This window comes from Narcine bancroftii, chromosome 2 (genome assembly GCF_036971445.1).
Source record: "Narcine bancroftii isolate sNarBan1 chromosome 2, sNarBan1.hap1, whole genome shotgun sequence".
NCBI classification, from domain to species: Eukaryota; Metazoa; Chordata; class Chondrichthyes; order Torpediniformes; family Narcinidae; genus Narcine; species Narcine bancroftii.
In genome coordinates this window covers 116,685,207-116,829,385 of record NC_091470.1, presented here as the reverse complement: position 1 = coordinate 116,829,385, position 144,179 = coordinate 116,685,207, and the positions used below count along the sequence as shown (strand labels likewise).

General features: G+C 43.3%; 4 protein-coding genes and 1 long non-coding RNA gene across 13 annotated transcripts in view; 2 read left to right on the top strand and 3 right to left on the bottom strand.

Annotated features, from left to right (window-relative positions):
- Positions 1-23,633, top strand: part of slc10a1 (solute carrier family 10 member 1) — a 24,775-nt gene extending 1,142 nt beyond the window's left edge. The window contains exons 2-5 of the mRNA XM_069918104.1: positions 4,842-5,043; positions 17,698-17,876; positions 20,786-20,988; positions 23,479-23,633. Coding sequence (XP_069774205.1) covers positions 4,842-5,043; positions 17,698-17,876; positions 20,786-20,988; positions 23,479-23,534 — 640 coding nt within the window. The 3' untranslated portion in view covers positions 23,535-23,633. The remainder of the gene's footprint in view (positions 1-4,841; positions 5,044-17,697; positions 17,877-20,785; positions 20,989-23,478) is intronic.
- A 4,292-nt stretch (positions 23,634-27,925) lies between these two features.
- Positions 27,926-36,480, bottom strand: LOC138754194 (serine/arginine-rich splicing factor 5-like). 3 transcript variants are annotated; one of them, XM_069918102.1, is made up of 8 exons: positions 36,368-36,480; positions 34,394-34,537; positions 33,819-33,889; positions 33,627-33,737; positions 32,390-32,459; positions 30,271-30,344; positions 29,377-29,487; positions 27,926-28,421 (listed from the first exon to the last, which is right to left on the bottom strand). In XM_069918102.1, the coding sequence occupies exons 2-8, from the start codon at positions 34,514-34,516 to the stop codon at positions 28,196-28,198; spliced, it is 786 nt and encodes a 261-aa protein (XP_069774203.1). In that variant the 5' UTR covers positions 34,517-34,537; positions 36,368-36,480; the 3' UTR covers positions 27,926-28,195. The 3 variants fall into 3 exon arrangements, with proteins under 3 accessions (XP_069774203.1, XP_069774202.1, XP_069774204.1); XM_069918101.1 differs by lacking the exon at positions 36,368-36,480 and adding an exon at positions 36,271-36,361; XM_069918103.1 differs by lacking the exons at positions 29,377-29,487; positions 36,368-36,480 and adding an exon at positions 36,271-36,361.
- Positions 36,457-56,722, top strand: LOC138754195 (uncharacterized). The gene is made up of 3 exons (XR_011351600.1): positions 36,457-36,644; positions 49,617-49,728; positions 52,949-56,722. It is a non-coding gene; the product is annotated as an uncharacterized lncRNA (long non-coding RNA).
- A 631-nt stretch (positions 56,723-57,353) lies between these two features.
- LOC138754192 (serine/arginine-rich splicing factor 5-like) lies at positions 57,354-67,852 on the bottom strand. Of its 4 annotated transcripts, none has more exons than XM_069918096.1 (8): positions 67,750-67,852; positions 64,455-64,593; positions 63,430-63,500; positions 63,245-63,352; positions 62,232-62,301; positions 60,492-60,565; positions 59,600-59,710; positions 57,354-58,871 (listed from the first exon to the last, which is right to left on the bottom strand). In XM_069918096.1, the coding sequence occupies exons 2-8, from the start codon at positions 64,575-64,577 to the stop codon at positions 58,559-58,561; spliced, it is 870 nt and encodes a 289-aa protein (XP_069774197.1). In that variant the 5' UTR covers positions 64,578-64,593; positions 67,750-67,852; the 3' UTR covers positions 57,354-58,558. The 4 variants fall into 4 exon arrangements, with proteins under 4 accessions (XP_069774197.1, XP_069774195.1, XP_069774196.1 ...); XM_069918094.1 differs by lacking the exon at positions 67,750-67,852 and adding an exon at positions 67,575-67,681; XM_069918095.1 differs by lacking the exon at positions 67,750-67,852 and adding an exon at positions 64,982-65,005.
- Positions 67,853-95,381: 27,529 nt separating this feature from the next.
- On the bottom strand, positions 95,382-122,490 carry LOC138754193 (serine/arginine-rich splicing factor 5-like). Of its 4 annotated transcripts, XM_069918099.1 has the most exons (9): positions 121,991-122,096; positions 119,738-119,772; positions 103,993-104,120; positions 103,791-103,861; positions 103,619-103,714; positions 100,664-100,733; positions 97,885-97,958; positions 96,409-96,519; positions 95,382-95,917 (listed from the first exon to the last, which is right to left on the bottom strand). In XM_069918099.1, the coding sequence occupies exons 3-9, from the start codon at positions 104,113-104,115 to the stop codon at positions 95,656-95,658; spliced, it is 807 nt and encodes a 268-aa protein (XP_069774200.1). In that variant the 5' UTR covers positions 104,116-104,120; positions 119,738-119,772; positions 121,991-122,096; the 3' UTR covers positions 95,382-95,655. The 4 variants fall into 4 exon arrangements, 3 of the variants coding, with proteins under 3 accessions (XP_069774200.1, XP_069774201.1, XP_069774199.1); XM_069918100.1 differs by lacking the exons at positions 119,738-119,772; positions 121,991-122,096 and adding an exon at positions 122,409-122,490; XM_069918098.1 differs by lacking the exon at positions 119,738-119,772 and having other exon boundaries at positions 121,991-122,095.
- Between the last annotated feature and the right edge of the window lie 21,689 nt (positions 122,491-144,179).

Below are 144,179 nucleotides of genomic sequence, written 5' to 3'. Positions count from 1 at the left end.
CATACACACACAAAAACACACACATGCATGTGGTCAGTGGGCTGAGCAGCGAATGAAAGTAAAAGAAATCAGTGAACCGGTGCGGACTCGAAAGGTCAACATGGCCTGTTTCTGCTCCGTAAATGGTCATATGGTTACATGGTTAAAAACCACACAGAAGCTGTGAGTGAGTTTAACCAACCAACTAACTTTACTGGAACTCTCTGAGAGCTTATCAGCACCACTCCCATGATCCTTTGAGGCCCCTCCCACTGGGGCCATTGTGATGTCAGCCCAATGCAAGCCTGCACCTCTGTGATGCGCTTCACTTGCTGATCAGTGCAGACTGCTCTATATACATACATACTTGCATATAGTACTGTGCGCACTACCGCGAAGTGTGGAAAGAAGACACACACTCGAGAAGCCAAAGTCGAAGACTGGTTTATTGCATTGGCAGCTCTGCTTATATTTACTCCTCGCTGCTGATGACAGGCATGATGTCACGGCAGCGCCGATCTCCAACTGGGCGGTGTTCCCACCATTGCACCGTACAGGTGGTCACCTGGGACAAAGGTCGTTGGCCCCCTCAGGTCGTCGCAGTCATCTTGTGTACTGGGTTGTGTCTCAATTAGCGGGCCGCCACATGATTTCCCTCCCCCCACCCCACCAGAACCGGCAATCGGAGCGCTGTTCGCCACTTTTGGTGGCCTCCATCTACATTGCAAGGGATGAGTGGGGACCAATTGGCTAATGTCCTGATGTCCTGACTTGAAGCGGTCGATGATGAAAGTGTCTTCCTTACCTTTGATATCCAGCACACGTCGACCTGTTGTGCCCTATTACTTTACACAGCCCCTCATGTTGCCATTGCAGAGGAGTCCGGAGTGGCCCCCCTCTGCACGAAAACATCTCCAAGTCTTTGGGGACATAGGCTTTGGCCTGGCCATGCGGTGGAGGCTGTGGAGGTGCAAGAATACCCAGTCTTTCCCTCAGCTTAGTCAATGAGGCCATGGGGTCCTCCAGGTCCTTGATGGCGGCCAAGAACTACCCGGTATGACCAACGGCTCACTGTACACCATCTCGCTGCTGAGGTGTTGAAGTACTCTTTCAGCACGTTGCAAATCCCCAAGGTAACTCGTCTGCCCAGTTTGAGCTATCAAGGCCACCTTAAGGTGCCTGTGGAACTGCTCCACCAACCCATTGGACTGAGGGTGTGGTGGAACTGGGTTCCTAGCAACTTGGCCAGTGGCGCCCAGAGTCCCAAAGTGAACTGTGTACCTCTATCAGAGGTCGTATCCTCTGGGACTCCAAACCTCAACACCCGGGTGTTAATCAGTGTCCTGGCGCAGGTCTCGGTGGTTGTATCTGCCAGCAGGACCACCTCCGGCCAACTTGTGGAGTGGTCAATCATGGTGAGGGTATATTTCACTCCACGAGAGGCCGGCAGCAACCCTACAATGTCAATATGGACGTGCCTGAACCGACGTTGCGCTGGCAAAAGTATGGGCTGGGGGCCTTGATGTGTGTCTGCACATTGAATGTCTGGCAGAGCGTGCAGGTCTTGGTCCACTGACTGACCTGTGGCTGAAGGCCATGCCAGATGAACCTACTGGTCGCTGTTTTGACAAGCCCTGATGGCTGGGTGCGCCAGATTGCACACTGCATCGAAGATCTGCTGCCTCCACAGTGCCGGCACAATGGGGCGGGGCTTGCCAATGGACCGTCTTGCTACCAGAGCCGATAGTGACATTCCCCAGCCTAAGGCTAGAAACTGTCATCCTGTATGCCGGTATCTCAGGATCCTCCTGCTGTGACCTGGTTAGGGCCAAATAGTCTATTCCCTGGGACAGGGCCTGGATGGACTTGATCGCGGGGTGGAACAGTGCATCGCCCACCACATTGGTCTTACCTGTGATGTGTTGGATGTTTGTAGTGAACTCAGACACGTATGAGAGGTGTCACTGTTGCCTGGCCAACCATAGGTCAGACACTTTTGGGAAGTCAAAGGTTAATGCTTTATGGTCCTTGAAGACCCTGAATTGCCTGCCTTCCAGAAAATACCAGAAGTGCCTGACTGCCAGGTACTGCGCCAATAGTTCCCAGTCAAAGGCTCTGTAGTTGAGTTCAATTGGCCAGAGGTACGTGATAAAGAAGGCCAGGGGCTGCCATTGCCCTCGATGAATTGTTCCGGTATGCTGTGTGAGCGGTTTGTGTCTCTGGTCTGGGGTGTACCAGAAGGGTGACGTTGGCCAGTCTGTCTTTGGCCTTCTCGAACACCACTGAGGCTTCATTGTCCCAGGTGATGTCCTTACCCTTCCCCACCATGAGCATTAAAAGAGGGTGCACAATGCGAGTCACTGCCGGTATGATTCAGTGATAAAAGTTAATCATATCTGCGAATTCTTGCAGCCCCTTCACTGTGCAGGGCTTGGCAAAACGCTGAACAGTCTCTTCCTTTTCAGGCAGGGGGTTTTGCTCTGTGTCTGTTGATTTGATGCCCCAGGAAGTCGATCATTTCCAACCCAAACTAATACTTAGCAGGATTTATAGTTAGTCCGAATTGCTGCAGCCGGGCGTACGGTTGCCTTAGATGGGCCGCATGCTCTGTGTTGATGTCGGTGGCGATGAGAATATCGTCCAAATAGATGAATGTGAATGGAAGATCCCGGCCTACCGCATCATCAGCCTCTGGAAGGTCTGGGCTGCATTCTTAAGTCCAAAGGGCATTCTCAGGAATTCAGAGTCCAAAAGGGGTAATGATGGCAGTTTTAGGGATGTCATCAGGATGGACTAGGATCTGATGATTGGCCCTGATGAGGTTGACTTTTGAAAATACCCATGCCTCTTGGAAGTCTTGGATGTGGGACATGGGGTAACTGTCGGGTGTGGTGGCTTTGTTGAGGTGGCAATAGTCACCACATGGCCTCCACCCTCCTGCTGCCTTCGGTACCATGTGCAGGGGGGGGGAGGTCCAGGTGTGGAGCAGTGGGTCCTCAGTGAGAATGTGGTGCCTTAACCCGTGTTTCAGCTCGGAGGTGGAAAACTGTAGCGCCACAAGCCACTAGGATCCACATAAATGCGTTATCGGACAGGGTAACGGAGTCGAGGAGGGGAGCAGATAACTTGGCTTCCCCTTGGGGCATGGTATAAACCACCCCCCCCCCCCCCCCGGGTTTGGTACACCAAACGCCATCCTTTAAGATCCACCCTGCGAGCCCACTGCTCCCAGAGGCTGCACAACAGCCGCAGTCATGAATGTCCACATGAACCGGTTACTGCTGAAGCGGAGGGGGACAGTGTGGGTGCCGAACATTTGTATGGTGGTGGTGTTCGCTGCCCTCAGTGCCTGGTTTGCCGTTCCAGGTGTCATAGGCCAAGGTGGAGTGGGGAGGGGTGGGGGGCAGGACACTTATTTTGGTGTCAGTATCCATGAGGAAGTGCCTTCCTTAAAGAGAGTTCCACATGTGGCAGAGGCTGTCTCATTGGCCAACCACGGTTGGCCATGGTGTTTTCCTGAAACGTGCAGGGTGGGCGGCATCAACATGCCCCCAACAGCCCATTGTTGGATCGGGATGGGGGGGGTCCACTTGCCTCTCTGTTTGTTGCAGCCTTGTTGCTGGCTGTGTGCGGGGCCTAGTGATCTGCTCCACTGAGGTGCCATTTTCTTTTTTGGCTCTCCAGAGCACGTCCGCCCAGGCTGCAACTTTCCTTGGGTCGCTGAAGTCCTCGTCAGCAAGCAAGAGTTGGATATCCTTGGGCAGCTGTTCCAGGAAAATCTGCTCAAAAAGCTGGCAAGGCCTGTGCCCTCAGCAAGGGCGAGCATCTCGTTCATGAGGGCAGATGGGGCCCTATCCCCCAAACTGTCCATATGCAGCAATCAGGTGTCAACCTCGTGCCATGAGAGCCCGTAGATGCGGGTTAATAGCTGCTTGAGGGCGTCATATTTGCTCCAGATGGTGCTGCAGGAAGTCGACGACCCTTGCTGCCGCGTCATGATCGAGCAAGCTCACCATGTAGTAGTAACGTGTGTTGTCGGCAGTGAAGGTGGAACTGGGCCTTGGCCTGTTCAACCACATGTGTGGCTGCGACACCCAAAACGTTGGCAGCTTTAGCAAAACCATGTGGGGAGCTGCTTGATCTTCGGGTCCAAATGGTGATTGGTCCTGCCGGGGTCACCAATGTAGTGTGCGTGCTATCGTGAAGTGTGGAAGAACGACACCCACCCAAGAAGTCAAGGTCAAAGACTGGTTCATGGTGCTGGCAGCTCACCTTATATTCTCTCCTCGCTGCTGATGACATGAGTGATGTCACGGCAGCACTGATCTCCGATTGGGCAGCGTTCTCGACTAGTTGTGTCAAAATGACTCAGTTGTCAAGATATCCATGTGACAACTAACACTGAGATGCACCTACAAGTGAGGTCCTCACTTAAGTAATGACCCAGCTGCAAAGAAATAGTTAAAACAACTGGAAGAGAGAGGGTAAAAGCAGGTGGAAGAGAGAAGGTAAAAGCATTTGGAAGAGAAATGGTTAAAGCAGTTGGAGGAGAGAGGGTTAAAGCAATTGGGTTAGAGCAGCTGGAAGTCAAAGGGTTAAAGCAGGTGGAAGAGAAAGGGTTAAAATTGTCAAACACAGACTTTGTGGAAATCATCTTGCAGTAACTTTAAATGAACTGACGGACTGACTTCCAGCGACCCAGCCAATATTGGCTCTTTCTGAATCCATTCACTTGTAGATCAGGTGGAGTGCTCTGTTTGCCAGGATTGGTTTGCATCAGTGGCATTGAACTTTTAGAATCCACAATGACATTAACTTTGCTTGATCAGTGCTGAGTTTTTCCTGATGTTATTTCCTTGCAGTATTGTGATGACCACGTTTTCTACAACAATGGCACTTGGCATGATGCCCCTCCTCCTGTATCTCTACTGCAAAGGCTTGTCACTGGTTAATAAAGTGCCATACCGAGGAATTTCCGTCACCCTTGTTTCAACACTCATTCCTTGTGGCATCGGCATTTTCCTCAATCACAGGTATCCCAGGTATTCGAAGACCGCAACCAAGGTAGGACATTGTTTATCACGTTGGTTTACTTTCCCTGAAGGTAGATTTCCAAGTCCATCACGGCTTTCAATCAGTCTTCTCCGTGGTCCCCTTCAGATTTCTGAGTGAGTGGGACTATGACTTGCAGACTCTTATTCAGCACCCCCACCCCCTACCTCCTGCCTCCCCAGAGCCTCACCCTGCATAGAGACATGGGCAGTCAGCTCAACTATGAGTTGGCGTCTGCCCTCAATGCACGCCGATCAGTCTGCTCACATTCAGCGCCCAATTACCAAGTCCCTGCCGTCTAGTCATGCCATGCTAGCTTGAATATTTGCACTGTTCCTCCCTTGATCCTCAATCCCAGGAAATTAACCCCATTTTTGCACAATTCCTCATGAAAAGTTTCCTGTTCTCTCCATTCTGAAATTTCAACGAATGGAAACTGTCTCAGCTCTGCCTCTCCAATAGACTTCACATCTATTAAATTGCATTTTATAACATGTAACCATTACAGCACGGAAACAGGCCATCTCGGCCCTTCTAGTCCGTACCAAACTAAGTCCTCTCCTCTAGTCTCACCTACCTGCAGCTTGCCCATAGCTCTCCATTCCCCTCCCATCCATACACCTATCCAATTTTTCATTAAATGACAAAATGGACCCTGCTGCCACTACTTCTCCCGAAAGCTCATTCCACACAGCCACCACTCTCTGAGTGAAGAAGTTCCCCCTCATGTTACTTCTAAATTTTTGCCCCTTAACTCTTGTTTCAATCTTTCCTATCCTCAAGTGAAAAAGCCTATCCATATCAACACTATCTATCCCCCTCATAATCTTAAATACCTCTATCAAATCCTCCCTCAATCTTCTACGCTCCAAAGAATAAAGATTTAATCTGTTCAGTCTTTCTTTGTAATCTAGATTTTATTCAATCTTTTTAGACATGCAGCACAGTAACAGCCCCTTCTGGCCCACAAGCCCGTGCTACCCAAATGCACCAATTAGCTTACAAACTCCTTAGGTTTTTGAAAGATGGGAGGAAACTGGACGACCCGGAGGAAACCCACGCAGACACAGGCAGAGCATACAAACTCCTTACAGACTGTAGTTAGTACTGTTCTCAAAATGAGTTAATTATGTAGGTTTGATATGTCCATGTTTCATACTGTAACCCAGTGAATCTGCATTGCAGCCTCTCAAGGCCCCCAAAGTCCTTCTAGTGGTGAAGGCTCCAGTCCTTAACACCCTTCAGGTTTGAAATTTGCCCTGTTGCTTCTAGATTTTTTAAAAATATATTTTGTACTACTTGAGAAAAGCTCCTTCTGCAACCTTACCAACCAAAGATGAAGAGATCCATGCTCATTAAGCCTGGGTGTCTTTTGTTCCTTCTTCACTATTTACATTGCGGTTGTTCTCCCAGGTAAACCGCCCCCCCAAGTCACAAAGAAGGATGCCACTGCCTGTAAATTCTTCTCAAAGCCACCCCTCATCCTGACTTGGAAATATATTGCTTATTCTTTCATTACCGGATCAAAGTTCCAGGACTCCCTATTCAATAGCCTGGGGGTACCTACAGGAGAGCTGCTAGAATAGTTCATGAAAACAGCTCACCAAAGGCAAATGGTGCCAGCCATTAAATGCTGTTGCTCAAATTCTATAATGTGCAAAAAATAAAGTAGAAATGTGAGTTGGAAACAAAGATCGTCTCAGCCTCCTTCCAAACAACTCCAGCCTCAAACCAGATAGCAGTGGAGAAGGAATTTATTGAGATACAGAACAACTATATCCATAGGAACTTTTACACACCGCTGAAGAGCAGAACATTTATGGAGTTTATGAGGTGTGGTGATGTCCATGCCACCCCATCCAAGGTAATGACTTCTAACATACATAGAACTCTTTCTTCTTTTTCTTTGGCTTGGCTTCGCGGACGAAGATTTATGGAGGGGGTAAAAAGTCCACGTCAGCTGCAGGCTCGTTTGTGGCTGACAAGTCCGATGCGGGACAGGCAGACACGATTGCAGCGGTTGCAGGGGAAAATTGGTTGGTTGGGGTTGGGTGTTGGGTTTTTCCTCCTTTGCCTTTTGTCAGTGAGGTGGGCTCTGCGGTCTTCTTCAAAGGAGGTTGCTGCCCGCCAAACTGTGAGGCGCCAAGATGCACGGTTTGAGGCGTTATCAGCCCACTGGCGGTGGTCAATGTGGCAGGCACCAAGAGATTTCTTTAGGCAGTCCTTGTACCTTTTCTTTGGTGCACCTCTGTCACGGTGGCCAGTGGAGAGCTCGCCATATAACACGATCTTGGGAAGGCGATGGTCCTCCATTCTGGAGACGTGACCCATCCAGCGCAGCTGGATCTTCAGCAGCGTGGACTCGATGCTGTCGAACTCTGCCATCTCGAGTACTTCGACGTTAGGGATGTAAGCGCTCCAATGGATGTTGAGGATGGAGCGGAGACAACGCTGGTGGAAGCGTTCTAGGAGCCGTAGGTGGTGCCGGTAGAGGACCCATGATTCGGAGCCGAACAGGAGTGTGGGTATGACAACAGCTCTGTATACGCTTATCTTTGTGAGGTTTTTCAGTTGGTTGTTTTTCCAGACTCTTTTGTGTAGTCTTCCAAAGGCGCTATTTGCCTTGGCGAGTCTGTTGTCTATCTCATTGTCGATCCTTGCATCTGATGAAATGGTGCAGCCGAGATAGGTAAACTGGTTGACCGTTTTGAGTTTTGTGTGCCCGATGGAGATGTGGGGGGGCTGGTAATCATGGTGGGGAGCTGGCTGATGGCTGATGGCAATCGAACAACTGAAAAGTGGCAAAGCAGCAGGTATGGATGGAATCCCCCCAGAAGTCTGGAAGGCTGGCGGCAAAACTCTGCATGCCAAACTGCATGAGTTTTTCAAGCTTTGTGGGGACCAAGGTAAACTGCCTCAGGATCTTCGTGATGCCACCATCATCACCCTGTACAAAAACAAAGGCGAGAAATCAGACTGCTCAAACTACAGGGGAATCACGTTGCTCTCCATTGCAGGCAAAATCTTCGCTAGGATTCTACTAAATAGAATAATACCTAGTGTCGCCGAGAATATTCTCCCAGAATCACAGTGCGGCTTTTGCTCAAACAGAGGAACTACTGACATGGTCTTTGCCCTCAGACAGCTCCAAGAAAAATGCAGAGAACAAAACAAAGGACTCTACATCACCTTTGTTGACCTCACCAAAGCCTTCGACACCGTGAGCAGGAAAGGGCTTTGGCAAATACTAGAGCGCATCGGATGTCCCCCAAAGTTCCTCAACATGATTATCCAACTGCACGAAAACCAACAAGGTCGGGTCAGATACAGCAATGAGCTCTCTGAACCCTTCTCCATTAACAATGGCGTGAAGCAAGGCTGTGTTCTGGCACCAACCCTCTTTTCAATCTTCTTCAGCATGATGCTGAACCAAGCCATGAAAGACCCCAACAATGAAGACGCTGTTTACATCCGGTACCACACGGATGGCAGTCTCTTCAATCTGAGGCGCCTGCAAGCTCACACCAGGACACAAGAGAAACTTGTCCGTGAACTACTCTTTGCAGACGATGCCGCTTTAGTTGCCCATTCAGAGCCAGCTCTTCAGCGCTTGACGTCCTGCTTTGCGGAAACTGCCGAAATGTTTGGCCTGGAAGTCAGCCTGAAGAAAACTGAGGACATAGAACTCTACAGCACAAACAAAGGCCCCTTTGGCCAAACTTTTTTTTTGCCTAGTCCCACTGACCTGCACCCAGTCGCTAGCCCTCCATTCATCTCTCATCCACATACCTGTCCAAATTATTGTTAAATGTTAAAATTGAGCCTACATTCAACCCTTCAGCTGACAGCTCATTCCACACCCCTGCCACTCTCCATGGGAAGAAGATCCCCCTAAAGCAGGGGTGACCACCCTTTTAATTTTTAATTTAGACATCCAGCACGATAACAGACCATTTTGGCTCACAAGTACATACTGGGGTTATAGATAATTAGGTGGCACTGACTCATGGGCTGAGATGGCCTTTTACCGTGCAGCATGTCTGAATTAAAAATTAAAAGGTTGGCCACCCCGGCCCTAAACCTTTCCCCTTTCACCCTTAGCCCATGTTCTCTGCTTTGTATCTCACTTACACTCAGTGGAAAAAGCCAATCTATATTTACTCTGTCTGTCTCCCTCATCATTTTAAATACCTCAATCAAATCTCCCCTCATTCTTCTACACACCAGGGAATAAATTTCTAACCTGTTTAACCTTTCCCTGTAACTCAGCTCCTGAAGTCCGGGCCAAAACTGTACCCAATGCACCAAATTTGGCCTCATTAATATCTTATACAACTTTACCGTAACATCCCAGCTCCTATATTCAATATTTTGATTTATGAAGGCCAATATGCCAAAAACTCTCTTTACAACCCTATCTACCTGTGATGCCACTTTCAGGGAATTATGTATCTGCATTCCCAGATCCCTCTGTTCTACCGCACTCCTCAGTGCCCTTCTGTTTACCATGTATGTCCTACCTAGGTTTGCCCCTCCAAAATGCTACACCTCACACTTGTCTCAAATTAAATTCCATCTGCCATTTTTCAGCCCAACTAGTCCAGATCCCACTGGAAACTTTGAAAATGTTCTTCACTGACCACAACACCTCCAATCTTAGTGTCATCTGCAAACTTGCTTATCCAATTTACCACATTGTCATCCATATCATTGATATAGATGACAAATGACAATGGTCCCAGTACTGATCCCTGAGGCACACCATTAGTCACAGGCCTCCAGTCTGAGAAGCAATCATCCACTACTACTCTCAACCCAATGTCGAATCCAATTCACTGCTTCAGCATGAATACCAAGCATCTGAACCTTCCTGACTCAGCTCCCATGCTTTGACCTTTCAAAGTCCTTACTAAAGTCCATATAGACAACATCCACATCCATCAATTTTCCTGGTGATCTCCTCGAAAAACTATAAAAGATTGGTGAAACATGACCTACCATCCTCTAAGCCATGTTGACTATCCCTAATCATTCCCTGGCTATCCCTATAAATGTATATCCAATCTCTTAGAATACCTTCCAATAATCTATTAATGTCAGGTTCACCAGCCTGTAATTTCCAGGGTTACATTTGGAGCCTTTTTTAAACAACAGAACAGCATGAGCTACCCTCCAAGCCTCTGGAAGCTCACCCATGACTGAGGGCCCCTGCAATTTCTACACTAGTCTCCCTCAAGGGCCGAGGGAATATCTTGTTAGGGCCAGGGGATTTATCCACCCTTATTTGCTTTAAGACAAAAAGCACTTCCTCTCTTTAATCTGTAAGGGTTCCATGACCTCACTGCTTGTTTTCCCTCACTTTCCACGACTCTGTGCCCATTTCCTGAGTAAATACTGATGAAAGAAACCTTTAAGTTCTCCCCCATAATTTTTGGGTCCTTACAAAGCCTGATCTTCAAGGGGACCAATGTCGTCCCTTACTATCCTTCTGCTTTTAATATACATGTAGAAACCCATAGGACTTTCGTTCACATTGTCTGCCAAAGCAACCTCGTGTCTTCTTTTAACCTTCCTGATTTCTTTCTTGAGGTTTTTCTTGTATTTTTTTATGCTCCTCAAGTACCTTATTTGCTCCTTGTTGCCTGTACCTGTTATATACCTCTCTCTTCGTCCAAATCAGACCACCAATATCCCTCAAAAGTCAAGGTTCCCTCTGCCTACTAACCTTGTCTTTAATCCTGGCAGGAACATACAAACTCTGTTCTCACCAAATTTCACCTTTGAAGGTCCTCCACTTACCCCGCACATCATTGCCAGAAATCAACTTATCCCAATTCACGCATTCTAGTTTCTTTCTCATTTCCTCAAAATTGGCCCTTCTCCAAATTAGAATCTCAATCCAAAGCCCAGGCCTATCCTTCTCCATAATTAACTTGAAACTAATGTCATTATGATCGCAGGACCCAAAATATTCCCCTACACATACTTTTGTCCCCTGTCCTGTCTCATTCCCTAATATGAGATCCAGTGTTGCACCCTCTGGAGTTGGTACCTCCATATATGGATTTCAAAACTTTTCCTGAACTTTTCCTCCAAGCCATGGAGTTGGGGTGGCATAGTTGGTGTAGCGGCTAGCACAACACCTTTACAGCGCCAGCGATTGGGATGCAGGTTCGAATCCTGTGCTGTCTGTAAAGAGTTTGTACGTTCTCCCCGTGCCTGCATGGGTTTTCTCCAGGGGCTCCGGCTTCCTTCCACTTTTCAAAAATGTTCCAGGCTGTTGGTTAATGGGGTGTAAATTGGGTGGCCACACTCATGGGCTGAATTGGCCTGTACAGTGTTGTATGTCTAAATTTAAAATATACATTTTTTTAAATCCAGCCCTTTTACAGTATGGGAGTATGGGAGTCCCAATCATTATGTAGAAATAAAAATCCCTTATGCTTCCTGTAGCTGTCTGCTATCTCTCTACAGATTTGCTCCTCCAACTCTCACTGACTCAAGGGGTATGACCCCTTGAGTGTGGTCATACCCTTCTTGATCCTCAACTCCACCCATATAGCTTCAGTAGACAAGCCCTCTGGTCTTTCTTGCATGAGCACACTGTGATATTTTCCCTGATGAGGAATGCCACCCCTCCCCCTTTCATCCCTTCTTGTTCTATCACATCTAAAGCAACGGAAGCAGGAACATTGAGCTGCCAGCCCTCCCCATCCTGCAACCACGTTTCACTAATGGCCACGATGTCATAATTCCGCATGCCAAATCCATGCTCTAAACTCATCTGCCTTTCCTGCAATTCTCCTTCCATTGAAATAGATGCACCTGAAAACTTTTCCTTCATGTACAACCCATTGACTTCTAACGGTGCACACACTTTTCACATCACCTTTTCCCTCCTCCACTCTTCTCTCTGCTCCGTCCCCCCGAAAATCTAGTTTAAACCCACTGGAGCAGCACTAGTATGGAACCATAAAATGCTACAGCACAGAAAACAGGCCATTTGGCCCTTATAGTTTGTGCTGACCATCGTCTCCCTAGTTCCACTGACCTGCTCCCATTCCATAACCCTCCAGACCTCTCCCATCCATGTATCTATCCAATTTATCCTTAAAACCCACGATTGAGCCCACATTCACCACATCAGAGGGCAGCTCATTCCACACTCCCACCACTCTCTGAGTGAAGAACATCCCCCATTGTTCCCCCAAACCTTTCCTCTTTCAGCTTAAAACTATGACCTCTCATATTTATCTCCCTATTTGCATCCATTCGGTCTATACCTCTCACAATCTTGTAAAACTCTATCAAATCTCCCCTCATTCTTCTTCACTCCAAGGAATAAAGTCCTAACCTGTTTAACCTTTCCCTGTAACTCAGTTCCTGAAGTCCGGACATTATCCGAGTAAATCTCTGCATTCTTTCTATCTTATTGATATTTTTCCTGTAATTAGGTGACCAAGACTCCACACAATATTCCAAATTTAGCCTCACCATAACATTCCAACTCCTATACTCAAAACTTTGATTTATAAAGGCTAAGATGCCAAAAGCTTTCTTTACAATCCTGCCCACCTGCAATGCCACCTTCAGGGAACCATGTATCTGTATTCCCAGATCCCTTTGTTCCTCCGTGCTCCTCAGTGCCCGACTATTTACTGTATATCTCCTACCTTGGTTTGCCCTTCCAAAATGCAACACCTCACACTTGTCTGCATTAAATTCCATCTGCCATTTTTTGGCCCATTCACCCAGTTGGTCCAGATTCCTCTGGAAGCTTTGAAAATCTTCCTCGCTGACAACAGCACCTCCTATCTTTGTGTCATCAGAAAGCTTGCTGATCCAATTTACCACGTTAACATCCAGATTATTGACATAGACAACAAACAACAATGGCCCCAACACAGATCCCTGAGGCAAACCACTAGTCACAGGGCTCCAGACTGAGAAGCAACCAGCCATCACCACTCTCTGTTTTCTCCCACACAGCCAATTACAAATCCAGTATACAACCTCTCCATGGATACCTAGTGTCTTAACCTTCTGAACTAACCTCCCATGTGGGACCTTGTCAAAGGCCTTACTAAAGTCCATATAGACAATATCCACAACCTTTCTACCTTCTTGGTAACCTCCTCAAAAAACTCTATAAAATTTGTTAAACACGATCTACCACACACAAAGCCATGCTGACTGACCTTAATCAGCCCATTACTGTCCAAATACCTATATATATTTCTCTCAGAACTCCTTCCAGTAATTTTCCTACTACTGACATTAGGCCTATAATTACCTGATTTATTTTTAGAGCCTTTTTTTAAACAATGGAACAACTTAAGCTACCCTTCCAATCCTCTAGCACCTCACCTGTGGCTAAGGACATTTTAAATATCTCTCCCATGGCCCCTGCAATTTCTACACTAGCCTCCCTCAAGATCCGAGGGAATGTCATATCCGGCTCGGGGCGGGGTGGGGGGTTGATCTACCTTTATTCGCTGTAAGGCACCAAGCACCTCCTCCTCTTTAATCTCCACATGTTCCATGACATGTCTGCTTGTTTCCCCTCCTTCCTTATACACTATGTCAATTTCCTAAAAATAAATACTGATGCAAAAAAACTGTTTAAGATCTCCCCAATGTTGCGAGGCTCCACACATAGACAACCACTCTGATCTTCTCGGGAACCAATTTTGTCCCTTACTATCCTTTTACTCTTTACTTACTTGTAGAAACCCTTTCGATTTACCTTCACATTATCTATCAAAGCAACTTCATGTCTTCCTTTCCCTTCCTGATTTCCTTCTTAAGAATTTTCTTACATTTCTATACCCTTCTAGTATTGGCTGTACTTGCTACACACCTCTCTCTTCCTCTTTACCAGATCACCAATATTCCTTGAAAACCAAGGTTCCCCTCTGTTGGTAACTTTGCCTTTAATCCTGACAGGAACATGTAAACTCTGCACTCTCAATATTTCACATTTGAAGACCTTCCACTTACTGAACACTTCCTTGCCAGAAAACAACTTTTCCCAATCCACTCTTCCTAGATCCTTTCTCATTTCCACAGAGTTGGCCTTACTCCAATTTAGAATCTTTACTCGAGGACCAGACCTGTCCTTATCCATAAAGAACTTGAAACTAATTACATTATGGTCACTGGACCCAAAATGTTCACCTACACATACGTCTGTCATCTGACCTGTCCGGTTCCCTAACAGGAGATCAAGTATTGCATCTTCTCTCATTGGTACCTCAACATATTGATTTAGAAAACTTTCCTGAACACATTTGACAAACTCTAAGCCATTCAGCCTTTTACAGTGAGGGAGTCCCAGTCAATATGTGGAAAGTTAAAATCTCCAACTATCACAACATTCTGCTGTCTCTCTACAGATTTGTTCCTCCAATTCTCTCTGACTATTGGGCAGTCAATAATACACCTCTATCAGTGTGGTCACACCTTTCCTTTAAAGATAATAGTTAATTTCAATTCCACAACATCAGTCCAATTAACACCTACTTGTGAAGTCTTCATAGGCATTCTTCAAACTCACTGTAGATATGAAGTCTGTGCTTAGGCATAACTCTTGCATTTCAAATGAGACATCTCTTGTGAAGTGTTACTGAAATGTCTGTTTGTGAAATAAAACTCTTCCTTTGGCTTGGCTTCGCGGACGAAGATTTATGGAGGGGGTTAAAAAGTCCACGTCAGCTGCAGGCTCGTTTGTGGCTGACAAGTCCGATGCGGGACAGGCAGACACGATTGCAGCGGTTGCAAGGGAAAATTGGTTGGTTGGGGTTGGGTGTTGGGTTTTTCCTCCTTTGCCTTTTGTCAGTGAGGTGGGCTCTGCGGTCTTCTTCAAAGGAGGTTGCTGCCCGCCAAACTGTGAGGCGCCAAGATGCACGGTTTGAGGCGTTATCAGCCCACTGGTGGTGGTCAATGTGGCAGGCACCAAGAGATTTCTTTAGGCAGTCCTTGTACCTTTTCTTTGGTGCACCTCTGTCACGGTGGCCAGTGGAGAGCTCGCCATATAACAGGATCTTGGGAAGGCGATGGTCCTCCATTCTGGAGACGTGACCCATCCAGCGCAGCTGGATCTTCAGCAGCGTGGACTCGAAATAAAACTAATGCCTAAACTAAACCCCCACAATCTATACCTTTTAAAGATATATTTTATCGTAATTTTATTAACACTTCCACAGTTTGTCAACTGTCCCGTCATATGGCCTGTCTAAGGTGGCCAATTCCTCCATCGTCGGCATGGCTGGTGTAGAGGTTAGTGCAATGTCTTTACAGTGCCACGGGAGCAGGGTTCAAATCCCATGCTGACTGTAAGAAGTTTGTACATTCTCTTCATGTGTCTGCATGGGTTTTCCCCAGTGGCTCCAGTTTCCTCCCACCATTCTAAATGTACAGGTGTAGATTGATGGGGTCTAAATTGGGTGGCACGGACTCATGGACCAAAATGGTCTGTTACCATGTTATATGTCTACATTTAAAATTTTAAATCCCATCTCATCTGGAATTTCTTGTTTAACTCCATTGCCATCTCCCTTGTTTAGGTATAAACACTGGTTTTACTTCAAACTCTTGCACTTTTCCATTCATTTGAGAATTTCATTCTTACTGTTATCACTTTATCCCTCAATACAAGATCATTATGTTTATCTGTCTCATTAAACCTGACCAGATCTAAGGTAGCATGTTCCTTTGTAGTGAACAGGTTGGCTGTGCTTATATGAACCCTGTTTTTTCATTCTTTTTCCTGAAGATGGGATTTTGGAAAAATAATCAGTTTTTAAAATAAGCTCTAAATTCAGAGCTGAGGGCAAAGTTGGAGGATTGGAATTGTAAGTTCAATAGCAGCCAAGAAGCAAAATTGTACATATGTTTTTGTAAGTTTGAGAATCGTTTAGCAATGTTTGCAGAAGCTACACTTACTGAACACAATTCCTACTAAGTGAAGACTTGAAACCTCAAGTTCTAATCTCCACAACTTAATGCCCACCTTTTTTGTACATCTCAGAGTGGGATATTTTCCCTGCATATTAATACGCATTCCAAAACACTGATCATTATTGATTTTTGTTTCTGCAATGGTTATACTAGTAAAAATACCAAACAGAATAAATCCTACTTTTCCTGTTTGGTTATTTTAGTTCAGGAACACAGAGCACTCATGCAAATGCAAGACAGGGGACAGTCATTCCGAAGCTTACTTACTTTGTGGCTTCATCACCGTTTGTTCCCCAGTGCCCAATCTAGCTGGGGGGCACTGTAAAGTCTTCAAATTCATGCCCTTAACTATCATGCATGTGCCAACACGAACCCACCGTGCATGCGCCAAATGACCCCAGAACACCAATCTACCGTGTAAGCATCAGCTGGCACTCAGGCATGCACACAAGAATAAAGATGGCTGTGCCCAGTCAATGAACCCCAGGACGACGAGTAATAAGGTAAGAACACACTTTTTGCATCTTTGGCCCCTGCACAGGATATCTGGCCACCCTAACAGCGCCTCTCTGAGGTCTGCTCCCTTGGCAGCTGCCTAGTTGGCTTAATAGTAGTGCTGGCACTGGATAGAAGAGAGCAAGATTCCATGTGCTCGGCTTTTGCAATGCAGGGCCCATCCACATGACCTGTGAGGACCAATCACGCATCAGCCTCACCTGTGGGCAGATCTAATCATTGATTGACACCTGGGAGGCAATTCACACATCAGAGGCAAGGCCCAATCACACATCAGCTTGACAGTAACCCTTGACTGGCAGTTGAGGTGACTTCCAACTATGTTCCAGCCCGGAGAGGCCACATGACCCTCCATGATCCACACTACAGAAGATTCTTTTTTTTTGAGCCCTATTTAAGGATGTTTTGAAGATCAATGGTTTTACCACCTGCAAAAATCGCCACAAAGACTGAGACTGCTCTCTCAAGAGCGCATGTCCAGAAATTGCTGATATGAACATTGGCAGACAAATACTTCACATGTTGGACCTTTTCCTTTGACAACTGCTTTATGACAGCATTAGCTCATTCAAAATAAAGACTAATGATGTATGAGAGCTTATTGTCATAATCATGTATAGATGCACCAAAATTCTCACTTGCTGCAGCTTCACACACCAACCTCATGAATAAAATACCACAGGGTGTCAAAACAGAGAGGGATAGATAGATGAAAAATTCACTGTCGCAATTTGTGCAAGAAAGGTGGATGATGTTTCAATAGTGCAAGACAGAACCTTTGGTGGACCCAGAGTAGTAGGTAGGTAGTACAAGGAGGTTCAAGAGCCTGATAGCTGTTAGAATTAAACTGTTCTTGAACTGGGAGGTGCTGGTGGTCAGGCTTCTATACCTTCCACCTGAAAGGAGCAGTGAGAAGAGGTTGTGACCAGGGTGATGGGGGTCCTTTATGATGCTGGCTGTCTCCTTGAGACCATGCCTCACATGGATATCTCGTAAATAGATTAGGGGAACTCCCAGAAGAGTTAAATGATCATCTACTTTCCTGCAATTGTGACCCAGAGGAGAAATATCATCGGTGACCTCAGAAGTCAGGGATTGGTTGTGACAAGCACATCTAGTGATGGACTCTTGCTATCCAGGCCTTGGACAGATTGTACTTTATTTCGATAATCTCCTGTGTTTCTTTTTCAGACTGGGCTGCTCATTCTCCTTATTGCTGTGGTAATAATTGCCATCTTGTCAATAATGTTGAATGGGAGCACTTTGCTGGCTCTCCTTCTCCCTCGGCTCATTGTGACCACAGCACTGATGCCTGCAATTGGATACTCTTTGGGATATACACTTGCGAGCTTATGCGGTTTATCGGAAAGGTAACGTGTAATTCATTACAGTGCATAACCTTTAATCTACCAATGTATTCACGGATATCTTCAGTATCTCACTCCAGCAGGTCCCACCTGTTTCAAACAGGTGTCAGTCAGCCCAAGAAGGGTGTAGTAACCTGTTTTAATGACTCTCAACCAGTAGCACATTCATGAACAGTGATGAAGTGTTTGGAAAGGTTGGTGATGAAGCAGATCAGCTGCTGTCTGAGCAATGACATGGATCTGTTCCAATTCGCCTACTGTAGCAACAGGTCTACGGCAGACTCCATCTCACTGGCCCTACACAAAGCACTGGATCACCTGGACAACAAAGGCACATTCATCAGGATGCTCTTTGTCAACTACAGTTCAGCATTTAACACCATCATCCCCTCAAAACAGATCAGCAAACTCCAAGACCTGGGATTCAACACCCCAGGTGTTGGATCCTGGATTTCCTCACCTCCAGACCACAATCAGTGAGGATTGGTAAGAACATCTCCTCCACAATCTCCATCAGTACTGGGGCACCATAGGGCTGTGTTCTTATTCCCCTGCTCTACTCAATTTACACCCATGACTGTGTAGCTCATTGTTACAATAACACAATCTACAAATTTGCTAACAATACCATGGTCGTGGGTTGAGGGGATGAGTCAGAGAACAGGAGGGAGATTGAAAGCTTGGCTGAAGGAGCTGATTGCTGACTTCAGGAAGAGAAAACCAGAGGTGTACAATCAGAATCGGCATCCAAGGGGGGCATTAGGGTAACCGTGGGGGAGTGGGAGGGGGTGCCATACCGGCCGCGCTGTCACACTTCCCCCTCCACCCTCCCTCCAGTGTTTCAGACAAATGCACTTGCTAATAGCATATGGAGATGAAACCACGTGATACATTGTGGTGACCCCCCCCCCCCCCCCTTCTGATGGTGTCACCCAGTGCAGTCCAAAACCCCATAGTGACACTAGTGCTGTGGGTGGTTGGTGGGACACAATAACTCATTTGGGGGGGGGAACAGCCCGTGAATGCCCCCACCCCCCCCCCCATGACGCCGAGCCTATACAATCCTGTGATCATTGGGGGATCAGAAGTGGAGAGGCTGAGCACATTTAGGGTCTTGGGAGCCACTATTTCAAATGATCTTTCCTGGACCCAGCACATCAATGGTATCGTGAAGAATGCACATCAGCGCCTCTATTTCCTCAGGAATTTGTGGAGGCTTGGGATTACACCAGAAACCCTGGCAAATTTCAACAGAGGTGTGGTGGAAAGTGTGCTGACCAGCTGCATCATGGTCTGGTATGGGAACACCAATACCCCTGAGCGGAAAGCCCTCCAAAAGGTAGTGGACACAGCCCAGAACATCACAGACAAATCCCTCCCCGCCATTGAACACTTGTACAGGGAACACTATTGTTGAAGAGCAGCAGCAATAATCTAGGATCCACATCACTCAGCACACGCTCTGTTCTTTCTGCTGCCATCAGGAAAGAGGCATTGATGCCACAAGACTCGCGCCACCAGGTTCAGTAACAGCTGCTCCCCCTCCACCATTAGACTCCTCAACAACAAACTCAATCTAGGACTCATTTAAGGACTCTTACTTTTTCACTTTATTGATTTTTTTATTCTTCTCTCTGTATTGCTGTTTGTTTACATTCGTTATCTGTTTACAGTTCTTTAATTGTTTACATGTGTGTGCTGTGTACAGTTTTGTTTTGCACTACAAATAAGGATTAATTCTGCCTCACCCACAGGATAAAGAATCCCAGGGCTGTATGTGATGTAATGTATGTACACTGACAATAAAATCTGAAATCGGAATCTGAATGTTAACAATTGGAACAGTTGACCTCAATCCCTTCATTCTTTCTGATCCAACACAAAGGGGTAAATCTGAAGGTGCATTCATTGAAATGAGATAAATAGTAGAAATTTACGACACCCTTCCATCTGGACACCCTCCAGTCAGATGGCATTAACTCCAACTTCTCCAGTTTCTGTTATTCCTCCACCATCTCTCCTCTTCCCATCCCTTTTTCTCTGTTCCTGTCTCTCTCTCTCCCTCTTTCCCTCTCAACTCACAAAGCCAACTCCTCCCCTGATCAGTTCTCATCTCTCCATGTCCAATTTTGGCCTTTTCCCTGTTGTCCTGTGCTCCTCACCCCTGCTCTTCCTCCTCCCCCAGCCTTTTTATTCAGGCGCTTGCCTGCCCTTTCCTCGAAGAAGGGCTCAAGCCCGAGACATTGGTTAAATTAACTTTACCTCCAATGGACGCTGCAAAGCCTGCTGAGTTCAACCATTCTAGAGTTTTTACTATAATTGCAGTGTCTGTAGACTTTTATGCTTCACTCGAAATGAAGGTATTGATGAGTTCTTACCCGATAGGATCGACAGTTTTCAAAACGATGTGCCCCCATGTTCAAACTGTGCCATCTGTAGCGAATCCACTCAATTTTTATTTAACTTCTTGCCCCTTCAAGCTCATTATGACCATCTCTTGTAGAGGCATAAAAGAGATCACCACCTTGAAATAGGCAGAAAAAGCGCAACATGCTGGAGAAGCTCAGCAGATCCTTTATAAACCGACATTTCGGGCTTGAGCCCTTTGGTTCTGTATCTCTGCTTTTGCTACATAAAGGACACTGTTTGACCTGCTGGGCTTCTCCAGCACTGTGTGTTTTTACTTCAACAACCATGCCCACAGAATTTTGTGATTTGCTACCTTGAAATATGCAAGTCTGCAGACGCTATGATTGCAAAAAATGGTGCAGAAACGCAGCAGGCCACGCAGCGCCCATCATGCCTGAACCGGCAGTTACGTATCCTTACCGCCAACTGATACTGGAGAGTTCCTCCAGCATATTTATCACCACTCAAGACCCATTTTCAACCTGTTTCCTCTCCCATTACAGGTGTAAACGGACTGTTTCTTTGGAAACTGGATTCCAAAATATCCAGTTGTGTTCCACCATCCTGAAAGCTGCTTTCTCCCAAGAAGAGATCGGAGCTCTTTATTTATTTCCATTAATCTTCCTGGTGTTTCAGCTTTCAGAAGCACTAATTCTTGTAGTGATCTATCGAAGTTTTGAAATGGTAAAGAAATTTCAACAAAATGGTAAGTGGATTTCATAGAGCTAGCCCTTTAAAACAAGCCACACAGGTCATCCTGGTTCTTGGCTCTTTCCTGCAATATTTGCCCTTTCTAGTCACATATCCCTATTGAATCTTCTTCCGCCACCCTTTCAGGCTTTGTAGTCTTTATTGCAACTGTTCACTGAAGGAAGATCATTTTCCCTATTCTCCTTCTTTTTCATGCACGCAGCAAGTAGGATTAGTCTCTCAGCAAAACTATTGATAATTTTGAAGGGCCTCACCAAATTTCCCTGAGAAGACAACCATATTCTCTCCGCTAAACCCTCAGCCCTGGTATGTCGTCCTCTCTACCCTTTCCAAGTCCTTAGGGTGATCATTTCATGAGGTTGATCCTTTCTGAGGGGCCCTCATATGAAACTCCAGTCAGCCATTCTTCACAGTGCATCCACTGCACAGACAAAACAAGTTCTTGAGCTACGAAGGCTGGTGGGTCACCAAGTGTTATCACTAAGTCACTGCTGTGATTGTAGTCAGGGTTGCCACATTAATTGCTACCAAGTGACCACCTCACCACCCCCCCCACCCCCCCACCACCTCTAGCAATGACCCAAGTAAAACATGAAAGTCTGCAGACATTGTGGTTGAAGTAAATACAACTTTTCACATGAGAGCAGACAAGAAGGGCATTTTGGCATTTAGTTCCCGCACATAACACTGGCCTATAATTGGGTCATTTCTAGTAAAAACACAATGCTGGAGAAACTCGGCAGGTCAAACAGCGTACTTCATATTGTTTGATGGCAGTCAGCGTTAGCAGTTAGTGCAACGCCTTTGCAGCGCCAGCAATCGGGACTGGGGTTCGAATCCTGCGCTGTCTGTAAGGAGTTTGTTCATTCTCCCCGTATCTGTGTGGGTTTTCCCCGGGGGCTCCGGTTCTAAATGTACTGGGGTTGTAGGTTAATGGGGAGTAAATTAGACATAACCAACATTTTGAGCTTGAGCCCACCATCAAATGCCAAATGCCCTCGCTGTCTGTTCTGACATGAATAGTTGGAGTCATTGTCTGCTGGACATCCTACCTCAAGGAGTTTCATATCACCATACTGGTGGCAGAATAAGGGGCAAAGCCAGCACCTCTTTCCCAAAGCAACAGCAGCAAATTCCATAGGACATGTGTTTAGGATGAGTGGAGGACAGTTAAGGGAGATTTCAGAGGTAGATATTTTAAGAGAGTGTTAAGTGCCTGGAATGCATTGCCAATGGTGGTGGTGGAGTCTGATACAATGGGGGACATTCAAAAGATCCTAATATATCGTGTGAAGGGTCCTTACTGTTCTATCTTACGTTCATTAGGTTATTTAGCCCAACAAGTCTATGCTGAGCTCCAGATCGTTCCCATCAATGCCCTTGTGGTATTTACATCCCTGTTAACTTTATAGTTATAGTCAGAAACAGTAACTGGGATTGGAACAGGACAAGCTCGCAAGCTTGTAGAATGCCCCATTTTGGAAGTTGGCCTGGTCAATGCCCTTGTGGTTCATGCAAGAGGAGAGGACTGGATGTCTAAGGTTTCACTTGGAATAAGAGAAACAAAAATGAACTCTGTGAAAGAGGTTATCATCTGGAGAACCCTGAAGGGACAAGTTTTGTCAGCAAGACACTAAAGTGGCTGATGGAAGTACATCAGTTGTGGATGGTGTGGAACAACAAATCTCTCTCTGAAAAATGACAAGAACCTTCCTGAGCAGTAACCATGGTGAACCTTATAAATGTTAAATTCTGTGCACAATATAAGAATTGCTGCAACCAGTGAACTTGGAGGAATGAGAAGTGAGATTGGACTGTGAGGCAAAGAACTTTTCTGAACTTACACACACATTACACACATGTGCGCTTAGAATTAGAAAGGGGATTAAGTTAAGTAATTCAATAGAGATAAGTTTTTGATTCTATTTTCATGTTTAAAGATAATCAAAAGCAACTTTTGTTTAAGTAACCCTTCGTCGTGGTGAATATCTATTGCTGATGGGTTATGGGGTCCTCTGGGATTTGGGCTCATAACAATACACTTATCATAGGTTAGTGTTGTAGAGCAATGCTATTTTCTTTCCTCACACTTGCTGTAGTCACGTAAGTTGGTCCATCAGCCCAACTGATATTTCTTGAAGGTAGTGGCAAGGTATCCATTCCTGACAGCACTGACCTGGCAGCCTGTCTTGGGTGAAGGGAGGAAGGCTATTTGTCCAGAGAGAAGCTGTGATAGAATCCAATAGCAAGGTCATAAAGCTAAAACTAAATAAACTACCCTGAAACCATCGAGTGCGTCAGCTCAAAATATCTGTTGATAATTTAGCCAAATTTTGCAAGGTGTATTCCGGCATCATAATGGATTCTTTATATTTTTAGTAGGCTAATGATGTGAATCAAATCCACGAAACAGACTTGTGAAATCAAACTAGCTTTTCACTTAGTTGCTCACGACTAGAATTATCTTTGCGGGTTTTTATTTTAGGTTCCAGAAGAATTTACCTGACTGAAGAACACAAGGATTCAACTCACCCATCCTGAATTTAAGAAAGCTCGACGTAGTATTGACCTTCAAACCCATGGCACAGTCTTCCATATAAGCATTCGGAGAATTCAAAAGGTTTAAAGGTTCCCTTTATTGTCACATAATAAAATAATGTAATATACATGATATACGTCAACACTTGTCTCCCATAAGGAAAACTGACTCACCATGAGCATGGCCCGGCATCCTGAAAACAGGAAGAGAAGCAAAAGAGAGTCCCTTCAGAGTCACTGAACTGAATGTCTGTGGCTTCACCTCCAGCACTCCCACAGCCTCTGCTGCCACACAGGGTCCCATTCAAACCATTGGCAGCCTGAGCTCCAGGCCCAAACCTCTGATACAATCAGGACCTTTGTGAGCCCTTCTTGCCCTCAGCACCCTCTCAAAACCCTGTTCCATATACAGGTTGTACCCCTCTTATCCAGAGCTCTGTGGTCCAGCACATTTGAATCTGCTGTCGTTAGTACAAACTCCTTATAGACAGCGCAAGATTCTAACCTATGTCCCGATCGCTGGCACTGTAAAGACATTACACTAACCACTATTCTAACCATGATGCCCCACAGTTTTATTTCCTGTTTTAAGCTTTGTTCTACCTTTGATATGTTTACATAAGGGGTTCCCTTAGGGGTCAAGTTCTGTTTTTGGCAATGGCCAGGTCCCAACATCACTGGATTAAAGAGGTACAACCTGTACCTGATTCCCATGACCCAGGCTCCAGCAGCCCTCAGACTGTGTGGGTCCTTGGACCACATCAACCAGCATCCTCTATGGGTCCCTAGGCCACAAGTCAGCAGCATATCCATCAGCTGCTAGGCCCTCACTGCCACGGTCACCTTCCTTATGGGGTCATCTCCTATGCTTCTCCCTCTCAACAGGGCAGATGGGGTTCACCCCGTTTCTCATTCACCAACTATGTCATAAAATATTTTTTCTTATATACCATATACTTTGGCATTCAAGTCAATAACACCCTCAGAAAATGGGGATCGAATTACACGCCCGCTATACTTTGAGACCTTAAATTCAGCTCAAAATCCAATCCACGCTGACTTGGTGTTTAAGTCAACCCTGGGAGTGCCCAATCAGCATATTAGTCGACCTTGGAAGCACCTCCCACCACTGGAGCTACTGTTCCCCAACACCTCCTCACCACCGGGCGCCGCCATAACCCAACCCAGATATTCAACAATTATAGAGCCTGAGGTCCCTGCTCCTACCAAGGAAGCTGAGTTTTTTTTTTACCTTGCTTAATTCACATGCAATGGTTCTCAACCTTTTTCTTTCCTCTCACATACCACTTTAAGTAATCCCTATACCATCGGTGCTCTGTGATTAGTAAGGGATTGCTTAAAGTGAGGTGTGGGTGGAAAAGAAAACATTTGAAAACCACGGTTTTAACCGTACCTCATTGACTCATTATGTGCACGGTTTCAGAACTCCAAATGGGCCAATGACCGTTTTTCTCAAGCAAAATATTTCAGTAACAATGGGGTCTAGAGCAGTGATTCTCAACCTTTCCTTCCCACCCACATCTCACCTGAAGCAATCCCTTACTAATCACAGAGCACCAATGGTTTCAGGATTACTTAAGGTGGGATGTGAGTGGAAAGAAAAAGGTTGAGAACCACTGATTTTTCAGCTTTGTTACTTGACGATTGGGTTATTTTGAAAAAAAATTTGGGGTTGTTGCTGGGAGGCCCGGACAGCCCAAAAATGGGGGTCGACTTATACATCCGATATACAACAAAACCATTAAAATTAGGCTTAAAAAAAAAGGCAAAGGTCCCAATCTATCTGCCGTTCAACTTGTATGCTGAAATATACAGTATTCTCCATATTTTCAAAGTGGTCAGGATTTGGAAAGATAATGAACCTAATCAAAATGACTCTTGATTGTGCAGTGCAAGTGTATTATCAGCTGATGTTAGATTACTTTTCACCTTTATATGTCAAAGTGGCTTGATTCCTGGAAGTGGGAGAGGGGTAGGAGGAGAGAGGTAAATATTGTCCTCTGGAGAGAAATTATGACTAGATCAATAACAACTTGAGCTTGTAAAAAGGGGCAATTTTGACAAAAGGCTCAAAATTCCTAAAGGGCTTGCTCAGGGTCTTAATCTCTTAAGGGGTCAACCATTGAGGAGGAGTGGAGAAGCAATATCTTCGTTCTATGGTGGTGAATCTTTGGAGTTCCCTACTCCAAAAGGTCTGTGGACATTCAGGTGTTGAGTACATTTAAGATTAACAGGCTTTTGGATAGTATGAAAGTCAAGGAATATGGGTTCAGGTGACACGGAGATAAACAAGTGAGCCATGATTTTTATTAAATTGCAGAACAAATGCAAGCAGCTGAATAGCCAACAACTTGTTCTGACGCAAGTATTCTCACATTTGGGAAGTTGTGGGGTCTCACTTCAGCAGATGGCAGTGAAGGAATAGAGTACTGACGTTGTACCGTAGCCCTAAGTACACTCTCTAATGGACATGAAGGATACGATTTTCATCAACCATCATGAGAAAATGAAGGATCTGGTCATTTAACTGTTTGACCTCTGGATTCTTTCTGGGCCCAAATTCAGCTATGATGAAAGGCACTGTAGGAACAACATCTTAAGGGATGTCAAAGGTCACAAAGTTATATTCGCCAAGAAACCCGATCCCATTGTTCATGCTAAGCACAGTGTATAGTGGTGTCAGCACATTGTCCTCTGCTTCTGCAATGTATTCATCTGTACTGGGACCCCAGCTGTTCACAATTTACATTAATGATCTTGATGAGGGGATTGGATGTAATATCTCCAAATTTGCAGACGACACTAGCTAGGAGGGGTTGTGTGCACTGAAGAGGGGGGTCATCCAGTGTGATTTGGATAAATTGGGGGACTGGGCAGATACATGGCAAATGCACTACAATGACGATAAATGTGAGGTTATCCACTTTGGTAATACAAACCAGAGGGCAGATTACTATTTGAATGGCAATAGATTGGGAGATGGGGAAGTGCAGAGAGACCTAGGGGTTCTTGTGCACCAGTCACTGAAGGCGAGCATGCAGGTACAGCAGGCGGTTAAAAAGGCCTTCATATCAAGAGGGTTTGAGTCTAGGAACAAGGATACCTTACTGCAGCTGTACAGAGCCTTGAGACCACACCTGGAGTATTGTGTGCAGTTTTGGTCGCCTTATCTGAGGAAGGATGTTCTTGCAATGGAGGGAGTGCAGAGGCGATTCACCAGGCTGATCCCTGGAATGGCAGGAATGACTTATGAGGAAAGATTGTGCAATTTGGGATTGTACTCGCTGGAGTTCAGAAGATTGAGAGGGGATCTCATAGAGCCATATAAAATTCTGGCAGGCCTGGACAGAATGGATGCAGAAGGGATGTTTCCAAAGGTGGGGGAGTCCAGAACCCGGGGCCATGGTTCGAGGATAATAGACAAACCATTTAGATGAGGAGGAATTTCTTTACCCAGAGGGTGGTGAATCTGTGGAATTCATTGCCACAGAGGGCAGTAGAGGCAGGTTCATTGAATATATTTAAGAGGGAATTAGATCTATTTCTTCAGTATAAGGGTATTAAAGGTTATGGAGAGAAGGCGGGGATGGGGTACTGAACTTTAAGATCAGCCATGATCTCATTGAATGGCAGAGCAGGCTCGAAGGGCCGAACGACCTACTCCTGCTCCTATCTTCTATGTTTCAGTGGAACACAGCTCAGAAACTGAGTTTCAGGATGTAGACATTAATGCACATCCAGCAACACAAAGAAGGGGTAGCTGTGAGGACTGCCTCCTCATTCACACCAAGATGGTGTAAGTAGACGTCAGTCCACAAAGGATCTTCAAAGTAAATTTGGATGGAGCAAAGTCTCAACAATATGCCACTCACTCAAAGTCTAAAATGTTTCCTTCAACCTCCTAATACACACATACAGTTAGATGGCATTTGAACTCCTCTGCCATCAGCATTTTCCTCCCAACACTAAGTTGGGCTCAATGGGAGATCTGGGAAGTCCGAAACTAGGTCCTGTACAATTATAAACAAAATTTCTAGTGTTATAAATGAATTAAAAGTTCTAATCATTAAGTTGAAGGTAGACAACAGGGACAATGGGCTGGTCTTGAATGCAGGCCACTCAAACTAAAATACCTTTCATACAATCTTGTTGTAGAATTTTACAATGCATAGCACGGCCATTAACTGGTACAATATGTGAACCGTGAATCACATTTTTCCACAGGAGAAAATTAAAATCTCAAACCTCCTGCATTAGCTATTTTGTTTTGGGTTCCTTTTGGATGTGACATTGTCCTTTCTTTTTTAAAAAGGTAGGTACCAGACAGGAATGTTGATGTCCCCAATAAAAAGGATAACATTAACAAAACTAAATAACTATATACATTATTTATTTTAAAGGAATACACAAGAGAAATGTAATTTACATCATTACATTTAATAACAAAAGTAAAAAATAAAATTGGATCCATTGCTAAAGAAACCAATTCTAAGTAAATGAGTAATTTAACTCTGTAAGTGACAAGTTAAATGAATATAGTTAAATGCAACTAGTTCAGTTTTAACAAATTTAATAATTGCATTTCTCAGACAAATTCATTCCTTTACATCAACTTTCACTCACACAAGTGCACGCCAACAGACTTAATCTGTACTCTCACCAGAAGGTGATCGTGTGCGTGACCTTACACGGTCTCCAGAGGCCATTGAGGAATGACCTCTCTGCTCCTTAGCAGGAGATCGACTGTCAGATCGAGATTTGCTGCGGCTTCTGCTCCTACTCCTACTTCTGGAACGACTATAGGACTTACGACCCCTGGAGCAAGATCGGGAAGAGCTTCGGCTGCGAGAACGAGACCTACTACGAGATCTAAAAGAGAAAAGATGTCTATTTGAATGGGCAAAACAAAATACAATTTTACCCTGTTTACCATACAACCAATATGTTCCTCTGCCTGGGTGTGAACAACTAAAACGTATATGCTTAAGCACTCTAACCCATTGATTCTGTTGCCTACACTGATTAACATTAACAACCTTTTCTATCTTATAAAAATAACTTGTTTTATTAAACCCAAGACACATTAGATCAAGCACCTCAAAGTTAAAGGATCACAGTAAGCAGCTAGTCAGCTCCTTGAAACCATACCAACTCTTAGCAAGAGCTATCAAGTTTGTCTTGCCCCACCCGTGATAATTCTTTCCTTTCAAATGTTTATTCAGCTCCCTTTTGACCTCAACACAACACTGGCAGCATTCCAGACTTTAACAACTCATTTTGGTATTGTCATTTTTCCATACATAACATTTTTAGTTCTTTTACCAATCACTTGTTTTTACAGCCCTCGCCTTGACCTTTCAATCATGGAAATCATCTCCTGCCTACCCCCAAACACAAATTTTAAAAACCTCAGTTCTCCCCACAACCTCCTGTGTTCCAAAATAAACTCTACCTTCTCTGTAGTCACTGAAGTCTTTCATCCATGCAATCATTTTGGTAAACCTTTAATGAAGTCAACCTTTAATGAAGTCAACCTTTAATGAAGTCAACCTTTAATGAAGTCAACCTTTAATGAAGTCAACCTTTAATGAAGTCAACCTTTAATGAAGTCAACCTTTTCTAATATTTAGAAAATTATAGCAAGATCTTCAGCAACTTATTTCCCTCAAAAACCTAAGATGTAACCCATACTCAGGAGGTGACTGATCTACTTTTAAGTTCAGATAACCTTTCTAGTCCTTATCAATGTTTTAAAAATGATTTTGGATATCCATTACCAATCTACCTAAATAATAAAACTTGCAATACATAGTGGGGCAGTTACCTGCGTTGTTTACGCTCCTCAATCACTCTGATCTTTCTGCCATTGAGTTCAGTGCCAGAGAGCTTCTCAAGAGCATTTTTCACATCACTGTAGGAGGCAAACTCCACAATTCTAGAAGGAAAAGGAATTACCATTTTTACTCCTACCCTCTGTTAGTTAACCCTGCTTAGTCCATACCTGTACAATTCCAAACATCACTCTTTGTTCAGTAACCCAAGAGGTAATCCACATGGACATCAATTGCTTCACCCTTTTATAGCAGTTACAATTTTTTTTTAAATCAACATATTTTATCAAACATGTCTTTTTCATAAATCACGGTTGACTTTGCATAATCCTATTTTCCAAGTGCCTCTACCTCAATAATAGATTCCAGAATTGTCAAGCTAAGTGGTCTGTCTATTAATTGCTTGTTATAATTGCCCTTCTATCTCCTCCATTCATGGTGATGCAGAGTGGCAGTAACTGAACTGTGTGGATGTTAAAATTTCTTTACAAGCATGCTCAGATGGTATGACAATCCTGACATTTATTTCAAACTATGCAAAAGCTCTCAATGCCCCTTTCACACTGCCAACCCGCTAAATAGACGTGTGAATGACCCATTCACACTGGACCATGAAATCTCAAGTCCATGCATTCAATATTCACCATTGCGGATCTAAGGGGAGGGGCCAGTAGTAACATTCAACTGGTAGTGTGACAGGGACTTATGATGTAGGACTGTCTAAAGTAAACATTTTAATCAGTTTAAAAAGATGTCCATCAAGTTTCTCAGTGATTGTGTATTAGTTCTCACAACAGCATCGCTTTTTTATAGAATTAGCATATATTCATTAACCTGCTATTTACAAAAGCCAAGCGATGACAAGCTCAGAACGTCCTGCAACTCACCCTTCATTCAATTTGTGCCTGTGTGCATCTGCAAAGGTAACCTCTCCAGCCTGTCTCATGAAATCTTTCAGATCCTATACAAGATCAAATCAGTTAGATAAATCAAAGCATATTCACATAATTGTCTCTATTTCCAATGTATATCACTGGAAAAGCAAGCAAAAATAAAAAACATCCAATTTCAAAATTTATATTACCTTCCTGTACAATTCCCTAGGCTATTCACTCAGCCAAATGTAACAAGTGTTCGCAGAAGCACCACCACGACGGAAGACCAGATGGTTCTCTTCACCACCCGCTTGACTGACACTACCCATTCGATGGCAGCCTTCCCGGTCATCACCCTCCCTTAAAGGCAGACTCTGGCATTGCCATTGGAACAGGGATTTGCTACTCTTGCGCTGTGATCACGGACTTCATGCCTCACTCCAATCGAGCTTCCAAAAAAAACCCTACCAGCGAATTTCGCCCAATCAAGGACCTCAGGCTCTGAGAACTCTCGACTTTAGGACACCTTGTTATCATTTTCAGGGATGCAGCAAGGTAATGGCACTAAACCCAGTGCCCACCACCAGTGTTGGTCAGGCCACCAGAACACAGATTTAGATCAGCAACTGACAAAGGCAGGAGCAGATTGGCATTTCAATTAGGCCCAAGAGACAGCGATTAGGAAAACCAACGGCACTCCACGTCACAAGGCCAACGACACGAGAGGCTGGTAAATAAAGGGTTTAACACTTAGTTAAATTTCAGAAAACAAAATTTTGAGTGAACACATTTTAGTTTCAAGGTTAGTAGGCAATCAAAAGTTATGTGTAAAGTTAAGCTAATCAAGTTAAAGGAGCAGTACTTCATTTTGTAGAGTAACTAAATCCATTCTTTAATATAGTTCACATCATTTCTATATGGATTACTCAACTTTTTTTTTGCAATGAAGTCAACATGGCAGTAAAAAAAAAATGCGCCTTATGGCAAAGCCAATTATCGTACAAAAATAAACAGAAGTCTCATGTTTTTTCCCCACCGTTACCTCACCCTAATTTACCTGTCAAAGTTGCTGGAGAACAGGTCCCCTGACAGGTGAATCCCGTATATTCTCCAACTAACCATGTGTCGCGAAAGCTTGCACATGTAGAGCATGGTCAGCCTCAAGGTATCAAAAGGCAAACCCACTTAAATGCTCATCTTCCCAATTCTGTTACTAACCAGGACTCTGTAGCCTAATTACATACAAACAGGGTTCTGTGGCTCCAAATCAGTTCTCTATCTATCTTGCTCAGATTACCGAGGCATTAAAAAAAATTCACAATGCAGTACATAGTTTAAAAATCTCTGTGCCCCATAATTTTAAAAAAGGTTGATGAAAAAGAATTTAACAATGGAGACAAACATTCCAGAATCATCACATATCTCTAAATAAGTTGAAACAGCATAATTGTTTAAAAAAAATATATTTTCTCATTGACCTCATTGCAAAAACATTTGAATCCTATTTCAACCCAGACATTGACATTAAATGTAGCACCTTTTATTGCAATATTTTTAATTCACAGAAACACTTGGAGAAGTGACAACTTGAATCAACTGTTGCTGATAAGTATTTTATCAAGAGTGATTTTTATCACAATAAAAAGGCTACATATTTAAAATGAAAACTTCAGAAGCAACCACATATTTGTTTAAAATCCGGTTTCTTTATAAATATAGAAATTCCTCATTCAATTTCGGCACGGCAGAAGCTGAAGTTATTGTGTACCATTCTGTTGTAATTACATATATTTCAACTATAGGTCTCTTTTTGGAAGTAACTATATTGAAATAGCTGATCCAAAAGTAGGAGAACTACTTTTATTCTCCAACCCCGTATTAGTCTGATTCTTTGTAAATACATGCACCAATTTTGGAATATTTCAATTCAGTTAATGCACTGTTTGTATACAACACTTTAGGCAGTTTGTCAGAAATCTGGCAAAAACAATAAAATACTGTACTGTAAAATGACAAGTTAACCTTGAAAGCTCTGCTCATAATTAAATAGAAATGCATCTTATTTTGAACTGCTTTAACCAAATTACACAAAACTAATGACATACATAATTAGATATTGCATGCAACATACCTGCCAGCTAACTCTGGAGGACAGATTCTCCACAATGACTCTGTTTTCTGTACGAACTGGTGGCCCATTTCTAAAATAGACAACATCTTCTGTACTTTACAGATATGAACAGGTACTTTATTCTGAATATAGTTCAGGAAGGACACATTGGTGAGAAAGAAAACTTCCGGTTTCTCTACAATTCCCACTTTATAAAAATTAAACATTTCCCAAATTCTGAAAAATTACAGTCAAATTCTTAAAAGTGTCTGAGCAAACTCAAATCTTTATTTTCAGTTGACGAATATAGATTTTAGAAGTCGGAGTTTGTAGTGGCCTGCAGTCACCGCAGGCCAACACAGAAGATGCCGTTCAAACGTGGCAATCGAGCGGGCAGCATGAGGCGTCAGCGGCCTATGGGAATAGGCCGCTGCAAAACGAGCTCAGCCAGCCAATGACCAGCAACAGATCGCAAAAGGGCCTATAAGTACCCAGCACGGCACAAGCCACACTTGTGGATGGCACGGCAGCAAAAAGGGCCGATCCAGCCAATCACCAACAGCAGATTGTGAAGACTCCAATCAAAGCCTGAAGGAACAAGGGCCACTCCCATCAGTAACGTGGCAGTCAGGGTCAGCCTGACTAGATAAAAAGAGATGAGCCAGTTTATTAGTGTCAACTGCACTCCTTGGTGTGTGTCGTATTTCCCGAGCTACAACTTCGAGACACACTACAAGTTATACTTAAAGAATAGTGAAAAACTTTCTCTTCCGTCCTTACCAAAGACACAAGATTACCAGTTTGAAACACACTAGCATTGCTTGGTCTGTGAAGACATTATCTTACTCTGTTGCATGTGATGACTCCACTTGACATTTAGGCAGCAGCCACTTAGGACTTCAACCATCACTGTGTTCAATTTCTATTTGTCTTCCAATAAGAACCAATACGTTTTCAGGCTCCTATTCATGAGATTGTAAGGTAATAGCACAAAGCATTGGAACTAAAATTTTCACAGACTTAAGATCTCCTCAGAACCACAGAGAATGATTTATGGCAAGCAACATCTCTATTTAACCAACTTGCAAATTATCATTAATATAAATAATAGGCAAGCACGATTTTGCCACTTAATGGGAACAATACAAAATTGGATTAAATTAAATTTGCCATATTAAACACTGACAATTGCTAACTGATCTATTCAACAAGTTTACATATTAATTTCCAGTTTTAGAAAACTGGTGAATGGGCATACCTTCCCGAAGTACGTTGATAGCTTTGGCTATAGCGACTTTGATATCGCCCTCCACCTCCACCTCCTCCTCGCCCTCCCCTGTTGCGTGCTCTGGCATGCTCAACTGTCACTCTGCACAAATAAAACATCCCCTTTATGTAGATAAGAACACCAGAGTAACCATCACCCTGAAATTGAGACTGGAGGGCTTACCTTTCATTGCACAACTCTTTTCCATCGAGTTCATAAACTGCATCTTCTGCATCTCTGTAATCTTCAAACTCCTGAAGAAAGAGCCAAAAATTCAAAGCTGCAGATGCTGGAAAACCAAAGTTTTTAAAATAAACTGAAAATGCTGCAAACACTCAGCAGGTGAGAAGAATTAACTTATCAAGTCAAAGTCTCCATTTTCCATCTGAAATGTTGACTTGTTTTACTTCCCATTGATGCAGCCTGACAATTCAAACAGATCTATGGATAGGAAGGGTTTGGAAGGACAAGGTGGAAATGCAGGCATATGGGACAAGCCTAGAACATCAACTTGGTGGGCAAGGACAAACTGGGTGACAAAATCTGGTCCATGTTTTATGATCTACTCATACTGATGGTTTACTCCAGAGAGAAAAAAGTTTGGAGGGACATCTACAAATGAGTGTTTTTTTAAGATCAAATTCTCCGCACCAGTTGCCAAGGAGTTCCAACATACAGGTAAAACTAGGGAAGGGAATGAATTAAATCACTCGAGAGATTGGGAAATACAACTCACCAAAGTTATAAGAGAATCTTACCACAAATCCAAAACCATTCTTCAAATCAATTTCCTTAATTCGTCCATATCCTCTGAAGAACCGCTCCACATTCTTTTCAGTGGCATAAGGGCTCAGTCTGCCAATGAAAACCCGAGAGCTCATCTTGGCTGATCTAGAATATAACTGTGTAAAAAGAAATCAGAAATTTATCAAGTTGGGGACGGCACAAGAGACTGTGGATATTGAAACCTGGAGCAACAATCTGCCAGTGGAACTCTGCAGGTCGATGGGGGTCAATGGAAAAAAAAGGGTTAACTTTTTAAGATCAGAAGCTTTCAGTAAGACGATACAAATCGCACAAGAATCACAGCGTCTGCAGTCCTCCCTGATCAAGACGGTCCTGATGCAGGGTTCCAACCCAAAACTTGACCATTCTCTCTCGACCTGCTGAGTCCTTCCTGGGGATTGTTTGTTGCTTCAGGAATCTGCCATGTACTTGAATTTCCAGTATACTATCCAGACTGCCAAGGAAACCTTCCTTGAAAACCCAAAGATTAAAAACCATCAAACAGATTTGATGATCACTCAAGAAAGTAAAACTTTCTCAAAGGGAGTGTTCGAGAAAAGTTTATAGCAGAGTCATTCTTCCACCCACCCCCCCCTTTACTCCCGGGGCCTCTTCCACCCCCCCCCTTTACTCCTGTGGACCTCTCACCCCCCACCCTTTACTCCCGGGACCTCTTCCCCCTCCCCCCACTTTACTCCCGGGGCCTCTTTCCACCCCACCCCCGGGGCCTCTTTCCACCCCACCCCCTTTACCCCCGGGGCCTCTTTCCGCCCACCCCCTATACTTCCGTGGCCTCTTTCCGCCCACCCCCTTTACTCCCGGGGCCTCTTTCCGCCCCACCCCCTTTACTCCCGGGGCCTCTTTCCGCCCCACCCCCTTTACTCCTGGGGCCTCTTTCCGCCCCACCCCCTTTACTCCCGGGGCCTCTTCCCCCCTCTTTACTCCCGGGGCATCTTTCCACCCCACCCCCTTTACTCCCCGGGCCTCCCCCCCCTTTACTCCCAGGGCCTTCCCCCCCCTTTACTCCCAGGGCCTTCCCCCCCCTTTACTCCCAGGGCCTTCCCCCCCCTTTACTCCCCAGGCCTCCCCCCCCCTTTACTCCCCAGGCCTCCCCCCCCCTTTACTCCCCAGGCCTCCCCCCCCCTTTACTCCCCAGGCCTCCCCCCCCTTTACTCCCCAGGACTCCCCCCCCTTTACTCCCCAGGACTCCCCCCCCTTTACTCCCCAGGACTCCCCCCCCTTTACTCTCCAGGACTCCCCCCCCTTTACTCCCCAGGACTCCCCCCCCCATTTACTCCCGGGGGACTCTTTCCCCCCCCTTTTACTCCCGGGGGCCTCTTCCCCCCCCTTTTACTCCCGGGGGCCTCTTCCCCCCCCTTTACTCCTGGGGGCCTCTTTTCCCCCCCTTTACTCCTGGGGGCCTCTTTTCCCCCCCTTTACTCCCGGGGGCCTCTTTCCCCCCCCCTTTACTCCTGGGGGCCTCTTCCCCCCCCTTTACTCCTGGGGGCCACTTTCCCCCCCCTTTACTCCCGGGGGCCACTTTCCACCCCCTTTACTCCCGGGGCCTTTCCACCCCACCCCCTTTACTCCCGGGGGCTTCTTTTCCCCCCCCCTTTACTCCCGGGGGCTTCTTTCTCCCCCCCCCCTTTACTCCCGGGGGCTTCTTTCTCCCCCCCCCCTTTACTCCCGGGGGCTTCTTTCTCCCCCCCCCTTTACTCCCGGGGGCTTCTTTTCCCCCCCCTTTACTCCCGGGGGCTTCTTTCTCCCCCCCCCCTTTACTCCCGGGGGCTTTTCTCCCCCCCCCCTTTACTCCCGGGGGCTTCTTTCCCCCCCCCCTCACTTTACTCGCCTCCCTTTCCTCTACCACCATCCAGTAAGAGCAGGAGGGAGGCGGGGAGCAGACTCCCTCTCTGCCTTCTCCGGGGCGGCCTCGGCAACGACCTTACCCAGCGCTCGCTCTCGCCTGGACCTCAGCTAAAACCCTCGGCCGCTCGGAGTGGAGGAGGGTCGCCGTCGACCGCCAATTGCACCTCGACCAGCCGCAGCCGCCGTCACTTCCGGGCAACGACTTCCGCTAGGCGCCCTCCTCGGCACCTTGGAGACGCCGGGATCTGGCTCCCTTGCCTCAGGTGTAACCCTGGCCTGGAATCGGCTCCCATCTGCAACACACGTGTGTGTGCACGCCAACTTTCAGAGGACAGGATCAGAGGGGGCTGCATGGAGGTAACTCCGGTTCTGAGGGACATGGGCTCCTTCCCTGGAGCGGCAGGTCACGTGGGGCAGGCCGGTCACGTGGGGCAGGCCCTCTGCTGTCCTGACATGGGTCCACCCATGCACACAGTCGCATTTCATTCCATTTCTCCCCATGTGGGCGATCAACTCGATGACCAAATTGAAGCAAACGAATCCAGTTGTGTATAATGGTAACATCTAAAATGAGGACGCCCCAAACACTGCCCCGTTTAAATTTTTGAGGATGGGCTCTGTTCCGATTTCCTTGTCATATATAAGATATAAGCAAATTAATAAAGACTTTAGGAATTTAAAAATTGGTATAGATTGGAAAAGAAACAAAAAAATAGTGAAATTTTCATTTTAGTACCAACCAATCATAGAAATTGGGAAAGTTGATCATCTCGTTAAGGAGACAGTTTAACCCAGTGGTTCTCAACCTTTTTTCCCCACTCACTGTAAGTGTTCCCTATGCCATAGAATCAGTAGGCCCTTTCAATCTGCCATGTAATAATGGGGCGATTTGCCCGGTTTGCACCCCACTTGGCAGCTTGAAAGGGTCCAAGCCGCTCAGCGTGGTCCAAATCCAACCGGGTCCCTGACCTACCTCAGAGGTAGTCAGGGAACCCAGTTCAACTTGCCTGGGTCGCGTCCACTGGTGGCTTCAAAACGAAGATGGTCCACCCAGTTGTTCCGGTGATGTCAGCGCTTCCGTGCGTGCATTACCGGGCTGCATCGACTGAAATGCACATCCCGCTACTCCTCCAATGACTGCAGCATTAGTCTGACAGCGGTGGTATTGCAGCACAGCAGAGTTCATTAGCCAGCAACTGAAGATCCACCATTTGGACTTCGATTCAACACTTCCAGTATTGCGTCATTCAATGCGTCATCACAGGGGTGGGATCCCCTTTAAATCGCTGGGTTGGAAATTTAATAGATCGACCCACCCACAACTGAAAAGGTGCTGGAAAGACCTTTGCCCCACTAATCGCATCTGGGTCCCAGGTACTGCAGCTTAAAAGTGCCTAGTGGTTCTCATCCTTTTCCTTTCCACTCAGATACCACCTTAAGTATTCCCTTTGTCATCAGTGCTCTGTGAGGGATTGCTAAAAGTGCTATGTGGGTGGAAAGAAAAAGGTTGAAACTACTGTTTTAATCATACCTAGTTGACTCGTTATGTGCACGGTTTCCTAACTCCAAAGGAAATGCCAATGACAATTTTTCTCAAATGAAATATTTCAGTAACATTTGGGTCTAGAGCAGTTGTTCTCAACCTTTCTTTCCCTCCCACGTGGCATAGGGATTACTTAAAGTGGTATGTGAGTGGAAAGAAATAGGTTGAGAACAATAGAAATTTTTCCTTAAAAAGATGTTTATAGTTCTTGGTAATTGTAATACCAAGATAAGTAAATTGATCTCTCACAATCTTTTAAAGGGAAATTAAAATACCTTGGTATAGGAGCATTCAGTGATAAAAGTTCACTTTCATGTAGATTCAGCTTATACCCTGAGAACTGACTAAATTGAGATAGAACAGATAATATGAATGGTAAAGAATTTTCTGGGTTAAACATAAGAAGCAGAATATCCTCTGCATCTTAAGACAGCCTTGATGAATACCCTGTTGAAGATTAAACAGTTTTGATTGTTGTGAGTTGGTAAGGACAGAAGCATGGGAATAATTTAACCCATTTAATAAAATATGGTCCAAAGTTCATTTTTTCCAAAATCGCAAATAAATAACCCCACTCTACTTGATCAAATGCTTTCTCTGCATCTAATGAAATTTATATTCAGAAACATGTGGGGAGTTAGTATAAAATATTCAATAAATGGCATATATTAAAATAATAAATAATGATTTTTAATAAATCCAGTCTGATCTTCAGAAATAATTAATGGTAATATATTCTCCAGTCTGTGGGCCAACACTTTCGTCAAGATCTTCATATAAAGAAATTGGCCTATAGAAAGAACACTCAAGTGGATCTTTCCCTTTTTCGCAAAAAGAGAGATACAAGCTTTATTAAAAGATCCTAGAAGTTTACCCTGTTTAAATGAATCATTAAACACCAAGCTTAATTGAGACACAAGCAATCTAGAAAAAGATTATAAAAATTCCACAAGGTATCCATCAAGTCCCGGAGATTTACCTGACTGTAATGAAGAAATAGATAAAAATATTTGCTCTTGCAAGATAGGTTCCTCCAGATGAGTCATTTTCTTAGTCTTTAATATGATATAATGCTTTATTTTTTTTCTCTGTTTTCATTTTAAGTATTAGGTATTGTTACGAGCCCAAAGGACTCAAAAACCAGAAGCAAAATAAATTCACCAAGACAATGGCTACTTAAACAACATTGGTTTTACTTTCTTAATCCAGAATAATGAGATCAATATTAACTTCTATCTATTAAGTTACTTAACACCCTCCTAATTCTAAGGGCGTGCATGCGTGTGTGTGAAGATGGTTCTTTTTCGCTGTCCAGTCATTTACAGTTCACTTCTCCAAGTTTACTGGTATCAGGCAGATTTTAGAACTGTGCACAGAATCAGTCATTACATTCAACAGATTCTGGTGCCATAACTTGTTTCCAGTCAGGAAGGTCTTTGATCGGTGCAGAGAGAGGTTTGCTGTTCATTGGTCACGCAAACTGATTTCCTTCCATCAGCAGCTGAAGTGTCTTTCCAAAGAAATGTGTTGTTCTTCTTTTCCCCTATTTCATGAGAAATGCAACAACCAGCCACTGTAGAGATTTTGAATAGGGCTGAACTCGGAACTCAAAACCCGCCTTGAAATGGTGTCTTTACATTCTGCCAGCCTTTCACTGACTGCTGGAGCTTTTTATCTTGCTCTCTCACTCTCTTTTTGTTTCTGATTCAGTCTCTGTTGCTGTGTTTGAAATGTGATGTTTGCTTGTAAAAAGTGACCTAAACTACCTAATCTCATTCCCCCTTTTGAACATATATTAACATCCCATTGATGAGTAGGGATGGGGTATGGATTTCTCTTTAATTGGAATAAAATTATTTATATATTTATGAATTGAGGATATGTCTTAAGATTTCTGTACTTTTTAATGATTTATTCTGTTATTTATACTTAAACCATCCACAATTGCTTTTTGTTCTTTTATGTTTTTCTGTTTTATAATCAAAATTAATTTTAAAAATTTAAAAGAAAAGTAAGAGGCAAACATATATTTTCAACATTTTGGGTCTGAGCCCTTGAATTTTCTAATTTAGACATTCAACATGGTAACAGGCCATTTCGGTCCATGAGTCCGTGACACCCAATTTACACCCAATTAACCGACACTCTGGTAAACTTTCGAGTAGTGGGAGGAAACCAGAGCACCCAGGGAAATCCCATGCAGACACGAGAACGTACAAACTCCTATAGACAGCGCAGAATTCAAACTGTGGTCCCATTCGCTGGTGCTGTAAAGGCATCGCACTAACCATGCCGCCCTCTTCAAGGAATAAACAGAAAGAGCTAAAAACAGGAAATCTCAGAATACAGACAGTGGTGGCTGGGAGAGGAGTCCAGTCCAACAAAAGGGATATGATCAGGGGAGAGGTGTGAATTGGTTCTGTCTGTGCAAAAGGAGAGGGAACGGAGAGCCAGAGCTGATGGGGGAGGGGAGGGTGTTAACAAGTCGATATTAATGCCATCCACTTGGAAGGTGCCCAGTCAGAAGATGAGGTCTTGTTCTTCCAATTTGCAGGTGGTCTCAGTCTGGCAGTGCACAAGACCATTTTTAATTGGTGGCCATTGGGATCCTAACATTATAAAGAGTTGCGGGAAAGGTTGAGAATGAAATTTTTAATTGTCAAAAAATTCCCTCCGCTGAAACATTTTTTTAACCTTGCAAAAACCTCGCAAAAGTTTTGGCTCAGCAACACTAATTTCAATCAGATTTCAGATTTATTGTCAGAGTACATACATGACATCACATACAACCCAATGATTCTTTATCCTGCACCACTTATTGGTAGTGCAAAATAAAAACTACACAGTGTATGCATGTAAACAAATAAAGAACTGTAAACAAACTGCAATATAGAGAAGAGAAAAAAAATCATTAGTGCAAAAATAAAGAGTCCATAAATGCGTCCCTGATTGAGTTTGTTGTTGAGGAGTCTGATGGTAGAGAGGGAGCAGCTGTTTCTGAACCTGGTGGTGTGAGTCTTGTGGTCCCTAAACCTCTTTCCTGATGGCAACAGCGAGAACAGAGCGTGTGCTGGGTAATGTGGTAATTCCTGCTGCTCTCCAGCGGCAGTTTTCCCTCTAGATGTTCTAAGTGGTGGGGAGGATTTTGCCTGTGATGTCCTGGCCTGTGTCCACTACCTTTTGGAGGCTCTTAAAATTTAGAGTGAGTATAACTGCTTTATCATTCATTTTCATGCCTATTTTTCCATTCAATAAGATCTGTACCATGACCACACTGATGCTTCACAGCCGAAGAGCTAAACACGTATGGCCACTTTGAGAAGAAGAACCCAACAGTGCCTACTAGAATCCCTGCAAAGGCTGAGGACTCTGTGATATCTGTGACTGAGGTTGACGTCAGAACATCATTCAAGAGGGTGAGCCCTCGCAAGGCGTCAGGCTCTGACAGCATACCTGGCAGGGGACTTAAAATCTGTGCCAACCAACTAGCCGGAGAATTGACAGACATTTTAAATCACTCACTGCTGCAGTCAGAGGTTCCCAGCTGCTTCAAGAAGAGCAGAGTGAGCTGCTTCGATGACTATCACCCAGTAGAACTAACATCTACTGTAATGAAATGCTTTGAGAGGTTGGTCATGGCCAGATTTAACATGTACCTAAGCAGAGGTCTGGGCCCACTGCAGTTCACTTATCGTTATAAGCACTCCACAGCAGATGCAATATCACTAGATCTCCACTCAACTCTGGATCACCTAGAAAAGAGCAACTCATACATACAGCTGCTCTTCATAGACTACAGATCAACCTTCAATGCCATTATTCCCTCAGTGTTGGTCAACAAGCTCCAAACCCTGGGCTTCTGCAACCCCCCACTCTGCCACACCCTAACCCTAACCCTTGACTTCTCATCAGAAGACCAAAGTCAGTACGAATTGGAAACAAAATCTCCTCATCACTGATTATCAACACAGGCGCACCCCAAGGATGTGTGCTTAGCCCACTGCTCTACTCATGAATGTGTGGGCAATTGCAATTCCAATGCTTTCTACAAATTTGCTGATGACACCATGGTTGTCGGCAGAATCACAAACAGCAACGAGGAAGCGTACAGGAGGGAAATAGATCAGCCCGTTGAATGGTGTAATGACAACGACTCAACATTAGCAAGACCAAGGAGATGATTGTGGACTTCAGGAGGAAGTCAGGGGAACACGACCCAGTCCTCATCGAGCGCTCAGTAGTGGAGAGGGTCAAAAACTTCAAATTCCTGGGTGTCAACATCTCCGAGGATCTGTCCTGCAGCCTCCACGTTGATGCAATCACAAAGGAGGCTCGCCAGAAGCTATACTTTGTGAGGTGATTGAGGAGATTTGGTGTGTCACCAAAGCCTCTCGAAAATTTCTACAGGAGTACCGTGGAGAGCATTCTGGCTGGTTGCATTGCTTCTAGTATGGAGGCGCCAACACTTAAGTCAAGAAAAAATTCCAGAGGGTTGTTAACTTGGCCTGCGACATCACAGGCCTCTCGAAAATTTCTACAGGAGTACCGTGGAGAGCATTCTGGCTGGTTGCATTGCTTCTCGTATGGAGGCGCCAAAAAATTCCAGAGGGTTGTTAACTTGGCCTGCGACATCACAGGCACCAGACCTCACTCCATCGAGGGCATTTACAAGAAGCAGTGTCACAAGAAAGCAGCTTCTAACCTCAAGGTCCACCCAGGCCATGCCCTTTTCACTCTGCTCCCAAGGTAGAAAAATATACAGGAGCCTGAAGATGAGCACTCAGCGACACAAGGACAGTTTCTTCCCCGCTGCCATCAGACTCTAGCACTATTTTATTTATTTTGAAATGTGGTTTATAGAAATGTTTGCAGTGTGATGCTGCCACAAAACAATGAATTTCATGACATGCTTATGACAATAAATTCTGATTTTATTTTAAGGACAAGACTCAGTCTTCTCAGCTCAAGTGTATTGGCCAGTCTGTTGAATCCCTCATCATGCAACAACTGCCCTCTCCAGAAGCATTTTGTTAAGCAATGATTTGTTTCTCTTCTTGGATTTGTGCACTTGCACAAGATTTTGTTTTTCACATTTCTCATACTGCCTATTTCTGTCCATTACCCATCTCCACCTTTCCCTTAGCTCTCACCTGGTTCCCCATCCAGTTTAAATTTTGCCCTTAAAACATTCAATGTTTCTTTCAAGCACTACATTATCAGTTGATGGAGTGTAAAGCAGTAAGATTTTGATCCTTTTGCATGAGACTCCCTCCAGCCTGCATGCAAATATACAGTCACTCTCATTGGCTGCTGTGGCTGTGGGACTGGGATCACTAAAGAAGATCATGACATTGTATATGTGATATAATTCTGCAAGTAGACACCAGTTCTCCAACATAGTCACTCTTTTTTCCTTCAAAAATATACTTCATTCATAAAACTTGAAAGAGATACAGTAAAATTCTGATAATTTTGTGCCCAAGGACCAGCAGATTTTCCGGACAATTGGAAAATTCTATTCATCTTTTCCTATTAATACCCCTACATGCTTACATTTTACTTTTTTTTAAATGTCAGACAGTACTATAATAACTTCTTCAGTGAACCCTCTCGGTTTAAAGGAAGTGGGAAACCGAGCTCTGGTGAGTTTAAATGAACTAGGAAATAGAACCTGGTGAAAATGAGATTATAATTTTCAACATATCTGAACAAGCTCAGACATACAAATACTTCGCTTCAGATCCAAACCTACCCAACTTCGTAATCCTCGTTCCAGTCACGTACATGGCCCACAGTCTGAATTTTTTGGGGAAAATTTATACATTTTAAACCACAATATTAATTACATTTCATTAAATGCAAAAGCCTGGGAGGGAACCAGAGCACCCAAGGAAAAAAAACCCATGTAGAACATACAAACTCCATAGAGACAGCGTGGGATTTACAGCTGGCACTGTAATAGCATCATGCTAACTGCTGCACTAATCGTGCTGCCCTCTCAGGGGTGCTGTGGGCAGTTATCCAGATGTGGCCTAATCTAGGGGCTGGGAATCACTGGTTATGTAGTAGCTGTTTCAATTTTTAGCATTCCCAATATGTTTTCCCAGGTATTTTAGTGATCTGTGCATATAGACCCCTTATTGTCTTTAAACTATTCTTTGGGCACCATGAGCACAGGCTCTCATTTTATTTATTATGTATAACGCCACAGTTTCACCAACTAATAACAGTGTTCATGCTAACAAAAGGGACAAATTGAATCTATTACTATATTTTTGCAGTACCACAAATATCCAGTTCTTTTTTTCTGCAATGGTGAGTGAGGCACATTTCCCTGGGGATAATGCTTCAGTATTTATTTCTAATAAAAGTATGGGAGCAGATAAGCTATTGATTTAATATCACTTAAAAAAAACCTATCCACCAATGCAGTAATGGTTTGCAGGAATTTAGGCTTTTATGAATTCTCATATATTGGTTTTGTGCACTATCCAGTTATCGTAAAATAAGTTGCCATTCCAGTGCCAATTTGGATTTTAAGATTCATGGGGGAAATAATGTGGTAAAAGCAAAGTGGCAAGATCAGTCATGCAATGTCAAACTGGGTTTCTAGCATCTTAACCTACAGTCAAATCATTCATTCACAGCAGCTTCCTGGCTTTACAGGAGTCACTCAGTCATTGGTGAATGGATGGGAATTTTGTGCTCAGATGTGCTTTGAGAGGGTGGTCATGGCCAGAACTAACACGTACCTAAGCAAAGATCTGGACCCACTGCAATTTGCCTCCTCGTCACAATCACTCCACAGCAGATGCAATATCGCTGGTTCTCCATTCAGCTCTGGATCACCTCAAAAACAGCAATTCATACATACGGCTGCTCTTCATTGTCTACAGCTCGGCCTTCAATACCATTATTCCCTCAGTGCTGGTCAAGAAGCAACTCATTACACACCCATGACCATGTGGCCACACACAATTCCAATGCCATATACAAGTTTGCTGATGACACCACAGTTGTCGGCAGAATCACAAATGGCAATGAGGGAGTGTACAGGAGGGAGATGGATCAGCTCGTTGAATGGTGTAACAACAACCTTGTGCTCAATGTCAGCAAAACCAAGAAGATGGTTGTGGACCAGGAGGAATTCAGGGGAACATAACCCAATCCTTATCAAGGGCTCAGTAGTGGAGAGGGTCAAGAACTTCAAATTCCTGGGTCTCAACATCTCTAAGGATCTGTCCTGGAGCCTTCATGTTGCTGCAATCACAAAGAAGGCTCACCAGCAGCTATACTTTGTGAAGGGCCTGAGGAGCTTTGGTATGTCACCGAAAACTCTCAAAAAGTGGAGAGCATTCTGGCTGGTTCCATCACTGCCTGATGTGGAGGTGCCAACATTCAGTACAAGAATAAACTCCAGAGGGTTGTTAACTCAGCCTGCAATATCACAGGCACCAGACTTCACTCCATCGAGGACATCTACATGAGATGGTATCTTATAAAAGCAGTCTCTATGCTCAAGGACCCCCACCACCCAGGCCATGCCCTCTTCACCTTTCTACCATCAGGGAAAAGGTACAGGAGCCTGAAGATGCGCACTCAGCGGCACAAGGACAGCTTCTTCCCCGCTGCCATCAGATTCCTGAATGATCAATGAACCACAGACACTGCCTCACTCTTCATGCACAATTATTGTTATTATTTTATTTTATTTTTTATAGTAATGTTGTAAGATGGTTATAATATGAATGTTTGGACTGTGACGCTGCTGGAAAACACTGACAATAAATCCTGATTCTGATTCCGATGTGCTCTGAGGAAGGAGTTCTCTCTCCACAGATGCTGCTTGACTATCTGATTTCAACCAGCATTTCTGTTCTGTTTTATGCTCAGAACTGTGGAGTTGGACTCTCCATGACTCATAAGCTACTTACGAAACAAGATGTCACACTAGCACCAAAAGGTTAGTTAACAATTGTTGAAAGAGTGGAACCATTTGTTTCACTTAAGCCTGAAGCCAGAAAGGGCAGACAGCAATAAACTAACATTGGATATCTCAGGACATCGTCACCCTGAAAATAAAAAAAGGGGCCTAAAGTTACAGAAACATTTTGTCAGCTGTGATTGCTTCAATCCACTCTTAGGAGTGGTCACAGTTAAAAATGTTAACAAAGTAACTAACAATTAGAGCTGTAGAGTCACACACCATAGAAACCAGCTCCACACCAATCACAAACCACACTTATCCCATCAGCCTGATAGGATGAAAGTGGTGTTGTCAACCCAGATTCATAAAAACCTTCCACAAGTAATGCATAGAAATATACTAGAAAAGATTATATTGTACATAAAATACTGGGTGGACACTTTGAAAGTTGTCCATTTGTGAACACTGCCTAGTGTTTTCTTGTTGACAAGGTAGGACATACACAGTAAATGGTCAGGCACTGAGGAGATTGAGATCTGGGAATACAGGTACAATGTTTCCTGAAGGTGGTGTCGCATGTGGGCAGGGTGATAAATAAAGCTTTTGGCATCTTAGCCGTTATAAGTCAAAGTATTGAGTACAGGAGTTGGTATGTTGAAGTCATTTAAGAGGCCAAATTTGGAATATTGTGTGCAATTCTGGGTGCCTAAATACAGGGAGGATATCTGAAATAAGGTTTCAGTCTCTGCTGATCTTTTCTCTCTCTCATCCTCTCTCTATCATTGTCACCCGTATCACTATCCGTTAGTGTGTCCCGTAATCTTTCATCAATGACCTGTGTGCTGCTCCCAGCAAACACTCGTCATTGCCTTCTGCCTCTTCCTTATATTATCTAGCGTACTCCCATTACCTCCCCCTCCTACCTTACAGTCCGTGTTGCCCCCCCCCCCCCCCCGCACCCTTTTTTTTCAGGCTTCTGCCCATTTCTTGCTATTTCTGTTTCGGCCTGAAATGTTGACATTTCTCATACTGCCTATTTCTGTCCATTACCCATCTCCACCTTTCCCTTAGCTCTCACCTGGTTCCCCATCCAGTTTAAATTTTGCCCTTAAAACATTCAATGTTTCTTTCAAGCACTACATTATCAGTTGATGGAGTGTAAAGCAGTAAGATTTTGATCCTTTTGCATGAGACTCCCTCCAGCCTGCATGCAAATATACAGTCACGTGTTAAATTCACCTTTCACGGATGCTGCCTGTCCCGTTGAGTTCCTCCGGCACTTTATCTTTTGCTCAGAACTGAAGCATTTTTACAGCATCAGAGAACACAGAATAAAAGGTGGGTAATGGAGAAGTGTTTATTTATGTATGGTGAGCAGGCAGCTGTATTGAATTTAATTCATGCCCAGATGAATTATTCATTTCTCGTATTGAATTGCCCCCAAATGACACCGGAGAGAGAAATACAATAGCCAGGGAATGTTTATTACAAAAATTGATCAGATTCATGTGAATAAATGAGTAGGCTAAATGAATTTCATCACCAAAAAAAAAATGCCATATGAGTCTTGGAAACCACAGCCCACGACCATTCAATGAGGCGAAAGATAACAGTAAGAGCTCAAGTTTAGGCATCAGGAGCACATGACGGCTGGAGGATCACATGTCACAAATGCCCACCTGCAAAACACTCCTCCTGACTCCATCTGTGAGTGAGGCTGCCAGATTCACTACAACCTCAGAATCCACAGAGAAGGGGTGCAAGCAGGTCACCCCCGATACCTCACAAAATCCTACAGCTTAATTATCAAGAGATAGTTAGGCTTTATTTGGCATAAATTTAGGCTTGGATTAATTATCATATGTTTTTTAATAAAGCCTTTGACAAGATCCCTCATGGGAGGTTAGTTCAGAAGGTTCAGACACTAGGTATCCATGGAGAGGTGACAAACTGGATTCTAAATTGGCTGTGTAGGAGAAAACAGAGTGGTGGTGGATGGTTGCTTCTCAGACTGGAGGCCTGTGATTAGTGGTGTGCCTCAGGGATCGGTGTTGGGACCATTGTTGTTTGTTGTCTATATCAATGATATGGATGATAATGTGGTGAACTGGATCAGCAAATTAGATGATGACACAAAGATAGGAGGCGTTGTGAACAATGAGGATGATTTTCAAAGCTTGCAGAGGGATCTGGACCAACAGGAAGAATGGGGCAAAAAAATGGCAGATGGAGTTGAATGCAGACAAGTGTGAGATGATGCATTTTCAAAGGACAAGGTAGGACATACACAGTAAATGATAGGGCACTGAGCAGTGCGAAGGAGAGTGAGATCTGGGAATACAGATACATTGTTCCCTGAAGGTGATGTTGCATGTAGACTGAGTGGTAAAGGAAGCTTTTGGCATCTTAGCCTTTAGAAATCAAAGTATTGAGTATAGGAGTTGGGATGTTATGCTGAAGTCATATAAGACATTGGTGAGGATAAATTTGGAATATTGTGTGCAGTTCTGGCTGCCTTACTTCAGGGAGGATATCAGTAAGATTGAGAGAATGAAGAGAATATTTACTAGGATGTTACCAGGTCTTCAGGAGCTGAGTTATAGGGAAAGATTAAACAGGTTAGGACTTTATTCCTTGGAGTGAAGAAGAATGAGGGGAGATTTGATAGAAATTTGCAAGATTATGAGAGGTATAGACAGAGTGGATGTGAGTAGGGAGATATTTAGAGAGGTCTTAGTTTTAAGCTGAAAGAGGAAAGGTTTAGTGGGAACATAGGGGAAAGTTCTTCACAGAGTGGTGGGAGTGTGGAATGAGCTGCACTCTGATATGGTGAATGTGGGCTCGATCATGAGTTTTAAGAATAAATTGGATAGATAAGTGGATGGGAGAGGTCTGAAGGGTTATGGAATGGGAACAGGTCAGTGGGACTAGTGAGGTATGGTCAGCACAAACTAGAAGGGCCAAATGGCCTGTTTTCTGTGCTGTAGCATTTTATGGTTCTATGATTTCAAGATAAAATAGAAAACTCAGTTTTGTGCACTATCTAGGCATGGCAAAATAAGTTACCACATTTCAGTGCTTTATGGATTTTAAGATTCAATGAAATAATATGGTAAAAACAAAGTGGCAAGATCAATCATGGCACAATCAAGTGTCACGTCCCTTTTCCACTGACACCTTGTCCCAGGCATTAATGGCCAATTTACTAGTTAACAGTCCAGTGAAAAAACAATTGAATCTGTACACCGGTGTCAAATCCTCGGTGTCAGTTGGCACTGGCACGCCGATGAATCCAGTGAAGAAAGGACAAGTCACATGAGATGTTTCTGGTCAAAGGTAGACTCTCTTATCCCCAGGGATGACTTGTGTTAAATGGGAAAGCAGGTAGTATCCCAGTTAAAAGTTGCCCAGTAGAAACATAAAAATGGCTTCTTTAATCAGGACTCTGCGCGGTCAATTAACTGGGATTCCAGTGGAAAAAGGGCTGTAGGAAGTAAATTCGAAAGAAGAAACTTTGCAACTTGGCGCGTAGTCCTCAGGGAGTTCCTTTTTCAATCTTTTTTATTGGCTTTTATAATAAATATAATACAATGAAGAAAAGGGAACAAAACTGAAAATAAAGTATCATATATATATATATATATATATTGAGATAAAACTTCCAACGGTATAAACTCAGACACCCCTCTGCACGAATCAAAAAACAAAGGTATGACTCATCTGGAAGAGTGAGTACATCTAATCACATTAGAAACATTTACATCAAATGAAAATAAGTCATAAAAGATCGCCATGTATCTTCAAATTTTACCACTGAATCAAATACATGATATCTAATTTTTTTTCTAATCTTAAACAGGTCATGATATGAGAGAACCATTGAAACACTGTTGGAGATATAGAGTCTTTCCATTTGAATAAGATGGATCTTCTAGCCAACAGTGTAGAGAAGGCCACAACCCGTTGCGCAGGTACAAAAAAATTCCCTATGTCTGGGTCATTAACCCCCAAAAAAGCAGTTACTGGATTGGGTTGTAACTCCACCCGAAATACAGTTGGAAAGATAATAAAAATTTCTTTCCAATAAATTTCTATCAATGTAGCAATATCAGATTTGCATGTGTCACCAGTAGGGTTAATATTAGAAAAGATACAAGCCAGCTTACCTTTGGACATGTGAACATGATGCACCAGTTTAAGCCTCTTGTCCCATAGATCCAATAAGGGTCTTGAAAGTTTCAATATCCTTAGAAATGTATTTAATGAAGGTGGAGTTGGATTTCCACCTGAAGACAAAGGTGGTTATTGATGCAGATACTGATGGCAACAGAAAAGAGAGAAAAATACAAAAGATCTGAACAGAGAGGTGGAGAGGATGAGCAAATGTAGGTTCTTGGGAGTCACTATCTCGGAAGATCTTTCCTGGAACCAACACACCAATGGCATCATGAAGAAAGCCTCTACTTCCTCAGGAGTTTGCGGAGGAGCTAGTGGAGTTGTTCAAGTGAACCGGTGCGGACTTGAAGGGCCGACATGGCCTGTTTCCGTCCTGTAAACGGTTATATGGTTATAATTCCAATTAATCCTTTCTAACAAGGATTTGATTGAAAAATATTATCAACTAGATCTGGTGGATATATGCTTGCAAGTCCAGAAATATGGTATTTAAGAAATTTCTAATCTGTAAATATCTAAAATAATGAATATTTGGTAAGTCATATTTACTTGCCAGCTGTTCAAAAGACATTAAACAACCTTAAATAAATTTGAAAAGGAATAATACCTTGCAGCGGTAGCTACGGAGAGGGAGCGAAAGAACGAGATTACACACTGTGAGTCAGTTTCACTTCCAACAGTTTTATTTGAAAAGCCCACGCTGCACCTTATAAGACCGCCGGCAAGTCCTACCTCTGCTTGGGGGGGGGGGGGTGGCATAATGATGCAGCCGAGTGCGCCACGAGGGAAGCAAAACCCAGCAGCGCCATCTTGATGCAGCTGCTCCACTGCTGTGGCCGTGACAAATGCATAACCGGTTCACTTGTGTCACGATGTGCGCTGCCACACCTTTTATTTTCCATATCAAGAAGGATTGATCAACTATTGATGGTCGAAAAAAATAATTATGAAATATAACACTAGAGAAGACAAAGTTTTTAAAATTAAAAAAAAATCATAAATTGCAACCAGATTTTCAATATATGTTTGAGTATTGGATTAGACATATCCTTATTGATCTTGGAAAAGCTAAAATGGAAGAGAGGTACCCAATAAAGAGGCCACTGAATACTGCTGTATGGACTTCAATTCTAAATTTGTCCATAATGGAAGCTCCAATTTGTCAGAATAAAATATCCAAAAAGTTCGATAACTAATTTTAACAGCCCAGTAATAAAATCTAAAATTAGGTAGAGCCATACCTCAATCTTTTTTCAATTTTTGTAAATGAAATTTACTAATTCTAGAGTTTTTGTTCTTCCAAATAAAGGAAGAAACGTTTGAGTCAATATTATCAAAAAAAGACTTTGGGAAGAAAAATGGAATTGCTTGAAATAGATAAAAAACATAGGTAATATTATCATTTTAACTGCATTAATATGACCTATTAAAGGTAATGATAAAGGAGACCAGCTAGAAAAAGACAATCACACATACTCGAATGAAGGAGAAAAATTGAGTTTCTATAAATCTTTAAATTGTTTAGTGATTTTAACCCCTAAGTACATGAAATTATCTCTATCTTTAATGGAATGTGTATAGATAGGAACCTGCATGTTAATCAGAAAAAGTTAACTTTTAGGAAGGTTTAATTTAAATCCAGAGGAAGAGCTGAATTGAGAAAACACAGATAACATAGCTGGAATAGATCTTTCAGGATCTGAAATATAAACTAATAGATCATCTGCATAGAAAGAAACCTTATGACTTAATCCATTTTTGTCAATCCCTTGTACCTTATGAGTGTATCTAAGGCCTATTATTAACATTCTATTGAGAACCAACTACTTAAACTTAAATCTCAATTTTATGTACATGGAGAGAAATCAGGTTAAGCTGTTAGCTAGTCAACTGAAAGCAATGGCATCTAAAAGTCAAATTGAAAAGATACATAAGAAAGATGGAAATTTTACTTTTGATCATGCTGAAATTAATAAAGTGTTTCAGGAATTCTATTTAGATCAATACAAATCTGAATGTCCTGATAATTCTATTTCAATGGATACATTCTTGCAATGTTTGAATACAGGTATTCACAAAATATCACAAGATCCAATTTCAGAATTTCCCAAGCTATTTCTTCTCTTCAATCTAGCAAGGCCCCAAGTCCAGATGGCTTCATGGTGGAATTTTTCAAATCATTTATTAATTTACTTGTCCCTCAACTATGGAAAGTGTTTGAAAATTCTATTTTTTCAGGGACCTTACTGGCAACTTTTTATGAAGTGTCAATTTCATTGATTACTAAAAAGGATAAAGATCTGTCTGAATGTACTTCCTATAGGCCAATTCTTTGCTGAATGTAGATTTTAAGGTTCTTCCTAAGATTTTGGGCAGTAGGTTAGAAAAGATCCTTCCCTCTGTTATATCCAAAGATCAGACTGAATTTATCAAAGGTTGTTATTCACATTTTAACATCCATAGATTATTGAACATTATTTATTCCCTTCGGACATAATTCCAGAATGTATAGTTTCTCTAGATGCTGAAAAAGCTTTTGACAGAGTGGAGTAGAACTATTTATTTGAAAAATTAAGATTTAATTTTGGTTTGGGCTTTATATCATGGATTAAATTGATTTATAGTATCCCCTCCCCCCTTAGGTATGGTGGTTACTCCTTATTTAGGCTGTTTAAGGGAACTAGACAGGGATGTCCCTTTAGCCCCTTGCTATTTAATTTAGCTGTAGAACCTTTGGCAATAGTCCTTAGAAAGTTCAAAGGAGTTCCTTATCCCAATAACTTAGTTTCATTTTTTCTCCATTGATTTTTCAGCAGGATGCTCATCTGTTCCTTGCCTAATTTTCTGTGCTGTCCTTTCTCCCTCTCACCACCCACCCCCCCCTTCTCTCTCTCACTCTCTTCCCTGCTACCTATCTCTTCATCTGATATCATTTTCTGATCTACTGCTACAATTTCTCACCATCTCTGGCCACAATATCTCTAATCATGTTGCTTTTTCTTCATTGATTTCCAGTCCCGAGTCAGAATATCTTCTCACTGCTACCTCCAGGCAGAAGGTACAGAAACCTGAAAACCTATAAGTGCAAGAACAGTTCCTTTCCAACAGCTATCAGGCTCTTAATACTCCCCTTATTACACTGATCAGGGACTGCACCAAAACTACAAAAGGACTGTCGTGGCAAATCATTATTGTTTTGCACTTGGAATACTGTGAATATTTATATTGAACTTATGTACACATTGGCTCTTTTGATTTAAACCGATTAGTTTATTTCTCATTAGCTGCAGCAAGTAAGAATTCCGGTGCATGGCAGTAAATTATTATCAAGAGAGAAAAAAAAGCGAGCAAATAAAAAAGATGAAAACAACAGTAAAGAGAGAAAAGGACAAATTACTTGAGTCAGCAAAATAGTGATTAGTGGAGGTTGCCTCCTCTGTTCCAATTACTGAGTGAACTTTACTCTGTGCTTCCTTTGTGGATGATTGAAACATTGAATTGGGATCCACAAATTAGTGACGAAAGGGTTTTTCCTGAGCCCTACGCTGGTTCTACTCACTTTGAGTAGTAGAGGTTACAGAGAGGACCTATTTCAAGTTCATTATCACCTGACTGCATATTTCCCAGTCTTCATCTTGATGCTCCTGTACATATTTCTTGATCGTAGTGGGTCAGATACTGCGTGCTGGATAGAAATGATCCTCAATAATTCTTTGAGCCCTATTTTAGCAACACACCTGGTGAATGTCATCGATAGAGGAAAGGGAGACCCCCCAAGTGATCTCCACAGCCATTTTGATGATCCACTCTGTACTGACTTACAGAGTGATGGTTTGCAGCTAACATCCCACACAATGATGCAGACAGAACATGCTTAATTGTCCTCCCTTAAAATGTTGTCAAGATGGACCTTGCCCTCCTCAACCTCCATGTGAAGTTTAGGTGCTGCTGTGCTATGCCTTCTGTAAGAATTGGTCTTCATAGATACACAAGGGGACTTTATGCTCTCCACAACAGAACCATTGATGTGTAATGGAGAGAGGTCGACCTTTATCCTTCTGAAGTCCACAGTAATCTCCTTTGCCTTGTCCATGTTGAGACTCAGGTTGTTCTTGTCCACATTGAGATTCAGGTTGTTTGTGCTCAATATGGTAGGTGTAAATTAGCTGAGGCTCTACATTTCCATTGCCAGAGTGCTTTGGAAGAATGTTTATATGATTAGTTATGTAGAGGAGACCATTCTTCTTTAAATGTGCCTATGTGGGGGGAAGAAAGAGTGGTGGTAGGATGTTCTTTCTCAACAGGGTGAGAGTGGTGACATCAATTTGTGCTGAGAATCACAGATGGAGCTATAGCAACCGTTGACTAACTGAATTGTACCTGCCCTGCTCATTCTAGGTTGATTTCATGTCCTGTGATGGGCTATAACCATTGAAGTTATGTTGCTAGGTTTCAGCTGGATCTCACCCATCATCTGTGTAAAATGTCAAGTTGCTGAGTGTTGCCACTGTATGATGTACATGTATTAGAAGTGTTGTTTGCTTTCTCTTCAGGGAACTAAGATGTGGTCCTGATTTCTTTAACCTCCAAGGGGCGTATATGTGTTATTTGTATATGTGTTGCTCAAGTGTAATTCCTCATGCTTCATTGCAAAAGCTACTCAGTGCCTGAGTTGTTTTGTAGCCTTCAATTTGTCGGTGTTTTGCTATTCCCCATGAGCCTATAATTGAATCTCCAGAGCACCTTGCACAGCCTTCTATTACCTTGGTTTCAAGGGCCTCTCCAAAATACAGTATCTCAATGTTCTACAGTAAAACTTATTGATTATAGGCCAGGTTGACCAGTCAGTTTAATGGTCAATTATTCAAGGCTGAGCTTGGGGCTGAGATGTAACTTTAAATCCTGACTTGTTATTCACAATTAGTCATTTTGGAATTATTCAACAAGGACTGCAGGAAAGAGCTCAAGTGGGTCATTAGGAAGGTCAGAAGGCCATGAAATGACCTTATTGATAAAGATTTTAAAAAGTCAAAGAATGTTATGCAAGTTTATAAATGAAGGAAAAATAAGACCTCTCAAGGACAAAGGGAGTTGTGCTTGAAGACAAAGGAATTAGGCAAGGTACTAAATGAGTACCCTGCAATAATATTCACAAAGGATGGTGAGAGCAATGTGGGGAATGTTCATGCATTGAAACTTTTGAGGTCAAGAAAGATGTGGTGTTAGGTCTTCAAAAAAAGCAATAAAGTGAATGGCTATTGGGACTGATGGGATATATACCAGGATAAGCATTAATTCCCAGATTATTGAAAGAGTGAAACGAGATTGCAATAAATGTATCCACCTTTGGTTGGAAGGCTGTGAAAAGTGTGTTGCTAAAGATTTGATTTGGCATGACCTCTCATCATGCAAGGTTCTTATTTTGCCATCCCTATCCTTTCTTCATATTGGAATATCAGTCCTCGTCTCTAATTAGTTGGTCTTTAAACTACTCCCATGTCAATTGTGGGCTTGCCTGAACCTGCTCCCAATTTACTCCTCCAAGCTCCTGTTATGATTTGCCTTCTCCCCATTTAGTACTTTCCAAAAGACCCAAGCTTATCTTTCCTAAGTCACTAAACACTTTAATTTAAAATCATGTAGACATACAGCACAGTGACAACTGACAACACTTGTTTTGAAGAGTAGGAAGAAGCCAAAGCTCCCAGAGGAAACTCGGAGACTGAAGCCATTTTCATTGGCCAGAATACCTTAATGTAAAGCTGCCTAAAATACCCCAATGCGCTGTCGCGAGGCCACCTGAAAACAGAAAACCTGTCCCAAGGAGCACTCAACCCACCTTGGGGAGGTATAGTCTCTGCTTCCAAGCGCTCCCACTAGGCACCTGAAAGCAGCAAGGCAAAACTTTCAGGTGCCTAGCAGGGGGTAAGGCAGATGAGTGAGCTAGCGACCCAACTCCCTGCTGCTGACAGTCCCCTGGTGCGGGACATCAGGGCTGGAGTGGCCAGCGTGGGACTATAGGGCTGAGGCAGCCGGCAGCGAGGCTGTCAGGCGGCTGCCCCAACTCAGGAGCCGGCGTTTGCTCCGCGGCACCTCTCCCCACTGCAGACCTTTCAAGTGATAGACCACCTTCAGCGCTGCCACCTGAACGTCCCTTCGCAAACAGCCACAGCCAGCTCCGGAGCCTGATTCTCCCAGCGATTCCAGTTGCCTCATCCACGTAGCTGTTTTATATTCTTTTAATATATGCTACCTTGACTGTTTTTTACATTTTTGTGTTGGTTCACCATAATTTTCTCCATCAACTGTACCTCACCAGAAAGTACTAAATATAAACTGGAATTGTCTAGAAATGTGCTTCAGATGTGATAGAGGTCAGCTCCTTACATTCTACCCATTTTGGTACACCTTGACCAAGATTACAAATCACCTTTTCATGAGACCCTGAGCTTTGCTTACTGGGGAATTTCACAAATGTCTTGAAAAGATCATATCTTTTAAAAAAATGCACCTTCATCTGAAAATTTGGCAGCCTTACCTCGAACATATAGGCACTTCTCTGACACCACTATAGGGATGTAATAATTTCTGGTCAGCCAGGCTTCTTTAAAGGAGGCAACATTGTTAATACCATGTCTCTATGTGTTTCACTGCATGCACTGATGTTTTCCTTGTTTAATTGGGTTTATGTAGAAAGGGTAGGGAAATAGGGTTTCTTTGGTGTTTTGTGTTCTGTATAATTGTTAAATATATTTAAAAATTAAAATATTTTAAAAAGCATTATTATTATTTTGGATTTAAAGCTGACCTTTCATTTCTGATATGAAAAGTAATCCTGATCCTATCTTAAACATCCCTTGCTCCTTTGACTGAAACCTAAATTGTGCTTGTTTTTTCATTGTTTATGACCAGTTGCCCATTTCTCTCAACAGATTCTGCCTGGAGTGCTGAGCACTTCCAGCATTTTGTTTTTGCTGTTCAATTCTTTTCATAGCTATTCCAAGTTTACCCGCAGCTATAACATCAACACTAAACAAAGTCAGAAGTACCAGTAAATCTTAAAATTCTGTCAACACCATGTTGAAGTAAAAAACACAATACTGGAGAAGCTCAGCATACTTTGATGAAGGCCTCAAGCCTGAAACATCAGGTATATATCTTTACCTTGGCTACATCAAAGACACTGACCTGCTCAGCTTCTTCAGCATTTTTTAAAAACTCAAGTACCTTGAGACTTATTTACATCTTCATACAATGACACTATCAACTTCAACGAGGCACAGACCATACAGCTAGAGAGAATTTATAAATAAGCAGACAACAAAAAATTAATTGAAGTTTGCAAGTTTGAGAAGGTAATACTGTGACCAAATTTGGCCAAATCCAATGGTCATAAATCAAGACAACCTGAAACATGCTATTCTGAGCAATCTTTTCATTTTAATTATTTTCCATCTACATAGATACAAACAATGTTATTTCATTATAAAATTTACTACGCCTTAAGGATACAATCAAAAGTGATGGTTCAGTACAGAGGAAAATTGAAATTCTTTGTATACTTCCCTAATGATCAACATGATTGGCCTCAGCATTCAATTGTTTCTCCAAGCATCATTTGAATACAATGGTTAACCCTCTGCCCAAGACCCCTTATGAAAGATCAAAACTAAGCATAGCTGCCTAACCAAAAGCACCCTCACCCTACAGGATGAAAGGAAGAAAGAAAGAACATTTTGTCAACACCAGTGACTCAATGGGATCAAATCCTGCAACTTATTGCTAATTTTAAAGAAATTCATTTACTTTAAATCTAATTTCTGAATTGCTACCACCAATGATCTGGCAGAAGTAAATAATGTAGAAATGGTGTATTCTATAGTACATTAAAAATGCACCTTGCAAACTAGCTAGTTTACTCAATCTACATTTATTCTTGTTCCATGTTTTCCAAGGACATAAAATAATACAATTCTGAAGATGCCAGAGCCTGTAAATAGTTAATCTTCCCATCTTTATAAGCATTTGGGGACAGGTTATTCAAAGCACGTTAATTTTCTTAATTTTGTTGCACAAATGTATAAAGTACAGCAAAACAAATAGAGTTATTTACTGTACAAAGTGGGTGTACAAGTAATATACAGATTATTCTTCCTCCATCTACCTTAAAACACTTTGTGGCAAGTTGAAAATTTGCTGCAATGGAATTTCTGAAACCTATTCAGCAACAGGAAAATGATCTCATAACATGTAGGATCAATGGCAGAAAATTTCAGAAACGTGTTCATATACCCATTGTACATGTACAATTCTGTGGGATATTTATTAGAAGCTATGCATAAAGAACAATTCAATTAAATTGCATTCAATATTACAGAAAGAACAAGGAAGAGAAAGATCGGCTAATGAAATCAATATTGAAAACAGGTACAAAAGTTTCCAAATAAAAGTGAATTGTAATTAAGTCAAAAGTACTGTACGTTCAATAACCACACATATTGTGCCTTTAAGTAAACAAATGAAATATGTGATCCATTGACAGAAATTCACCAATTCCTACTTGGCTTAAAGTACACCAATTTTCACTTAAGGTAAAAGTCCAATTCATGAATTAACAAACAACATTCATTCAGCACTCTCTGCAGAAGGTGACCCGGATCGAGATCGAGATCGGGATCGGGATTTTGATCGTGAACGAGACTGGGATCGAGAATGGGATCTTGGACGTTCTGCTGACGGTGGGGATTTAGCTGGCGAAGGAGACCGGCCCTTTTGCTCCTTAGCAGGTGCAGGCGATCTACTACGAGAACGTGTTTTACTACGACTCCTACTCTTTGACCTACTATAAGACTTGCGACCTCTGGACCGAGATCGGCTGCGTGTTCGGCTGCGAGATCTGGACGAACTGCGAGTACGGGATCGGGATCTGCTCCTAGACCTGAAAATATAAAAAACAAGAATTGTAGACTTCATGAATGTAGAGGGAGGAATGAACAATTTTCCATCACCTCCAGAACATATCAGTTCATAGAGCAAAGATGATCAGGAATATCCAAGTTGCCATTCACTCTAGTTCTCCATCCTAGCCATCTTTGGCACATAACTATTCAAATGAAGTCCACTTCTGACAGCTCCCAATTGCCACTTGGATTCAACAATTTCATTCTATTTTCTCCAAGAAATGCAATCATACCAGCTTGTATTTCTAATATTCTTTTATTTCAGCTATTCAGCAACTGCAATGTTTTATACCTCAAGATTATCTTTCATTATTCACAAACCCTCTGTAGATTATCTACGCTCATTGAGCCTTCACCACACTCTCAGTTGCCATTTGCAGTCTATTTTGGGGTTCTATCCTTTGTCATTCCATTTGTTCTCTTCTTCCCCTCCCCTTTCTCCAGTTCTTAAAATATGCTTGCTTTTTAACTTCCCTTTGCTCTGATATACAGCATGTTTTTGTAGAACTGAAATGGACTGTTCTAACAACAAATATACTAAATCTACAATTCAAGACTTTCTACATTACCACTGGCATACCTTAGATATTCTAGTTTTTAACCAAATTCAGAGAGCCTTCTCCAAAACATCAACTTAATAGAATGCAATATGGTGCAAAGCAAACATGGCTGTCCTAACATTGGGAGAGCATTCTCCAGCATTTACCTGTATTGCTTACGCTCTTCAATCAGTCGGATCCTCCTTCCATTAAGTTCTGTTCCAGACAGCTTGTCAAGGGCATTCTTCAAGTCACTATAAGAGGCAAATTCTACAATCCTGTGAATGAAAAATCCAATAACTCAGGAAAAACTGGATGTCACACCAGAACTGCAAGAACTATAATCTGGAGCCCAAAAAAGTCAATATGCTGGATACAGCAGCATAATTGGGAGTAAAAGGCCAGTCCAAGTCAGAGCTATTCATCAGAAAAACTGTTGAGACATTATTTCATATTAAAACACGTGGAATAGAAAATAACTAAGACTAAGTGAAAACTTTCAGGGAATTGCCTTCAAAGTTATCACAAAAGCAATTTGCTATGCAGGGAGGAAGTAAATTTTAAAAAAATGAGGTGGAGGCTCTAGGCAAAAAAAATGTATGGTTCCAAGAAGATAATTAGATGGCACAAGGTTTAGCTTTTAATACACTGCAGTATCGCATCAACAGAGAATCAACCATTAACTAAACTTCTAAACAATCTCATATCCATTTGCAAAGATCAAATATCAATCATGACTGATATCAGTATTGAACAATCAGAGAAAACGATACTCAACCATACAAAATGCCATTTTAAGAAAGAAACTAATAATTATTGGTTCTGCAATAAATGCATCATTCAATTTATATGAATTCTCAACTAATTTCAATTAGAAGTTCAGCAGAGAGGACAATGTTTGAAATACTTTTAACATCTTAATTATACTTCTCAAGTCACAAGAAAGCCTGTCCTATTTTCCATATTCAATGTTAATATACATGATTAAATTTTCAGTGATGCTATCAACATTCAACAGGTCGCTTTTATTCAGATGAGTTTCAAGCTCTTGAAACTTACCCTTCATTGAGTTTGTGTCGATGTGCATCTGCAAAAGTCACTTCTCCAGCCTGTCTCATAAAATCCTTTAGATCCTAAGCAAGATCAGATCAATTAGGTAAAAAGCAGCACATTAAAATACTTGTTCTGTTATTTTCCAACATACAATATCGGAAAAATTGTTTAAAAACAATTCTAATTTCAAAATTTATATTACCTTCCTGTACAATTCCCTAGGCTATTCACCCAGCCAAATGCAACAATCACTTGCAGAGGTACCACCACGACTGGAGACCAGATGGTGCTCTTCACCACCCACTTGACCGACGCTATCATTCGATGTGAGCCTTCTCGGACATCGCCCCACCTTAAAGGCAGACGCTGACTTTGCCATGGGAACAAACACTGCTACTCTTGCGCCGTACCAGGGACTCCTCACCTCACTCCAATCGAGCTTCCAACCAACCCTACTAGCGAATTTCTCCCATTTCTTTCAACCAAGGACCTCATTTTAGAGTGGGTGCCCAGACTCTCGACTTTAGGAAGACACCATTTTCGGGGTGCAGCACGGAACACTGGCATTAACCAAGTGCCCACCATGTAGGTCAGACCACCACACACAGATCTAGATCACCAAATGACAAACGTAGGAGCGGACTGGCATTTCAACTAGGCCCAAGAGACCAAGCCAGAGCGATTAGGAAAACCAACGGCACTCCTCGTCACAAGGCCAACGACATAACGAGAGGCTGGTAAATAAAGGTTTTAATATTTGGTTAAACTTTGTAAACATTAAGCATAAAAACCAAACAAATGTCATAATTAAGGCTTTCAAGGTTAATAGATAAACATGTTAAAATGACAAGTGAACTTTCAGAAAACAAACTGACTAATAGTACTGTAAGTTATAGTACTGTAAGTTAAAAAGTTCACAAAATCCTCAATGCCATTCTATTTACCTACAATGAGGGCAGGCATTTAATCAGCTTCCCCACTAATGGCGACAAGAATCCATTTATTATCCCCAGTCACCTGAGAGGAGCTAGTCTTGTGAGAAATCATAGGAATTGACCCAGACCTCACTTCAAATATTCCTGTTCCACCTCTTCTCACAATGAGGGCAGCAGGATTAATATATCATTAATATCATAAAAGGGGTGTGACTCGGAGAAGAATAATTCAGGTCACAAGAGGACTTCCAAAAATGTTAGCTTAGAATATTGTTTTACAAATCAAAGATTAAACTACACAATGGAATAGGTAGTATCAACAATAAAACGCTTTTAAAAGCTCACAAAATTGCAACAGTTTAAGAATGATAGGCTGTATTTGACCAAGTCATTTTTACAGTAAAGGAACATAGACTAAGTTTAAAATATATAGTTCTGGCAGTATAATGCAACAATTTATTTGCAAATATCACTACCCACTTCCTTGTTTCAATTTCTGTGGTCAATTTCAATCAACTAAGTAACAGATTCCAGTAAGGGAATAGCAACAATTTTTTTCCACCTCCAATGACAATTTAGCAGCAACTTACTGATAAATGTAGTTTTATATAGCTTTCTCAACAATTTTTGCTCAATGACAATTTCACTTGATTAACTTTCAACCAAAAAGTTCCTTTCACTGTAAAGAGTCTTGACCAACCTTGAAAGCCCTATTCATATTTAAGCAAAAGGAATTACCAATTTAATTTTATCTTACAATTTGTGAACAGTTTACACCACAAAATACAATTTACTATTGCATGTAACATACCTGCCAGCTTACTCGTGAAGACAGATTTTCAACAATCACTCGGTTGTCTGTACGAACTGGAGGTCCGTTTCTAAAAGAAAGATATTTAATAGAGATCATTACAAGACTGTTGGGGAATACGGAGTTAAATTAAAGCCATGAACTTCTGAAAACAATAGTAGTCACAGTGCAGGTTTAGAGGCCCCCATTATTGATTCAGCAATCAATTTGTTCAACTTCCTGCAGTGTAATAGTCTCACGATCTCAAGCCTCAATTTAAAATGCCTTTACTGTGGTAGCAGCTCATCACCATAACCATCCACATAAGCTGCAAGATAACTAATGAACAAGCATTCCATTCTATTTAATACTATCAGGCTCAAAGTACATCAATCCTAGCTAGCAGTGCTTCCTGCAGATGAACTTCTCAATATAATAACCCAGAAGGAAAAGGAAAATAGTAAAAGCAGGCTATATTTTACCCATGTGCTGCAGAATTTAAGGCAATAAACAATTGCAACTCACACGGTTTCTAAAACAGTTGAGCAGCACGATTAACGTAGCAGTTAGCACGCCTTTACAGTACAAGCGATCGGGACTGGGGTTCAAGGAGTTTGGATGTTCCCCCCATGTCTGCACGACTTTTCCCTGGGGCTCTAGTCTCCTCCCAGCATTCGAACATACCAGGGGTTGTAGGTTAATGGGGTGTAAATTGGACAGCACGGACTCATGGGCCGAAATGGTCTGTTCCCATGCTGCATGTCTAAATTTAATCTTTTTTAAAAATTTAGTACAAGTATATAAATATCTGAATGCACCTGAATCCAATGATAGTTGGCACTTGGAAAATTGTGCTCTTGCTCTCACCTTAAGGAAGGGCTCAAGCTCGAAATGTTAGCTATGTATCTTTACTATAGAAAGTATTTGGCCTGACCCACTGAGTTTCTCCAGCATTGCTTTTACTGTTCTCATGCTCAACTTGAGCGTTATTTACACCAAGAAATTTCTAATGAAGAATGCAACATATCACTCACCTTCCTCCTCCTCCACTACTACGGGACCAACGTTGGCTAAAGCGACCTTGAAACCGTCCCCCTCCACGTCCACCTCTAGGGCGTGCTCTGGCATGTTCAACTGTAACTCTGAAGATAATATACCATTAATATCTATAAATAACATTGATAATGCATATTCAAACAATGACCAGCTTATTTTATACCTTTCATTGCATAACTCTTTTCCATCCAACTCATAAACTGCATCTTCTGCATCTCTGTAATCTTCAAACTCCTAAAAAAAAAGCATCCCTTTTCATTAATGAGTTTATGGAACATAATTTAAGTCACCTTTGCCTTTTCAGGTCATTTTATTATTCAATCTAATGTCTCACCAGATTCTGCGCAACCTACTGAGTACTTCTTATAGTTTATTTCTATTTAGCACTCTTAAAGTAATAGTAAGTATCAATAAATGAATTCTACCAAAACACTGATGTCAAAGTATAAACAAACTGCATAAACAAAGATGTTAATCAAAATGAACACTGGCTTTTCAGTTAAGGGCTTTGGGCACATGAAACTCAAGTTGAAACTTATACTGTAATAATAAATAACAAATGTATCCTTTTATGAAAACATCATCACTAAATCATATCTTAAAAATATTTAAACAAAAAGTAAGTAGTTCTGACAGGCAAATGTTAAAAAAGCAAACGACAACAAATTCTACCTGGGCCATCAGAACTTGAACATCTGAACATGCAGTAAAGCATAAAGAATACTGTATAACAACCAAAGTCAGAAGATTGGCCATGAGCACAGAAGATCACAGGGAAAAAGCCAAATCAGTGAGATATCAATAATGTGAAAATTATTTTTTTAATCCAGCATGTGGGGAAAATTACAGCTTTAACCATCTAAGAAAATCATGATTTATTTTAGTTACTTTAGTGGAACTATTTCTCGTATTTATGCACTGCCTAGAAGCAATATGCCAACTACCATCGATGGATATCAAGTAAAATGACATAAATATTAAAAAATTAGCAAGTGCACAAAGAGATCACATGGGAGAGAAATCACAATGGGGTACAGTAAAACATGGATATGTGGAGCCAAATGCTCTTTTTTGGTGTTGCAAATGTGGATTTACAATTCAAGATGCATCTTTATTTTCCTCAGCATCAGTCAATGCCACAATTGTATTTGATTGAACCCTATGCAAATGCAGGAAAGAAGAACTCACCACAAATCCAAAACCATTCTTCAAATCAATTTCTTTAATGCGTCCATACCCTTTGAAAAATTTTTCCACATTTCTTTCAGTTGCATGAGGGCTCAGTCTGCCGATGAACACTCGGGAACTCATCTTCAACAATAAACCCCTCAAAAAAAAAAGGGAGACAAGACAGAAATTGATTCCTTGTTAAGATTTCGTTTCTGCATCATTCAAGAACAGCCATACCTTAACATTAAAGGATAGCCCCAGATTTATTACTGATGCTTTACACTAAAAACACCATGAGCTAACAATGAAAGAACATTCAACTACTTTCAAGTAGTTTGTTATCTTTTAATCTTCAAGTGATAGAAATGTTATGGAAATGTTTAAACAACACTTTCATAGCTTTTATTAATGGGAGCCATCATTTGAAAGTTATGAAGTAAATGCTTTAAGCAAAATGAAATGGTAAACAATGTTTTGACGGGCAGTGTGTTTGCTTTGAGGGTACATTTGCAGGTATATTCATTCAGGAAGAAAGAGCATCTCACCTTGGCATTATAGAGTATGGTGGAACTTACTGTGCAAAAAAAAACTTTGTTCAAATGTCCTGAGACTAATAGTCACCACCACTTTTCTAGACATGGAAATGTACTGGACTTTATCCAATGGAAATTGCTTCATTATTAAGTATTTGTCCTGGTGGTTTATTGGCCAGACCACAACACTAGGTCTCAACTAATGGCATGATCATTGAAATCATACATGCCAATAATGCATTATGCATAACTAACAAATGGGAAAAGAAAAAGCAATTTCATAAATCAAAACTTAACACCTAGATTAAAAAGGGGACAGTGACCACAATACATTAGTGATCTGGAATGGAAATATGGTGTTTATTGCAAACCTGGCAATCGGCAACAATGCAGTAACTTGGCCGGTGGGAGGGGAGGAAGAGACCGAGGCGGCAGGGAGGAAAAGAAACCGAGGCGGGGGGGGGGGGGGGGGAGGAAAGAAACCGAGGCCGGGGGGGGGGGGGGGGGGGGGGGAGGAAAAGAAACCGAGGCAGGCAGGCAGGCGGGCGGGCGGGGGAAGAAACCGAGGCGGGCGGGAGGGAGAAAGAAACCGAGGCGGGCGGGAGGGAGGGAGAAAGAAACCGAGGCGGGCGGGAGGGAGGGAGAAAGAAACCGAGGCGGGCGGGAGGGAGAAAGAAACCGAGGCGGGCGGGAGGGAGAAAGAAACCGAGGCGGGCGGGAGGGGGGGGAAGAGAAACCGAGGCGGGAGGGAGGGGGGGGAAGAGAAACCGAGGCGGGAGGGAGGGGGGGGAAGAGAAACCGAGGCGGGAGGGAGGGGGGGGGAAGAGAAACCGAGGCGGGAGGGGGGGGGGGAAGAGAAACCGAGGCGGGAGGGAGAAGAGAAACCGAGGCGGGAGGGAGGGGGGGGAAGAGAAACCGAGGCGGGAGGGAGGGGGGGGGGAAGAGAAACCGAGGCGGGAGGGAGGGGGGGGGAAGAGAAACCGAGGCGGGCGGGAGGGAGAAAGAAACCGAGGCGGGCGGGAGAGGGGGAAGAGAAACCGAGGCGGGCGGGAGAGGGGGGAAGAGAAACCGAGGCGGGCGGGAGGGGGGGAAGAGAAACCGAGGCGGGCGGGAGGGGGGAAGAGAAACCGAGGCGGGCGGGAGGGGGGAAGAGAAACCGAGGCGGGAGGGAGGGAGGGGGGGGAAGAGAAACCGAGGCGGGAGGGAGGGGGGGGGAAGAGAAACCGAGGCGGGAGGGGGGGGGGGAAGAGAAACCGAGGCGGGAGGGAGAAGAGAAACCGAGGCGGGAGGGAGAAGAGAAACCGAGGCGGGAGGGAGGGGGGGAAGAGAAACCGAGGCGGGAGGGAGGGGGGGAAGAGAAACCGAGGCGGGAGGGAGGGGGGGAAGAGAAACCGAGGCGGAGGGAGGGGGGGAAGAGAAACCGAGGCGGGAGGGAGGGGGGAAGAGAAACCGAGGCGGGAGGGAGGGGGGGAAGAGAAACCGAGGCGGGAGGGAGGGGGGGAAGAGAAACCGAGGCGGGAGGGAGGGGGGGGGGGGGAAGAGAAACCGAGGCGGGGAGGGAGGGGGGGGGGAAGAGAAACCGAGGCGGGAGGGAGGGGGGGGAAGAGAAACCGAGGCGGGAGGGAGGGGGGGAAGAGAAACCGAGGCGGTGGGGGGGGGGGGAAGAGAAACCGAGGCGGTGGGGGGGGGGGGAAGAGAAACCGAGGCGGGAGGGGGGGAAGAGAAACCGAGGCGGGAGGGGGGGGGGAAGAGAAACCGAGGCGGAGGGGGGGGGGGAAGAGAAACCGAGGCGGGGGGGGGGGAAGAGAAACCGAGGCGGGAGGGGGGGGGGAAGAGAGACCGAGGCGGGAGGGGGGGGGGAAGAGAGACCGAGGCGGAGGGGGGGGGGAAGAGAGACCGAGGCGGGAGGGGGGGGGGAAGAGAGACCGAGGCGGGAGGGGGGGGGGAAGAGAGACCGAGGCGGGAGGGGGGGGGAAGAGAGACCGAGGCGGGGGGGGGGGGGGGGGGGAAGAGAAACCGAGGCGGGAGGGGGGGGGGGGGGGAAGTAAGAGAACCGAGGCGGGAGGGGGGGGGGAAGAGAAACCGAGGCGGGAGGGGGGGGGGAAGAGAAACCGAGGCGGGAGGGGGGGGGGGAAGAGAAACCGAGGCGGGAGGGGGGGGGGAGAAGAGAAACCGAGGCGGGAGGGGGGGGGGAAGAGAAACCGAGGCGGGAGGGGGGGGGGAAGAGAAACCGAGGCGGGGGGGGGGGGGGAGAGAAACCGAGGCGGGGGGGGGAAGAGAAACCGAGGCGGGAGGGGGGGGGAAGAGAAACCGAGGCGGGAGGGGGGGGGGAAGAGAAACCGAGGCGGGAGGGGGGGGGGAGAGAAACCGAGGCGGGAGGGGGGGGGAAGAGAAACCGAGGCGGGAGATAACACGAACGCAAGGCCCTACGGTCGCTGTGTACAAAATGGCGGCGGCACCGCCGCTCCCCGCCCGCGTCCGATCCACGAAGGCTTAGACCCACTCCCCCGCCGTCCCTCCACACTCCTCCCCCTTTATTAACCACGGGGGCTCCGCAGCCGAACCAGGCCCAGCGCCGAGCCCGACCTCAGCCGGGTACAGCCACCTGCCCGCAGTTTCTCCTTCAGAGTGCAGCGCGGCGGCGAGCGCCCAGACCAAACCCGGCATCCCTCGCCACACGAGCCTTCCTCCTCATCCCTTCCTCCTCATCCGTCCGTTCCTCTCCCCCCACACGACGGCGGCCTCGGCTCCAGGGGCTGAGCTCTTGCCTCCGCTCTTACCTGCTCGATGCCTCGGCTGCAATGACGCAGTTCAAATTAAAGTCGGTCACAAAATGGTGGCGGCCGGCCGCTCCGGCTTGCGTCACTTCCGGGCGAGCGGACAAGGCCGCAGTGGGGCAGGCATGACGGTCGGGTTATTGTTCCTCGGGGCGGGAATCACCTCAGGCACAATAAGGGCGGCAGAGCCCGGCCTTTTCTCTGGAGCGGAGAAGGAGACGAGGGGCAAACGGACAGTTTCATGGATGTTACATTCTAAATGTAGTATTACGTGGCCGTGGTGGCGAGGTTCAAGAGCCTCAAATTCCTGGGGGGGTCAACATCTCTGAGGGTCCACGTGGCTGCGTCGCAAACAGGGCTCGTTGCGCGGGAGCCCTTCTTGGCGTCATGTTACAATATAAAGTAGGCCATCGGGCCCACCAGGCCCAACGTCAATGAGCTCACCTCTAACCCCCCCAGTAGCTCCTCTACATGTGACCAGTGGACAACTCAGCAAGGCCCTTCATATCGTCTGTCCTGGTGCTGTCACTATCGAAAGGAGGTATTGACCACACTGTCTTTAATCCTTGATATAAATCTCTCCCCAAGCCCTTTTATTGCTATTGTTGGAGCGAGGGGACCAATGGACTTGATTTTGACTCCATCTCCATCCCATGTGGTTGCTTTTGCTTTCCTGATTGTGAGAAGGTGGAAAGGTGTTGTCCCTCCCACGCAGACACAAGGGTTACTGGCGTCCTCTCTATACTGGTACTTAGGCCAGTATTAAATTTTCTCTTTGGAGTTCTTTTTTTTAAATTATTTTTAAAATCAATTATTTTTGCTCCTTAGTAAAAGTATTATTGTTTCATTTTCTTCATTTTTTGAACTAGTGTTGAAATTAGTAGTTGACGGCTGGCTTCGATTGTAATCGCTCAGGTAATAGGTTGGGGTTATAAATTACATTAGTTATAGATTTTCTTTTCCTTTTTTTTATTGACAACACGAATCATACACATCTTGTTTACCATTGATTGCTATCTGTCATTTTAATTTACTTTTACCTGGACTTCATATCATGTATCTGATTATTTTTTTCAAAAACAATTAAAAAGATTGAAAAAGCAAGAACAAAAAAGGCATGCCATCAGCTGTTTGAGGAGTCACTGAAGACTAGGGTTACCAGATTTGCCAAAATTTGAACCCTGTTCAAATTTAAATTCAAATTATTTCTAATTTGCATATCCATACATACATTCAGATAAACTAATATTACCACAGGGTAAAAACGTATTTACTTAAAATATTGATAAGTCATATTGATTAAAAATTTAATCACATTAACTTTGCACAGATGAAACCCTGTTACCAAAATATCATTTCTTATCCAATTAAAATATAAGTTACAGACCTTAAGCAAACATCCGCCAACAATAGTATTTGTGTTATCTCTGTTGGGATGAGGCTTGTTGCACTGCAGTGGCTTGCTATACATACACTGTAATGAGGTGCAGCATATTAGTGTTAACCTCAGGGGGGAGGGTCATGGTTACACCACACGAAACATGACAACAGAAATGAAAGCGGAGGAAAAAATAGATTGTTTCTGTGGCACCCCGCAATTGCGGAGATTGGGCCGGCACATCGCGCGGCGGCAGTCATGGACAGAGATTGCAAAAGCGACTCCCAGAACAACGAACTGGCGGGGGTAAAAGCTGGAGCAGCTTCAGACCAACGGCCCTAAAATGGTGTTGGTTAAGCTGCCCAGCTAACTCAGCAGAGGCAGGCTGGGGAAGAAGGGCATTCATATGCATGGATGTTCCCGCCCGCTATTATTCATATGGCCGACTCAGTCAATCTGCAAAAATGGCGGGAACTTGAACAGTATAAAAGCAGCCTTTCCAGCCCTAATAAAAGAGTAAGCTTAACCTGCGACACTTCATGTGTGTGTGTTTCTTTGTAGCGGTTGGCTACATTTTCATGTTTTGGAAGTGTTATCAAGTCTGTAAGACGGCCAGTGCTTGAACTGAGCACATGAGGAACAATTGCTCAGTGGAAGGACAGAGTTTTGTAAGTTTGAAATTGTGTATTTTGATGACAAAAGTGACCTGCTAAGCAGACAAATGGGGGTTAGCATAATATGTAAGTAGTCACTGAAGCCCTTTTTACCCATGTGTGTTCGCACTTGCAAGCACGGGAGCTGGGTCAATTTCTTTTGTCAGAAAAGTACACACGTTCTTCATAGATAGTTGCAGATTTCTTTAGAGAAAGGAGTACTGATTGATAAGCTTTGGGATCAGCACATTTTTCAATACCAACACTCATGGAAATGAAATGGGATTTGAGAGGAAATTGGAAATTTTTCCAGGCCCAGAATGAGAACTATGAAATAGCTTCACAGCTAGAAAAGAAGCCAGATAACATTAGAGTAGCTACTTTGTTATCTCTCATGAGGAAAGAGTGCTACAGAGTTTACACTGTGCTAGACATGACAAGTGAAAGGAAAAATACATAAATACTCAAGAAATCAAAGGAACTTTTTGAACCTGCTACTAATGTCATATATGAGCAGAATGCATTCAACACTTTTGATCAGCAAGAAAATGAAACCATAGATCAATATGTGACAGGGCTGAGAAAACTGGCTAATCTAGCTGGGAGAGCCCACTTGTTAAGGGAGGAAAACCTTATACTGCAGAAATCAATCAACGTGCAGGAGTGCAGAAGTCACAAAAGAGCATAAGAGGGCTCAGTGAACCAGACAGATAGTTCATGCAGTGAATAATTATGGAAAAGGGAAGACCACAGAGTGGGAGACAGCAGAGCAAAGCCAGCTTGTCACAGAAAGGAGATAAAAGACAGGTCAGAATGTAAATGCTGTGGTGGACATCATCAGGAAGAGAGAGAAGCCTGCCCAGCATGGGGTAAACTGTGCAAAATTAGAACAATAATTTTGCCAGAAACTATCCTTCTAAGAAGTCACAAATGGTAATTTTGTGGTGCCTGAAGTGTAAACCAACAATGACATTGATGAATCGTTGCACAGCGTGGAGCTTGTGAGCACTGTAAACACACAAGGCCAGAAGTGGATTTCCAAGCAGATATGACAGCAGACAAATCTCACTGTTGACCAGATAGACACTGGAGACATTTTTAGTGTCATGAATTTTGCAGACATGTGTGAGGTGATGCAAAATGGACATCCAGACTTGCAAACATCCAAGGTCAAATTGAGGCCATTGGGTGGAGAGCTGATACAACTAAGAGGGCAACAGGATTTGTACGTTGCAATGGCACACAACGCAAGGTGAGATTCCAGGTGGTGGATTCCATTCACCCTACTCTGTTGTCTGCACCAGCAAGTGAGCGTCTTTGACTAGTCACATACAATGTACCATAACAGGTCAATGTAACAGAGGTGCAGAAAAGTCCGCTGACTAGAGATAAAATCCTATGAGGTTACAAGGATATATGCACCAGACTTGGGCGTCTCCCTGGCAAAAAAAACATTTGGAAGTTGACGAGAGTGTCAAGCCTGTTCAGCACCTACCAGCAGCTCTCAAGACCAGCTTGAAAGAGAAAATCAAAGAGCTAGAGGACAAGGGAGTGATACAGATGGTGACTACTCCTACTGAATGGATCAGTAGTATGGTTGCTGTGAGGAAATTTGGAAAACTTAGGGTATGCCTAGACCCTAAAGACCTCAATTAGGCACTCAGAAGGTCTCACTACCCAATACAAACTATAGAAGAAATTCTACCCCAGCTCACCAAAGCGAAGGTGTTCATGATCCTTTATGCTGAGGACGGATACTGGCAGATAAAGTTGGATGAGAGCAGTAGCTACTTGATGATTTTTTTGGACACCATTTGGATGCTACAGATGTTTGCTCATGCCATTTGGCACCTCCAACGCTCCTGAGGAGTATCAGCAGAAACAGCATGAAGTAGTCCAGGACTTGCCTTGTGTTGAGGCTAGAGTTGATGATCTTTTAGCATATGGATGTGGAGATACGCTGGATGAAGCCATTGCTGATCATGACAAGAACCTCATTGGACTGCTAGAGAGAGCACATCAGGTGAATCTGAAGCTGAACAAGAATAGGAAGACTGAAGTACATAGGCCACATAGTTACTGCTGAAGGACTTTGTCCAGATCCTGAGAAGGTCCGAGCTGGACTCGAGATGGAATGACCCTCAGATGTCAAGGCCAGTCACCACTTCGTAGGCTTTATGAACTATCTTGTGAAGTTCTTGCCCAACGCGTCATTGGAGTGTGAACCACTGAGAAAGCAGATGGAGAAGGATGTGAAATGGTTTTGGGGACAAAACAAGAGTCCGCATCAAGCACCTGGTCACCAGTGCTGAAGTACTATGGTATACATGATGAAGTGACATTTTAAGGTGATGCCAGTGAAACCGGCCTTATACCATGCTCTCAACCAGTTGCATTTGCATTAAGGGGATTAACAGACATAGAGAGAAACTATGCCCAGATAGAAAAGGAATGTCTGGCAATCGTTTTTGCGCGTGAACACTTCCACAAGTACTTGTTGGGCAAAGAGAAGATCACTGTGAAAACAGACCACAAACCACTGCAAACCATCTTCATGAAACCTCTACTAGCAGCACCCAAACTAGCAGCATAAAGGATGTTGCTGAAATTGCAGAAGTACAACATGGATGTGAAGTACAAACAAAGAAAGCTCATAGCAGGCATGTTATCAAGGTCAGCTCTACCACTGAAGAAAGCAGAAAATGGCACAGATTATGAGATCTTCATCATGAGTCAGCACAGCAAAACAATGAGAGAAATCGAGGAAATGAACCCAGTGTCGATGCTCAAACTGACTGACAAGAGACTTCAGCAAATGAAAGAAATGATTAAAAGATGAAACACGACAAGTACTCAAAGATGTGGTGAGGAGAGGTGGGCCAGATATAGTCAACAACACACCAGTTGCCATACGCGAGTATTGGGCTACAGGGATGAAATTGCAACCCCTAATGGCATACTCTACAAGGGTATGAGGGTCATAGTCCCTCAGCAGATGAGAAGAGAGATGGTGCAACATGTCCATGCAAGCCACCAAGGAATCGAGTCAATTTTGAGGAAGGCTAGAGATATCATATTCTGGCCCAACATGAGATAAGAGATAATATCAGGCAGTGCAGTGCTTGTAACGAGTTTCAAGCCCAGCAAGCAAAGGAACCCCAGAGAGACCATAGATGAAAGTAGGAATGGAATTAATTACAACTCAGTCATGATTGTGTCTCAAATCACATTTCAACCGCCATGGTATCCCAGATGAATTAGTGAATGGTAACGGATCATGATTCACGAGTGATGAGTTTCAGTCTTCATAGACGAGTGGGAAATACAACACACACAACATCCCCTTGTCATCCACAACCCAACGGCAAGGCAGAGTCAGCTGTGAAGATTGCCAAAATAATCATGAAGAAATATGCTCAGTCAGGAACAGTTGTGCACAAGGCAATCCTTGAATGGAGAAATTCTCCTACAGAAGGAATGCACAGCATTCCAGTGCAGAGATTAATGTCACGCTGAACATGGGCAACATTACCAACTGCAAAATAACTCCTGAAACCAAAAATTAGAGAGGGAGTGCAGAGGAAGAGGGAGAGAAAAATAGAAAGATAAAATCACAGTATGACAGGTCAACATGTACGAGAACTGAAAGTGGGAGAAGCTCTACAGGTCTGTACCATGGTAAAGAACATTCTACGTGGCAGCTTGGGTAGTATATGATGTATATTAAGTTGGCGGCATGTTCACATCGCGAGGCTTAGTGTCCGACAGGAAATTACAAATTAATGTTGAAGTACTTGCTTGTTTTCTGTGTGTATGTCAGATTGAACAGAGTGTATTACAGCTACAGTAGACGGACGCATTTGGAAGTCTACCAGTGCTACAGTGATATAGGTCTGGTTTATTCATGGAGTGAAACCGACTGCTACAAAGAAATACACATACTCGCTGTGTGGGAGGTTAAGCCTTTTTTAAAATTGCCTCAATTTTTCTGTGCTCTGTGCATGCATGGCTATTGTCATGGGAGACCTTGTACAGTATCCCCAGTGGCACGCCCTTTGGAGAGCTCCAGGATCCTTCTTCAAGATCAGCCTTCTTTATCAGCTTCTTTTTCTTGTTCAGTTTCTTGAAAAGTAACAGTCATTTTATTTTTCTTAGGCGGCATTGTATATTGTTCTGTAGGCCTTCCAGTTGCTTCCTCTTCTATTTTCTTTCAATCAGTTCAGGCTTTTTGACTCTTTTTAAAAACTTTTTTGGAGGGAGTAGAGAATTCAAGTCTAGCCCCATGACATCATGGGGCATGCCCCCAAGATGACTATTTATTGATTATAGTTCAGCTTTCAATATTGTTGTACCATCAAAGCTGATAACCAAACTTTGTTCATATGCTATTGTTACAGGATAAGTTAATGAAATAAATGTTTAAAAGGGGGAATAAGATTAGATAGTTAAGGCCACTTTTCACAAGCAAACATCACATTTCAAAAACAGAAGCAGAAACTGAAATGGAGAGAGAGAGAGAGAGAGAGAGAGGAAGATAAAAGCTCCAACAATCAATGCAAGACTCCAAAGTGTAAGACTTCAGATAGAGAGCCAGCAGTCAGTGGAAGTCTGTCAGCGTGAAAAGCCTGCTAAAGACTCAATTTCAAGGTGGGTTTTGAGTTCCGAGTTCAGCCTATTCGAAGTCTCTGTAGAGGCTGGTTGTTGAGTTTCTCCTGAAATAGGGGAAAAGAAGAGCTCTTTGCGGTAACCTGGAAGAAGCCACATTTCTTCAGAAAGACACTTCAGTTGCTGATTGAAGGAAATCAGTTTGAGTGTCCAATGAATTTCTCTCTGCACCGACCAAAGACCTACATGTCTGGTAACAACTTAAGGCACCAGAGCCTGTTGAATGTAATGACTGATTTTGTGCACAGTCTACACACGCACGCACACGCGCACACACACACCCACAGAATTAGGAAGGCGTTAAGTAACTTTATAGTAATAAAATATTAATCTTATTATTCTGTGTTAAGAAAATAAAACCAGTTTTGTTTAAGTAGCCATTACATTGGTGAATTTCTTTTGCTGCTGGTTTTGGAGACCTTAGGGCTTTAACAAGTGGGGGATTGTCCATTGCGATTTGAAATGTTTGGAGTTTTGAGATCTGAAACCTTTGAAATTCTTGTCATTTATTAGTAAATTGTTTTTCCAAGCTAATGTAATGCTTGTGTGGGGGAAAACAGCAGCAATGAATACTAGTGAATTCTTGGAAGATCCATCACTTGCAGAGTGAAAGAAACCAGGAACTGATGGTCATTTGCTAGATAATTAAAGCTTTCTGAAATCAAGAGTTTTATGAGGAAAATAGAAATTCGGAGAATTATAGTAAAATATAAGAGGGGAAATTTGAAGAGAAGATTTAGACAGTTTTTCTGAGGATAAATCTGTTGAATTGCAATTGAAAAAGAAATTGGAGTTGGATGAAGAAAGAGAGACTGGAGTTTGAATTGCAGAAACACAACATGAAGCTGAAAAACAGAGGAAATACGAGTTGGAGGAAGCTGAAAGAACAGAGACTTTATGAATTAGAGAAGTTAAGACTTGAGATGGAGAGAGAGAGGACAGGAGAATTGAAGCTCGAACTTCTGGAGAGAGGTTATAGCTAGTCGAGAGGTTAATCTAGTTTCTCCTTTCAACGAGAGAGATATAGATACATATTTTCAGCTTTTTTAAAAGGCTGCTCAGAGCTCAAGCTGGCCAAAAGAAAAATGGCCTCTGCTGCTCCAAAGTGTGATAAAGGGAAAAGCAGGCATACTCCAGTTTGACTGCAAAGCACATTGCAAATTATGAGACTGCTTGTTGAAAGCAGTGTTAAGAGCATATGAATTGGTTCCAGAAGTATATAGACGAAAATTTAGGAATTTGGGGAAAGCATGGGACCAATCTTATACGGATTTTACACTTGTAAAATCTATATGTTTTGACTGTTTGTGTGCCTCAAAAGGAATAAATATGATTTCAATAGAGTAAGAGAATTTAAATTAATTGACAAAATTAAAAGGTGTGTTCCTAATGACATCAAATTATACCTGGGTGAAAAAGGCAACAAGCGGCTAGATTAGTGGATGAATATCCCTTAACTCACAAAAACAAATTTCAGCATACTCAGGCTCTTGAAATGATTAATGTGGAACAGACCAGTAAGTCTGGTGAGAATATTCAGGGAAAAGATATGGGTGAAGTAGGAAAGGACAGAATTTCGGGATTTGTCTGTTATTACTGTAAGAAACCTGGACATGTTCTTGCAAATCGTTTAGTGCTGGAAAAAAAAGAAAGAAAAGGAGATATTACCAGAAGCTTGTATTCAGACAGTTGAACTTAATGAGAACAGAGGTTTTATATCTAGTAAGGATGTTTTGGAAGTATTCAAACCTTTTGTGTCAGAGGGCTTGATTTCAGTAAAGGAAGGTACTTCCCAAGTGCCAGTTAAAATTCTCAGAGACACTGGGGCTGCTGTTAGAGAATATCTTGACCCTTGACACAGGAGAGACGATTTTGATTTGAGGTGTTGGTGGAGATGTAAAATCTACAGCTCTGCACAAAGTAGTGTTGAATTCAGAATTAGTTAAAGCACTAGTTGAGTGGGAGTTAATTTCAAAGTTGCCTATGTGAGGAGTCTCATTCTTATTAGGGAATGACCTGGCAGAGATAAAGTTGGGTCAAGGTTGAGGTTAACAAATAAGCCAAGTAAGGATGAGGTTCATGAAGATTGTGAGATATATCCTACATGTGCTGTAACAAGGTGTTTGTCTAAAAAAATGATGAGATCAAAGGAAAGTCTAGTTGTTAGAGACTTGCCCGGTACTTCTGAAATAGTCCAGAAAGAGCAGGTTAAATTTGAGAGTCGGGATTGTGTTTGTCAAGAAAAGAGTTAATTGAGCAGCTAAAGACAGATTCTGATCTTGCCAAGGAGGGAGAAAGCTGTGAATGAGGAGGAGATTAAGGAAATGCCCTGTGGATATTACTGGAAGGGTGAATTGTTAATGAGGAAATGGAGACCTTGCGATGACCCTGCAAATGAAGAGTGGGCGATGATTCATCATGTGGTCATTGCCAAACCCTACTGGAATGAAATTTTAAATTTGGCCCATGGTACACCTTTGCGTGGTCATCTAGGTGTAAAGAAGACCATGAATAAAATTTTGAAACAATTTTACTGGCCTGGTTTGAGGAAGGATGTTGTCACCTTTGTCGATTTGTGGGGAAACCTAACCAGGGTCCTGTGGTAGCTCTCTTGTAACCTATTCCTTTTGTTGGGGAACCTTTCACTAGGGTTATTGTGGGTTGTGTGGGCCCCCTGCCTAAACCAGCTGGAAATCAGTACTCGTTAACAATTATGTGTATGACGTCCAGATATCTAGAAGCTATACCATGAGGAATATCAAATCAAAAAATTTTCACAGTTTTTGGATTACCTAAAGAGATCCAGAGTGATCAAGGCAGTAATTTCATGTCAGGACTATTCCAGCAGTTGATTTATGAGCTGGGAATTAAACAGATCACTTCATCTGCATGCTATCCAAAAACTCAGGGAGCTTCCTTCTACTCTTAAAAATATGATGAGAATTTACTGTCCAGAGAATGGAAAGGATTGGGGTGAAGGGATTCATTTACTGTTATGAGAGTCTGTGCAGGATTCATTAGGTTTCAGCCCTTTTGAAATTATGTTTAGACATCAGGTTAGTAAAAGAACAGAGGGTTAATGAGGATGTTCAGTTGGATTTGCTGGATTATGTTTCTAAGTTTAAAGATCAGTTACAAAAAGCTTGGACTTTGGCTCAAGAGAATTTAAAAATGGCTCAGGGTAAAATGAAATGCTTATTTGACAGGAAGACTCGGTGAGGAATTTTAAGACAGGAAATAAAGTGTTAATTTTGTTCCCAACACGCGATAATCCTCTAAGAGCAAAACTTTCTGGACCATACGAAGTAAAATCAAAACTGAATGATGCTAACTATGTGATAAGTACCCCAGATGGTTGGAATAAAGCTCAGGTTTTTCATATCAACTTGTTGAAGCCTTACTATGAGAAAAATAGTAGTGGAGAACAGTTTGAATCAGAGGTATTAGTTGTTGACAGGGTGGAGGAAGTTATGGCTCATAAGATCATGGAAACAGAATCTTGTGAGGGTAACTTTAAAGAAACCTTAGTTCCCGTGCGATTGTCTAACTCAACAATTTTGGAGAACCTGGAGGAAATGTTAGGCCATCTTAAATCACAACACATGCAGTTGAAGCAGTTGCTTTTGAAATATAAAAATTTCTTTCCTGATTTGCCATGAAGGACATAAGTGATTTGTCATGTGGATGTGGGAGAAGCAAGTTCCATAAAACAACACCCCTACCGAATAAACATTGAAAAAAGTAAAATCATAGCTCAGGAGGTGGATAGATGTTGGAAAATGATGAAATTTAATGTTCATCAAAGGAACTATTCCACTATTATTAATTGTTATCTCTAAAACGCAATATGCAGAATTTTTATGTGTATCTGGGTAGAACCCTTGAACCAGTAATGTTATTGGGAAGTCACGTGATGGAGTAGTGGCCGGACGGTGAACTCCAGCCCTCTCCAGAAAAGTTGAAAAAAATAAAGGAAAGCACAAAGGCACAAAAATAAAAATTAAAGTAAAGTAAATATAAAGGTGGAAAGAAGATGGCAACGAAAAAAGAAAAGTCGAAACCAACGGTAAGAAGAGAGGAAGAGAAGACAACGGAAGAAGAAGGAGAAGGCCTTACCTGTTCGAAGAGGCCCGCGGTGGAGAGAGAAGCCCACTCCCTCAGGTCGGTAGAAAATGGACTACAAAAATGGCTCGCTGAGCCGAGTAAAAGTGCGCAACCGCGCATGCAAAAAAACACACTGACGGGAGGGGCGACCAGCTGGGGAGTCGATCTCCACAGCTGGCAATGACAGCTACAGAACAGCAGCAGCAAGAGGAGAACATCGAAGACAATGAAAACAAGAAAGAAGAGAAGAAAAAGAAAACAAAGAAACAACAGATGGCCAACCCAGAGGAAGAAGAAGAGGAAGAGGACAGTGAAATAGAAGAAGAAGGTAAAGGCAAGACAAAGGATATACTTTCTCTTATTAAAGAATACATGGAGTCATTTAAAGAATGGCAAGCACAAGAATTTAGTGATTTAAGAAGAAGAATAAACAGTACAGAAGAGAAAGTGAATAAAATCGATATGACCATATCAGAAATAGGAAAAAGAATGGACAAGGTGGAAGAACGAGAAGCAGCAGTAGAAATGGAGGTAGAGGACTTAAAAAAGAAATTAGAGGAATCTAATAAAAAAGTTAAAGAGACACAAGAGCTGTTAGCTCAGAAAATAGATATAATGGAAAATTATAACAGAAGAAATAATATAAAGATAGTGGGCCTTAAGGAAGATGAAGAAGGCAAGAATATGAGAGAGTTTATAAAAGATTGGATCCCCAGGATCTTAGGATGTCCAGAACTACAGCAAGAAATGGAAATAGAAAGGGCACATAGAGCATTAGCCTTTAAACCACAACCACAACAAAAGCCAAGATCCATTTTAGTAAAATTCCTAAGATATACTACAAGAGAAAAGGTACTGGAGAAAACAATGGAGAAAGTAAGAGAGGACAACAAGCCACTGGAGTACAAAGGGCAAAAAATTTTTATTTATCCAGATATAAGTTTTGAACTCCTGAAGAAGAGAATGGAGTTCAATACAGCAAAAGCGATTTTATGGAAGAAAGGGTATAAATTTATACTAAAGTATCCAGCGGTATTGAAAATATTTATTCCAGGACAGCAAAACAGACTATTCTCGGATCCAGAGGAAGCACGAAAATTTGCAGAACAATTACAAAATAGACTGAGAGATGAAGACGTGTAACGAGAGTACAAAAGACTGCGAACTAAAAAGACGTGTGTATAGGACTATATACATATATAATACATATATTACACAAGTGTATGTGCATTTAAAAGAAAATATATAGTGTATAGAGAAGAATTAATGAGGGAAAAAAAGGGGAAGAGAGGAGTAAAGAGGGAATTTAGAGAGTGACCTTTGTTGTATATAAAAATTGAAATCTTTTCTGGGGGGGCTGGGTAGGGAGAAATTACGGTCACTGCAAAATCAGTTGACGCTTGCGAGTGAATTCGCAAATCCAAATGGAGAGGGGAGATGTGGTTGCCCGACAAGGGATAATGGGCAACTCAGGAAGGGGAGGGGACAATGGGGTTAAAGAAATATTAGGTAGGAGAATAAAGGGAATGTTTGATGTGTTAAAAATGTTGTCTTATAAACTGTTCAAAGAAAGAAAGCAGAAATGGATGAGAAGGAAAGGTGATGATGATGAAACGGAAGGGAAAGATAAACAAAGTATAAAATGGCTACATTAAACTATATGACTTTAAATATTAATGGAATACATAAGCAAATCAAAAGGAAGAAACTGCTAAATTTACTGAAAAAAAATGATATTGCATTTGTGCAAGAAACACACTTAACTGAAGTGGAGCACAAGAAATTAAAGAGAGATTGGATAGGACATATAACGGCAGCGTCATATAACTCAAAAGCTAGAGGAGTGGCTATATTAATCAGTAAAAATATACCAATTAAAATAGAAGAGGAAATAATAGATCCAGCAAGAAGATATGTAATGATAAAATGTCAGATATATTCGGAGTTTTGGAATTTACTTAATATATATTCGCCTAATGAAGAAGATCAAAAATTCATGCAGGATATTTTTCTGAAGATAGCAGATACGCAAGGGAATATGTTAATAGGAGGGGATTTCAATCTCAATTTGGAATCAAACATAGATAAAACCGGGGAAAAAATTAACAGAAAGAATAAAGTAACCAAATTTATAATTAAATCGATGCAAGAAATGCAACTTTTGAATATATGGAGGAAACAACACCCAAAGGAAAAGGAATATTCATATTATTCGGATAGACATAAAACATATTCAAGAATAGATTTATTCCTGTTATCAGCTTGTATACAAGATAGAGTTAGGAAAACAGAATATAAAGCTAGAATATTATCGGACCATTCACCCTTGATATTGACAATAGAGTTAGAGGATATCCCTCCAAAAATGTATAGATGGAGATTAAACCCCATGCTACTTAAAAGACAGGATTTTAGAGAATTCATAGAAAGACAAATTAAAATGTATTTTGAAATAAATACGGAATCAGTGAAGGATAAGTTTATATTATGGGACGCAATGAAAGCGTTCATCAGAGGGCAAATAATAAGTTACGTAACTAAGATGAAGAAGGATTACAATCAGGAAACAGAACAGTTGGAAAAGGAAATAGCAGATATAGAGAAAGAATTAGCAAGGAAGGAAGACACTACTAAAAGAAGGGAATGGGTAGATAAAAAAATAAAATATGAAACATTTCAAACATATAAGGTGGAGAAAAATATAATGAAGACAAAGCAGAAATATTACGAACTAGGAGAAAAAAAGCACAAAATTCTAGCGTGGCAGCTTAAGACAGAACAAACTAAAAGAATGGTATTGGCATCAAGGAAAAAAGACAAACAGATCACATATAATCCAACGGAAATTAATGAAAATTTCAGAGAATTCTACGAACAATTATACCAAACTGAAAACGAAGGGAAAGAAGGCAAAATAGATGAATTCTTAACTAAAATTGAACTACCGAAATTACAAACAGAGGAACAAAATAAATTAATAGAACCATTTGAAATAGTAGAAATACAAGAGACAATAAAAAATCTGCCGAATAATAAAACACCAGGAGAGGATGGCCTCCCAATAGAATTCTATAAAACATTTAAAGATTTATTAATTCCTCCCCTCCTGGAAGTAATCAACCAGATTGATAAAACACAAAGCTTACCAGATTCGTGCAAAACAGCAATAATTGCAGTAATACCAAAGGCAGGGAAAGATCCACTTGCACCAGCATCATATCGACCAATATCTCTACTTAACACAGATTACAAGATAATAGCTAAATTATTAGCAAACAGATTAGCTGATTATGTACCAAAAATAGTAAGTCTAGACCAAACTGGATTCATAAAAAAAAAGAACAACAGATAATATTTGTAAGTTTATTAACTTAATCCATGCAGTAGAAGGAAATAAAACTCCAACAGTAGCGGTTGCTTTAGATACAGAGAAGGCCTTCGACAGAGTAGAATGGAATTATTTATTCAAGGTACTACAAAAATTTAGTTTACCAGAGAAATATATTAATTGGATTAAAGCATTATATAAGGGGCCATTGGCAAGAGTGACAGTAAATGGATATGTATCAAAACATTTTAACTTAAGCAGATCAACAAGACAGGGATACCCACTATCACCCTTATTGTTCGCGTTAGCCATAGATCCACTTGCAGAACTGATAAGAACAGAAAATAAAATAAAAGGGATAAAAATAAAAGGCAAGGAATACAAAATCAGTTTATTTGCAGATGATGTTATAGTATACCTAACGGAACCAGAAACATCAATAAAAGAATTACAAGAAATTGAAGGAGTATGGAGAAGTAAAGTTGTAAAAAAGAAATAGGAACAACAATTCATGCAATCTGGACTTGTGAAAAGGTGAAAAAATTTTGGGAAGATCTAAACCAGATATTAAATAAAATTACAGAAAGCAATATACCAAAAAACCCAGAGATCTTCCTCCTAAGTAACATAAAAAATAAAGAATTTGGACTTGATTTGGAGGGTGTACAAAAAAGATTTGTTAAGATAGCCCTAGCTGTAGCAAAAAAATATATTATGTCAAACTGGAAATTAGAAGATAATTTGAAAATACAGCAATGGTATATAGAAATGAATAAATGTATTCCATTAGAAAAAATAACATATAGTTTAAGAAATAATATAACATTATTTGAACAAATATGGGAGCCGTACATGGAATATAATAGAGAAAACCTACCGAGATATCTATCACCTAAAATGACAAAAGGAAAAGAGAATGGAAAGAATTGACTCAGTGGAAGTTTTTGTTTGTTAATGTTGAGTGACAACATTGTTTGATGGGTTTGATGTATCTTGGACTCAGAGTTTTGAATGGATGGAGGGGGAGGTGGGGGGGGGAGGGGAGGAGGGAGGGGGGAGAAAGGAGAAATGTGTATATCTTGAATAATGTGATCTATAGTGTGAAAAATAAAAAATTAAAAAAAAACCAGTAATGTTATTTACTGACCACAATCCTCTGGTGTTTTTGAATAAGATGAAGAATAAAAATAGGATATTATTAAACTGGAATTTGATCTTGCAAGAATATAATCTGCAAATTAATCATATCAAAGGAACAAATGATGTGATTGCAGATTGCTTGCCTATATGTTGAAATGTTCTTGTAAAGGAAAAACTTTTCATTGGAATATTTTGCTGCAACATAATATATATTGTTATTGCTGTAGTATTGGTTAAGTGAGAAATCTGTGTAGGTTATAAAACAATTTTAGCTCGAGAGTGTAACGGGATAAGTTAATAAGATATATGCTTAAAAAGGGAATAAGATTACATAGTTTAAGTTACTTTTCACAAACAAACATCACATTTCAAAACAGAGGCAGAAGCAACTAGGAACTGAAACAGAGAGAGAGAGAGAGAGAGAGAGAGAGAGGAAGATAAAAGCTCCAACAGTCAGTGAAAGGCTGGCAGAATGAAAAGCCTGCTAAAGATCCCATTTCAGGTCAAGGCGGGTTTTGAGTTCCGAGTTCAGCCTATTCGAAGTCTCTGTAGGGGCTGGTTGTTGAGTTTCTCCTGGAATAGGAGAAAAGAAGAACTCTTTGCGGTAACCTGGAAGAAGCCACATTTCTTCGGAAAGACACTTCAGTTGCTGATTGAAGGAAATCAATTTGTGTATCCAATGAATTTCTCTCTGCACCGAACAAAGACCTACATGTCTGGTAACAACTTAAGTTAAGGCACCAGAGCCTGTTGAATGACTGAGTCTGTGCACAGTACTGAAAACTGTCTGATACCAGTAAATGTGGAGAAGTGAACAGTAAATAACTGGACAGTGAATAAGACCATCTTGAAGACAAACATATGGACACACACTTAGAATTTGGAGGGGATTAAGTTAATTAACAATAGTAATAAGTTAAATATTGATCTCATTATTCTGGATTAAGAAAATAAAACCAATGTTGTTTAAGTAGCCATTGTCTTGGTGAATTTCTTTTGCTGCTGGTTTTTGAGTCCTTTGGGCTAGTAACAGTATTAGCTCATCCCTTTATATCTGGATTCTGGATTCCCTAACTAACAGCATCTCTTTGTACACCAGAATGCCTCAAGGTGGCGTGCTGATCCCCATTTTGTATTCCATCTTTACCTCCAACTGTTCCTATGTACAACTCAAATTAATTATAAAATTTGCAGATTACACCTGACACAGGGGATGATGAAACAGCCTATAGGCGTGAGATTCAGCACCTAGCCTTGAGAACAATTGCTAAGAACAATACTGTAAAATACTGAGAAATGAGATTTTTCAATGGAAATTCACTGTAAGTTTTCTTTTCTTTGGCTTGGCTTCGCGGACGAAGATTTATGGAGGGGTATGTCCACGTCTGCTGCAGGCTCGTTGGTGACTGCAAGTCTGATGTGGGAAAGGCAGGCACAGTTGCAGCGGTTGCAAGGGAAAATTGGTTGGTTGGGGTTGGGTGTTGGGTTTTTCCTCCTTTGTCTTTTGTCAGTGAGGTGGGCTCTGCGGTCTTCTTCAAAGGAGGTTGCTGCCCGCCGAACTGTGAGGCGCCAAGATGCACGGTTGGAGGCGATATCAGCCCACTGGCGGTGGTCAATGTGGCAGGCACCAAGAGAATTCTTTAAGCAGTCCTTGTACCTCTTCTTTGGTGCACCTCTGTCTCAGTGGCCAGTGGAGAGCTCGCCATATAACACGATCTTGGGAAGGCGATGGTCCTCCATTCTGGAGACGTGACCCACCCAGCGCAGTTGGATCTTCAGCAGTGTGGATTCGATGCTTGCGGACTCTGCCAGCTCGAGTACTTCGATGTTGGTGATGAAGTCACTCCAATGAATGTTGAGGATGGAGCGGAGACAGCGCTGATAGAAGCGTTCTAGGAGCCGTATGTGATGCCGGTAGAGGACCCATGATTCAGAGCCAAACAAGAGCGTGGGTATGACAACAGCTCTGTACATGCTGATCTTTGTGTGTTTCTTCAGGTGGTTGTTTTTCCAGACTCTTTTGTGTAGTCTTCCAAAGGCGCTATTTGCCTTGGCGAGTCTGTTGTCTATCTCGTTGTCGATCCTTGCATCAGATGAAATGGTGCAGCCGAGGTTGGTAAATTGGTTGACCGTTTTGAGTTCTGTGTGCCTGATGGAGATGTGGGAGGGGCTGGTAGTCATGGTGGGGAGCTAGCTAATGGAGGACCTCAGTTTTCTTCAGGCTGACTTCCAGGCCAAACATTTTGGCAGTTTCCGCAAAACAGGACGTCATGCGCTGGAGAGCTGGCTCTGAATGGGCAACTAAAGCAGCATCGTCTGCAAAGCGTAGTTCACGGACAAGTTGCTCTTGTGTCTTGGTGTGAGCTTGGAGGCGCCTCAGACTGAAGAGACTGCCATTGGTGCAGTACCGGATGTAAACAGCATCTTTATTGTTGAGGTCTTTCATGGCTTGTTTTAGCATCATGCTGAAGAAGATAATAAAGAGGGTTGGTGCGAGGACGCAGCCTTGCTTCACGCCGTTGTCAATGGAGAAGGGTTCGGAGAGCTCATTGCTGTATCTGACCCGACCTTGTTGGTTTTCATGCAGTTGGATAACCATGTTGAGGAACTTGGGGGGGTCATCCGAGGCGCTCTAGTATTTGCCAAAGCCCTTTCCTGCTCACGGTGTTGAAGGCTTTGGTGAGGTCAACAAAGGTGATGTAGAGTCCTTTGTTTTGTTCTCTGCACTTTTCTTGGAGCTGTCTGAAGGCAAAGACCATGTCAGTAGTTCCTCTGTTTGCGCGAAAGCCACACTGTGATTCTGGGAGGACATATTCGGCGACACTAGGTATTAGTCTATTAAGGAGAATCCTAGCAAAGATTTTGCCTGCAATGGAGAGCAGCATGATTCCCCTGTAGTTTGAGCAGTCTGATTTCTTGCCTTTGTTTTTGTACAGGGTGATGATGATGGCATCACGAAGATCCTGAGGCAGCTTTCCTTGGTCCCAGCAGAGCATGAAAAACTCATGCAGTTTGGTATGCAGAGTTTTGCCGCCAGCCTTCCATCCATACCTGCTACTTTGCCACTTTTCAGTTGTTCAATTGCCTTATATGTCTCTTCCCAGGTAAGGACCTCATCCAGCTCTAGACTCGAGGGCTGTTGAGGGAGCTGGAGCAGGGTGGTTTCTTGGACTGAGCAGTTGGCACTGAGAAGAGATTGGAAGTGTTCTGACCATCGATTGAGGATGGAGATCTTGTTGCTGAGGAGGACTTCGCCGTCTGAGCTGCGCAGAGGGCTTTGGACGGGGTGAGGGGCCATACACAGCCTTTAGTGTCTCATAAAAACCCCCTGAAGTTGCCAATGTCGGCGCTAAGCTGGGTTCGTTTGGCAAGGCTAGTCCACCATTCATTTTGGATCTCCTGGAGTGTGCGCTGAAGATGGCTGCATGCGAGACGGAAGGATCGTTTTTTCTCTGGCCAGGAAGGCTTTGCAAGGTGAGCCTGGTGGGCAGATCGCTTCTTTGCCAGCAGCTCCTGGATTTCCTGGTTGTTTTCGTCAAACCAGTCCTTGTTTTTCCTGGAGGAGAAGTCCAGTACCTCTTCAGTGGATTGCATTATCAGCCGTTTTCAGCTGATCCCAGAGGGTTTCAGGAGACGTGTCCGTGAGCCAGTTTGCATCCTCGAGTTTTGCTTGGAGGTTTGCCTGGAAGTTTCCTCTCACTTCGTCTGACTGCAAGTTTCCAACATTGAACCTCTTTCTGGGGGCTCCACTGTTCTTGAACTTTGGCTTGAAGTGAAGGTTGAGCTTGCAGCGAACAAGCCGGTGGTCAGTGTGGCATTCCACGCTGGGCATGACCCTGGTGTGGAGCACATCTCGTTTGTCTCTTCCTCGCACCAGAATGTAGTCCAGGAGGGGCCGGTCTTTGGATCGGGTGATGCATCCAGGTAGTCTTCAGGCTGTATCTCTGCTGGAAAAGGGTGTTAGTAATGACAAGCCGCTGTTCTGCGCAGAGTTCCAACAGGAGGCGCCCGTTGTCATTGCAATGCAACACCATGCTTGCCCAGGATTCCTGGCCAGGTTTCTGAGTCTTTGCCGACGCGAGCTTTGAAATCACCAAGGATGACAACCTTGTCATCTGTAGGGGTGGTTTGGATGAGGTTGCGCAGATCAGTGTAGAACTTGTCCTTTTCTGCTGGTTCCGCCTGGAGGGTTGGAGCATAGACACTGATGAGGGTGATGCGTCGCTTGTTTTGAAAGGGGAGTCGCATGGACATGATCCGGTCTGAGTGGCCTGTCGGGAGGTTTTCGAGTTTGGAGGCAATGGAGTTCTTGACCATGAAGCCAACACCAGATAGGCGTCATTTAGCCTGAGGCTTGCCAGACCAGTAGAGTGTGTCTTGGAGGCTTCCGACATCTACAAGGTGGACTTCGCTGAGAGTGGCTATGTCAATGTCGAGTCCGAGGAGGTCATGTGCGATGAGGGCAGACCGACGTTCAGGTCGGTGGCTGTCAGCCTTGTCTAGCATGGTTCTGATGTTCCAGCATGCTAGCTTGAGTTTGTGTGCATCTTTTGAGGCGGAGGACGTGGACATGTCCTCGGACGTGGACATGTCCTCGGGCCTGCGCAAAGGAGCTTTTATGTGGAGTGCAGTGAGCGAGTACTGGCCCCACCTTTTACACCCATGGTTCGTGTGCCGTGGCCAAGCAAGCTGGACGTGGCAGCGAGGTCCTTGGGTCGTAGGTTTTATATCAAAGTGTCCTTCTCCTATGCAGGTTGCTTAACCGGGCTGAAGAGGCCTGCCTCCCCTTTTAGGTCGAACCATATCTGGAGATCTACGACCGTTGTTTACAGTTATGGAGTGGTGCGCCCTGGAATCGGCCTGCGTGCGTTTACTCCTGCCGCGGCCGAGTGTTGGCGGTGCGGGCGAGCTTTCTTCTGCCCCCCCTGCTGGGCCCTGGAGCCCCCGGACAGGCAGCTCGATTACTTCCACGCCTGGCTGTACCACGCAGGGTCGAGTGGGCAGGAACACACAGGACCACAACCTTTCCCAAGCCTTGCAAAACACCCCGGAGGTTCCCCAGGCAAGGCCGCTCTGGTGGGGCGCATGTGCAGTCGCTCGCTCGCTCACTTGGTGGCAGTTGGATTCGAACTTGCGCGCCTCGGGTCGATAGAATTTTCCACTGGTTGCGATAAGCTATTGAACTCATAAAAGAGCAATAATAACAACTCAACAGTGAAATTATTAGTTTTTTATGGACTCTGGAGATTTACATGTTGAAAAAATAATAATATATGTTTATGTTCATATCTTGATGTATAACTGAAAAAGGTGCAAGCCAATTAGCAAATTGCTTTTTTATTAAAATGAAGAGGGGGATGTTGGGATGAGGTTTTTTGGACCAGTGGCTTGCCAAACATACACTGTAATGAGACGCAGCATGCCAGTGTTGACCTCAAGGGTCACGATATGATACTCAAGGCATGTTATGGTTACACCACATGAAACAATCTTCACCAAAAGCTGTACAATTTTTCTCATTAACTCCTAACTCAATAAGAGTTTCTCCGCAGAAGCTTGCTAGTTTCTGAGATTTCATCTGGAAGGGATTTTACTCACAACAGCTTCATCAGCACTCCTTTTTCTTGGGGGAAAATTTCTACAGTGATTACTTCCATCCATGCTGTAAAAAGACAAGGCATTTATATCTTGGAGCTATTACAGTAGATTTTGCCCTGGCACAGAAAATACTTCCGCTAGAATTATGTTCATGCAGTCATTTGAGCTGAATGACTGAATGATGCTGAACGGCGTGGAAGGCCATTACAATGTCTCCAGCTATTATTTTTATCTTCTTCTGTATTTCTCTTAATCAAGACATTTGTTATTTCATCAGTTTCTTTTGTAGTTGAAGAAAGCATCCGTCTCTCGTGCTTCATTATTTGTAGATTCTGCTTTTTTTCTGACTTCCTGCCATTTTAATATTGAATGAACAATTGCATCCTTCACAAAGAGCTTCAAAATGTCCATCCTTCAGAGAATTCATCACAAAATTTGCACTTTCGTTTTGGCATGTTGGGTTAAATTACAAAACACAAATTAAAAATATTGTGCCAACTTACCAACGCAAAAATTGAAAAAATCCAGCCTGGTTATTTCACTGCTCTCTATCTAACAACTGCAAATGTATAACGAACAGGCTGACTGGTTGGTGGCGGCTAGTGTCTGAAGCCAATGAATGTACACGCGACTTGTTTCAATGAATGCGTCATGTGTACATTAGTTGGCTGAGGTTTCAAACAAGTTCAATACTTGTTACAAATACTTGCTGTCTTTGGGTGACTTCCTTCAAAGTAATAGTGATTTAAATTTTTTGTTGTAATGAAGTAAAATTCAATTCATACAAATAAAATTATTGAAAATTCCAAATCATGCAGCTGAATTTTGCAATTTATTTAAAAAATCTTAATACAGGACAGTTAAGGCATCCTAATAGAGTCAATGAAGGACACAGGACAAAATCATTAAATGCAGGACATGTCCTTTAACCTTCCTGGCAACCCTATTGAAGGCTCTCAAAAACTACAGGTGTACTGTGGAGAGCATTCTGGCTGGTTCCATCAATCACTGCCTGGTATGGAGGCACCAACTCTCAGGACAAGAATAAACTCCAGAGGGTTGTTAACTTGGCCTGCAACATCACAGGCAGCAGACCATTCCATTGAGGGCACTTACATGAGGTGGTGTCTTAAGAAAGCCACCTCGATCCTCAAAGACCCCCACCACCCAGGCCATGCCCTCTTCACTCTGCTGCCATCGGGGAAAAAGTTTAGGAGCCCAAAGACAAGCACTCAGTGGCACAAGGACAGCTTCTTCCCCGCTGCCATCAGGCTCCTGAATGATCCATGAACCAAAGACACTGCTTTACTTTGGCTTTTTGTGCACTATGTTTAAATTTTTTACAGTGGTTTATATAACTTTGCACTGTGACGCTGCTGTAAAATAACAAATTTTATGACTTGTTCATGACAATATATACTGATTCTGAGGGTAGCTGGTGTTTTTTCCTGGGGCAACAAATGCCAGTACCAGAGGACATTTCCACTTCTGTGTTGATAGGATTGATAGGATTGCTACATGATTTGCCCTAACATCATAAAGATTTGCAAGAAAGGTTAAGAATGGAATTTTTTATTGTCAAAAAATTCCCTTAAACATTTTTTTAACCTTGCAAAAACTTGTGTTTTGGCTCAGCAGCATTAATTTCAACCAGATTTCAGATTTTTATTGTCAGAGTACATACATGACATCACATACAACCGTGAGATTCTTTATCCTGTGGGCAAGGCAGAATTACCACTTATTGGAAGTGCATAAAAAAACTACACAATGTATGCATGTAAACAAATAAAGAACTGTAAACAGATAACAAATGTAAACAAACTGATTGTGCAATACAGAGAGAACAAAAAGGAAATCAATAAAGTGCATAAGTAAGAGCCCTTAAAAGAGTTCCTGATTGAGTTTGTTGTTGAGGAGTCTGATGGTGGAGGGGGACCAGTTGTTCCTGAACCTGGTGGGTGCTAGGCTTGTGGCACCTACACCTCTTTCCTGATGGTAGCAACGAGAACAGAGCATGTGCTGGGTGGTGTGGATCCTTGTTGATTGCTGCTGCTCTCCGACTGCATTGTTCCCTGTAGATGTTCTCGATGGTGGAGAGGATTTTGCCTGTGATGTCCTGGGCTTTGTCCACTATATTTTGCAGGGTTTTACTCTCAATGGTATTGGTGTCTCCATACCAGACCATAATGCAGCCGGTCAGCACACTTTCCTCTGTAGAAATTTGCCAGGGTTTCTGGTGTCATCCCAAACTTCCGCAAACTCCTGAGGAAGTAGAGGTGCTGATGTTCTTTCTTTGTGATGCCATTGGTGTGTTGAGCCCAGGAAAGATCCTCTGAGGAAGTGACACCCAAGAAAACTTAAATTTGCTCACCCTCTCCACTTCTGAATCCCCCGATAATCACTGGATTGTATACCTCTAGACTTCTCTTCCTAAAGTCAACAATCAGCTCCTTGGTTTTGCCTCAGCAGGAAATAGAAATCTTAACACGATGAGCAGGAGGCATGGTTAATGCTACCAGACACAATAACAATAGATTGTTTAAAGTTGACAGAGTTTGGGCTTTTCTCTGGAGTGCTGAAGGATTAGAGTTGACTTAATAGAGGTAAATAAAATTTTGAGGGGCATAGGTAGGGTAGGCAGCTGGTATCTTTTCCTGGGGCAACGATAGCAAATAGCAGAGGACATCTTTGTAAAGTTTACTTCTGTGTTGTGAGAGGACAAATCACGTAGAGATGCTAACATAGAAATTTGCGGGAAAGGTTAAGAATGGAACTTTCAATTGTGAAAAAATTCCCTCTCTTTAAACATTTTTATACCTTACAAAAACTTGTGCAGCATTAATTTCAATCATGAATTTTCATAGGAACTATCGCTCCCTCTGCTCTTTACCGCTGTCCACGAGGAAGGAGTTATCATTCCCTCTGCTTTTCACTGTTGACTACCAGGAGTGATCACCCCCTCTGCTCTTCACAGCTGGCAACCAGGAGTTATTGCGTCATCTTCTTTTGACTGCTGACCACCAGGAATTATTATTTCCTCTGCTCTTCACTGCTGCCCACCAGGAGTTATCGCCCCCTCTGCTCTTTACTAAGACCACCAGGAGTTATCGCTCCCTCTGCTCTTAACTACTGAATACCAGAAATGATCAGTCCCTGTGAGCGTCAGTGCTGACCACCAGGAGTGATCACCCCCTCTGCTCGTAACTGCCTACCACCAGGAGTTGTCAGGTCGGTGTGCGGGTGGGCGAGCATGGTAGCCTTCATGAGGGCGTCCTTGGTGGCCTCAAATGCACCGCAGGCCTCTGGGATCCAGGTGAGTGTTTTGTGCTTGGCTGCGACGAGGGCAAATAGCGCCTGCATGATGCGTGCAGCTCCCGGGATGAATCGGTTGTAGAAGTTGACCATACCTGCAAACTCCTGCACCCCCCTTGAGATTGTCCGGACGTGGGAACTCCTTGATAGCGATGACCTTCGTAGCAGCGGGCGTGGCTCCGCATGAACCGGTGGGTCCTGGGTGGGGATATGGTGGAACACCCAGTGGCGCAGCTAGGCAGCAGAGAACTGTGGCTTGAGGAGGGTCGGAATCTCATCCAGGATTCGCTGGAATTCATCTCAGGGCATGCTGATCATGGCCATCTGTGGCTGCTCTGTGCGGGAGGCGTTGAGGCGAACGGCCTGGAAAGTATGGGCATCCACCAGGCGCCTACCCCAAATATCCACCAGAAGTCCGTGGGCGAGGAGGAAGTCGGCACCCAGGATGGCGGTCGGAAGGGACAAGACGGTGAACCCCCATGAGAACTTTCGTCAGACGATTTGGAAGTGGACTGTCTTGTCTCCATACGTCCGGATCTCTGTTGCATTAGCCGCAAGGAGGGGAGGTCCTCGAGGTCGGTTCCTGGACTCGATGGCCATGGTCGGGATGATGCTGATCTGGGACCCAGTGTCAACGATGGCCATGGTCGGGATGATGCTGATCTGGGACCCAGTGTCAACGCCAGCCACTGAATGAGTCCCGCAGGTAGAGGAGGCTGTGACTTTGGCCAGTAACAGCGGCCGGCCTGCTTGTTTCCCTGGAACAAGCAGGGGTGACGACACTTCCGAGCCTTGGCTCCCCAGCGCTAGTGGTCGAAGCAGAGGCCTGGAGCGGATGCCGTGGCCCTGGTTAGGCTCTTAGTGGCTCCTGCAGTGACCGGATGCTCTACCGCAGAGCTAGGGGCGGGCTTGTCGTGGTCATGCATGTGCCTTGTGACCTGCTGGACCGCCGAGCCCTCCGGGAATTGCTCGAGCCATAGCTCTTAGGCCTTCTGAGCGACCTTCCTCGGGTCGGTAAAGCTCTCTTGGGCCAGTAACGGCCGGATGTCATCGGGCAGATGGTTGACGAAAATCCACTCAAAGAGTGGGCAGTTGGTGTGATCACCCATGAGCGTGAGCATCTCATCCATCAGCTCCATCGGGGACCTGTCGCCCAGGCCGCGAGGTGCAGCATCCGAGCGGCACGCTGGCACCTGGATAGTCTGAGGGATCGGTGAGCACTTGCTTGATGGTCTTGTATTTGTCTTCGGCGGGTGGGTGCTGAACGAGGTGCAGCACACGTTTGGCAGTGGCCTGGTTCAGGGCGGCGAGCACATGGTAGAATTTGATCATGTCGGATGAAATCTGGCGGTCAGTGTTCGTTATGTAGCAAAGATAAAGATACATATCCAATGTTTCAGGTATGAGCCCTTCATCAAAGTATGCCCAAAACATTGGTCATGTATCATTAGCTTTGCTATATGTAAAGACATTATACCCAGAATCTGCAGGCTTCCTTGTTTTAAGTAAAAGCACAACACTGGAGAAACTCAGCAGGTCAAACAGTGTACCTTATATAGCAAAGATAAAACTGAACATTGAGCCCTTCATCAAGGTATTTCCCCAAACGTTGGTTATGTATCATTAGCTTTGCTGTGTTTCTCCAGCTGCCGGTCTCAGTAAACACAAGTAAAAGAACTGGCAGAGGGTGAGAGAGAAAGATGGGGCGTGATTAAAAAGATCAGCTAAAGTTAAGTAGAAGTAAATAAGGAAAGGTTTCTGATGTGGAGTTAAACCCGGAGAGGAGCAACTCAAAAGGACATGACTAGCTCTTAGAAGGGCTGGAATGGAGAAGGCTGAGGAGGGGGCGAGTGACGGACAGGGAGATTGTCATGACTTGAAGCGCAATTATATGGCAGACACACGGGGAGAAAAGCAAAAGTGGGGAGGGGACCAGGGAGGGAGAAATGGAGGGCTGGGGGCGAAGGGACAGAGACAGAAAGACCAATTTGATGTCAGAACTGACATATTGCAGCTGAAATAGGGCATCACGAACCGCTCTCCGACACTTGCAGGTTGGTCTCATGTCTTCTCTTAAAACGGGTGACTATTTGGGAGTTGAAGGACATATTTTGTGTGCATCTTTAAGTGCTGTTTTATGGCATGTACAGAGATAATGTTAATAACGGTAATGGTGAACTCGTGCCTGTCCGTCACTGAGTAAGATCTAAGCTGAACTTTTATCCCAAATCTCCTGACTCACTTCACACACGTGAATATATGAACTGGTCTTTATGATTTAGAGTGGTGGTCAGTCCTAGTGCCACTGTTGGTCCCAGTGTCAGAACTAGTTCCAGTACCAATGCCAGTATTAGTGCCAGCATTAGGGCAAGGTTTAGTGCCCCATTGCTGAGTTCAGACCTAATCCAACATCCGTCCCAGTTTAGTGCTAGTGCCTGTGCCCAAACCTGTCCAGTTCTACTGTCTACTGTTCATACTCATCCGCCGGCCGCCCTAGCCCCATACTCACCTGCCGGCCGCCCCAACCCCATACTCACCCGCTGGCCGCTCCAGCCCCCTTCTCCCCTGCGCTGACAGTCCAGCCAGCTGCCCCTGCCCTGACGACCTGCGCTTTCAGGCGGCTGCATTCAGATGGCTGGGGAGGCCACTGTGTTGAGGCGATTATCCCTCTTGGAGGAGGGTTACAAAGTTCACCTCGCAGGCGCTTCCTGCGCATTCAGGTGGCCTCCCAACAGCCACATATTGCCAAAATATGCAGCTTTGCAAGCGGTGCAATTGGCCACCTGAAAGTGCCTAATGACAATTTTTCTCAAGCAAAATATTTCAGTTACAATTGGGTCTAGAGCAGTGATTCTCAACATTCCCTTCCCACTCACATCTCACCTTAAGCAATCCCTTACTGATCACAGAGCACCAATACATCAGGATTACTTCAAGTGTTATGTGAGTGGGAAAAAATGTTGAGAACCACTGGCTTAGTCCCACTGAGCTGCACTAATTTCATAACTCTCCCATTCATGTACCTTTCCAAATTTTTCTTCTGTGTTAAAGTGGACCCCACATTCACTTCTGAAGACAGCTTGCTCCACACTCCCACCATTCTATGAAGCAATTCCCCCTCCCCCATTTGTTCCCTTAAATTTTTTCCCTTTCATGATTAACCCAGTTTTTCTGATTTGTATTTCACCCGCCCTCAGTGGAAATAGCCTAGTCGCATTTACTCGATTTATCCCCCTCCTAATTTTGTATACCTGTATCAAATCTCCCCTCATTCTTCTATGCACCAAGGAATAAAGTCCCAGTACATCTTCTCAGCAGTCTTTCAATCTTGTACCTTTCTTTTGAACTTTATCAGAGCATCCCATCTCCTATATGGAATACTTAGATTTATGAAAGCCAATGTGGCCAAACTCTCTTTAGTTTTACAATTTTTATTTAAAGAAAAACAATGTAATGAAATACAATATTTATCTCACAAAAAATGTAGTTCAATACAAATTTAGATGCGACTTTGAAGTCAATAGCACATTTTGTTGGAATAAATGAATATCTTGTACATACTTTAATTTTTGAAGGACTGCATGTGTAAGCCATACAATTCAAACAAACTTCCAGGATGTCCATTAACGTGGGTCCCAAGCAAATTTCCTTTAACTATCTACTTTCTACAACTCTCATTTACTTGGGTGAAAATCCACCTTTGTAACAACATTCCCAACAATTGGAGCTTAATCTGCACTTGCACCAGAAAGTGACCTTGACCTAGAACGCGAGCGAGAACGAGATTGTGGTCGCTCCAATGATGGAGATTTAGATGGTGAAGACGAATGAACTTTGTGCTCCTTGGCTGGGGCACGGGATCTGCTCCGAGATCGGGATTTACTGCGGCTTCTACTCTTTGATCTACTGTAGGATTTTCGGCTCCTGGAGCGAGAGCGACTACGAGACCTGGAATATGTACGGCTACGTGAACGTGACCTGCTGCGGGATCTGCAAGAGTAAAACAAGAACATCTTTCAAGCATATTCAACTGCTATTTCTTGCAAGTATTCATAAAGAAGGGCCAGCAAGGTTAGTGTGATGTTATTACAGTGCCAACAACTGGGGTTTGAATCCCATGCTGTTTGTACATTCTCTTTGTGTCTGCATAGGTTTCCTCCCACCCTTCAAAATGTACCAGGATTACAGGTTAATTGGGGTATTTGGCCAGCACGGACTCATGCGCTGGAAGGGCCTGTTACCGTGCCGTATGTCTAAATGTAGAAATAAATTAATTTAGACTTTTTTTAAGATTTGAAATTTCAGCTGAAAGTAAACTATTCCTTGTTGAACTAGTTTTCAGCTTGACATACAACACCTGCATTTTTGGTACCAATGTGGTAAATAACAGCTTCATTAGCTGTCCATCCATCCACTTCCCCAAAAGTACACGTCAGTTGAAGTAACTGCTTAATAGTCCACAAAAGTTGTTCTGTATTTACCTGTGATGTCTTGGTTCCTCAATCAGTCGGATCTTTCTTCCATTTATTTCTGCACCAGACAGTTTATCAACTGCGTTCTTCAAGTCACTGTACGAAGCAAACTCAACCACTCTATGAAAAATAGAATTAAGCAGTTTGGCAAAATTATATTAAAAAATAACAAGCATGTCAAATGAGAGAAACAAAATGCAGATGCTGGAACCTTGAGTAAACAACCAGCTGTTTTGATCATAGAAACAGGGGAAAGTTGAATGCAAGCACCCACTGATGGTCCTTTCAGTTGAAAACTCACCAGCACTTTTTGTTCCTCTCAGTTCATTGTTTGCTCGTACAAGTCGAACCATGAAGCCCCCCCAAAAAATGGGGGGGGGGGGGGGGTCAAATTATACACCAGATATACTTTTCAGACTTAAATTCATCTCAAATCCAATCAGCGTTCATCCAGCGTACAAATTGACCCTTGAAAAACAAAAAAACCCAGACTGTGACAGATTTTCATTGAAAACAACACAATTAGCACACTTCAAAACTTGCTGTCATTATCTGAAAACAATAACACATTTAGAAACTTTCAAATCACTCTCGCTATCAATGTCTGAAGCAAAAATGGCAGCAAACACATCCATCCTCTCACTGTGGGTCCCAGTCTGTATCTGATGAGGTGATTTCAGCTTCATCGTCAGTGTCCCACAATAAATCCTTTTCTGTGCTATCAATTCCACAAGAGATACTGCACTTTTTAAATGATTTAGGAATAACGGTGCATCGTTCCCTGAAGATAGAATCTCATGTAGATAGGGTGGTGAAGAAGGCTTTTGGTATCCTGGTATAAATCAAAGCATAGAATGCAGGAGTTGGGAAGTGATGTTGAGACTGTTCAAGGCATTGGCGAGGCCAAATTTGAAATACTGTGTGCAGTTCTGGTCACCTAATTATAGGAAGGATATCAAAAAGGCAGAGAGAGAGTGCAGAGAAGATTTACAAAAATGTTACCTGGGTTTCAGAATCTAGATTACAAAGCAAGATTGAGCAGATTAGGTCTTTATTCCTTGGAGCATAGAAGGTTGAGGGGGGATTTAATAGAGGTATTTAAGATTATGAGTGAGATTAGATAGAGTTGATGTGGATAGGCTTTTTCACTTGAGGGTAGGAGAGATTGAAACAAGAGGTCATGAGGCAAAAGTTTAGAAGTAACACGAGGGGGATCTTCTTCACGCAGAGGGTGGTGGCTATGTGGAATGAGCTTCTGGGAGAGGTAGTGACGGCAGTGTCCATTTTGTCATTTAAGGAAAAATTAGATAGGTTTATGGATGGGAGGGGAATGGAGGGTTATGGGCAAGATGCAGGTAAGTGGGACTAGAGGAGAGGACGGTTTGGTGCGGACTAGAAGGGCCGAGATGGCCTGTTTCCGTGCTGTAATTGTTATATGGTTATATAATTTTGTACTTCCTAATTGAATCCATTCCTTTCACTCACCCTTCGTTCATTTTGTGCCTGTGTGCATCTGCAAAGGTAACCTCTCCAGCCTGTCTCATGAAATCTTTCAGATCCTATACAAGATCAAATCAATTAGGTTAGAAACATTTCATGTGCATACCTCTGGACATCTTATAACAAAGTCACTACAAATTAAACCAAAGCTAATACATCAAAATGTATTACCTTCCCACACAATTCCCTAGGTTATTCAACCAGCCACATGCAAGAAGAACTTGCAGAAGTATCAGCATGACCGACGACCCAATAGTGCTCTTCAGCACCTGCTCCACGTGAGCCCTCCCGGACATCACTCATCCAACAGATGGACTTTGGCAGCGCCATGGAACAGGAACCATGTTACCATGGTCTCCTCACTCACTCCAAATCAACCTTCCAAATAAACCTACTAGTGAATTTCCTTCAATCAAGGACCCCTCATTTTAGAGAAATTGACTTTAGGACAATTCGTTACCAGCATTTTCAGAGGCGCGGGAACGAACCTGAGCACTTAAGCTAGTGCCCACCAATGTTGGTCAGACCAGCATAAAACAGATCACCAACTGATTGAAACGTAGGACTGGCAATTCAACTAGGCCCAAGAGACCAAGCCAGAGCGATTAGGAAAACGTCACCCATCACAAGGCCAACGATACGAGAGGCTGGTAAATAAAGGTTTTAATATTTGGTTAAAAGGTTTGCACACAATTCAACACAGAACCAAACAAAAATGTCACACTTATGGTTTTCAAACACACATTACTTAAATCACAGTGTCAACTTTAAAATTTTTGAAACTTTATGAAAATTTAACAAATGGGCAATTTAAAAATCAGTGCAAAACTGAATATTCTCAAATCAATTTTCCTTGCTGCCAATCCTCTCTGCAATCAAAAGAACAAGGGCACAGCTTTGGCCAATTGTCTAGACAAATGATCCCAGCCCGCCTTTCTGTTTCTCAAAATAATTACCTATTTCCGTTTCATGGAAATGATCGGTACTGGATCCATTGCTGTTTGTCATATATATTAACGACCTAGATGATAAGGTGGCAAATTGGATTAGTAAATTTGCAGATGACAAAGACTGGCGGTGTTGTGGACAATGAGGAAGATTATCAAAGCTTACAGGGTGATATAAGTGTGGGCTGTAAGATGGCAGAGAGTTTAATACTGATAAATGTGAGGTGCTACATTTTGGTAGGACTAGCACGTTAAATGGTAGACAATTGAGGAATGCAGTGGAATAAGGGGATTTAGGAGTTATGGTATATAATTCTGTAAGTTAATCACATGTGGATAGGGTGGTGAAGAAGGCATTAGTATGTTGGCTTTCATAAATCAGAGTATAGAATACAGGAGTTGATGTTATGTTGAAATTGTATAAGGCATTGGTGAGGTCAAATTTGGACTATTGTGTGCGGTTTTGGCCACCAAATTACAGGAAGGATATAAACAGTATAGAGAGAGAGTGCAGAGAAGGTTTACAAGAATGTTGCTGAGGTTTCCAGGTTTGAGTAAAGGGAACAGTTGAGCAGGCTGCGACTTTATTCCCTGGAGCGTAGAAGGTTGAGGGGCGATTTCATAGAGGTATTCAGAATTATAAGGGGGACAGTTAAGAGTCAATGTGGATAGGCTTTATCCACTGAAAGTGGGGGAAGATTCAAAAAGAGCATGGATTGAGAGTAAAAGGGGAAAAGTTTAGGGGAAACATGAGGGGGAATTTCTTTACACAGAGGGTGGTGGGGATAATGGAATGAACTTCTGGCAGTGGTGGTAGAAGTGAAATCGATGTTAATATGGATGGGAGAGGTGTGGAGGGTTATGGGCCAAATGCAGATTAGTGGGACTAGGTAGAAGAAGATGTTAAGCACAGACTAGTAGGGCCGAACTGGCCTGTTTCTGTGCTGTAGATGGTTATATAAACAAGGTGCTCTCAGTGGGTGCCAAGTTAAGAGAATTTCAACTAGGTTGGTACTAGCAAACTACAGACACCATTATTAACGGAGGCAATGGGTTTGATCCCTGATACTATTCAGCAATCCCTGCTGGGCAAATGCATTGGCCAAAACCATATCAAGCTTGGGTATGGGAGTAATAAACTCCCAAAATAGAATTAATCATCCAGCCTCATAAAAGAAGAATCACAACTTGGTCAGGATTGTGAAGCATCCAGCACAAGTCATCAGCATCAGGAAAAAAGAAAACTGAAGGACAACATCTGCAATGAAGGCTCATCCTATTCCTACAATAGTTTGAGTATTCTGACATATTAGCAATAATTTTAAATGGCAAATTTTGGAAGGAGTAATTATGATAAGCAAGCACAGCTGGCAACATTTTACACAAGTCAGGCAATTAATGTTAAAGAACCAGGGTGCCACTGGGTTGGAAACATGAATAATATCCCTTTTTGAGCCAATCAATTTACTTGAAATTAACAACTCTTACATTATTCACATGATTCCTGCCCCATCTTTTCCTGCACCTGCTGACACATGCATGTCCAAAACTTTGTAATACAATGAACTAATTCCAATTGTTTGAAAAGGCAAGGCAAATGTTTAGTCTCCATCTTTTTGCAGTGCAACCGTTTGTTGATTTTGATTGCCCCATTTCATAGGTCTTCATCAGAAAAATACATTTCATACCCATTTGTTTAACTGCATGCATTCAGCTAACCACAAAATCAGTTGTCACATTTAAATTTGATCTTAAAACAAATTTCAATTATAGCAGCTGAATCAATAATGAAAGTAGTATACTTATGTGCAACGTACCTGCCAACTAATCCTTGATGACAAATTCTCAACTATCAATCTATTCTCTGTGCGAACTGGAGGGCCATTCCTGGAACACATGACATTAAATGGGATTTCTAACTGCTCAAGATTTCCATATTTAACTTTTACTTCCATTTCTTTTATACAGGTGCCTAACCTTTTGTCCAGAATCGTGGGGACCAGACACACCCCACCGCCCCCCCCCCCCCACCATTTATACAGGTGCCTAACCTTTTGTCCAAAATCATGGGGACCAGACACCCCCCCCCCCCCCCCACCGTTTATACAGGTGCCTAACCTTTTGTCCAGAATCGCAGGGACCAGACACACCCCACCCCCCCACCGTTTATACAGGTGCCTAACCTTTTGTCCAGAATTGTCAGTAATTCCATTGTTTGGAATTTTCCACATTTCAGAATCATTTAAAATTGTCAGTCCCTTTAAGCAAATGCGATGTTTTTAAAAAACGCACAAAACAGGGAGGGGGTGCGAGGTGTTAAAAAAATTTAGGAAAAGACCATAGTATCACTAGCATTTTTTATTTTAAAAGTAAAACTTCAAAATAAAACTGGCTCAGACATCTCAAACAGTGCAATTATAGCTCAAACATTTCATCAGAATGAACTTTTTAAAGACTTTTTAAAGACTTGTCTAATTAAAAGAGGTTTATAAGCAGTCTCCCTTTAATTGAATAAACAGCAAAATCTCATGCTCACTGATAAATGAACTTTGTTCCATCTCACCAATTAAATGATCGCACAATTTAACGCTATCAATGGGCATTTTTTTTAACCCATGTGCCCAATGACTTCGTCCTCATCACTACTCTCCTCCTGCTTATCGGTCGGTATGTAACAACATTTCAGCAATTTCCCCATCACTTACAGGTACATCATATTCTTTGATGTCAGCTGCCTCAAACATGTTTACATTTTCTGCTGCAACTTTTGGCATAGGTAGGTTAGCGATCCTCCTCCTCCCGTTACTGACAGAAAACTTTCAAAGTTTACACCTGTAGGCTCATTTTCATCGAACATTGTGGACGGCCAAAGTCTATGCCAAACATGTTTTAATGTTGTTTCAGTTACATTTCCCCATGCCTTTACAAGAACGTAATCTGCAAAAGCTTTTTCACTACAGATTTTAAGATGTTTTATCCCGTGATGCTTCTTAAATTTTTGCAGCCAAACATTACTCACCTTCAAGGTTCAGTTCATCATGGAATTTTCGAGCTTGTTTCATTACAAGCAGACCAGTCATTGTCACATCAATATCTGTTTTTTGCCCTATTCAAAGCTTTCCTTTTATTCATCAGTCTGTGGTCATCACTCTCACTAAAACTTCAACAACTGTTCTTTCTGTTTCCTCAAATCATACATGATAGACGATCCCACACCATAATCTTCTGTTAGATGACGCTACTATTAAGCTTCCGCAATAACTCTTCCTTCTGTTCATCCAATAATGAAAGACGCTTCCTTTTCTGCATCTCACTGCTACCTATGGGGACTCTGCAGCTCTTTCCTATGTTCAAAGACTTTACAGAGTCTTCTGACTCGTAGCGTTGACTGGGAGGGCAGGTGGCGATGAAGCTCAACAGGGAGGGGGCTCTTAGAAAGTGATAATTAGCAATGGCCCAGGCAATGAAGGTGATGATACTGCAAATTATCGAAGTGGAGCATGACAAGATGCACTGGAGTTGAGCAAGGGTCTCATCAGGTTATGTTTGGTGCCAAACTCCATCTTTGATGAGCAGATGTCATCTACTGAAAAAGAAGTACGGGCTTTTGGAGGTTGCCAGTTTTCGGAATTCCGGATAAAAGGTTAGGTACTTGAAGGTTAGGCATATTTGAAGGGAAGCAAATGAAAACTGCTTCTGCACATGGAAGTACAAATTCTTAACCACCGTATGTGCTGGCGTACAGAATGAACTGAAACCTAAAAACATCATCTTAAAATGAGTCCTCCCAGCCATACTGCCTTAGTGAGTTGTACCCTTTTTGTTTGTACAAGTTCTATATTAAAATCAATAAAAAAAATTAATAAGGGTAATCCTACACTGGGTCCAAAATCAGAACCTTCCCAGCAAAGACTCAACACTGCTCCATCTTTCTGCCAACTCCAATGTAATCTCGCTCATGCCCTGTTAATTATCTCTGAAGTCTCAGTGTGCCTCCATGGAGTCCATCCGCTCAGTCTGATTGTTGTTGGATCTGTACAGACGTTAAACAGCCTATTACAGGAGCTGATTTTAGTTTAGTTTAAAATTTGCAAATGAATTTGAAATTGTTACATGGTCATTTGTTATTAAATATTGTGATTTACTTTTAACAACATCCACTAGTCAGCTGTAAGTACTAGATTTGTTGGGTCTTATACAAAGAGTATCGCTCAAAACCTACATTTTAGGTGGAAATTCCATGGTCGTCCCATATGCTGGCATATATGGTATACCTATTACAAGATCAATTTTCTTTTCTCAACTCCAGTTACAGAGATGGGTGTTGAGTCCCAGTGAGGAGAGCTTCTCTGCCAGCCTTTGGGGAATTATTGTATAATGAACAGCAAACAGCCTGGCATATGAGGCATCATTCTCCAGGTGGGTCAGAAATTCCTCCGCTCTAAAAAAAATGGATTGTTTCACAACAATCTCCACCAAGCTTTGTTTATCTTCCAATCTAAACCTTTCATGCTCACAAAATGATCACTTTTCGAAGCCCAGTCTTTCCTAATGCGTACATCCTCAATTTTCATATTATCCTTACTTATCTCCTTTGCACATCCCCCACCATGCCTCTATGTACTTAAAAAAATAATAATTTATTATTGTCCTTCCCAAGGACTTCAGTCAGGAACTCAAATCCTACAGGAACAGCTCAGCTACTCATCAGATGTAAAGCATTGACCCAGTGCTGAAATGGAATTGGCGATGCTCCTCTAAAATGGTCTCACCTTGTCTCATTACGTGGACGCCGTGGGCTAAAGCGACCCTGGTATCGTCCTCCACGTCCCCCTCTGGGCCGTGCTCTTGCATGTTCAACGGTAACTCTGCAACAAAAATTTAGTCAAACTCTACCCACTTTTCAAAAAGATCATAACTACACCCGATTATGATTATTTTTACCTTTCACTACACAGCTCTTTTCCATCCAGTTCATAAACAGCATCATCCGCATCTCTGTGATCCTCAAACTCCTAGAAGTAAAATCAGTATTAGTGTTCATAGTTTTTCAATTATATTTTTCAATAAGTCTACATAAGTCGATTTGTTCTTTAAACGTTAAAAAGTACAATGCACAAGACTTGTTATTGTTAAGCAATCTTACCACAAATCCAAATCCATTTTTCAAATCAATTTCTTTTATTCGCCCATATCCTTTGAAGAACTTCTCCACATCTCTCTCTCTGGCATGAGGGCTTAGTCTACCAATAAACACGCGAGAGCTCATTGTACCTGGAGACAGTTCACAGAAAATAAAGAGTCAACTATAAGTCAAAAGTTGAATGCAAATCTTTGCTATATAAAGTAGGCTGTGTGACCTGCTGAGTTTCTCTAGCATTGTTTTTACTTCTGAAAGTCTGTGGACTTTTGTTTCACTGCAAATTCATTATGCACTTTAGTCAAGACAAACCAAAAATGATAGTCAGTAAATCAAAACCTAAGGTGCTTTATAATTAGTGATGCTGTGGCATATATAATCAGAAAATAACATTGCATACATTATATTTTAGTTTCCAGGACTGTAGAAGAGTCAGTTGCTTCATTCCTGCAAAAGGTATAATGAAACAGTCTCTACTTGCTTGGATAAAAGCACTCACAAAGCTCGACACTAAACAGGATGTAGCACCACCAAAACACAGAAGGAGTAATTTGCATTGTAGCAAATTTACCAAGACACCTGACACAGTATTTTCCAATCCATCACCTCCACCAACTGGGACAAGGATAGCAAAAGAGCATTGGCAGCAACACCACCTGGATGTTGTCCATCAAGCAAGCCATTCTCAACCATTTTTTGGCTATTAGGACTCTGCTCAGAATTTACTGGCCCACTTCCCTATGAAGCAGTCAAGTTAAGTTGAATTCTTCCACACTGCTCTCCTATACCGATGACATTAAGGGACAAAAAAATATTTTATGATTTCAGTCGGAACTCCCCCCATCACCCCTAAATATGCTGTGGCTTCCATTGAGAATGGGCCCCTCAACATCATAAAACCATGTAACAACTACAGTACAGAAACAGGCCATTTTGGCCCTTCTACTCCACACCAAACTAAGTCCTCTCCTCCAGTCCCACCTACCTGCACCTTGCCCATAACCCTCCATTCCCCTCCCATCCAAATGCCTATCCAATTTTTCCTTAAATGACAAAATGGACCCTGCCACCACTAGACCCAGATGTTCATTCCACACAGCCACCATTCTGAGTAAAGAAGTTCCCCCTCATGTTACTTCTCAACTTTTGCCCCTTAACTCGTGTCCTCATTTCAATCTCTCATACAATGGAAAAAGCCTATCCACATCAATTCTATCTATCCCACTCATAATCTTAAATACCTCCATCCAATCCCCCTCAACCTTCTACGCTCCACCAAGGAATAAAGACCTAATCTGATCAATCTTTATTTGTAATCTAGATTCTGAAACCCAGGTAAAAATGTTTTAATAAATCTTCTCTGCACTCTCTCAACCTTGTTTTTTTTTTACTTAAACAAAAATTGTTTTTAATCATCTTTAAACATGAAAGCAGAATCAAACTTTAACTTATCTCTATTAACTAAACTAACCCAAATGAACCTCCTAATTCTAAGCGCACATGTATGATGTGTGTGTAAATTTAAGAAAGCTCTTTGGTTCACAGTTCAATCTCACTTCTCCTTCTTCCAAGTTCTCTGGTTGCAGGCAGTTCTTATACTGTGGACAGTATTTAACATGTATAAAGTTCACCAGGCTTTGGTGCTCGAAAGGTAAATGTTTACCGCTCAGGAAGGTTCTCATAGGGTTTGCAGAGAAAGATTTGTTGTTCCAGGATTTCCCCAACTGAGGTTCCACCATTAGTCACCTCAATGTCTTGCTGATGAAACTTGCCTCATCAGGATTCTCCAGATGATAACCTTTTACTTTCAGGCTATCACAGAGTTCCTTTCTGTTCCACTTATTCAAAGAGAAACATCAGACAGATAGCACTTCCAGCCATCCGCCGCTCTGGAGCTTTTCTTCAGTTTCAACCAGCTTCCTGGCTTGCACTGTTCAACTGCTTTCAGTGTCACACACACTAGCTGAGAGAGCTTATTTCGTCCCTCTCTCTCTCCCCTCCAACTGAGACTCCTAGAAGGCCCATGTGACTCTCTCACTTGCCACAAAACCCCCCCCCACCTTCTTCAGCAAACCACAGGAGTTATCCTTCTTGGTCAAGCTTTAGGTGAACAAAACCCAGGAGTGACCTTTCTGTGATCACTAAAGATACTTGCAAACAGCTAGAGTGTCTCCATTCCAAAATAATGGTCTATTCATTTTACGACATTATTTCAATTAGCACCTACTTGTGAAATGTGCATAGCATTCTCCATAGTTTCTGTAAAGTCCACTGAATATGAATTCTTTAGTTTTCAAATAAGATCTGTTTTAAAATGTAACCTACTCTAATTTTACCAATTATCTCCCAAATATATATTCCTTTACAATTCCTTTGGAAAATACAGAAAATTTGAGAAATAATTATTCTATGTTCATGCAAATTTGACACCCCTATACTCAAATAATGGGATTAGATTTGTAATAATATCCTTCCTATACATTTAGACCTGCAAAATTCTCCTCTGAGTGGTTGCAGAGAATTTGGAGATATGTGTTGGATGACACTTCTCTATGCAATCCAAAAATCTTTTCTTATTTTCTTTTGAGACATAGTATGCAACTTATAATTTTTGAGGTGGGGGTTGAATGGGAGGGGGTTTGGGTGAAAACCATCATGGATGTAACTTTATTTTGGTTCTTTTGAAATCTGTATTATTAATTATCATTACAACTTGTATGGAAATTTTAAAAAAATATATATTTTTTTAAATTTAATTTTATTTTTCACACTATAAATCACATTGATCAAGATACATACATTTTCCTTTTCAAATATATACAGTGTCGTTTTCTCCCCCCTCCCCTCCCACCCTCCCTACCTCCCCTCCCATTCATTTAAAGTTCAGAATCTAAGATACATTAAACCCGTCAAACAATGTTGTCACTCAATAAAAATAAACAAGAAATTCCACTGAGTCAATTATTTTCATTCTCTTCTCCTTCTGTCATTTTAGGTGGTAGATGTCCCCGGTAGTTTTCTCTATTATGTTTCATGTATGGCTCCCATATTTGTTCAAATATTGTAATATTATTTCTTAAATTATATGTTATTTTTTTCTAATGGAATACATTTATTCATTTCTATATACCATTGTTGTATTCTCAAGTTATCTTCTAATTTCCAGGCTGACATAATACATTTTTTTGCTACAGCTAGGGCTATCCTAACAAATCTTTTTTGTGCACCATCCAAATCAAGTCCAAATTCTTTGTTTTTGTTACTTAGGAGGAAGATCTCTGGGTTTTTTGGTATATTGCTTTTTGTGATTTTATTTAATATCTGGTTTAGATCTTCCCAAAATTTTTTCACTTTCTCACATGTCCAGATTGCATGAATTGTTGTTCCCATTTCCTTTTTACAGTGAAAACATCTGTCAGATACTGTTGGGTACCATTTATTTAACTTTTGAGGTGTAATATATAGCCTGTGTATCCAGTTATATTGTATCATACGTAACCTCGTATTTATTGTATTTCTCATAGTTCCTGAGCATAACTTCTCCCATGTTTCCTTCTTTATCTTTGTTTAGATCTTGTTCCCATTTTTGTTTAGTTTTACCATTTGTTTCCTCATTCTCCTTTTCTTGTAGTTTAATATACATGTTTGTTCTAAGTTTTTTGATTATCATTGTGTCTGTAATCACATATTCAAAATTACTTCCCTCTGGTAACCTCAGACTGCTTCCCAATTTGTCCTTCAAGTAGGATTTCAGTTGGTAGTATGCCAACACTGTATCGTGAGTTATATTATATTTATCCTTCATTTGTTCAAAGGACAATAATTTATTTCCCGAAAAACAATTTTCTATTCTTTTGATCCCTTTTTTCTCCCATTCTCTAAAGGAAAGGTTATCTATTGTAAAAGGGATTAGCTGATTTTGTGTCAGTATTAGTTTTGGTAGTTGGTAATTTGTTTTATTCCTTTCTACATGAATCTTCTTCCAAATATTGAGCAGATGATGTAATACTGGAGAATTCCTACGTTGTACCAATTTTTCATCCCATTTATATATAATATATGTTCGGGTATCTTCTCCCCTATTTTATCTAGTTCTAATCTAGTCCAATCTGGCTTTTCCCTTGTTTGATAAAAATCTGATAGGTATCTTAATTGTGCGGCTCTATAATAAATTTTAAAGTTTGGCAGTTGTAAGCCTCCTTGTTTGTACCATTCTGTTAATTTATCTAGTGCTATCCTCGGTTTCCCCCCTTTCCATAAAAATTTCCTTATTATTTTCTTTAACTCCTTGAAGAATTTCTCTGTCAAGTGTATTGGCAATGCCTGAAATAGGTATTGTATCCTTGGGAAAATGTTCATTTTAATACAGTTTATCCTTCCTATTAGTGTTAGTGGTAAGTCTTTCCAATGCTCTAAGTCGTCCTGTAATTTTTTCATTAGTGGATAATAATTGAGTTTATATAGATGGCCAAGGTTTTTATTTATTTGAATACCTAGGTATCGCATTGCTTGCATTTGCCATCTGAATGGTGATTCTTTCTTAAATTTTAAGAAATCCGCATTATCATTGGCATTGCTTCATTTTTATTTGCGTTAATCTTGTATCCCGACACTTCTCCGTATTCCTTCAATTTCTTATGTAATTCTTTTATTGATATTTCTGCTTCTGTTAAGTATATTATAACGTCATCTGCAAATAAACTGATTTTATATTGTCTTTTATTTTTATCCCTTTTATTTTGTTTTCTGTTCTTATCAGTTCTGCAAGTGGTTCTATGGCTAACGCGAACAATAAGGGCGATAGTGGGCATCCCTGCCTTGTTGATCTGCTTAATTTAAATTGTTTTGATATATATCCATTTACTGTCACTTTCACCAATGGTCCCTTATATAATGCTTGAATCCAATTAATATATTTCTCTGGTAAGCTGAATTTTTGTAGTACTTTGAATAAATAATTCCATTCTACTCTGTCAAAGGCCTTCTCTGCGTCTAAAGCAACCGCTACTGTTGGACCTTTATTTCCTTCTACTGCATGAATTAAGTTAATAAATTTACAAATATTGTCTGTTGTTCGTCTTTTTTTAATAAATCCAGTTTGGTCTAGATTTACTATTTTTGGTACTTAGTCGGCTAATCTGTTTGCTAATAGTTTAGCTATTATCTTATAATCTGTGTTAAGTAAAGATATTGGTCTATATGACGCTGGTGAGAGTGGATCTTTCCCTTGCTTTAGTATTACTGTAATTATTGCTGTTTTACATGAATCTGGTAAGCTTTGTGTTTTATCAATCTGGTTGATTACTTCCAGGAGGGGAGGAATTAATAAATCTTTAAATGTTTTATAAAATTCTATTGGGAATCCATCCTCTCCTGGTGTGTTATTATTTGGTAATTTTTTTATTATCTCTTGTATTTCTACTATTTGAAATGGTTCTGTTAATTTATTTTGTTCCTCTATTTGTAATTTCGGTAGTTCAATTTTAGTCAAAAATTCATCTATTTTGTCTTCTTTCCCTTCGTTTTCAGATTGGTATAATTGTTCGTAGAATTCTCTGAAGTTTTCATTAATCTCCGTTGGATTATATGTGATTTGTTTGTCTTTTTTCCTTGATGCCAATACCATTCTCTTAGTTTGTTCTGTCTTAAGCTGCCATGCTAGAATTTTGTGCATTTTTTCTCCTAGTTCATAATATTTCTGTTTTGTCTTCATTATGTTCTTCTCCACCTTATATGTTTGTAGTGTTTCATATTTTATTTTTTTATCTGCCAATTCTCTTCTTTTAGTTGTGTCTTCCTTCATTGCTAATTCTTTTTCTATATTTGCTATTTCCCTTTCCAACTGCTCTGTTTCCTGATTGTAGTCCTTCTTCATCATAGTTTTTTACAACAATATGTAGAGGTGCCGACCAGAGAAGGAGCAGTGTTAGATCTACTGTTGGCAAATGGGATGGGTCAAATGACGGAGGTTAGTGTTGGCGAGCACTTCGGGTCCAGTGATCATAATGCCATCAGCTTCAATGTCATTATGGAAAGAGAGAAGTCAGGGCCAAGGGTTGAGGTTTTTGATTGGGGAAAAGCTAGATTTGAGGAGATGCGAAAGGACTTGCAGGGTGTGCATTGGGACAATTTGTTTTATGGGCAGGATGTAGTAGAGAGATGGAAGCCTTTTAAAGATCAGATTTTGAGAGTGCAAAAGCTTTATGTTCCTGTTAGGTTAAAAGGAGGGGCAAAATGTTTGAGAGAGCCATGGTTTTCAAGGAATATTGGAAACTTGGTTCGAAGAAAAAGGGAGGCGTACATTAGATATAAGAAGCATGGAGTTAAGGAGATGTTTGAAAGATACATTGAATGTAAGAGGAATCTTAAGAGAGGAATTAGGAAAGCTAAAAGAAGGTACGAGGAAACTATGGCAAGCAGGGTGAAAACTAATCCAAAAGAGTTCTACAAATATGTTAATGGTAAAAGGAAAGCTAGAGACAAAATTGGTCCCTTAGAAAATCAGAGCGGAAAACTGTGTGTGGAGCCTAGAGAAATGGGGGAGATATTGAGCAGTTTCTTTTCTTCGGTATTCACTAAGGAGAAGGATTAGTGGGAGATGTGAGATAAAAAAAAGCAAATTGGGTAAATATGGGGAATATAGAGATTACAAAAGGTGTAGTTTTAGGGCTTTTGAAGAATATAAAGGTGGATAAGTCTCCTGGACCAGACGGGATCTTCCGCAGGACATTGAGAGAAGTGAAGGAGGAAATAGCAGAGGCTCTGGCGGTAATTTTCCAAATGTCATTAGATATGGGGATAGTGCCGGAGGATTGGCGCATTGCGCATGTGGTTCCGTTATTTAAAAAGGGTTCAAGGAGGAAGCCTGGCAACTATCGGCCTGTAAGTTTGACGTCTGTGGTAGGTAAATTAATGGAGAAAATTCTTAGAGATAGTAGTTATAAACATCTGGATAGACAGGGTCTGATCAGGAGCACTCAACATGGATTTGTGGGAGGAAGGTCATGTTTGACCAATCTGATTGAATTTTTTGAAGAGGTGACTAGGAATGTGGATGAGGGTAGCGCAGTGGATGTTGTCTATATGGACTTCAGTAAGGCCTTCGATAAGGTACCACATGGAAGGTTAGTTAGGAAGGTGCAGTCTTTAGGTATAAATTTTGAGATAGTCAAATGGATTGAACATTGGCTGAAAGGGAGATGCCAGAGAGTGGTAGTGGATAATTGTCTGTCAGGTTGGAGGCCGGTGACCAGTGGTGTGCCTCAAGGATTTGTATTGGGCCCATTGTTGTTCGTTATATACATTAATGATCTAGATGACGGGGTGGTGAATTGGATTAGTGAATATGCAGACGATACTAAGATAGGTGGAATAGTGGATAATGAAGAAGGTTTTCAAGGATTGCAGAGGGATTTGGGCTGCTTAGAAAAGTGGGCTGAAAAATGGCAGATGGAATTTAATGCTGATAAGTGTGAGGTGCTTCATTTTGGTAAGAAGAATCAGAATAGGACATACGTGGTAAATGGGAGAGCACTGATGAATACAGAAGAGCAGATAGATTTAGGAGTAACGGTACATCGTTCCCTGAAGGTAGAAACTCACGTGAATAGGGTGGTGAAGAAGGCTTTTAGTATGCTGGCCTTTATCAATCATTGCATGGAATATAGGAGTTGGGAGGTGATGTTGAGATTGTATAAGACGTTGGTGCGGCCTAATTTGGAGTTCTGTGTACAGTTCTGGTCACCTAATTATAGGAAGGATATAAACAGAGTGGAGAGAGTGCAGAGAAGGCTTACCAGAATGTTACCTGGGTTTAAGCATCTAGAGTATAGGGAGAGATTGGACAGATTAGGTCTTTATTCTTTGGAGCGTAGAAGGTTGAGAGGGGATTTGATAGAAGTATTTAAGATTATGAAAGAGATAGACAGAGTGGATGTGGATAGACTATTTCCGTTAAGAGGAGGAAAGATTAAAACAAGAGGACATGAGTTAAGAATTAAGGGGCAGAGGTTTAGAGGTAACATGAGGGGGAACTTCTTTACTCAGAGAGTGGTAGCCGTGTGGAATGAGCTTCCGGGAGAAATAGTGGAGGCGGAGTCAATTGTATTATTTAAGAAAAGGTTGGACAGGTATATGGATGAGAAGAAGATGGAGGGTTATGGGCATTGTGCAGGGAGGTGGGACTAGAAAGGGGTGTTTGGTTCGGTGCGGACTGGAAGGGCCTAATGGCCTGTTTCCGTGCTGTAATTGTTATGTTATGTTATGGTTACATAACTTATTATTTGCCCTCTGATGAACGCTTTCATTGCGTCCCATAGTATAAACTTATCTTTCACTGATTCCGTATTTATTTCAAAGTACATTTCAATTTGTCTTTCAATTAATTCTCTAAAATCCTGCCTTTTAAGTAGCATGGAGTTTAATCTCCATCTATACATTCTTGGAGGGATGTCCTCTAACTCTATTGTCAATATCAGGGGTGAGTGGTCCGATAATATTCTAGCTTTATATTCTGTTTTTCTAACTCTGTCTTGCATGCGAGCTGATAACAGGAATAGTTCTATTCTTGAGTATGTTTTATGTCTACCTGAATAATATTAATATTCCTTTTGCTTTTGGTGTTGTTTCCTCCATATATCCAAAAGTTGCATTTCTTGCATCGATTTAATTATAAATTTGGTTACTTTGTTCTTTCTGTTAATTTTTTTCCCAGGTTTATCCATGTTTGAATCCAAATTAAGGTTGAAATCCCCTCCTATTAGTATGTTCCCTTGCGTGTCTGCTATCTTCAAAAAAATATCTTGCATAAATTTTTGATCTTCTTCGTTAGATGAATATACATTGAGTAAATTCCAAAACTCCGAATATATCTGACATTTTATCATTACATATCTCCCTGCTGGATCTATTATTTCCTCTTCTATTTTAATTGGTACATTTTTACTGATTAATATAGCTACTCCTCTAGCTTTTGAATTATATGACGCTGCTGTTACATTTCCTATCCAATCTCTCTTTAATTTCTTGTGCTCCACTTCAGTTAAGTGTGTTTCTTGCACGAATGCTATATCAATTTTTTCTTTTTTCAGTAAATTTAGCAGTTTCTTCCTTTTGATTTGGTTATGTATTCCGTTAATATTTAAAGTCATATAGTTCAACATAGCCATTTCATACTTTGTTTATCTTTCCTTTCCGTTTCCTCATCATCACCTTTCCTTCTTATCCATTTCTGCTTTCTTTTTTTGAACACTTTATCTTTCTTTGGCTTGGCTTCGCGGACGAAGATTTATGGAGGGGGTAAAAAAGTCCACGTCAGCTGCAGGCTCGTTTGTGGCTGACCAGTCCGATGCGGGACAGGCAGACACGATTGCAGCGGTTGCAAGGGAAAATTGGTTGGTTGGGGTTGGGTGTTGGGTTTTTCCTCCTTTGCCTTTTGTCAGTGAGGTGGGCTCTGCGGTCTTCTTCAAAGGAGGCTGCTGCCCGCCAAACTGTGAGGCGCCAAGATGCACGGTTTGAGGCGTTATCAGCCCACTGGCGGTGGTCAATGTGGCAGGCACCAAGAGATTTCTTTAGGCAGTCCTTGTACCTTTTCTTTGGTGCACCTCTGTCACGGTGGCCAGTGGAGAGCTCGCCATATAATACGATCTTGGGAAGGCGATGGTCCTCCATTCTGGAGACGTGACCCATCCAGCGCAGCTGGATCTTCAGCAGCGTGGACTCGATGCTGTCGACCTCTGCCATCTCGAGTACCTCGACGTTAGGGGTGTGAGCGCTCCAATGGATGTTGAGGATGGAGCGGAGACAACGCTGGTGGAAGCGTTCTAGGAGCCGTAGGTGGTGCCGGTAGAGGACCCATGATTCGGAGCCGAACAGGAGTGTGGGTATGACAACGGCTCTGTATACGCTTATCTTTGTGAGGTTTTTCAGTTGGTTGTTTTTCCAGACTCTTTTGTGTAGTCTTCCAAAGGCGCTATTTGCCTTGGCGAGTCTGTTGTCTATCTCATTGTCGATCCTTGCATCTGATGAAATGGTGCAGCCGAGATAGGTAAACTGGTTGACCGTTTTGAGTTTTGTGTGCCCGATGGAGATGTGGGGGGGCTGGTAGTCATGGTGGGGAGCTGGCTGATGGAGGACCTCAGTTTTCTTCAGGCTGACTTCCAGGCCAAACATTTTGGCAGTTTCCGCAAAGCAGGACGTCAAGCGCTGAAGAGCTGGCTCTGAATGGGCAACTAAAGCGGCATCATCTGCAAAGAGTAGTTCACGGACAAGTTTCTCTTGTGTCTTGGTGTGAGCTTGCAGGCGCCTCAGATTGAAGAGACTTCCATCCGTGCGGTACCGGATGTAAACAGCGTCTTCATTGTTGGGGTCTTTCATGGCTTGGTTCAGCATCATGCTGAAGAAGATTGAAAAGAGGGTTGGTGCGAGAACACAGCCTTGCTTCACGCCATTGTTAATGGAGAAGGGTTCAGAGAGCTCATTGCTGTATCTGACCCGACCTTGTTGGTTTTCGTGCAGTTGGATAATCATGTTGAGGAACTTTGGGGGACATCCGATGCGCTCTAGTATTTGCCAAAGCCCTTTCCTGCTCACGGTGTCGAAGGCTTTGGTGAGGTCAACAAAGGTGATGTAGAGTCCTTTGTTTTGTTCTCTGCACTTTTCTTGGAGCTGTCTGAGGGCAAAGACCATGTCAGTGGTTCCTCTGTTTGCGCGAAAGCCGCACTGTGATTCTGGGAGAATATTCTCAGCGACACTAGGTATTATTCTATTTAGTAGAATCCTAGCGAAGATTTTGCCTGCAATGGAGAGCAACGTGATTCCCCTGTAGTTTGAGCAGTCTGATTTCTCGCCTTTGTTTTTGTACAGGGTGATGATGGTGGCATCACGAAGATCCTGAGGCAGTTTACCTTGGTCCCAACAAAGCTTGAAAAACTCATGCAGTTTGGCATGCAGAGTTTTGCCGCCAGCCTTCCAGACTTCTGGGGGGATTCCATCCATACCTGCTGCTTTGCCACTTTTCAGTTGTTCGATTGCCTTATATGTCTCATCCAGGGTGGGAACCTCATCCAGCTCTAGCCTTAGGGGCTGTTGAGGGAGCTGGAGCAGGGCGGAATCTTGGACTGAGCGGTTGGTACTGAAAAGAGATTGGAAGTGTTCTGACCATCGGTTGAGGATGGAGATCTTGTCGCTGAGGAGGACTTTGCCGTCTGAGCTGCGCAGCGGGCTTTGGACTTGGGGTGAGGGGCCGTACACAGCCTTTAGAGCCTCGTAGAAACCCTTTATAAGTCATTTCTAAAACATCAAACATTTCCCTTATTCTCCTATCTAAAATTTCTTTAACCCCACTATCCCCTCCCCTTCCTGAGTTGCCCTTTATCCCTTGTCGGGCCACCACATCTCCCCTCTCCATTTGGATTTGCGAATTCACTCGCAAGCGTCAACTGATTTCGCAGTGACCGTAACTCCTCCCCACTCAGCCCCCCCAGAAAAGATTTCAATTTTCCTATACAACAAGTCACTCTCTTAATTCCCTCCTTACTTCCTCTCTTCCCTTTCTTTCCCTTATTAATTCTTATCTATACTCTATATATTTTCTTTTAAATATGCATACACTTATGTACACACATATATACATACACACATATATATAGTTCGTGGTCATTTTTGCTCTCGTTACATGTCTTCATCGCTCTGTCTGTTTTGTAGTTGTTCTGCAAATTTTCGTGCTTCCTCCGGATCCGAGAACAGTCTGTTTTGCTGCCCTGGAATAACTATTTTAAGCACCACTGGGTACTTTAGCATAAATTTATATCCTTTTTTCCATAGGATCGCTTTTGCTGTATTAAACACCTTCCTCTTCTTCAGGAGTTCAAAACTTATACCTGGATAGAAAATTTTTTTTTGACCTTTGTATTCCAGTGGCTTTTTGTCTTCTCTTATTTTCTTCATTGCTTTCTCCAATATATTTTCTCTTGTTGTATATCTTAGGAATTTTACTAAAATGGATCTTGGTTTTTGTTGTGGTTGTGGTTTAGGGGCTAATGTTCTATGTGCCCTTTCTATTTCCATTTCTTCCTGTAATTCTGGTCTTCCTAGGACCCTGGGGATTCAATCTTTTATAAATTCTCTCATATTCTTGCCTTCTTCATCTTCCTTAAGGCCCACTATCTTTATATTATTTCTTCTATTATCTTCTTCTTTGGCTTGGCTTCGCGGACGAAGATTTATGGAGGGGGTAAAAAGTCCACGTCAGCTGCAGGCTCGTTTGTGGCTGACAAGTCCGATGCGGGACAGGCAGACACGGTTGCAGCGGCTGTAGGGGAAAATTGGTTGGTTGGGGTTGGGTGTTGGGTTTTTCCTCCTTTGCCTTTTGTCAATGAGGTGGGCTCTGCGGTCTTCTTCAAAGGAGGTTGCTGCCCGCCAAACTGTGAGGCGCCAAGATGCACGGTTTGAGGCGATATCAGCCCACTGGCGGTGGTCAATGTGGCAGGCACCAAGAGATTTCTTTAGGCAGTCCTTGAACCTTTTCTTTGGTGCACCTCTGTCACGGTGGCCAGTGGAGAGCTCGCCATATAACACGATCTTGGGAAGGCGATGGTCCTCCATTCTGGAGACGTGACCCACCCAGCGCAGCTGGATCTTCAGCAGCGTGGACTCGATGCTGTCGACCTCTGCCATCTCGAGTACTTCGACGTTAGGGATGAAAGCGCTCCAATGGATGTTGAGGATGGAGCGGAGACAACGCTGGTGGAAGCGTTCTAGGAGCCGTAGGTGATGCTGGTAGAGGACCCATGATTCGGAGCCGAACAGGAGTGTGGGTATGACAACAGCTCTATATATGCTTATCTTTGTGAGGTTTTTCAGTTGGTTGTTTTTCCAGACTCTTTTGTGTAGTCTTCCAAAGGCGCTATTTGCCTTGGCGAGTCTGTTGTCTATCTCGTTGTCGATCCTTGCATCTGATGAAATGGTGCAGCCGAGATAGGTAAACTGGTTGACCGTTTTGAGTTTTGTGTGCCCAATGGAGATGTGGGGGGGCTGGTAGTCATGGTGGGGAGCTGGCTGATGGAGGACCTCAGTTTTCTTCAGGCTGACTTCCAGGCCAAACATTTTGGCAGTTTCCGCAAAGCAGGACGTCAAGCGCTGAAGAGCTGGCTCTGAATGGGCAACTAAAGCGGAATCGTCTGCAAAGAGTAGTTCACGGACAAGTTTCTCTTGTGTCTTGGTGTGAGCTTGCAGGCGCCTCAGATTGAAGAGACTGCCATCCGTGCGGTACCGGATGTAAACAGCATCTTCATTGTTGAGGTCTTTCATGGCTTGGTTCGGCATCATGCTGAAGAAGATTGAAAAGAGGGTTGGTGCGAGAATACAGCCTTGCTTCACGCCATTGTTAATGGAGAAGGGTTCAGAGAGCTCATTGCTGTATCTGACCCGACCTTGTTGGTTTTCGTGCAGTTGGATAATCATGTTGAGGAACTTTGGGGGACATCCGATGCGCTCTAGTACTTGCCAAAGCCCTTTCCTGCTCACGGTGTCGAAGGCTTTGGTGAGGTCAACAAAGGTGATGTAGAGTCCTTTGTTTTGTTCTCTGCACTTTTCTATCTTCTGAGCTAACAGATCTTGTATCTCTTTAACTTTTTTATTAGATTCTTCTAATTTCTTTTTTAAGTCCTCTACTTCCATTTCTACGGCTGTTTCTCGTGACCATCTCTAATCTATTCATTTTTTCTTCTGTACTTTTAATTCTTTTTATTTCACTAAATTCTTGTGATTGCCATTCTTTTACTGATTCCATATATTCTTTAAAAAAAAATCCATTGTCTTGCCCTTCCCCTTCCATTTCTCCGTGTTCTTCTTCCTCTGGGTTGGTCATCTATTGTTTCCTTGATTTCTTTTTACTCTCTTCTTTCTTGTTTTCGTTGTTTTCTATGTTTTCTTCTTGTTGTTGTGCTGTGGCTGTCATTCTCAGCTGTGGAGATCGACTCCTCAGCTGGTCCCCCCTCCCGTCAGTGTTTTTTTTGTCTTGCGCATGCGCGGTTGCGCACTTTTGTTTGGCTCCGTGAGCCATTTTTGTAGTCCCGAGCTCGGGACTTCGACTGACCTGAGGGAGCAGGCTTCTCTCTCCACAGTGGGCCTCCTCGGACAGGTAAGGCCTTCACCTTCTTCTTCCGATGTCTTTTCTTCTTCTCTTTTTCCTGTTGCTTTCGACTTTTCTTTCTTCGCTGCCATTTTCTTCCCACCTTTACTTTCACTTTATTTTAATTTTCGTGTTTGTGCCTTTGTGTTTTCTGTTTTTTTTAAACTTTTCCAGAGAGGGCTGGAGTTCCCCGACCGGCCATTACTCCATCACGTGACTCCTCCCTCTCTCAACCTTCTTGATATCCTTCCTATAAGTCAGTGACCAGAACCGCACACAGTACTCTAAATTTCGCCTCACCAATGCCCTGAACAGTCTCAGCATTGCTTCCCAACTCTTGCATTCTATGCTTTGATTTATACCAGCATAGCAAAAGCCATCTTCACCACCCTAAATGCGATTCTACCTTCAGGGAATGATGCACCGTTATTCCTCAATCTTTCTGCTCCACTGCATTCCTCAATGCCCTCCCATGCATGTCCTATTTTGATTTTTTCCACCAAGATGAACCACTTCACACTTCTCAGCATTAAACTCCATCCGCCATCTTTTAGCTCACTTTTCTAAGCTGTCCAAATCCCTCTGCAATCTTTGAAAACCTTCATTATCCATCTACAATTCCACCTATTTTAGTATCATTTGCATATTTACTGATCCAATTTACCACCCCATCATCCAGATCATTAATATATACAAAACATCAAAGGAACCAATACCCTAACCCTACCTTGGAAACAATAGATTCTTTTAAACTGCAGCAACTGGGCAGCTCACCTGGGATGCAGGTGCAATTACTGGGGGAAATGTGCTGGAAGCACCTTTAAACCAGTGATTTAAGGGGGATCCCACCCCTGCGATGATGCGGTAAGTGACATGTCATGCACTCACAGGAACTATCAGTAGTCAGTCTCTTGCCCCCACCATCAATCATCCCCCCCCCAGTCAGTCACCACCCACAGTCAATCACCGCCCCCTCCATCAATCACACACGTGCGCCTCGCCCTTCAGCAACATCCTGCTGCCATGAACGTTGAACTGTCACTGCGAACCAGAGTGGTGTTCGGAGCAGGGGTAGTTCGCGGAACCCTTCTCCCGTGGCATCCCCCCCAACCATGGCAGCGACCTCACTCCCCCTGATTGTAGCCCCTCTCCCCCCCACACCCCACAGCAGTGATCCCTCTCGATCGCAGCAGGCACTTCAGCTAAGGTCTGACGTCACATGAGTAATCAGGTCGGCCATTTTCCTGGTCAAGTCGCTGTTGACGTGACCTAGACAAATTTAACTGGGTTCCCTGACTACCTCTGAGGTAGGTCAGGGACCCGGTTGGATTTGGACCACGCTGAATGGGTCGGATCCTTTTTAACTGCCGCATGAGTGGGGCGCTAACTGGGCAAATTGCTCAGTTAACCCCTTTTTACATGGGAGCTTGAAAGGACCTACTGACATTCTTTCGATCATTGGGTTGAATGATACTCTGTAAATGTGCTCCATAGTCAGCCATATTTACTTCTAAAGTCTGCTTTTTTTGTGACAGAAAATTAAAATCCTGGAATACTTTCCCCAACAGCAAGCTCAGCATTCCAACAGCAAGCTCAGCACCCAGTCATCAAGGCACTGACCTCTACCTTGCTGAAGTCAGCCTTGGTTCACATTCCTTGAATAAAAAAAGTTCCCAATTAGTGGAGGAATCAGGATTTAGCCATTTAGGTTGGATGGGTGAACGTGAAGGAAAATTAAACCATAGACAAGTCATTTTAGATGGTTGCAGGAATTATTCAAAAGTCATGTGGACCTTCACCACTATAAACAATTGTTGGCTCTCTGCAAGAAATGAAGGGATTATCTTGGTAGGAGTGATTGAATTGTCTGCAACATACACACTGGAGTTTAGAAAGATAAATGGAGGAGGGGTGGTAATAGAACAGTTTAAAAGTATGAAAGGAAAAGACAAGCAGGAGCAAGGAAGTTGTTTCCACTGCTAGTTGAGACAAGAACCAGGGAAAGTTCCCTCAAGAGTCAGCTGAGTACTTTAAAGGCAAGGATAAGAAGGAAATGCTTCACCTGAAGGAGTGAATTTGTGGAATTCTATACCCAAAAAGACATCCTCTATTCTAGACGCAAAGATTTTTGGGGAATTTGGGGTCGTGGGAGGGCAAGTTGAGCTGAGTTCACAGCCAGATTAGACATGATCTCATTGAATGGTGAAACAGGCTCAGTGTGTTGGATAGCCAACTCCTGCTCTCTAACCTTTCAAACCCGCAGACATGGATAGTGCAGCCTCTGTTGTAGTCTAGTGCACTGACCTCTACCTTGCTGAGGTCAGTCGACAGCTCTGAGACACCTCCTCCTATCAATCCCTCCCACAGGACCCCACCATCACCCATCAAGCCACCATCTCTCACCTCCGACTCTGGGCGCACCCCCCCCATCCATAGCCACCAACCTCAATGTCCCCCTTTCCTTGTACAGCCCATTTCTACCTACCCAAGATAAACAAACCTAACAATCCGGGCAGACCCATTTTTTTCCTGCTTGCTCTTGCCCCACAGAACTAATTTCATCCTACCTTGACTCCATCTTTTCTCCCCTAGTTCAATCCCTCCCCACCTACATCCACGACACCTCCTCCAAGACTTCAGATTTCCCGAACAAGACCGCCTCATCTTCACGATGGATGTTCAATCCCTTCACACCTCCATTCCCCACACAGAAGGCCTCAAAGTACTTTGCTTTTTCCTGGACCTCATACCTGAGCAGTCAACTTCCATCACCAGCACCCTTCTTAGCCTGGCAGAACTTGCCCTCACCTTAGTCAATTTCTCCTTCAACTCATCCCACTACCTCCAGATTAAAGGAGTAGCCATGGGTACCCGCATGAGTCCCAGCTATGCCTGCCCGTTTGTGGGTTTTATGGAGCAAAACATGCTACAAGCCTACACAAGCAAGACCCCCCCCCCCCCACCACTTCCTCCAGTACATCAACTACATCGGGGCTGCCTCATGCACCTGCAATGAGCTTGTCAACTTCATCAATTTCGCGGCTAATTTCCACCCGGACCTCAAACTCACCTGGTCTATCTCTTAGATGACTCTCTCCCTTTTCTGGATCTGTCTCCATCTCAGGAAACAAGACTCTCCACTGACATTTATTACAAACCCTCTAACTCACACAACAACCTGGACTACTCGTCCTCACTCCTTGTCCCCTGCAAGGACTCCATCCCCTTCTCTCAATTTCTCCGCCTATGCCGCATCTGCTCCCAAGATGAGGTCTTCCAGTTCTCTGAAATGTCTGCACAGCCAGCAAGTCCGAGCCACTGAAAGGATCAGGTGGCAAAGAAACCACACATGGCAAGTCCTCACCATTCAACAGCACTGTGTCATACCTCCACACATACAGTACTCCCCCACTACCTCCACTCACCTTCTACCTTTTCCCTCACCCAACCTCCAACACAATACCCCAACCCCACCAACATTCCCCAAACACCCCCTCCCTCCTTCCCCCACTCAACCTCTACCTTCTTCCCCATCCAACCCCACCAACATTCCCCATCCAACCCCACCAACATTCCCCATCCAACCCCACCAACATTCCCCATCCAACCCCACCAACATTCCCCATCCAACCCCACCAACATTCCCCAAACACCCCCTCCCTCCTTCCCCCACGCAACCTCTACCTTCTCCCTCACCCGAAAGCACCCCCAACCCCACCAACATTCCCCTAAAACACCACCCTCCCTTCCCACATCCCTTCCCCCCCCCCTCTACCTTCTTCCCCACCCGACCCCACCACACAGCACCTCCAACATCTCCTCCTCCCCTTCCCTTCCCTTCCCCTCACCCCAGGAACAAGATCCCCCACATACTCAAGTGCTCCGTTCAAACTACCGCAGACAAAATAAGAAACGAGGCACAAAATGGAGTCCGCTACCCGGCGGCAGCCAATGGCGTGGAGCACCGAGACGTCACTGGAGCTCGAATGCGAAGCGGCAGCCAATGGCGCAGCGTGCCCTGACAACCCTCGCAACCGCTGCCCAATCGGCAACCAATGGTGTGGGGCATAGTGACGTCAAGAGAGACCGCTGCTCCGGCGGCAGCCAATAGTGTGACGCGCCGCCACTCACGTCGGATTCCACCGCGTCATCAGCGAACGGGATCGGACGCTAACGTCAGGTTAATTTAAATTTCAAACAAGAGCGCCATTCAATCCGAAGGGGAGGGGCAAAGACGAACAGGACACGAGGAACCTGAGTGGACAACAGTGGTCGTCGCTTCACCACCTACCAGTGGGCCCCGTGACACAATAGCCCGTCCTGCCGACACGGACGACCGGTCCGTCTCTTCGGGGAACCGGAGACCAACCCGTCTGTCTGGGGTCTCTCGTGCACGTGCAGAACGGCCCGTCGGTCTGGGGTCTCCCGTGCACGTGCGGAACGGCCTGTCTGTCTGGGGTCTCCCGTGCACGTGCACACCGGCCCGTCTGGGGTCTCCCGTGCACGTGCACACCGGCTCGTCTGTCTGGGGTCTCCTGTGTTAGAAACAGAATTACCTTTAAAGAAATTGTTCGAGACAAAAATTGAGAACAAAGAACATTTATTTTACAACAATGCAAAGTTGGGTGCTTCCCCTTACCCTGGGACACATACACTGGGGCTCACCCAACTTTTATACAGTTTATCTCAGTATAGGAATACCCCCCCCCCCCTTACATTCTTCTGCCTCCTGCTGGAGAGGTTTGGCATTAGGCAATCCTGCCTGCCTACGTGCTGTTTCTGTGCACGGAGGACCAGGGGTGTCTCATGTCGTTATCCTCATTGTCTTTATTCACAACCTTGCTCTTGTCCCCATTCACACCTCTCATACAGTCTCTTCATATGCAGAGTTCTCTAATCCTGTCTAGAGTTTACTAGTTTAATATACATAACTTGATAAATCTGTGTAAGGCTTACTAATTATATATGTCGAACTGGCTAATACTGTCTAAGGTTTTCTAATTATTTATGCAAGCCTTGCTAAGTCTATCTGGGGCTTGGAGACCCTTATCTCGTTCAGACTCTACTTCTATCATCAATTATCTGTCCTTATCTCCTTCATTAGTGAACTTGCTGATTCTCTAGGAGATTCTTATCTTACTTAGACAGTGTCAGCTTCCTGCCTTCTAATATCCATGTCTCATGTTGTTTGTACTGGCTTCATTCATTTACTTATGTATCAATTTTATTTTCTTCATGTTCATATTGCAATATCAGTTTTTCTCATCTCTCACACCTGTGCACGTACGGACGTCTGTCTGGGGTCTCCTATGCACATGCAGACCAACCTGTCTGTCTGGGGTCTCCCGTGCACGTGCACACTGGCCCGTTTGTCTGGGGTCTCCCGTGCATGTGCAGACCAACCTGTCTGTCTGGGGTCTCATCTCCATGGACATGCTGGTCTCCTACATGTACTGACAGCCTGTCCCAATATCTCCTCTCATGTACTGACACTTTGGCCTGTGGCGTGGTCTCATTGTGGTGCGCCGAGGTAGCTGCAAGCAAGCACAAGCACAAAAGATTAGTAAAACAGACTTTATTCCAGTAAAAGTCTGAACACCGGTCGGTTCAAACCTTGTTGGCTCTTCGTGTGACTAGGCACTTTCAGGTGGCCACCATACCGGACTCTAAAGCAGCACATTGTACTCCCGTGTGGCTGTCGGGTGGCCACCTGAAACTGGCGTACCCGGCCAGGAGGTCTACTTACCTAACCCTTCTCCAGTAGGTGTAATATCCTGCTCCGAGTATCCCCCGTTGCAACTGAAAGCAGCCTAGGCTGCAGGGGGCGGGCCGGTTACGTAGTCAACCATTGACTCTTTGCGCGATTTTTGGAAAATCCAGTTGGTGTGCAGACTCGTGGTTACTGGTGCAGTTTAATATTATCATCAAATTGCAGCATAATATCCAGGTATGGCATTCAAGTGGTCATTTGCAGAGGTTAGACTGCTTCTGGACAATTTTCTCAGGAAGCACAGGAGAGGGTGCTGATGGGGACTGTGAGGGATGGTCCCACCCATGAAAGAGTTGCCACTGCACTCGCAGCCAGTGGCCATGTCCGCACAAAGACGGAGGTTGTGACCAAGCTGAAGAACCTCTGAAAAAAAAAAATTCATACGTGCTTGATCACAACAGCAGGAGTGGCAGTACTTCCAGCAATGCCACACTCTGGGGGTCTAGCTGCTCAGCAGAACCATTAAGCATTGCCAGTGCCATGGAGAGCCCTTATTCACAGGATCTCATCCCTTTGGCATTTCAGGCTGCAAACAGCATTGCAGAAGGACTGGAGATGAAGACCCAGGAGGTGCAGGACACCATGGAGGCGGCGATATGCTTGCAATCCTCGCTTGAGCATCTCAGTGCTGCATTGGACAGGCAATCCTCCACATTCCAACAATTCTTTGGCCAAATAGCGGCCTGTCCATCCCAGTTCCCACACCCCTATGGATCACTGTCCATGTACCTTCCCCCTCATGCTGGCCTACAATAACATTCAACGCCAACACATAATGGAAGTGGCCACGTGGAGAGGTTAGAGATGCTGGGGTCCAGCAGTTTTTCCCCACCCCCCTCATCCTCCTCCTGCCCTTGACATTTGTCTCATTTTTGGAATGATTTGTGTGTCTGCCTGTAATCATGTTAATGCTGCCCCAAGTCACTAGCCACTTTTGATGCTAACGAAACCCATGAAATGCGCAATACTCTATGCGTAATGTGCAGGATTGAAACATGCATTAGTGAGTGCTGGTGCTGGAGGTTGTAGTTCTTTAAATGTTTTGTGTCCGATCTGTTGACTCGCTGTATGGGGTGGATTTCCACTGTCTTTTCTCCATTCCATTCAACAAAGCAAGTCTGTTGCAATAAATTAAATATTTACGGCACGTTATCTACCTCAGGTATATTTGAATCCGTACAAGTGTTATTGAACAAGTTTTTATATTAAAGTTTCAAAAAGCATACAAGTCTCATCTACTTTGTCACTGTTCTGATCACGCAATAATTAAAGTCTGTAATCTGGGGCCAGACAGCTGGCTCCTGTCACAGCCTTTGGGCCAGGGTTGGGGGGTGGGGGAAGGGTGGTGGTGGGAGTTGGGTTGGTGGGTGTGAGGGACATACCTGCGTCGCATGAGCAACCCTTGAGATGCAACCCATGAGATCCACCCCCCTACAGGATGGTTGTCCCCCAAATCCTGGGTGGGGCAAGGGTACCCATGGTGGGGAGGTTGGGGTGGGTAGTCATGATGCTGGGGGCATGGGGCCCCTGATGGTGCCAGATCCCTGGTCGAAACTGTGTCCTAATGGCCACTGGGGTACCTGACGTAGGCGTAGTTCTGGTTGGCGTGCAGGAGGAACATACAATAATGGATACAACTTAAAAAGGACAAAATATATACGATATTTTTAGTATATATAAAAAAACTTAAACCCCTACAACCCCCACCCCCCAACCCAGCCACCCCTTCCCACCCCACTCTACCCCCAAAAAGAAAGAAAGAGGAGATCACATAACATAAAATTCATCAATTAATTACCATGGTTTGGAGTAACTTCACTGATGTGCGGAAAGGGAATTTAATAATTCCCCCCCATATAATCCAAATATGGACTCCAAGTTTTACTAAAAAAATGAATAATTATTACATAAATTATATGTTATCTTTTCCAATGGAATACAAGATCTCATCTCCAAATAGTACAGAGAAAGATTAAGGAGATTGGGACTTTATTCATTGGAACATAGAAAGGGGATTTGATAAAGGTATTTAAAATTATGAAGGGAATAGATAGACTAGATGTGAGTAGACTCTTTCCCCTGAGGGCAGGGGAGGTTGGAACAAGAGGACATAAGTTAAAGGTAAGGGGAAAAAACTTCAGGAGAAATGTTAGAGGATAGTTCTTCACTCAGAGAGTGGTGGTAGAATTGATTGATCTTCCAGAGGAGATAATTGAGGCAGGGTCCTTTCTGTCATTTAAGAGAAGGTTGGATGTGTACATGGATATGAGGGGGTTGGAGGGTTATGGGCGGAGAATGGGAGGGGGGAACTAGAGTTGCTCAAGTGAACTGGCGTGGCCTCGAAAGGCCGATTATGGCCTGTTTCCATGTTGTAAACTGTTGTATGGTTATAACTAATAATTGCTTTAGAAAAAGAATCCAGAAAAGAATGAACCTCTCTCCCCTGCTTCAATACATCTATCAATAAAGGGAATAGTAAATCCTGAAATTCTTTATAAAATTCAGAAGTAAAACCATCATCCCCTGGAGACTTCCCACTAGGTATAGATCGAAGTGCATCTATTACTTCTTTAGCAGTAAAAGAAGCATCCAAATTCCTAATATCCTTATCACTCAAAAAAACTAAATCCAAATCAGATAAAAATTTATCAATTTTGGCCTCATCCTCCAATTCTTCAGAAGTATACAATTTTTCATAAAATTTTGAAACATCATCAATTTCCTGAGGTTTATATGTAATCGTTGAATCATATCTAATAGCATTTATTGTTCTAGAAACTTGTTGCATTTTTAACTGCCAAACTAATACTTTGTTAGCTCTTTCACCTAATTCATAATATCTGACTAGTTCTCTGTAATAAATGCTCAAATTTATGTTTGTAACAAATTATAATCATAACTTCATATTGACTAAATTATTAGCTTCCATAGAATTTCGCTGAAAATCCTTTTCCAAAATATCTATCTCCTCCTCCAATCTACTTACTTCAGCTACATGCTGTTTCTTAATTTTGGCAGTATAACTAATAAATTATCCCCTTAAATAAGCTTTTAAAGCATCACATAAACAAATTTACTATCAACTGAATCGATATTTACTTTCAAAAAAAGTTGTATTTGATCAATTACAAAATTCAACATTTTTCAACAGCAATTAAATTTCCAACGATAAACATTATCAATTCTCTCCGAACCAGTACACATTAATGATAAAGAATGATCAGATAAATCCTACTCTTATATTCAGCCTTCAATACCTGGCCTTGTCCAATTGTGCTGATACTAAAAATAAATCTATTCTAGAATAAGAATTATGCCGAAATGAATAAAACAAAAAATCTTTCTCTTTAAGGTTTAACCTTCATATATCTACTAAATTTATATCTTTCATTAACACCATCAACTGTTTAGCCATTTTAGTCCCAATTACTGATTCCAAAAAGTAAATAACAAATATTCACAGTTACCAACGACATTCCAATAGCACAATAGTGTAGTTTATAGTTAGTGTAAGAAGGGGAGGTACAAGCCCCCGAAAGACATTGGAAAGAACTGTTCTTGAACGAAGAGGTGCTGCACTTCAGGCTTCTGTACCTTCTGGCCAAAGGGAGCAGTACGCAGAGTTTGTGCAAAGAACAGTGCATATGTATTGACAAAAAAATGTGTGAAACCTCCACGACCACACCATTTCCTCAGTGATCTTTCCATCTGAGTAATTAACCACATGCAAACCAGAACAATTATGCACCATGGTACATTTTAATTGGAGCAGATCATCAAGAACTGGGGAATCTAACTGATCTCAAACTGTTGCAACTACCTCATCTTGTAGCATACTCTGTCAGAGTCTACACTTGTTAACAAATGATACTGTAGCAGTGCCAACCTGATATTGTTCAACAAGTCTAGAGATTGAAAGATAATGCATATTCTGCACTTTACATGACATTGCAGGGGCAAGATTAGGGGTGGCCAAACTTGCTTAATGTAAGAGCCACATACAATAAACTTCAGATGTTTGAAAGCCGCAAGACATGAAAAAATATTACATACTCATTTTGTCACAAAGATTTTATATAAATATTAAGAAATACATGTATGTAATAACATTTATTCATGTATGTCATTTTTAAACAGCTAATTTGTATTAGTTTCAAAAATCAAAATGTAAACATACTGTATTTATTCATATACTCAGGGACGGCATGGTTGATGTAGCAGTTAGTGCAACGCCTTTACAGCACCAGCGATCAGGACTGGGGTTCAAATCCCGTGCTGTATGTTAGGAGTTTAAACGTTCTCCCTACGTCTGTGTGAGTTTTCCCCAGGGGATCCGGTTTCCTCCCACGATTTGAAATATACTAAGAGTGTAGGTTAATGGGATGTAAATTGGGCGGCACAGTGTCTTTGGCCAAAATGGCCTGTTACTGTATGTCTATTTTTTTTTCATTAAAAAATTTTAAATAGTCAAATTCTGTGGACCTATTTTTAGGGGAAAATATAAGGGGTCGACTATTACACCCATCAACATTTGAGTGCAGACTGTATATGTGTGAAAAAGAAAAAGTGTGTAGCATGGCTAATGTGATTTATGGTGTGAAAAATTAAAAATTAAAAAAAAAATTTGAGTGCAGTATGTATCTGAGTCATTTGAGGCATTGGTAGCTGGGATGGGTGGGTGGCCGGGGCATTGGAAGCTTGGATGGGGGGCGGTCGAGTCATCAGGAGCTCGGAAGGGGGGAGGTTGAGGTGTCAGGAGCTTGGGTAGGCAGGTGGCTAGGGCATCGGGAGCTCGGATGGGAGGGTGGTTGGGGCTTCGGGAGCTTGGGTGAGCAGGTGGCCAGGGCATTGGGAGCACGGATGGGGGGGCAGTCGGGGTGTCGGGAGCATGGGTGGACGGGTGACCAAGGCGTCGGGAGCTGGGATGGGCGGGTGGTCAGGGAGTTGGTAGCTCGGATGGGAGGGTGGTCGGAGCGATGGGAGCTCGGATGGGAGGGTGGCTGGGGCATCAGGAGCTCGGATGGGAGGGTGGTCATTGCTTGGGGTGAGGAGAAGCACCACCTGAGTCTCCAGGCTCCAACTCTGAGGTAAGCCTCACTTCTTCCAGACTTACCAACTGTTTTAAAATCAGTTTCTTTGTTGCTTGAGTTCTAGTCTTCATATTTCTAGTCTTCTCATAGAACTTTAGAAAACTTTTATACTGTTAGAAAGTTATTGTAAAAACAGACTTTTCTTTAATATGTTGGGAGAGATGTTTCCCATGCCCCTCACTTACGCCATCACTCCACGCCCCTCTCTGTGCCTGTTTCTTTATGTAGTTTTAATTCATTGATAGAACGGATAAACATTTTTCATAGCTTCACCACAAGACTTTACAGCATGACGATAGTCCTTTAATTACTCAAAAGTTGTCATAACAAAAGCAATAGCTAAAGACTGCTATAAAAATACAAAGATATAGAGAGATACAAAAACTTAAAGAAATAAAAAATTTAAAGAAAAGTTTCTTGCACTCACACTTCTTTCACATCTTTTAGAAAATGAGAGAAAGCAGTTAGTCTGGGCGAATATTACGTCATAGTTACTATGGTAACACGACAAACAATAGTTCTCTTAAAGAGACAGGCAAAAAATTAACTAAGAATCGAAAACACAAGGTTTTAACCTTTACAAAGGTGCTCGCTCAGCGAAGTGATCTCCCAGTCTGCGCCCAGTCTCTCTGATATGGAGATGGTCACAACAGGAGCACCAGATGCAGTAGATGGTCCCTGCAGATTCACAAGTGAAATGCTGCTCACTTGAAAGGCCTGCTTGAGGGCTGTTGTAGTTACCCCATTAGCTAGTTGTAACCATGTTTCTAAGTTTGCATGTCATAATCTTCGTATATACTACTGAAGAAAATACTTTGTAGAATAAAATATATCATACATCTAATTGATGAAGCAATTGAGATACATCTTCTTCATTACAACCTGCTGTTCTATTAAACCACATACACAGAGCAAAGCCTGTTCTGATTGATTTCAGATATTAAATGTTGAGGTATAGATTAATGTCTTCACATTAGGAATGAAGAAAAGACAATTAAAACTCACTAAACAGTTGCATTATGCTAAAATTAAATGAACAGGATCTTTTTCTTTCTCCTCAAGTATTTGTAGCCTCTTGCCTTATGTAATACAGCCACTAACTTTTTAATTTAAAAAAAAATTAGATATACAGTACAGCAAGGTAATAGGCCCTTCGGCCAATGAGCCCATGCTGCCCGATTAGCCTGCAACTCCCAGTACATTTTTTTTTAAAGAGTGGAGGAAACTGGAGCACCTTGTTGTGTTGGGAATGGTATCAGGTTTGGTGGGTTCACAAAGAGACGAGTCTGTACACGTGTCACAATCAAAGAAAGCTTTGTGCACATGGGAATCAAACAGGGGATGACTGAGGTGATATGTAATTACACCACTAGGTCACCAGGGGTCAGCTCGGTGACTTTGTATATAAAGCAGTCCAGAGCTACAGTCTAGACTTCCAGGTTTGTCTTGCAGAGAAACAAGACCTCTTAGTGTACATATTAGTTTATTAAACCTGTCTTATACTCGCACTGCTGGTGTGGTTATTGTCAGTACAATTTAATAAACTAATATCATAGCTACTAAGATGGAAGCTGCTTCTGCTCCAATGCATATTCCCAACCACCTGGAGACTCTTCCTGAGGAATGGAATCCGGGGACAACTAGCATGCATGTGCATCCGAGGACAGAGATGGCGAGGGACCGGTGTATTGGAATTGTGGTGGAATGCGGGGAAGACCACAGAAGTACGATAGGGCAGGTAAGAAATGGCCAAGAGTCCTGCCTGCCCATGGGTTCGCCGGTACAGGCACGGCCAACCCTAAACCCTGGTCCGATCAGAAAGGGGTGACTACAAGCACAAGTGGAAGGATCTCCAAAAGTAATTCTCCCGATCGCCACATATGTGCAGAATTCCCAACCACTCCAGAGCCAGGGAAAGCAGACATCGCTACCGTCACTCCCCCAGCAGAAGTTTACCCAGTATAACGGAGACCTGACGCTACCGCTGGGAACCCCCCTAAGCCCGCTGCAAACGTCCCAAAGCCAGACACTCAGCCAACAGCCCCAAGCACCCAGGTTACACCTCCAGCAGACACAAGCCCCACAGAGGCTCTACCAGCAGCTCCCAGTACCCCAGGGTCCACCCTTGCTACACCTAGACCCAGAGACCATGTGGAGACCAGAAACAACCCCTGAGGTGCCCCCACATTACCTAAGGGACCAGAGACTGTGGGTTAGCCATATGCTGTGACCAGACAGGCTGGAGCTCGACCCCAGAAATCCCGGAGCCGACACGCACTTTGGCCATTGGTAGAGATGCTTTCTGAATTACGTGGAGGGTGCTGAGGCATCAGAAAGAGCTATTAATGTTGCAGTTAGCCCAGCTGGGAGACCACCCTTACTCCCTTATACAGGATGCCAGGTCCTTCGAAGAGGCAATGAGCACTTTACAGAGGCATTACAGTAAGGGACATAGTGAACTCCACTCCCGGTACAGGCTCATGACCAGGTCACAACAAGTAGGGAAGTCTGCCAGAGACTTTATACTCTCTCTGAAAGACCTGGCGAGAGGCTGCAACTTTAAAGCAGTATCAGCTTAGGAGTATGCGAAGAACCTTATTAGGGACAGAATTGTTGCGGGCATGTGGTCCACTGATACGAGACATTGATTGCTGGAGAAAGGAATGGTGGGGCTAGATGAGGCAGAGTCTATTGCAGAAGCTTTAGAAAACACCAGGAAAGAATTGAAGGAGTACTCACAGGGGCTGGGAGAAATGTCACACTGCTGGACTTTCTTAGCCCCATGAAAAGAAAAGTCTGCTGCCTCACAGGAATCCACAGCAGCAGCATCACACCTTGAGGGTCCCAAGTGCTTTTTCTGTGGACAAAGAAAGCACCCCAGAGCCCTCTGCCCTGCCAGAGAAAATGTCTGTTCCAACTGTGGAAAACGTGGGTATTATGCAAAAGTCTGCAGAAGCCCCAAGGCCACAGCTAAGGCCCATTCTCATGCTAATGAGAGGCAGGAAAGCTCTTCTTTCTCCACAGACAAACAGAAGAAGAAGAATCCCATGTGCAGCCGGCCATCTTGGACAAATGCTACAAAGCAGAGGACACAGTCTTCAGGAGATAAATATGACGCCGAGTACTATCAGATGGAAGGACACGAAGGACATGCCAGACTTGTTTCCCTACGCATGAATCAGGCAACTTGCTTCCCTACGCATGAATCAGGCGAGTCCACACAATTTATCTGATGACACTGTGTGCATCAAAATTAATGATGTGAGGATAAATTGCTTAATAGATAGTGGAAGCACTGAAAGTTTTATTGACCAGGGGTTAGTCAACCACCTTGCCCTCCCCACACGCATTGTCACCAATGGAGTATCCCTGTTTCAGAAAGAAATGGACCGAATAGTAGATGAGTTCCAACTGAAAGCAGTGTTCCCCTACTTAGACAATGTTACAATCTGTGGCTACACTCAAGAGGATCATGACACAAATTTAAAATGCTTCTTCCAGGCAGCCAAGGAAAGGAACCTAACTTACAACAGGGACAAATGCGTCTTTAGCTCCAGGAAGTTGCCAATCCTGGGCTACATAGTGCAGAACGAGGAAATCAGCCCAAACCCAGCCCGTATGCGCCCTCTCCTAGACCTCCCAGTGCCATACACGCTGAAAGCATTAAAAAGGTGTTTGGGGCTGTTCGCTTACTACGCCCAATGGGTCCCCAACTATGCCGACAGGGCCCGCCCACTTATAAAAGCCTCAGTTTTCCCACTGTGCCCAGCAGCCACCAGAGCATTCAGGGACATTAGGGACCATATCATTAAAGCTACCATGCAGTCCATAGATGAGTCGATCCCGTTTCAAGTAGAAACGGATGCATCCGATGTGGCTCTGGCAGCCACCCTAAACCAAGACGGACGACTGGTGGCCTTTTTCTCGCGAACCCTACAGGGGTCAGAGGTAAGACACTCAGCAGTAGAAAAGGAGGCCCTAGCCATTGTGGAGGAAGTAAGGCACTGGCGACATTATCTGGCATGCAAACACTTCACCCTCATCACGGACCAATGGTCTGTGGCTTTTTATGTTTGATAACCAGAACAGGGAGACAATTAAGAATGACAAAATCCTGCGCTGGCAGATAGAATTGTCTACATTTAACTACAACATTCTATACCGCCCCAGGAGACTCAACGAGCCCCTGGACGCGCTGTCCAGAGGCACTTGTGCCATCCTTAATCACACGTCCCAGTTGCAGAGCTTGCACAATGAGCTGGGCCACCCGAGAGTTGCTAGACTACTTCACTTCATTAACACCCAAAACCTCCTATTTTCGGTAGAGGAAGTGAGGTCAGTGAACAAGAGCTGCTCCATCTTGCAAACTGCAATTTTACTGGCCAGACAAAGCAACCCTGAAAAGCTACCAAACCTTTTGAGCGCCTCAGCCTCGATTTTAAAGGCCCGCTCCCATCCAATAATAGAAATGTCTATTTCCTAAACGTAATAGATGAATATTCCCGTTTCCCCTTCGCAATCCCGTGTTCTGATGTATCAGCAGCCACTGTTATAAAATGCCTCCAACCCATCTTCAGCCTATTTAGGTACCTGAACTACATTCACACAGACAGGGGAGCAGCAATCATGAGCGCAGAAGTACAGCAGTACCTGCACGAGAGAGGGATCGCTACCAGCCGCACTACAAGTTACAATCCCAGGGGAATGGACAAATCGAAAGGGAAAATTCCACTATCTGGAAAATGGTCCTCTTGACTTTAAAAGCAAAAGACCTGCCTGTTACTAGATGGCAAGAAGTGTTGCCAGAAGCCCTGCACTCTATACAGTCTTTGTTGTGTACTGCCACTAACAAGACCCCACATGACTGTATCTTTTCTTTCACAAGGAAAGCCACGACGGGCACAGTACTGCCTAAATGGATGACGACACCGGGACCTGTTTTCCTCCTGAAGCACTGCAGACCCCACAAAGCGGACCCGCTGGTGGATCGTGGAGTTGAGGCACGTGAACCCTCAGTACGCCTTCGTCACATTCCCAGATGGAAGAGAAGACTCGGTGGCCACCAGGGATCTTGCGCAGGCCGGATGTGTGAACAACGCTGAGGAAACACAGACGTCTGGGGATCAACAAGGACCGCAGCAGCAGTCACTAGAACACTCGTCCATCGAGTCACCCCAGAGGACTAGACCACCCACCCCGGAAATCAGGACCCTGGGTACGCCCGCCCCACAAAATATCACCATCCTAGACTTGATGGCAGGACCTAATCCCATACAAGAGGATCCCCAGCCCACATGGCCATATGACCAACCAATACTTCCCACTCCCACATCTCCACCAAGAAAAGCCGAAAAGCAGACTGCACTCCCCACCCCTATACCACTACCGAGGAGGTCCAGAAGGCAACAGAAGCCACAAAAAATTTTGGACATGAATTACAAACAAGGGAAGGAGGACAGAGGGGGGTGGGGGGAATAACAATTTTTAAAGGGGGGAATGAATGTGGTGATATGTAATTACACCACCAGGTCACCAGGGGTCATCCTGGTGACCTTGTCTATAAAGCAGTCCAGAGCTACAGTCTAGCCTTCCAGGTTTGTCTTGCAGAGAGACAAGACCTCTTAGTATACATATTAGTTTATTAAAGCTGTCTTGTACTCGCACTGCTGGTGTGGTTATTGTCAGTACAATGACATCAAACGATACTTAATCACTCTCACGACTTAATAGCTGTACAGGCATCCACGTTAGATCCAGGTTAGACTCCGATACCGTTGGCAGCCTATCCCCTACACCAGTGGTTCTCAACCTTTATTTTCTCCACTCACGTACCTCTAAGTAACCCCTATGCTGTAAGGGTTCTGTGATTAATAAGGGATTGCTTCAGGTGGGATGTGGGTGGAAAGAAAAAGGTTGAAAACCACTGCTCTTTGACTCACGTGCACGGTTTCATAACTCCAAAGGAAATGGGCCAATGACAATTTTCTCAAGCAAAATATTTCAGAAACAATTGGGTCTAGAGCAGTGGTTCTCAACCTTCCATTCCCACCCACATCCCATCTCAAGCAATCCCTCACTAATTACAGAGCACCAATGGCATAGGGATTGCTTAAAGTGAGATGTGAGTGGAAAGAAAAGTTTGAGAACCACTGCCCTACACAGTGCAAGACTAAAACTATAACGGTGTATGCAGACACATCGGGCATGAGGGTCCTTGATACCACTCCCTGGGGAGTGGTGCTCACAGTCTCCCCCATAGAAACCCACTATCAGTGCCCACACCCTAACAATCTGTGTCCCCTCACCAACAGTTTGCCACTGTGGGCCAGCTGTTTAGGCCCCATTCTACCACACTCTCCTGCACATGTACACACTCACAGACATCCAAACACACTTCCAATTCCCTGCATCATCAGGGTTGCGCTCCCTGGAAGCAATTATCTATAGCAATACTGCAGCTCAAAGTGTAGTCAAACCTTATCCAGGCCAGTAGGCATGCACCCAGGGTGTACCTGAATTCCCGTAAGAGTGCCTGGGCTGTCGTCTGACACTAGGATGCCTTTCCTGCTTGTATTCCCTTAAATGGGTGCCACATATTTTCCTGTGCTGCTTCCCCTGTAAATTGACTAAATTAGTGAGTTTTAATGAAAGAGTGCTGAAGCACCCACCCGTGGTGGTGGGGGTGGTGGTGGGGGGGGGGGGGGGGTGGTTAGTAACTGTAATGGGACAGAGTGGAGAGATACTGCCATTACCAATTGTTCCTGATCTGCTCTCCAACATTTTAATTAAAAATTGATACTATTTTGTAGAGACTGTAAATGAGCTGAAAGGCTGCAATTAAAGGGCGTGTAAATGTGATTAAACTGGAACTTGCTGTGAGAGAGAGAGCGCGCGCGCGGCAACAGCTCCTGCTGGCTGCAAACTGGAAGTATCTGTGAAGTTTGTGTGAAAGAGTTCACATCAGGAGCTCAGGCTGCTATGATGAGGTGGTGATGATGGGTGGAAGACTGTCAGAAGTGGTGCTGAGATCACAGCAGTCTGGAGTGGGAGGCTTGCACAGTAAGGAAGAGACCAGCTTGAAGGGTAGTTGAGGAGGGGTGGAGGGGGGATGGTGAGAGAGGGTGCGGGTGGTTTGGGAGAGCTCATAAGATAGATTAGTCAGGGACCACTTCCACTGGGAGAGGACCAGAGGGGAGGCTGGTCAGAATTGGAGTGGGTAGTACACAGGAAGCTCCAGTGCCACAGGGCTTTCCCCTGCAATGCTCTCTCCAGAGTCTCTGTGAGTCACTGGCAGGGTGATGTCAGCCCTGCAAACTTGACCGTGTTCTCCCCACTCTATGTATTCCGATCCCTCCAGGAGGGTCATGGCTTCCTGGACAGTTTTCCCACTCACCAGTGGGAAAGACCACCCCTCCAAGATCTGGAAACGAGACAATGAATAAATAGTCACCTTTGTGCTCCCTGGGGAGTGGTGCTCACAGTCTCCCCCGTAGAAACCCACTATCAGTGCCCACACCCTAACAATCTGTGTCCCCTCACCAACAGTTTGCCACTGTGGGCCAGCTGTTTAGGCCCCATTCTAGAGGGACAGGGAACCTGGACCGGACTTCAGTCACTATCTGTTCCCATAGGGTGATACCACCATCAACCCCTTCTGGTGGCACCCACAAGGCGTTGCCAATTGTCTGTTGTTCAGACAGGCTGCCCAAGGCGTTCGCTTCCTGATGAGAGGTGGACATTAAGGGCCCTCTCGTCCCACAGCTGGGCAGCCACACAGTTAGGTGTCCACCCAGTTGCTGGTGGTATCAGTCCCCTAGTCTGGTTAGCTCCTTGGCAGAGTAGACCCAGGACTCCATAATTTCACATTGACTGCATGTGTGACCTCCTGAGATCCTGCTATCTTCAGCTACCTCCCTGTTTTGCTGGGACCACAGGGTCACTGATCAGGCTTGCAAAGACTCGGGCACGCAGAGGGGAGGATGTGTGTCATAGGACTCAGTTTCCTCATGATTATCACCAGGTATCCACACATCGCCACCCCCCCAATCATGTGTCGACACCTTCCCCCTGCTCAGCAATGGCTAATTGAAGAACAGTAGTAGTAGAAGTAGTGAGGGATGATATAAGATCTAAAGAGCATAATGTTGAGTCCATTTGGGTAGAGATAAAGAATAACATAGGGAAAAAATTATTGGTGGCTGTTATCTATCACCCACCAAATAACAATAGTTTAGTGGCACAGGAAATAAATAGAGAGATAAGTGAGGCATGTAATAATGATACGGCAGTTGTCATGGGGGACTTTAACTTCCACATAGATTTGGAAAATCAAGTTGGTCGTGGGAGTCTGGAAGAGGACTTCATAGAATGCAAATAGCGATCATAGTATGATTGAATTTCTCATTCAGATGGAAGGGGAAATAGTTAGATCTAAAACTAATATATTATGCTAAAACAGGGGTGACTACCATAGGATGAGGGAGGAATTGGGCAGAGTGGACTGGGAGCACAGGCTAATTGATGAAACAGTTGAGGAACAGTGGAAGATTTTCAAAGAAATATTTTGTAATGCTCAACAAAAATATATTCCGGTCAGGAAAAAGGGCAGCAAGGGAGGGAAAAATCAACCGTGGTTAACAAAGGAAATAAAGGAGAGTATAAAATTGAAGGCGCAGGTGTACAAAGCTGCAAAGAGCAGTGGGAAACTGGAAGATTGGGAAAACTTTAAGACAACAAGGGGTTACAAAGCAGGTAATAAGAAATGGGAAAAAGGATTATGAAAGTAAATTGGCACAAAATATAAAAACAGAAAGCAAAAAATTTTATAAATATATAAAACGGAAGAGAGTGGCCAGAGTTAACATAGGACCCTTGGAGGATGAGAAAGGAAAACTGGTAGCAAAAAATGAGGAAATATTTTGTGTCAGTCTTCACGGTGGAGGACACGTCCAGCATGCCCAAGTGCGGAGTTAAGGATGCGAATGTTGGGGAGGGCCTTGATAAAATAGTTGTTACAAAGGAAGTAGTGATGGAGAAACTAATGGGACTAAAGCCAGACAAATCACCTGGTCCTGATGATATGCATCCAAGGGTTCTGAAGGAAATGGCAGAAGTTATAGTTGATACATTGGTGGTCATATTCCAAAATTCCTTGGATTCTGGGCAAGTCCCGGCAGACTGGAAGACAGCAAATGTCACGCCACTTTTTAAGAAGGGATGTAGGCAGAAGAATGGAAATTATTGGCCAATTAGCTTGACATCTGTAGTTGGAAAAATGCTTGAAGCCGTCATTAAAGATGAAATAGTGAAACTTTTGGAACGTAAAGGTTCAATCAGGCAGACGCAGCATGGTTTTAGAAAGGGAAGATCTTGTTTGACAAACTTGTTAGGATTCTTTGAGGATATAATGGGTGCGGTGGATAGAGGGGAACTGGTTGATGTTGTATATTTGGATTTCCAGAAAGCATTTGATAAGGTGCTGCACAAGAGACTTATCAGTAAGTTACAGGAAATGGAGTCCGGGGAAGTATATTGGCCTGGATTGAAAATTGGTTGTCTGACAGGAGGCAGAGAGTCGGGATAAATGGGAGTTTTTCAGGTTGGCAGAGAGTGGTAAGTGGGGTGCCGCAGGGGTCGGTGTTAGGCCCACAACTGTTCATCATTTACATTGATGACTTGGAGGAGGGGACAAAATGTGATGTAGCCAAGTTTGCGGATGACACCAAATTGAGTGGAAGAGCAAATTGTAATGAGGATGTGGAGAGTCTGCAGAGGGATATAGTTAAGCTGGATGAGTGGGCAAAGGTCTGGCAGATGGAGTACAATGTTAGTAAGTGTGAAGTTATCCACTTTGGCAAGAAAAATAAAAGAGCTGAATATTATTTAAAGGGTGAAAAACTACAGCATGCTGTTGTGCAGAGGGACTTGGGAGTGCTTGTGCATGAATCGCAAAAAGTTAGGTTGCAGGTGCAGCAGGTTATTAAGAAGGCAAATGGAATGTTGGCCTTCATCGCTAGAGGAATTGAATTCAGGAGTAGGGAGGTAATGTTGCAACTGTATAAGGTACTGGTGAGACCGCACCTGGAGTACTGTGTCCAGTTCTGGTCTCCATATTTGAAGAAGGATATACTGGCTTTGGAGACAGTCCAGAGGAGGTTTACTAGGTTGATCCCTGGGATGAAGGGGTTGACTTATGATGAAAGATTAAATCATCTAGGATTGTATTCGCTCGAGTTCAGAAGAATGAGAGGAGATCTTATAGAAACATATAGGATTATGAAGGGTATGGATAGGATAGATGTAGGAAGGTTTTTTGAGCTGGCCAGAGAAACTAAAACCAGAGGACACAGTCTCAAGATTCGGGGGAGTAGATTTAGGACAGAGATGAGGAAAAATAGTTTTTCCCAGAGAGTAGTGAATGTTTGGAATTCTCTAACCAGGGAAGGGGTTGAGGCTGCTTCATTAAACATATTTAAAATTCGGTTAGATAAATTTTTACATGAGAGAGGAATTAGGGGATATGGGGAGAAGGCAGGTAGGTGGAGTTAGGTCATAAATTAGATCAGCCATGATCATATTGAATGGTGGAGCAAGCTCGATGGGCCATTTTTGGCCGACTCCTGTTCCTACTTCCTATGTTCCTATCTTCCTATGATACCATCCACAGTCGACTATAAGGAAACTGGTGTGGATCAAAGGTGGGTGGGAGACTGGCTTTAATGTGCTGCAAAACCAGCCTCTCGAAGCACTTCATGATGAGCTACTGGTCAGTGGTCATTGAGGCCCTTGATAACCTTCTTAAGCAGTGGGATGATTGTAGCAGCCTTTAGGCACGCTGGATGATAGATTTTGACAGGGGCCTGTTGAAAATCTTCATGAAGACCTCAGAGAGATGGCTCGCACAATCCTTCACCACCCTGCCCGACATGCTATTGGGGCCAACGGCTTTCCTTGGGTTCACCGCTCTAAGCACACGTCTCACCTCCTGTTCTTGCATAGTGAGGACATTACTGCTCAGGGCCAGTGAGTGTATTACATCCATCTCTTCCACTTCCACCTCAAATCAAGCGAAGAAACTATTGAAATCCTCGGCCAGTGTAACAACACCATCAGCAGTCATGCTCTTTTAGTTTTTATAATTGATGAAGTGCTGGAAGTCTTTCCACATTCGCCGTGTTTCATTATCATTGAAGTGGTCCTCAATTCTCCTCCTATAGGCCCCTTTAGCATCCCCGATACCTCTCCTCTATACAGCACACTACTCTATCACCTGACCTAAAAGTGATATTACAGTCCCTAAGAAGAAATTTAACTCCAGGGCTTCTGATTGTGCGACACCCTGATCCATTTGTCAATGGTGACGTTGTCAACGCAGTCCTTTATATTATCTGCATACAGCAGCTGTATACTTCTCCAAATCCTGACTTTCAAAGATGTCCCAGTTGGTCCTTTCAAAGAAATCCTGCAACTGCAAGGAAGCTCCTTCTGGCCATGTCTTAACAATCTTCACTGTGGGTGGAGCCCTCCTGTTTAAGGGGAATGTATGCTGGAATTAAAAGTATGGAAAGGTGATCCAACTGGCCTAAATGTGGTAACAAAATTGACCTAAAACCTTTCTTGATATTTGAATAGACTTTATCAAGAGACCTATCCTGCCTGGTCACACAAGAGACATGCTGTTCAAATATCGAGGACTGCCTTCAAATCCACATGATTAAAATCTCCAGTTTGTCCTTTCAAAATCCATCACCTCACACTTATCCAGATTGAACTCCATCAGCCACCTTTCTGCCCAACTCTGCATCCTGTCTATATCCTCTTGTAACCTTCAACAAGCTTCAGCTCTATCCACAACTCCTCCAACCTCTGTATCATTCGCAAACTTCTGCCTCTTCATCCAGGTCATTTATAAAAATCACAAAGAGCAGGGGTCCCAGAACAGATCCTTGCAGCACTCCACTAGTCACCGACCACCAGGAAAAATACTTTCCTTCCACTACTACTCTCTGCTTTCTTCCTGCAAGCCAATTTTTTATCCACACAGCCAAAGTTCCACTGATCCCGAGCCTCATGACTTTCTGGATGAGTCTCTGGATGAGACTCAAACACCCGATCCTCATCAATTCGTTTTGTTATCTCCTCAAAAAACTCAATTGGACTCATGAGGCACGACCTTCCCTGCACAAAGCCACGCTGACTATCCTTGAGTAGACTGTACTTCTCCAAATGCTCATAGATCCTATCATTATGTATCCCCTCCATATGTTTGTCCACCACTGACATAAAACATATAATTCCCAGGTTTAAACAAGGGGACCTCATTTGCTATTCTCCAATCCTCCAGCACCTCCCCTGAAGCCAAAGAGAATTCGAAGATCATAGCTACTACTCCAGCTATCTCTTCTCTCACTTCCCACAACAGCCTGGGGTATATCATGTCCGGCCCTGGGGACTTATCAAAGAACATCCAACACTTCCACTCCCTTAATCTCCACATTGTCCAGGCCACAGGCCTGTTCAATTCCGACCTCACCCTGATAAAGGTCCTTTTCTCTTGTGAGTACTGACGTAAATTATTCATTTAGGACCTCCTTTGCCTCCAGGCACATGTTGCCTCCTCTATCCTTTAGAGGCTTCACCTTCATTCTCATCATCCTTCTGTTCTTCACATACTCATAGATTGCCTTGGGGGTTTTCCTTAATCCTACATGCCAAAACCTTCTCATGCCCCCTTTGAGCCTTCCTAAGCCCTTTTTAAGCTCCTGCCTGGCTACCATGTACTTCTCATGAACCCTTCCTGTTTCCTGTTTCGTATATCTAATATATGTTTCCTCCTTCCTCGTGACTAGTTGCCTGACCCGGTTCCCATTTCCAACCATCTCTTCCTTGTCCCAGTGGGACAAACCTATCCTGAACCCAGCACAAGTGGTCCCTAAACTTCCTCCACATGACTTCTGTGCTTTCACCCTTGAACATCTGTTTCCAATTTATTCTTGCTAGTTCCTGCCTCATCCCTTCATAATTAGCTCTTCCCCAGTTAAGCACTTCTCCAGTTTGACAGTTTTTATCCTTTTCCATAGCTACACTGAAGCTAAAGGGGTTGTGGTCACTCTCACCAAAATGCTCCCCCACTGAGAGGTCCACCACCTGACTAGGTTCATTCCCCTGAACCAGATCCAGCGTGGCCTCTCCTCTTGTTGGCCGGTCCACATACTGTGTTGGGAATCCTTCTTGGACACACCTGACAAATTCAGCCCCTTCTATCCCTCTTGCAGTTAGGAGGTGCCGGTCAATATTAGGGAAGTTGAAATCACCCATAATTACACCCCCATACTTTCTGCATTATTCCAAAATCTGCCTGCTTATCTGCTCCTCAGTGTCCTTGTGGGCTATTTGGGGGCTTATAGACCACTCCCAGCACAGTGATGGCTCCTTTCGTATCTCTGACATCCACTCACACCGACTTAGTGGACACTCCCTCTGCAGCGTCCTCCCTTTTCATAGCTGGAATACTATCCCTGACCAGTAATTTTATTGCCCCCCCCCCACAGGTTTACTACTGCCCATCCTATTCTTTAAAAAAAACTAATCCTGCCCTTCCTCCAGTCAAGTTTCAGTAACAGCTACATTATAGTTCCACGTATTGATCCATGCTCTAAGTTGATCCCCTTTATTCCTGATACTCCTAGTGTTGAAATAGACACATTACAACCCCTCGATCTGGCTGCCTTTATGTTTTGTCCGCTGCCTGTCCTTTCTCACCAACTCAGATTCATGCTTTTGTCCTTCTACCCTATTCTCTCCCCTCGCAATCTGATTAACCCCCCCCTCCCCCGCCAAACTAGTTTAAAACCTCCCCAATAACTCTAGTAAACCTCCCTGCCACGATATTGGTCCCCCTCCAGTTCAGGTGCAGCCTGTCCTTTTGGTACAGGACAGGCCTTCTCCAGAAGAGATCCCAATGTGTGGCACAGTCAACAATCCTGATGTTACCATTCTTGAGGTCCTGCTTTTCTTTCCTACCTCCCTTTATTCCCTCTTCAGGATCTCATCCCAACTCCTATCTATATCATTGGTCTCCACGTGGACCATGAAATCTGGCTGCTCACCCTTCCCCTCCAGAGTGCTATGAACTCTATCAGAGACATCCCTGACCCTGGCACCTGCAAGACAACATGCCAACTGGGAGCCGCGATCTTGTTCACAGAAACTCCTGTCTGCTCTCCTAACCAATGAGTCCCCAGTTACCATAGCTCTCCTCTTCTCCCCCCCCCGTTCCCTTCTGAGCCACGAGGCCAGCCTTTGCTCTGGAGACATAACAACCGCGACTTGTCCCTGGTAGATCATTATTCCCCCCCCCAACAACATCTAAAACAGTATACTCGTTGAGGGGAAATGGCCGCAGGGGAGCTTTGCTTGTTCTGCCTCTTCCCGTTCCTTCTCCTGACAGTCACCCAGTTACCTGTCTCCTGACTTTTAGGGGTGACTGCCTCCCTGAACTTGCTGGTTATCCTGGTCTCTGCTTCCCTTAAGGTCCGAAGTTCATCTAGCTCCAGTTCCTTAACTCAGTTTGTCAGGAGCTGCAGGTGGATGCACATTTTTTGCAAGTGCAGTCATCAGGGATAAATTGCTGTCCCTGACTTCCCACATCCTACAACCAGAGCACTGGACTGCCTCATTTCCTTCTATTTTTTTTTGAAATTTATTTATAGTATCTCCATACATTCATTTCAAATTGACTTAGTATAATATTACATAATAGATACTAAATAATTTTCAAATTTTCACCCCCCCCCCACCTCCCCTAACCCCTTAGGAAACCACCTTGTGGTGGTTAATTCCCAAAAACCCAAATGGGTGTGGTATAAACCACAAGTGGCATATGACTTTCGGGAGCAGAAGTATCACCCCCTCCCCCCCCCCCCCCCCCCCAGGCAGACAAAACCGAAAAATCATCATTTCTTATATCCATAAAACCCCGGTCCATCAATTTAACCAATCTTATTCATAAACTCTTTTTTTTGAAAATCCAAACTTGATATTAAATTTTGCACCCTTTCCACCCTCCCAACACTGAGTTAAACATTGTCTACAATCAATAAAAGTTTAAAAAAAAATTTTTTTTTCAAGTCTTCCTGAATTTCATCCACTGAATTAAAACACCTCTGAACATCCCAGTTCAAAGCCAAATCTTCCATTCTTC

Bases quoted from the DNA above. Each gene is read 5' to 3' on its own strand.
- LOC138754194 (XM_069918101.1), bottom strand. From the start codon at position 36,291: ATGGTGGTAGAGGAAAGGGAG. The intron at 33,738-33,818 runs GTAAGCCCTCCA...TTATTTGTGCAG, and splicing joins AAAGAGTTGTGCAATGAAAG to AGTGACAGTTGAGCATGCCA. The intron at 30,345-32,389 runs GTATGTTGCATG...GATCTTGTATAG, and splicing joins CCTCCAGAGTTAGCTGGCAG to GATCTGAAAGATTTCATGAG.
- LOC138754192 (XM_069918094.1), bottom strand. From the start codon at position 67,636: ATGCCGGGTTTGGTCTGGGCGCTCGCCGCCGCGCTGCACTCTGAAGGA. The intron at 63,501-64,454 runs GTGAGTTCTTCT...CTTTTTTTTTAG, and splicing joins AGAATGGTTTTGGATTTGTG to GAGTTTGAAGATTACAGAGA. The intron at 58,872-59,599 runs GTAAATGCTGGA...TTATATTTTCAG, and splicing joins GAAGAGCGTAAGCAATACAG to GTCTAGGAGCAGATCCCGAT.
- LOC138754193 (XM_069918100.1), bottom strand. From the start codon at position 104,115: ATGAGCTCTCGCGTGTTTATTGGTAGACTAAGCCCTCATGCCAGAGAG. The intron at 103,862-103,992 runs GTAAGATTGCTT...TTTTACTTCTAG, and splicing joins AAAATGGATTTGGATTTGTG to GAGTTTGAGGATCACAGAGA. The intron at 97,959-100,663 runs GTACGTTGCACA...GATCTTGTATAG, and splicing joins CATCAAGGATTAGTTGGCAG to GATCTGAAAGATTTCATGAG.